At 37.9% G+C, this 135,553-nt stretch overlaps 25 protein-coding genes, 1 long non-coding RNA gene and 1 pseudogene across 40 annotated transcripts; 15 read left to right on the forward strand and 12 right to left on the reverse strand.

The window, feature by feature from the left end:
* Positions 1–2,772: 2,772 nt before the first annotated feature.
* Positions 2,773–4,415, forward strand: LOC117617476 (protein FAR1-RELATED SEQUENCE 5-like). Its single transcript, XM_034346859.1, has 2 exons — positions 2,773–4,332; positions 4,410–4,415. The coding sequence occupies exons 1-2, from the start codon at positions 2,773–2,775 to the stop codon at positions 4,413–4,415; spliced, it is 1,566 nt and encodes a 521-aa protein (XP_034202750.1).
* An 8,836-nt stretch (positions 4,416–13,251) lies between these two features.
* Positions 13,252–17,235, forward strand: LOC117613972 (nicotinamide adenine dinucleotide transporter 2, mitochondrial). The gene is made up of 9 exons (XM_034342618.1): positions 13,252–13,842; positions 13,959–14,042; positions 14,453–14,559; positions 14,733–14,781; positions 14,947–15,059; positions 15,905–15,999; positions 16,196–16,284; positions 16,386–16,480; positions 16,590–17,235. The coding sequence occupies exons 1-9, from the start codon at positions 13,761–13,763 to the stop codon at positions 16,983–16,985; spliced, it is 1,110 nt and encodes a 369-aa protein (XP_034198509.1). The 5' UTR covers positions 13,252–13,760; the 3' UTR covers positions 16,986–17,235.
* Positions 17,236–18,103: 868 nt separating this feature from the next.
* On the reverse strand, positions 18,104–18,556 carry LOC117617486. Its single transcript, XM_034346871.1, has one exon. The coding sequence runs from the start codon at positions 18,554–18,556 to the stop codon at positions 18,104–18,106; it is 453 nt and encodes a 150-aa protein (XP_034202762.1).
* An 809-nt stretch (positions 18,557–19,365) lies between these two features.
* LOC117613970 (LEAF RUST 10 DISEASE-RESISTANCE LOCUS RECEPTOR-LIKE PROTEIN KINASE-like 1.2) lies at positions 19,366–26,261 on the reverse strand. Of its 2 annotated transcripts, none has more exons than XM_034342614.1 (4): positions 25,430–26,261; positions 21,355–21,384; positions 20,720–20,971; positions 19,366–20,564 (listed from the first exon to the last, which is right to left on the reverse strand). In XM_034342614.1, the coding sequence occupies exons 1-4, from the start codon at positions 26,208–26,210 to the stop codon at positions 19,591–19,593; spliced, it is 2,037 nt and encodes a 678-aa protein (XP_034198505.1). In that variant the 5' UTR covers positions 26,211–26,261; the 3' UTR covers positions 19,366–19,590. The 2 variants fall into 2 exon arrangements, with proteins under 2 accessions (XP_034198505.1, XP_034198506.1); XM_034342615.1 differs by lacking the exon at positions 25,430–26,261 and adding an exon at positions 21,663–22,572.
* A 6,704-nt stretch (positions 26,262–32,965) lies between these two features.
* LOC117631181 lies at positions 32,966–36,897 on the forward strand. The gene is made up of 6 exons (XM_034364189.1): positions 32,966–33,758; positions 33,846–34,057; positions 34,482–34,767; positions 34,890–34,975; positions 35,053–35,144; positions 36,080–36,897. Exons 1-6 carry the CDS (start codon positions 33,447–33,449, stop codon positions 36,310–36,312), a joined length of 1,221 nt encoding a protein of 406 aa, XP_034220080.1. The 5' UTR covers positions 32,966–33,446; the 3' UTR covers positions 36,313–36,897.
* Positions 36,898–36,972: 75 nt separating this feature from the next.
* On the reverse strand, positions 36,973–38,940 carry LOC117631173 (putative glutamine amidotransferase GAT1_2.1). Its single transcript, XM_034364179.1, has 4 exons — positions 38,765–38,940; positions 37,776–38,515; positions 37,471–37,680; positions 36,973–37,391 (listed from the first exon to the last, which is right to left on the reverse strand). The coding sequence occupies exons 1-4, from the start codon at positions 38,853–38,855 to the stop codon at positions 37,128–37,130; spliced, it is 1,305 nt and encodes a 434-aa protein (XP_034220070.1). The 5' UTR covers positions 38,856–38,940; the 3' UTR covers positions 36,973–37,127.
* Positions 38,941–40,019: 1,079 nt separating this feature from the next.
* On the forward strand, positions 40,020–42,243 carry LOC117616125. Its single transcript, XM_034345340.1, has 3 exons — positions 40,020–40,337; positions 40,422–40,627; positions 41,573–42,243. Exons 1-3 carry the CDS (start codon positions 40,245–40,247, stop codon positions 41,877–41,879), a joined length of 606 nt encoding a protein of 201 aa, XP_034201231.1. The 5' UTR covers positions 40,020–40,244; the 3' UTR covers positions 41,880–42,243.
* A 575-nt stretch (positions 42,244–42,818) lies between these two features.
* On the reverse strand, positions 42,819–43,502 carry LOC117614945 (non-specific lipid-transfer protein 2-like). Its single transcript, XM_034343884.1, has one exon. The coding sequence runs from the start codon at positions 43,397–43,399 to the stop codon at positions 43,097–43,099; it is 303 nt and encodes a 100-aa protein (XP_034199775.1). The 5' UTR covers positions 43,400–43,502; the 3' UTR covers positions 42,819–43,096.
* A 1,274-nt stretch (positions 43,503–44,776) lies between these two features.
* LOC117616096 (reticulon-like protein B14) lies at positions 44,777–45,928 on the forward strand. The gene is made up of 5 exons (XM_034345309.1): positions 44,777–44,854; positions 44,930–45,110; positions 45,181–45,349; positions 45,432–45,501; positions 45,612–45,928. The coding sequence occupies exons 1-5, from the start codon at positions 44,806–44,808 to the stop codon at positions 45,779–45,781; spliced, it is 639 nt and encodes a 212-aa protein (XP_034201200.1). The 5' UTR covers positions 44,777–44,805; the 3' UTR covers positions 45,782–45,928.
* Positions 45,929–46,198: 270 nt separating this feature from the next.
* On the reverse strand, positions 46,199–47,583 carry LOC117615799. The gene is made up of 3 exons (XR_004584062.1): positions 47,330–47,583; positions 46,724–47,204; positions 46,199–46,567 (listed from the first exon to the last, which is right to left on the reverse strand). It is a non-coding gene; the product is annotated as an uncharacterized LOC117615799 (long non-coding RNA).
* A 2-nt stretch (positions 47,584–47,585) lies between these two features.
* LOC117617494 (transcription factor PIF5-like) lies at positions 47,586–48,849 on the reverse strand. The gene is made up of 4 exons (XM_034346882.1): positions 48,463–48,849; positions 48,274–48,351; positions 48,118–48,183; positions 47,586–47,621 (listed from the first exon to the last, which is right to left on the reverse strand). The coding sequence occupies exons 1-4, from the start codon at positions 48,847–48,849 to the stop codon at positions 47,586–47,588; spliced, it is 567 nt and encodes a 188-aa protein (XP_034202773.1).
* A 4,348-nt stretch (positions 48,850–53,197) lies between these two features.
* Positions 53,198–57,708, reverse strand: LOC117615110. 2 transcript variants are annotated; one of them, XM_034344114.1, is made up of 12 exons: positions 57,504–57,708; positions 57,285–57,383; positions 57,076–57,160; positions 56,730–56,799; positions 56,089–56,149; positions 55,957–56,010; positions 55,630–55,786; positions 55,427–55,523; positions 54,986–55,095; positions 54,733–54,839; positions 54,382–54,492; positions 53,198–54,277 (listed from the first exon to the last, which is right to left on the reverse strand). In XM_034344114.1, exons 1-12 carry the CDS (start codon positions 57,642–57,644, stop codon positions 54,161–54,163), a joined length of 1,209 nt encoding a protein of 402 aa, XP_034200005.1. In that variant the 5' UTR covers positions 57,645–57,708; the 3' UTR covers positions 53,198–54,160. The 2 variants fall into 2 exon arrangements, with proteins under 2 accessions (XP_034200005.1, XP_034200006.1); XM_034344115.1 differs by having other exon boundaries at positions 57,076–57,148; positions 57,504–57,700.
* A 1,909-nt stretch (positions 57,709–59,617) lies between these two features.
* Positions 59,618–62,626, forward strand: LOC117615209 (receptor protein kinase-like protein ZAR1). The gene is made up of 2 exons (XM_034344251.1): positions 59,618–61,441; positions 61,617–62,626. The coding sequence occupies exons 1-2, from the start codon at positions 59,962–59,964 to the stop codon at positions 62,285–62,287; spliced, it is 2,151 nt and encodes a 716-aa protein (XP_034200142.1). The 5' UTR covers positions 59,618–59,961; the 3' UTR covers positions 62,288–62,626.
* A 623-nt stretch (positions 62,627–63,249) lies between these two features.
* On the reverse strand, positions 63,250–64,944 carry LOC117615611 (auxin-responsive protein IAA32). Its single transcript, XM_034344725.1, has 4 exons — positions 64,041–64,944; positions 63,694–63,942; positions 63,511–63,619; positions 63,250–63,424 (listed from the first exon to the last, which is right to left on the reverse strand). The coding sequence occupies exons 1-4, from the start codon at positions 64,318–64,320 to the stop codon at positions 63,343–63,345; spliced, it is 720 nt and encodes a 239-aa protein (XP_034200616.1). The 5' UTR covers positions 64,321–64,944; the 3' UTR covers positions 63,250–63,342.
* Positions 64,945–65,979: 1,035 nt separating this feature from the next.
* On the reverse strand, positions 65,980–70,588 carry LOC117623443. Of its 5 annotated transcripts, none has more exons than XR_004585132.1 (10): positions 70,006–70,588; positions 69,798–69,875; positions 68,657–69,454; positions 68,376–68,478; positions 67,780–67,880; positions 67,488–67,662; positions 66,881–67,051; positions 66,693–66,793; positions 66,487–66,594; positions 65,983–66,412 (listed from the first exon to the last, which is right to left on the reverse strand). XR_004585132.1 is itself a non-coding variant. In XM_034354434.1 (10 exons), exons 1-9 carry the CDS (start codon positions 70,348–70,350, stop codon positions 66,530–66,532), a joined length of 1,932 nt encoding a protein of 643 aa, XP_034210325.1. In that variant the 5' UTR covers positions 70,351–70,587; the 3' UTR covers positions 65,983–66,412; positions 66,487–66,529. The 5 variants fall into 5 exon arrangements, 4 of the variants coding, with proteins under 4 accessions (XP_034210332.1, XP_034210340.1, XP_034210316.1 ...); XM_034354434.1 differs by having other exon boundaries at positions 66,487–66,589; positions 70,006–70,587; XM_034354441.1 differs by having other exon boundaries at positions 65,980–66,589; positions 67,780–67,871.
* A 227-nt stretch (positions 70,589–70,815) lies between these two features.
* LOC117623467 (elongator complex protein 2) lies at positions 70,816–75,681 on the forward strand. Its single transcript, XM_034354463.1, has 10 exons — positions 70,816–71,043; positions 71,159–71,246; positions 71,351–71,436; positions 71,790–71,943; positions 72,297–72,457; positions 72,552–73,229; positions 73,576–73,897; positions 74,243–74,460; positions 74,658–74,835; positions 75,036–75,681. Exons 1-10 carry the CDS (start codon positions 70,891–70,893, stop codon positions 75,527–75,529), a joined length of 2,532 nt encoding a protein of 843 aa, XP_034210354.1. The 5' UTR covers positions 70,816–70,890; the 3' UTR covers positions 75,530–75,681.
* Positions 75,682–76,725: 1,044 nt separating this feature from the next.
* Positions 76,726–79,703, reverse strand: LOC117635606 (RNA polymerase II degradation factor 1-like). Its single transcript, XM_034369936.1, has 2 exons — positions 78,149–79,703; positions 76,726–77,982 (listed from the first exon to the last, which is right to left on the reverse strand). The coding sequence occupies exons 1-2, from the start codon at positions 79,330–79,332 to the stop codon at positions 77,067–77,069; spliced, it is 2,100 nt and encodes a 699-aa protein (XP_034225827.1). The 5' UTR covers positions 79,333–79,703; the 3' UTR covers positions 76,726–77,066.
* Positions 79,704–91,077: 11,374 nt separating this feature from the next.
* LOC117616092 (lipid phosphate phosphatase 2-like) lies at positions 91,078–94,266 on the forward strand. 7 transcript variants are annotated; one of them, XM_034345301.1, is made up of 9 exons: positions 91,078–91,139; positions 91,708–91,786; positions 92,185–92,409; positions 92,614–92,701; positions 92,813–92,922; positions 93,228–93,318; positions 93,438–93,626; positions 93,708–93,767; positions 93,849–94,266. In XM_034345301.1, exons 2-9 carry the CDS (start codon positions 91,727–91,729, stop codon positions 94,055–94,057), a joined length of 1,032 nt encoding a protein of 343 aa, XP_034201192.1. In that variant the 5' UTR covers positions 91,078–91,139; positions 91,708–91,726; the 3' UTR covers positions 94,058–94,266. The 7 variants fall into 7 exon arrangements, with proteins under 7 accessions (XP_034201192.1, XP_034201196.1, XP_034201190.1 ...); XM_034345305.1 differs by having other exon boundaries at positions 91,121–91,139; positions 92,188–92,409; XM_034345299.1 differs by lacking the exon at positions 91,078–91,139 and adding an exon at positions 91,180–91,578.
* A 1,550-nt stretch (positions 94,267–95,816) lies between these two features.
* LOC117617506 lies at positions 95,817–98,078 on the reverse strand (annotated as a pseudogene).
* Positions 98,079–100,030: 1,952 nt separating this feature from the next.
* LOC117635667 (lipid phosphate phosphatase 2-like) lies at positions 100,031–103,124 on the forward strand. Of its 2 annotated transcripts, none has more exons than XM_034370005.1 (8): positions 100,031–100,374; positions 100,978–101,204; positions 101,323–101,410; positions 101,514–101,623; positions 101,748–101,841; positions 102,060–102,248; positions 102,350–102,409; positions 102,627–103,124. In XM_034370005.1, exons 2-8 carry the CDS (start codon positions 100,989–100,991, stop codon positions 102,842–102,844), a joined length of 975 nt encoding a protein of 324 aa, XP_034225896.1. In that variant the 5' UTR covers positions 100,031–100,374; positions 100,978–100,988; the 3' UTR covers positions 102,845–103,124. The 2 variants fall into 2 exon arrangements, with proteins under 2 accessions (XP_034225896.1, XP_034225901.1); XM_034370010.1 differs by having other exon boundaries at positions 101,565–101,623.
* A 2,585-nt stretch (positions 103,125–105,709) lies between these two features.
* Positions 105,710–106,117, forward strand: LOC117617512. The gene has a single exon (XM_034346915.1). It carries the CDS (start codon positions 105,710–105,712, stop codon positions 106,115–106,117), a length of 408 nt encoding a protein of 135 aa, XP_034202806.1.
* Positions 106,118–107,225: 1,108 nt separating this feature from the next.
* LOC117635680 lies at positions 107,226–108,064 on the forward strand. The gene has a single exon (XM_034370023.1). The coding sequence runs from the start codon at positions 107,489–107,491 to the stop codon at positions 107,903–107,905; it is 417 nt and encodes a 138-aa protein (XP_034225914.1). The 5' UTR covers positions 107,226–107,488; the 3' UTR covers positions 107,906–108,064.
* Positions 108,065–110,123: 2,059 nt separating this feature from the next.
* LOC117617518 lies at positions 110,124–112,019 on the forward strand. Its single transcript, XM_034346925.1, has one exon. It carries the CDS (start codon positions 110,124–110,126, stop codon positions 112,017–112,019), a length of 1,896 nt encoding a protein of 631 aa, XP_034202816.1.
* Positions 112,020–118,044: 6,025 nt separating this feature from the next.
* Positions 118,045–121,753, forward strand: LOC117616385 (amino-acid permease BAT1 homolog). The gene is made up of 8 exons (XM_034345691.1): positions 118,045–118,432; positions 118,542–118,802; positions 119,667–119,685; positions 119,806–120,025; positions 120,126–120,307; positions 120,743–121,032; positions 121,124–121,253; positions 121,336–121,753. The coding sequence occupies exons 1-8, from the start codon at positions 118,302–118,304 to the stop codon at positions 121,693–121,695; spliced, it is 1,593 nt and encodes a 530-aa protein (XP_034201582.1). The 5' UTR covers positions 118,045–118,301; the 3' UTR covers positions 121,696–121,753.
* Positions 121,754–122,477: 724 nt separating this feature from the next.
* LOC117617525 (two-component response regulator ORR24-like) lies at positions 122,478–124,786 on the reverse strand. Its single transcript, XM_034346936.1, has 4 exons — positions 124,651–124,786; positions 124,044–124,550; positions 123,846–123,922; positions 122,478–123,422 (listed from the first exon to the last, which is right to left on the reverse strand). The coding sequence occupies exons 1-4, from the start codon at positions 124,784–124,786 to the stop codon at positions 122,478–122,480; spliced, it is 1,665 nt and encodes a 554-aa protein (XP_034202827.1).
* Positions 124,787–127,279: 2,493 nt separating this feature from the next.
* LOC117625222 lies at positions 127,280–130,972 on the forward strand. 2 transcript variants are annotated; one of them, XM_034356837.1, is made up of 7 exons: positions 127,280–127,552; positions 127,674–127,749; positions 127,941–128,002; positions 128,151–128,293; positions 128,508–128,706; positions 129,385–129,462; positions 130,657–130,972. In XM_034356837.1, the coding sequence occupies exons 1-7, from the start codon at positions 127,547–127,549 to the stop codon at positions 130,678–130,680; spliced, it is 588 nt and encodes a 195-aa protein (XP_034212728.1). In that variant the 5' UTR covers positions 127,280–127,546; the 3' UTR covers positions 130,681–130,972. The 2 variants fall into 2 exon arrangements, with proteins under 2 accessions (XP_034212728.1, XP_034212721.1); XM_034356830.1 differs by having other exon boundaries at positions 127,294–127,552; positions 129,291–129,462.
* Positions 130,973–131,461: 489 nt separating this feature from the next.
* LOC117625237 (putative zinc finger protein At1g68190) lies at positions 131,462–135,091 on the forward strand. The gene is made up of 6 exons (XM_034356845.1): positions 131,462–131,708; positions 132,287–132,865; positions 133,280–133,594; positions 134,090–134,317; positions 134,447–134,736; positions 134,833–135,091. The coding sequence occupies exons 2-6, from the start codon at positions 132,353–132,355 to the stop codon at positions 134,906–134,908; spliced, it is 1,422 nt and encodes a 473-aa protein (XP_034212736.1). The 5' UTR covers positions 131,462–131,708; positions 132,287–132,352; the 3' UTR covers positions 134,909–135,091.
* Positions 135,092–135,553: the final 462 nt, after the last annotated feature.

Raw genomic sequence — 135,553 nt, forward strand, 5'->3', positions numbered from 1 at the left:
CACGTGGCGCGGGGTTGTGCATGTGTTTCTGTGATGGCAATGATGTGGACAAGGTGCGCAGTGCGCACGTTGTATGTGGTTAAATGAGTGGGAGTCTTTGCGTTGCTTGCAGGTGTCTGTCCTGTTACCTGTTCACCTGCAGGTTTTGCTTTGCCTTTTACCGAGGTCTTTTGGTGGTCTCGACACACCCCAGTCAATGCTGATTGTGATCCAAAGGACCACCTCATCTCTTCTCATCTCTTCTCATCTCTTGTGTAGGTGTATAATGTAATTTTTGCTGGCCTAATGCTGGATTGTAGTGATTAAGTGATGATAATATAGATAAGGATGAAAGGAAAGACTTGCTGCATGGATATTTAATTAGTTGAATTGCCTTGATTCCTTGAGCATTGTTGTTTTTTCAGATTAACTATAGTTAATGTGGTGATTAGGTACAGCAACATGTGGTTGTGGAATAATTAAGTTGGGCATATGCAGCCTGTTTATACAAATGCAGGGTAGGGTTACAGTTGCAGGCTTGTAGCCCTCAGCCAGCCTCATGGGACTAATACAAAATCCCAAATATAATATGATGGTATCCAATGTCCCATGATATAGGCTTCATGATATGAAGAATAATTTTGGGTTGGCTATTGCTACCAAGTAGCTATAGGCCTTGATGTCAATTATTTCCTAAGATGATAAAAGCTAAGCAACATGGGTTGGGTTGAAACTTGAAACCATGTGTGCAGCAAACTCCATGAGCTAAAACTCTCAGTTAACCATGCTTTTATGATTGTGTATGGAAATTAAACAATGTGCTACTTGTGTTGAGAATCCATATCAGTATCAGTCTGAAAGCGGCTGTGTCTGTGGCTGCAAATTGTGAATGATATTGCAAATACCATTTAATTCGAGTACATAATTAATGAATTGCAGATGGGGAAGTTGTAGTTGGAAGGAGGGATGGTCTCTGGTTGAGGTTTTAATGACAAGAACCACACGAGACAACCGAATGTGTGTGTTAAGCGTTGCATCATATGAAATCATATGACTACTTTCTCCCTCTCCAAAACCCATTTGAATTTCTTTTTCTTTTTCTTTTTCTTTTCTCCAGTAATTTTTTATTATCTGGAGACATAACAGGGAGGGGGCATAATGGCACATTTCCCAACGTATATTTATTTATAGGTTTCTTCAGCGACCTCTTACCGAACTGAGATTTCTGAGAATTTTCCCAAGGCTGTAACTGTAAGCCTGTAGGTGCCTTGGATCCATCATCACATTCACATACTGTATTGTCCTTGCCTTGATGTTTCAACTTTGAGGGCAAGGGATTTAGAAAATCTTTTTTTGTTTTTGGTTTGAGCAAGGGGAGCTGCTAGAATGCAGAGGTTATTATGAGGAGGTTATGTGCGGAATGATAACAACCGTCAGTTTTAAATGAACGGTTCAGATTTAAGTAGGAAGTTTTGTTACAATCGGGTTAAAATTACCCATCACAAAATGAGCAACCCGGAACTTCTCTCTTTATATCTCCTATTTTCTTTGAAACAGAGGTCCAAAGTCCTACGTCTGAAACTTCCTCTGGAGACAAACAAGAGCTGCCCCTTTCCAACTTCCAGAAGCCGAATTTGCTGCTCCAAAAAGAAAAAAAACGAAGACACTCAGCTGTGGAGGACGTTGCTGAAGAAGAAGGAACAAGGGTTGAAACCCACAACTCAATTCTTTCATTGGTATGTGATTTTTCAGCCCTATTGCAAACCCTTTTATTCAAAAAATATTCTGTTTTGTTAAACCCCTGTCATTAATGTTGCAGAAAATGGTTCATCATTACCCATTACAACAACTATAACCTAAGAGCTCTCTTATTCTGTCTTTGTGTCACAAAAATTATTTGCAAGATCTTCATAGTAGAGAGAAAAGAAGAAAAAGAGAAACATGATATGTTGAAAGAGCCTCCAGTAGTCTCTCACTCGCCTAACTTTGCACTCCATTTCTGAACAAGTAAAACCCAAGTTTTGAAGAACTTGTAGTACTCTTCTTCAACTCCAATTGCGATGGTAAGTCAAACACTGCAAAACCACTTCTCTTTGTTTCTTTGTTTCACTGATTTTGCTTTTAATGTTTTCCAATTTCTTGTAATCATTATTATTTTTTGTTCCCTTTTGTATTTATATTTCATTTGAAAAATTGATTTTTACAGTTTTTATTTTATTTTCATACGTAAATATTCTTTCTTGCGTTTAACCCCTTACTGCTTTGGGTTTTATTATCATGCCTTTAGTATATTGGCTTTAAGCTTTGTTGAATCAATAATTAATAAATAATGAAAATAACAACACGGTAATCTAATGGTGATCTTTATGGGTCTTGCATACATACAATAAAAACAAGTTCTCTAAAAATATCTTGGGTTTGTTCTGCCTCAATTTATTTTATGGCTTTTTAATAATTGATAATCTGCTACAGGTTGACACAAGTTTGCATCTTAATTTTCCATATATGCTCTTATGGAAAAGTTTAATTGAATCAACATGGAGGAGACATTAAATGGAAAGCAAAAAACAAAAGGATCAATTTTGCCCCATAACATAGGGGAGTTGCATTCAAATTCTTGGATTTGTTGCTGGTAAGTTTTTTTTTAAAAAAAATCATTATAAATGTCTTTGTTTTCAACTGATGATGGTACAAGATTTAAATTGCTTTCATAATTATTTTGTTTTGTTTTAGCTATTTCTGAAATGTTTGATTCAAATGTTATCTAAGGTATCAATAATCTGTGTGAGTAAAATGGTTGGGGACTCAGAGGAGAATGATGATTGTGTAATTGCTGATGAAATGATTTACATACCTGAAGTCAGAAATGAGAAAAGACCAAAAGTTGGGATGAAGTTCGATTCACTTGATTTCGTTTATGATTTCTACAATAGATATGCTTTATTGGCTGGCTTTAGTATTCGACGTCATTCCAGCGGGAGGGAAAAATACAGTAAAGAAATTCTAAGAAAAGAATTTGTATGTTGCAAACAAGGTGTGTTTAAAAAAGAAGAGCCTAGGGCGGTAAAAAGACACCGAGGGATAAGTAGATGTGGTTGCAAGGCTAGGGTTGTTGTTGTGAAGGTTTCTGGGTGCAAGCAGTATGCTTTCTCTCTCGTTGTAGAGGGACACAATCATACAATGACACCCCCAGAAAGAGTGCATTTTATGAGATCACATCGTCATATTTCAGAACCTGCAAAGCTACTCACAAAACAACTTGGTTCAGCTGATATACCTACTCATAAAAAGATGAGTATTTTGGAGGTGCAATCTGGAGGAATGGAGAAAATTGGTTTTACCAAAAAGGATATTTACAATTTTGAATATTATGAGAGTAGCCTGATGAAGAACCATGATGTTGAACTGGTGACTGAGTATTTTTTAGCTGAACAGAAAAACAATAGATCATTTTATTTCAAGATTGAGGGAGATTCTAATGACAGGCTTACTCGATGTTTTTGGGCAGATGCAACTTCTAGACGAGCATACGGGTTTTATGGAGATGTTGTCGTGCTCGATACCACATTCAACACGAATCGATATGGCTTGCCATTTGCACCAATGTTGGGGGTTAATAACCATGGTCAGACAATTGTTTTAGCTTGTGCATTTTTAAGTAAGGAAACGACTGAGTCATTTATTTGGATGTTTGAGGAGTTTAAAAAAGCCATGCCAGGTGGTGAGCCAAAAATGATAATTACAGATCAAGATGCAGCTATGGCTAGAGCGATTTTTGAAGTATTCCCCACTACATTTCATCGACTTTGCATATGGCACATCACAACCAAGTTCTCTGATAAACTACCACGGACTGCTTATGAGGAATATTGGAAAGAGTTTAAGGAAACCATCTGGGAGATTGACAATATAGATGAATTTGAAGAAAAGTGGCATGCAATCATTACAAAATCTGGTTTGACTGACCATCCATGGCTGAGTTCAGTTTTTGATTTGCGAAAATCATGGGTTCCAGCCTATGTAAAACATATTTTTGCCACTGGAATGTCAAGCAGTCAAAGAGCAGAAGGCTCTCATGCATTTTTCAAGCAATATATATCAAGGAGAAATTCATTAATGGATTTCATAACACGATTTCAAAGGGCACTATCCCATCAACGTCAAAAAGAGTTACTTGCTGATCACATTGATGCATTTGAAAAGCCTCAATGCGCTCTATTGTTGACAATGGATAAACAAATGGCTGAAATATACACAAAGGCAATGTTCCAAAAGTTTGAACAGGAGCTAATGCAAAGTTTACCGTGTTTTATGGAACTGAAAATGGATGATGCTTCCAAAGCTATCTATAAAGTGAGTGAAAGGAAAAGGGGGAAAACAAGAGTGACAGAAGTTGTATATGATAAATATTCCGATCAATGGTCGTGTAGCTGTAAAGGATTTGAATTTATTGGAATTCTTTGTTGCCATGCGCTGGCATTGTTAAAAAGGGAGCAAATTGAATATCTGCCCAATAAATACATTTTGAATAGATGGAAGAAAACTGCAAAATCTGGACTTGTGTCAGATTCAAATGGCAATGAAATTAAAGATTGTGAGAACAATTCTCTCCTAATAAAGCGAAGTAGAATGTCCAGACTTGCTTCAGATGTAATTGAGCATGCCTTAATGTCCGAAGAAGGTTGTGAGCTATTGTCCAATAACCTAAACGATACGCGGGTGATGTTGAAGTTATTGAATGATGGGGTTGGTCCTAGCGAAGTTGGAGGGTCCAGCTCCCAAACACGATATTTGAAGGACCCTAAGAGAGTAACGCACAAAGGAAGCTCCAAACGAGTGAAGGGAGCAAAGGAAACGAGAATGGAGCGAAGGATCCGACATTGTCAGCAGTGTGGACAAACTAGTCATGATATAAGACGATGCCCAAGAATGGCGAACACATCGTAAGATTGTACAAATATTTATAAATAATAGCTAAAATTCCAAGTGGTTTATTTTATTGTAATATTATGCTTGGTGTTTATGCAGGACATCCCCATCAAACAATGAAGAATCAACTCCAGTCAATCTTAGTGACCCGTTATTCGATGAATTTGATAGCATGCATGGACCTACCAAGTGATTTATGTTTTACTATACGAAGCTCATTTGCCATCAATATTGGTGAGCATTTTGAAATATGATTCAATATGAAGAAATCTTATTATTTTGTGTTGTTTCGTTTTGTATCAGCTTTTGTGTTTTTTTTCTTGATTGGTTTTGGTTTTCTTTGAAATTTTTTTGTTTCTCGATTGGTGGTGTTAATTTTTTGGAGCCTTTCTTTCTTGCTTTCTTTTGCCTTTGTATTTTTCTGATGTTAGGTGTTTTAGGATTTTTCTTTCTTTTAAATAGTCTCCCTCTTGAGATATTTGACAATTCTTTTTTATGGCAGTTGGACCTAGATTTTTGGCTTATGGAAGATTGTTGTCGTTGAGAACCTTCATCAATTTGGCTTTTTTTTTTATTTTTTTTATTTTATGACAGTTGGACCTATCAACTCTTAATTTTGACAATGCGCACGAAAGGCTATCACATCCTTTTTTGAGAAAAGACGCTATATACATTCGGTGTATTTTGCGTGTATATTGTTAGTCTATTGCTTGTTATTGCAAGCTTATTAATTTTGTATTGATTGTTCATTGTCTTTGTATAGCCATATATTGCCTTTTATGATAATATGGGGACAATACAAGGCAATTGGGGGCAATACAGTGGCAATATAAAGGCAATTGGGGGCAATACAGTGGCAAAATGAGGGCAATTAGGGGCTATATAGTGTCAATACTAGGGCAATAGGAGGCTATACATTGGCAATACAAAAACTCCAATAGTCCACGATTTTGGTGCACAATTTTGTAAACATTGCTATCTGAAGGATACATGAAATTTTGTGATAAGGTTACGGGATTATTTCGTACTAGTTATGTTGTTGTTTGTATTTGTTCTTCTGCTACTTTTGCTGTCTTTCTTTATAATATATGTTTGTGGAATTCCTCAAAGTAAACATATATTGAGAAAAAAAAAATTAGAGTGAAGATATAATCACTCATATAGACAAGGAGAAATATTATGTGATTGGACAATGCTTCTGACTGATGTGTGAGGTTTTTCGGAAAAGTACGCCATCATTTTATGTGATTGGACTGATAGAGATACTTTACTGATTCCTCATGCGCTGTCATATTGACAACTTATTGAACACCTTTGACGTGTTCAAAGATTTAGATGCACGCACCCATGATGACTTCAAACCATTGTTCAATTATCATATATGTAGATTATTATAACAAAACACATACTTTTACAGCCTTATATATGAAAGGAAACTAATACTTGTATTATTAAAAATTAGATAATGAACATTAAAAAATCATTTATTTTTACTTATTAAGCTGGAATCAGAAACACAAAAACTCAATTCCTAGTAGATCTAAATCAGCAGCATCATAGAGAAAGTAAGAGAAATCCAGAATTTTTGTGTGGAGAAACGAATGGAAAAAACAAGAGAAATAGGAAGAAGGAGAGGGAAAAGGAAGAAAATAACTGGCGGAGGAAATAAAATAACTAGCCTAGATTGATTTGTGTTTAGTTGTTGTCTGTGCTTAGCCCTGTTTGTTAAGAAGGAGAAGAAGCAGGAGTAGGGAGGCAACGGAGAGAAGAATAATAAAAGAAAAAGGGAGACAACTGAGAGAAAAGAGAAAAACTATTTAAAATAAGAAAGGGAGAGAGAGAGAGAGAGAGAGAGAGAGAGAGAGAGAGAGAGAGAGAGAGACAAGAAGGTAGAGACAACCGAGAGAAAAGAGAAAAACTAATTAAAATAAGAAAGGGAGAGAGAGAGAGAGAGAGAGAGAGAGAGAAGAAGGTAGACATTGAGTACTTCAATTGTGAATAGCATTGCTCCACGATTTTGTAAACACTACTATATGAAGGATACATGAAATTTGTGATAAGGTTACGGGATTATTTTGTACTAGTTATATGTTGTTGTTTGTATTTGTTCTTCTGCTACTTTTGCTATCTTTTTTTATATTATATGTTTGTGGAATCTCTCAAAGTAAACATATACTGAGAAAAAAAAATTACAGTGAAGATATAATCACTCATATAGACAACGAGAAATATTATGTGATTGGACAATGCTTCTGACTGATGTGTGAGGTTTTTCAAAAAAATACGCCATCATTTTATGTGATTGGACATGATAGAGATACTTTATTGATTCCCCATGCGGCGTCATATTGACAACTTATTGAACACCTTTGACGTGTTCAAAGATTTAGACGCACGCACCCATGATGACTTAAAACCATTGTCCAAATATTATATATGTAGATTATTATAATAAAAAAGATACTTTTACAGCCTTATATATGAAAGGAAACTAATACTTGTATTATTAAAAATTAGATAATGAACATTAAGGAAATATACTTGTAATGTTGGTTATTGCAAAATATATTTTTATGGTTGAAAGGAAAGTGAGTTATCAAAAAATTCTGAATATTCACGGAAGATGCTTGTTGATGTAGGTTATTGAAGTTGAAATTAACAAGGATATATAACTATGGTTGAGAGGAAAGTGAGTTATCAAAAGGCGTTTGGATTTTTTCATTATGAAATGGATGATTTATAGTTTCCCCAAGTTTTATAACGTCACAAGGAGTTCCTAGGAATTTTCGATGTATTTTTTGGATTTTTAATTTATTTATTATGAATTTTAGAAGTAAAATCAAGAAAAATAATATTAAATATTATAGGCAACACGTGGCAGCAGCTAAAGGTGGCGCCGTCAGTGTTTCCAAAGGTGGCGTAACATGATTATGGAGGTCCAAAATTATGATTTCACATATTTGAGTTCAAGGTAGTCGTTGGATCAAAGAACATGAGTGTTAAGTTACAAAACATCAACTAGTGGTTTATATTGTTTTAAAATAAATTTGAGTTTACATTATCACTTTACATTTTTATAAGTGAAAATTTTGCTTTTATAGTTTGAGGGTGTAGAGAATGTCACGAGGAGTTCTTAGGAATTTTTGGTGTATTTTTTGGATTTTTAATTAATTAATTATGAATTTTATAAGTAAAATATAGGAAAAATAATATTAAATAGTATATGGCAACATGTGGCAGCAGCTGAAGGTGGCGCCGTTAGTGTTTCCAACAGGAGGTGTACCACGATTGCTCCACATGTCATTTTGATTACTTTTCCAATTTTATATTTTAAAATTCTTGAAAAAATAATTAAAAATAAGAAAAATACACTGAAAATTGCTAAAAACTCCTCAAGGCATCATCATGATTATGGAGGTCTAAAATCATGATTCACGTATTTGAGTTTAAGGTAATCGTTGGATTAAAAACATGAGTATTATGGTATAGGACATCAACTAGTATTTTCAATTACTTAGAAACAAAGTTGAGTTTTTATTATCACTTTACATTTTTATAAATAAAAATTATAATTTTAGAGCTTGATGACGTAGATAATGTCATAAGAAGTTCCTAGGAATTTTAGGTGTATTTTTTGGATTTCAAATTAATTTATTATGAATTTTATAAATTAAATCCAAGAAAAATACTATTAAATTGTATAGGTCGACAAGTGGTAGCGTTGAAGGTGGCGCCGTCATTGTTTCTAATAGGTGGCGTCCTCCTATTGCTCCACATATCANTTTTGATTACTTTTTTCAAGTTTATCTTTGAAAATTATTTTTAAAAATTAAAAATCAGAAAAATACACCGAAAATTGATACAAACTCCTCACGACATCATCTTCAATTATGGAGATCCAAAATCATGATTCACATATTTGAGTTTAAGGTAATTGTTGGATCAAAGAACATGAGTGTTAAGTTATAGAACATCAACTAATATTTTATATTGTTTAGAAACATATTTGAGTTTTTGTTATTATTTTATATTTTAATAATTTAAAATTTATACTTTTAGAGATTGAGGGTGTATAGAATGTCATAAGGGGTTCCTATAAATTTTTTATGTATTTTTTGGATTTTTAATTAATTAATTATAAATTTTAGAAGTTAAATTCATGAAAAATAATGTGAAATAGTATAGGGCGACACATGGCAGCAGCTGAAGATGACGCCATTAACCAACAAGTGGCGTCCAATGGTTGCTCCACATGTTGTTTTGATTATTTTTTTTAAAGTTTATCTTTAAAATATCATAAACAAATTATAAAAAATACACCGAAAATTGCTACAAACTCCTTATGACATTATCTTTGACTCTGCAGGTTTAAAATAAAGATTTCACATATTTGAGGTCATAGTAATCGTTGGATCAAAGAACACGAATATTATGTTATAAAACATCAACTAGTGTTTTAGATTGCTTAGAATTAAAGTTGAGTTTTTATTATTAATTTACATTTGTATAACTCAAAATTAAACTTTTAGAGCTTAAAGGTGTAGGGAATATCACAAGGAGTTTCTAGGAATTTTCGGTATATTTTTTGGATTTTTAATTAATTTTTATGAATTTTAGAAGTTAAATTCAAGATAAATAATATTAAATCATATTAAGCGACATGTGGCAGCAGCTGAAGGTGGCGCCGTCAGTGTTTCTCCCAACAAGTGGCGACCCACGATTGGTCTATACCCTTTAATATTATTTTTCTAGTATTTAAATTTTAAAATGCATAATAAATAAATTAAAAATCATAAAAATACACCGAAAATTGCTACAAACTCCTCACGACATCATCCTCGATTATGGAGGTCCAAAATCATGATTTAACATATTGGAGTTTATAGTAATCGTTTGACCAAATAACTTGAGTGTTGTATTATGAAACATTAACTAGTGTTCTAGATTGTTTAGAAACAAAGTTAAGTTTTTGTTATAAGTTTATATTTTTATAAGTGGAAGTTATATTTTCAGGGCTTGAGGACATAGAGAATGCCACAAGGAGTTCATAGGACTTTTTGATGTATTTTTTAGATTTTTAATTTATTTATTATGAATTTTAGAAGTTAAATCTCAAAAAAATAATATTAAATTATAGGAACTCACACGTGGTAGTTCCAGAAGGGAGAGCTGTCATTTTTTTGACAGATGGCGTCCTACGATTGCGCCACATTTCATTATTATTATATTAATATTTACCCTAAATTATTATTATATTGTTTGGATCTTGAATTATTATTATACTGTTATTTAACCTAAATTATTATTATATTGCATTTAACCCTAAATTATTATTATATTCCTTTTTACCATAAACTATTATTATCTACCCTAAATTATTATTATATTAGTTTTTACCCTAACTTGTTATTATATTTCCTTTTACCCTAAATTATTATTATATTTCCTTTTACCTTAAATTATTATTATATTGCTTTTTATCCTAAATGACTATTATTTTGCAATATCACGTGGATTTAAATGAAAAAATATATTTTAAACATAATTTAAATTTTTAAAAAAATTGTATTACAAGCTAAAAGATTATTTTTTTTAAAAAAAAACCTCTCTCTCTCTCTGTGCCAACCATCCCGAAGGAAAAAAACAAAAAGTGAACCTGCCCCACCCATTTTTCTTTGTTCTTTTAAATCACAACCCCAGCCTCTTCCCAACCCCGAACCCCATACCCCCCAAGACAACCATACACTTATCACTACACCCCCAAATTGCTTCTGCTCTTACTTCTTATGCCTTCAGAAATCTTCCAGATCAACTTGTATTGGCTCAATGTGCATCTCTTGGAATATTATCTTTGTCCCATCAAAAGAAAAAAAATACAAATATGGCTAAAACCCAAACCCAGAAAGAATGGTTTTTCAAATTTCATTAAAAAAAAAAGAATTATGAGGGAAAAATCAAAATAGAAAAAGTGGGTACTAAACTAAAATCTGTGGGAAGTTCATGAAGAAAATGGTACATGAACATTTCCTTGTAAAATTTGGTGGAAAATCGGAATCTGTAAATAATAAAATAAAAGAAATATTAGGAAAAAAGGGAGGAAATTCATTCATCCCAGCCCAGCCCACCACCTCCCCTCGATTCTTACTACCCTAGCCTGGTAGCCACGCCTCCACCACGACCATCCCGCCCCACACCCGGCTCTCTCTCCCTCTTTCCAGCCCCATCTCCAGCCAACTGAGAAAAAAAAAAAACCAGCAAAGCCACCCCATCCGCAACCCAACCATTCTCTCTCTCTGTGCAAAATGTTCTCAAGAACCCAGTTATTCTACAAAATTTGACAGAGCAACCAGAGATCTATAACAAATAGAGCCCCACTGCACAGATGAACACAGAAACAGAGTCCCCCAAATCAAAATCAAAATGCTAACTATGACATTAAACCAAGAAAAATATGAAATCTAAACAATACTTAGATCTGATCCAAAAAATAAAAAAAATATCCAGATTCTCTCTCTCTCTCTCTCTCTCTCTCTCTCTCTCTCTCTCTCTCTCTCTCTCCCCAAAACTTGGATATGGAGTACGTTGTGGTGGGTTGGATTTGAGTGCGATGGTTGTGACTGTTGGGTTTTCGCCGGAAGAAGAGAGATGGATGGTGACTGTTGGGTTTTCATAGAAAATCCCTTAAGCCAAGCACCAGTTGTGTAATAAACCACCAGCATCAATAATTCCAGTATTTCTGCGAAAGGGTAGAGATAAGAGAGAAGAGATGGGTTGTAATTTTTGTGATGGGTAATTTTAACCCGGTTGTAGCGTAAGGAGGATATTAATGTTAGCCTTTTGATCAATCTAACGGCCCAGTAAGTAGTCTCCGTACGTAACCTCCGCACAAAATCTCCGCATTGTAGTCTCGCCGTTGAGCAAGTACTGAGCTCAAGTACAGGCTGGGAGAATGGGCCTATCTGGGCCCTACACGCATGCCATTGCCATGCTTTTCCCCACCCCACATACGATGGTCGATGTTACAGAAAGCCATTGCATACCAAACTGGGCCCAGCAACCAAGATATACCATATCCAGCTGAAAATGCCCCAACAAGTGAACTGTTCTTGCCGGGCTTTATTTGTGTTGGGTGCTTGGGTACCATTTTGAGCCCACCAAACCATAACCAACAAGTGAACAAGGTATACAAATAGTTCCCAAAATAATATGGCCTCGTTTGGTGGGTCGGCTTTGATAATATGCCATTTTTTGTAACCGTTGTATCAAATTATTAAGTTTAATTCAATGGTTAAAAGATATGACCTCATCTAAACGTCATAAATAAGACTCTCACTATAGAATGACTATGAATAAGACTGGATAGAGTAAATTGGGGTTTGAATTTCGTCCCATGGATGCACAAAGCACTAGTCATGACGTTATTTCAATTTTATTACGCTAATCCATGCCACCCCACCAAACAAGGTCTATATGATGCAGCATGACAATATGATGACTAAAACTTTAGCCTCAAACATGTAATTCTGGAATTCACCAAGCAGATATGAGAAAACCTCAAGGTTTATTTGATAATTTGGAATAACAAAACATAACCCTAGCCATGGGTAAAATTAATTTAAATATTCCTAGAAACCCTAGGAATAAACAAGGAATTAAAATAGAAAAATAACAAAGTTTTCAAAAATTGTAAAAATTGGATTTCGGGCTACCAAACGATCTCGGATGCCTGAAAAGACCCATACGTTATGGCAAAGCGATGAGTTTTACTCGTGACTCCATTCTTTTCGAATCGACAGGTCATGGGCTCGATTATGAGTTTAGAGTCCAAATATGCAGTTTATCCGATTTACCCTTGCTTGCATGTCTCCCCAACTCCTCTTTGATTGCTTCCGTCATCTGTTCTACATCGCTATAGGTGCTCAAGCACCAGAAACACTAGAAAATGGGGGTCTGTAAACGGAGATTGCCAAGGTGCTTGGGAGTTGGCTTGGCATGCTCTTTGTTCTTAGTCGAGTTGATGAAACTTTTCAATTTTCAGCCTGTATTGATCTAGGACTACCTAACTGGGGGGCTTTGGAGCCTGAAAAGAGAGAATAGTCTAAAGCTTCAGGTAGGCTGGACCAAACTGAAGTGCTCGCCTGATATATTAATATGTGGTCATCTTTTATTTGTTAAAAACGTTGTTCACAAAACAAGAAAAGTTAGAAGTCTGAATTATGAATATTTACATCTATAATCCGCCTACATCAGCACATACCCAAAAAAAAAAAAAACCCAAATGTTGCAGAAAGTGAGCAGCAGCCAGGACCAGGACCTCTAAAATTCAAGTTAAATTGGAAAGAAAACAAAAAGTAAACAGAAAAAAGCTGAATGCTTTGGATATTACCATTACGCAGAAATTGAGTTTTAAAAGTAGGAAGATTTCAATTTGATGATGGTCGTCGAAATAGCAGAGAAGAGAGACCAAGGCCAAGCCCCCTTATTTGGTAATGACCACTTCCCTCTGAGAGAAACAAATTTATGAATTCCAGGTAATTTCCCATTTCCAAATCCAAATCCAAGCAACCCACCTGACACGTTCTTATTCATCGCTTAAACCCTTCAAACAAGCGCACACAGACGACATAGCTCAACTTTAAATTAATCTCAGTCTTATGGTCTCATGGTCTCGGCTTCCAACCCCAAACACACTCCTTAATCTATTCTTCCTCTATCAAATCAATGTAACTTAGTACCTATAAATATACATATATTCTCATACATACATTAATTAATACATTGGGATTGGCCATGCAAATTACCTTTGATTTGAGTTTGAACCAGCTCTAAAGAGACTAGAAAGTGCTTTGACGATGGGGGGCGGGGCCGCTCAATCTTCTGACCGCCACACTGTCCGAGATGGCATCTGCCACGCCGGTGCAGGCGCCGCCGCTGGTCAGCTTTTCCCTTCGCTTTTCAATTTCTAGGGTTCCGTTCCTTTTGGAACGCATTGGAAATCTGATGAATTTCTCATTCTTGTCCGCGAATTGGTTATATTTTAAGCTTTGCAGGTGCTATGGCGGCAACGTTCGTGTGCCCTTTGGATGTCATCAAGACTAGGCTACAGGTCCATGGCATGCCTCCGGGACAAAGAGGTATTCTTCACTATTCAGACTCTATGCACTATTATTCCCTTGAACATATTATGTTGTATTTATCAGTGGTCAGAGGAAATGGGTGATTCTGGGTTTGCTGGCCTTAATTTATCTATAGAAAAGTTGGTGCAAGTAGCGATTTTTAACCATACTAGATTCACTAGCTAATGTATTGGAAGTATGCTGAACACATGTTTAGGTGGAAACTGGAAATGGAATCATAGTCAGATTAGAGTTTCAATTTTTGATCTGTAGATTATTCCCACAAACGAGGAAATATGCATTGAGTAGTAGAAGTATGCCACACATGCCTTAGGCTCTATACTTGTAGTTCGTACTGCATACCGCGTATTGTTACTCTTGTTGATATATGAATCTTCTTCTTTGTTATCCTTTTGGCCTATGCTCAGGTAGTATCATTATCACAAGCCTACGAAACATATTAAAAACTGAAGGTTTGAAGGGGATGTATCGTGGCCTTTCACCAACAATTCTAGCGCTACTTCCAAATTGGGCAGTGAGTGTTACTTTTGTTGCCTATATATTGTGAAACAAGTCTTTGGGAACCCTTATACTGTGCAAACTTGAGTTCCGAAGGATATGGGTCCCTCTTTCAGATCACATGCACATTCTAATCTAACATACTTTATAGAGTTCTGTTGGTGACATAAGTATTCTATTCATATGTAGGTGTACTTCACAGTTTATGAGCAACTCAAAGGCCTACTCCAGTCGCATGGTTGGTTTCCTAAATGTCGCTTACTTGAAAATTTGTGTCGGTCTTCTCATGATATCTTATGAAACACATAGTATTCCTCTATTCTTGGTTTAGTTATGAGCTATGGGGGATACTTAATGGTATTTGGTTAGTTGGTTTTAATCATTCACTATTGTCATGCTGCAGTTGATGGCAGCAGCGAACTTACAATTGGTGCAAATATGATAGCTGCTGCTGGTGCCGGGGCTGCCACAGCCATTACAACAAATCCATTGTGGGTTGTTAAGACCAGACTTCAAGTAAGTTTACTGTTCTTGTCTTTGTAATTCATTTAAAATGGAACTATATATATTATATATTATATTCTTATGATTGTTATTTCATTGATTGTAGTAATAAGGACATCTGTGATTCTATCTCATTTTCTGCTTGACCACATGCTTATTTCGTGATTAAGTTTCCTCATAATTATATTAGAGTTGACAGTATTTAAGCATGCATATGCCCTTTCAAGCATGTGTTTTTCAAGCACGGGAGTTTGTTTTTGTTTGCAATAGCAAATGCTTCTTTGTGTTGCAGTCTTACAGAAGTACTAAAACCGGGGAATTTTTACTGAAAATGGATGGATTTCAGAGGATCAAAGTTATCCAATATCAGTGCTAAGACGGATGCATTGGCCAAGCTGGCATAGATTTTGAACTATATAAGTATGGCTTCTGGGAAGTGGATATGAAGAGATATGAGTTCAGTATGATATAACTTCTAACTTGTTAGAGGTTTCTGTTTTGAAGTAACATGTGCTTCTTTTTAAATTTGTTTCCTTTTTCACCATAATTTGGTAGCTTATATCTTACGTTGATGTTATCTGTTCCTTTTTGAAATTGAATTGGAGATCCATCTAATTGCTAGAGATGGTCCTAGAGTGCTTATAGTTATAGGTTTTCAAGAAATGTGTGGGCATATAATATCCTTGGGGTTGATGCGTAATCTAACTTGGGTAATGAATCTCTTCCACATAATTACATATCTTGAGCTTCTGGCTTAACTCAATGCTCATGGTTTTAGAAAATTCTAGAACTTCACATTTATTTAATGTTTGAACTGCTGTCATTTTTTTTAAACATTCTTGATCATCTTTATGTAGACACAAGGAATGAGGCCTGGTGTGATTCCTTACAAAAGCATGAGATCTGCTTTCACAAGGATTGCAACTGAGGAAGGCATGCGAGGTCTATATAGGTCATTTTTCTTGTTTTCAATTATAGCATGTAGATATGACACTAGACTAGGAATTTCATATTTGACGCTTAAGTACTAATCAAAATTCTCTTTCCGTTCCAAATTGGTATAAAGAAGCCCTCTCAAGTTATAATAATTATGAAAGTGTGGTTTCCGTTCATGATACCTTCTTTGTTGTTTTTGTGGTTTCAAACAGTGGGATCTTGCCTTCTTTGGCTGGGATAAGTCATGTTGCAATTCAATTTCCTGCGTATGAAAAGATAAAATCTTTTATGGCAAAAAGGGGTAATGTGATATGTTTTCTTCTGTGCTAGATTGTTTTACTGGAATCTTCAGTATTTTCTTATTACTAACTTTATCTGAACGCATGAAATTTAACTTTTCAGATAATACAACTGTTGATAAGTTAAACCCTGGTAATGTTGCCATTGCCTCATCGATATCCAAAGTAATTGCTTCAGTAATAACTTACCCTCACGAGGTATGCTCAGCTAGACTTCTTATTAAACACATTGGAATTTGGACTGCTTACAACTTAAAAATCCTCTTTCTTTCTTTCTCATATTTTGTTATTGTTATCCTGTCTGCAGGTCGTTCGCTCCAGGCTGCAAGAGCAAGGCCAGGCCAGACATATTGAACCCCAGTATGCAGGGGTTATTGATTGTACAAAGAAGGTGTTCCAAAAGGAAGGCCTTCGTGGATTTTATAATGGTTGTGCCACTAATTTATTAAGAACCACTCCTTCTGCTGTTATTACATTTACCAGTTACGAGATGATAGATAGGTTCTTGCGGAGGGTTGTACTTAAAGAAAAAGAGCATTCAAATGGCCGCCCTAAGCCTGATGGCCATGCTGAATCGCAGCAGGGAAATGGAGGCAACGAGAGAGTGGTGAATAACTCTGATTTGCGGCAATCACAATCCCAAACAAATCAGAGGACACCGATTCCTCTTGCAAACAAAGAGCAGCTAGCAGCAAGACACTGAACGACGACTCTCTTTTTTGAACTTAATTTTGATTGTAAGAAATTTTTCTGTAATAATGAAATTAAATAACAAGATAGATGAATGTAAGCCCATTTGAAGGGAAGAAAAAAAAGTTATTTGCCTTCTTTGTATTTTACTTTTCAAATGTACGCCATTCAATTAGCATTGAAGTAGTTCTTTCCATCCCTATGATTCGAAAGCAGAGAACTGTAACATTTATTTGGATGAGCAAAAGTATTTATTTTTTTTTTTTTGGTCTTTCATGGATTTCATATTTTGTTATAACTAAGAGAGTTGCTATACTCTGATTCTTAGCCATTTTGGCTAGAATGAGGGCAAATGCAGCTCCAGCATATGACTCTCTATTTTGTAGAACTCCCTATTTGAGTTTGGTGCCTCTCTACATTCGGAGAGGAGAAGAGAGAATTTGCGGGTTCTCCATTTCTTATTGTTCTCTCTACCTAGGCACGCAACTCTCTTTCACTCTTACTTTTTAATTTTTTAATGAACTTTTAATTTAGAGTGGATGAGAGAAATAATATTATAGATTAGTCAAAGTAAAAAATATTGTTAAAGGAAGTAGTTTGCTATAATGACTTTCTAACTATTTTGACCAAAATTTAGAGACTCTCAGGATTGCAGAGAATGACCTCCAAAATGGGATTGCCAGTCGGATTGCAAGATAAGAATTTTCAAAAGTTGTGCTTTTTCATATGGCCAAGCTTGAGCTTTGGTGGTGTAATAAAGCTTGCCTTATTATTCTTTGCCCTTTTTCCCTCAAGGGCACAGCTTTTGCTTTACTTCAGTGATTTCCCACCAGCCACGGCCCTGGTCCATGCCACTTTAACTTTAAAAGGATACCTCAAAAAAGATTGATAATGGCGTGCACACAAAGTTGGGTTTTTCTTTGATTATCAAAATCACATATATCAAAAATATTTTTTAAGTACATGATTAGAGAAACATGTTTTCCCCTTGAGACATGCTTTAATTGGATATAGCAAGAAGAAGAGGGTACAAAATTTTTTGGACCAAAGTTCATGAGAGACCATCACATGACAATTACATTCAAAACGCTCTAATATATTTCCGATTACTAAAATTGGAATTTAATTAATTTACTCAGGAATGGTAACGAGCACAGGGCGCCAAGCCCTTCTCAGTAACAACGACTTGTAACGGAAACCGGTCCAGCCCGGTCTAGGTGAACCCGGCCCAACTCCACCAACTGCTTTACCCGCCACCACCAAACCGAACTCTTGCCGCGTATCTATCTCACTCTTCCTTTTCTCGTTTAATTCAAAAGGCGGGGAAGACACAAAGAGGTCCTTGAGGCTGTGCCTCTGAACCGGAGACGGAGCCTTCTGCGGCAGTGACTGAACTGGTGGGTCTCGTCGGCGACTGCTGCTCCGGGTCAGGAGCATTAGCAAGGTGGGTTTGCGGCGGCGGAGCTGGATCAATGGGCTCGTTCTTGGGCTTCTGGTTGGGCTTTGGGCCACGCCGCACTGCGTCGCGAGCAGCTTGAACTTCTGTAGCGTCCCCATCTTTTGAGGTTTGTTGCTAACTGGCATGATCTCTATATATACATGCGGGGGAGTCTCTTGCTGTGGGTTTGTAGGGAATTTGAATTTAAATGGGTGAATGATTGCCGGGTAGAGACAATTGATTGCTTCTGAAATGGAAAAAAGGATATGTTGGGAAGTGGATGCATCTTTTTTATACACTACTTAGATTAATAGTGATTGGGTCTCACTCTTTTTCACAATTTGAAAGGGAGGGTTTTGGGAGGAAAAAGGGGGACGGAGAGAGAGAGAAAGAGGTGCATTTTCCAAGTAAAATTCCATATGTGCTAAATCCAAAATCCAAAATATACGGGGTTCTGAAAAAGAGGTACACCTCATTCTTTGACTGAAGACAATTGAAAAGTCAGTTTTAGGCCATGACCATTGATGCCTGCCTACTTGTAGAACGAGGAATTAGTAAAGAAAAGATGCAAGACTTGATTGCCCATTGAGGTGAGCCAGCCTGCATTTCTTCTAGATTCCATTTTCTAGGTTGGAGTAGTATGTACCCAAGATTCTTGGGCAATTATGTTGTCATTACCTCACCATCACAATGTGATTAGCTTTTGACCTAAAAACCCTAACAAAAAATTCCAATTTAAAAAGAGTTTATATAAATGTTTAGTGAAAGAGTAGCTTTAATCTAATATAATATAAAAAATCTAGAACCTTTTTATCGTTTCTTTCCGTTTTTCCGGGTAGAGGAGGTGCTCAACCATATCAGACAATCCAAAACTTGGTTAATAAAGAATATCAGAGGAAGCAGAGGCCAGAAGGAAATGGACAACGGTACAAGATCTAAATGCGCATTCATGATCTGAAATATAATGTAAAATATGAACATTAACAACATTATCTCCATTTAATATGTACAATCCCTCGAGCCTTTACCTAGCAGTACTGATATGCCAAACTGGATGTGTTTTTTCTATTACCAACAAATCAAGGAGATGAGTACAAAATAACCTCAATCCACCTAATCAAATCTGAAACACATTCATGTTCTGTATTATGAAACTTCATAGAATGGGGAAAAATATATATCAGGCACTGGCATTAGGTGTAGTAGACCTAGTGCTAGGCCATTTTTGGGTCACTGAAATTGGTGAAGATAGTGGTCTCTTGTTCTTCATCAACCCAATCTCATCACAATCTGGTGAAGGTGGTGGCAGTATATTTGTTTTCATCCCGGCATTATCAAATGCCGGCTTTAAATTATCTGGCACATCGTTCCCGCTTTCAATTGTCTTCAAAGCCTCCAAAACCTCACACATGGTAGGCCTCATGTCGTTGTCCAGCTGCAAACATTGAAAAGCCAACTCTGCTACTGCAATTACCATCCTTCTAACTTCATCATCGGACTCAAATCCGAGACGTTGATCTACCAACTCATTGAATAAACCTTTCTGAATCTTGCTTACGGCTAAGTTAGCCAAATTAATCTCATGCCTATGCCTGCTTATATCAACTGCTGGCATAGATGATATAAGCTCAATGAGAACAACCCCGAAACTATAAACATCACTCTTACTAGTTAGCTGGTAACACTGGTGGTACTCTGGGTCAACATAACCAGGGGTCCCTTGTGGAGCAGTTGAGACATGGGTGACATCCATGGGGAAAAGCCTGGAGAGCCCAAAATCTGCAACTTTTACACAAAAATTGTTATCAAGGAGAATGTTGGTAGTCTTCACATCACGATGTACAATTTCAGAGGCATGGAGGTAAGACAATGCGTTCGCGGTTTCTATGGCAATGCTCATACGAATAGGCCATGTCAGTGCGCCAGGGTCTGCTCGCTCGCCGTGGAGATGATCAGCAACAGTGCCATTGGGAATGTATTCGTACACAAGGAGGAGTTCACGGCTGCGGCGTGAAGTGCAGCCATATAGGGAAACTAAATTTTGGTGGCGCAGACGGGTGAGAATTTCAATTTCATTCATAAACTGTTCCACACGTTTGTAATTGTGCTCATATAAACGCTTGACTGCAACTTCCCGGCCATCTTTGAGTTTGCCTATATTAGATTGATCAAAGAAAGGCCTTTCAGTAAGGTGCTGCAGATATACTCTGCAACTTCATTCCCTCTTTTAACTGCCTAAAATAACTGTTATATTTTTATTTTGTTTGTCTTTCAACAAAAAAAAAAGCATAGAATTTTTTAACTCTTACCGTAGTATACGGTTCCAAAACCTCCATCTCCCAGTTCTTTTTCACTATCAAAATGATTAGTGGCTTCTTCAAGTTCAGTGTAGGTGAAGACTGGGACGCCAAAGTAGGCGACGCCCCCTTCTATGTCTGAATTTGTGTGGGGCTGAGAAGAAATGTTCCTTGAGAGGAAGTTTGAAGCAGCGCCTTTTTTTTTGTAACACCACAGAAGAAACAAGCATACTGCAAGAAGTACCGGACATCCAAGGCCAATACCTGAAGCATGCAAGTGAGAGAGGTCAACTTTTAACCAAAGGACTGCAGTAAGTCAAATTATAAAACAGTTACAGAGCAGTTTATACCAGCGGGTGCTTAAAAGAGAGTTAAATTTCATCAAGGGTATCTTTTACAGAGCATTCAATTTACTCCCCCACCGTGTTTAAGCACATAGTGCGAAACTTGGGAAAGGAGGCATTAATGAACGGTGTACACTGCAAGGAATATGGTAATATTCAAAGCTTGTTCATTTCATGTAATGCTTAGAAAAGTAATCCTCTGTTGAGAGGCACTTGGGACTGATTTGATTTCCTTCCTAGGGTTCTAACAGTTGTCCTAGATGAGATCAATTATATATTTAACTTCAGAGATGTCAATCTTACCTAGTCCTAGCGTCAATCCCAATTTATCTCCTGCAACATAAATTGCAAAATGAAAATTTTGTTAGCTGAAGCAAAGAAGATTGAAGTGGCATATATATAATTGGCATTCAACAAAAACAAGATAGTGCATAACGATCATTTAAAAACTCATATGTACTTGCGTGTGTGTGTGTGTTTGTACCGAATACAAAGTATTTTCAACAGACTCTTTCCTTTTTTGAGAGTTGAATGGAAATGGATAAATAACGAAGGGTCATGTAAATGCGGGAAGCATCTAATTTGATGTACATCTATTCCGATGTAAATACCTTTTTCTCTAACGGAACATTTAAATTTTCCCTTGTCAACATGGCATTCTTCTCTTACTCGAAATTCAAGGTGAAACGTAGTAGTCAATGCAGAGAGATTGAAGAAAGGTTTATATGGATCCCTGGGCATGTGAAACACGGAACACGATGGTGGGGGACTTAGTAAACTATGATCAGGCGAAGTAGTATAGTAAGTATAGTTATGATTTCTGCAGCCGTCGATAAGCTCTGTATCGTTGAGTGGGGTGCTGCATTTGATGAGGGTCAGATTGGGTGCGAATAATTCATCAAAGACTGGAGAAGGGTCGGGAAGCCTCAAGTCGTTGAAAACTTGATCATTGCAGTGATTTGTTTTCAAACGCTGCTCAAGCTTGCGGTCATTGATAAAAATCATATTTGGTTCAGGGATGATCTCAAATTCATGCCAGTATCCTTCCTCTTTCAGTTGGATCCTCGGATTATCTCGATCAGAACAATTAACTGTGAACAACCAGCCGCATTCAGGAGGATGCGTCTGACATTCTTCGGGAGAACAGCCTTTGTTGATTTTCAACTCTTCAATAGAGTGAAGAACCACGAGATGAGTGAGAAGAGAGAAAATAAACAAAGCCACGGGAGCCATCGAGAAATTCCCAGCTGAACTGAAGAGCCAGAACTAAAGCACCACGGAAAAAGAAAAACAAAAACAAAAGGATCTACTTCTCAAGTTCAGAACAAGACTGCTGAATTGTTTACTTCCATTCTTGCTTCACAATATATTAAGTTCATTCTGTGTTTAACACGCTAGTTGACTTGGAAATTGGAAGGGGAAGACTCGTACAACTAGGTTGAAACTAGTGCAAGGTGGGGCTACTTTCCATGTAAAATATTGAAATCGTATGCTTGATAAACACACTGTTGATTGGTTGGCTTAAAAACAAGACTCCCATGAGGGAGTTTCCTTCTCATCTTCCCCATTGACCTGCAGTAGAAAGAAAGACTTGACCCCTTGACTTTTCAGCCCATGATGATAACATTCAAAATTGAAATCATGGTCTTAAAAAAGAGATCACCTTGCAACTCCTTTGAACCACACATTACGGTAGCAAAGATAACAACTTCTCCTGACTCGTGAACCAGGTTTCGCCCTTCTTTCGGGTGTACTTACATAATTGTGTGAACACTGGACAGTCCGAACAGTTTCACATCCATGAAAAGCATCCTAGTTGAAATGTTGACTGCAAAGAATGCTACTATGATATTGAATTATAGAATATTAATGGAACCTAGTATCTCGGAGTGTTCTTAAGGACTTGAGCTACAAGCCCCTTCTCTTCTCTTTGATGTTATTTGGTCGCAAGGCATCCCATATATGATATATCGTTGTTATATAATTTTGGTCATTATCATTTCCCTCCCGCAATTTAAGAAAGAATATGAGGAGTTGGCATTAGTAAAACGTAATTATGAACTGGGTCCTTTTCTCTGGCTGTCATTTTCTCTGGCGGTCTTGATGGTTTAAGTAGGAGACGGGGTAAGAGGAAAACGTATCCACAAGGGTACCTAACCTAGACTTTGTGGTGTTAGTCGTAGATGACTAATTGAAGGGACCCATCCCGTTGGCCGGATTGATACAATGGCTACGGAAGCAGGACTTTCTGAGTTTTGTTCTACACTCTGTTCCTTGTTCTCTCTCAATAACAGAGTCCTCTGTTTTATTCATGCTTCAAGACCACTTCAGTTTTGAATTTGACAAGCGCAAATACATATACATATATATATATATATGAAATTTGTCATGGGTTTTGTTGGTTCTTAAAATTAGATTAGAGACTGAGACTTAACTCAGTATGGTTTCAATCCATGTCATTGAAAGATTGAGCTCATAGCACATTGATGTCGAGGGTGGCTTACCATCATTTGGTTCGATTGCCCTTCTTCATCAATAGGCACAAAACCTAGAAGGCACACAGCCTGTTGTATCCGAAATCCAAGTCCTTATAAACAGGAACTAAAGCAACAAATGAGCAGCCAGGCCAGCAGCATGGGAAGCATAAGGTATTCTAGATTTCTTGCAACCAAGAGAATACAAGATGAATGACTTGTGGCCTTAAACAAAACTATCTGACTTGCCTGTTTCTTTTTCCTTCCACGTTTAACTTTCAAACTCGCAGAGTAATTGGGTTTAGAAGACCTACATCTGTAATTTGATAATCCTTAATCATCGACCAAAAGGCATGGTTGCATGGACTCCAAGTCTTGGAAAGCCCCATTCTTCTTCACCAACATGTTATCAAATATTGGTTATAATTTAATAAACTCAAACTGCAATTTGAACATTAGCCACTCAAGCATCTGAGTTAGAATTGTCTTAGAGTTGAAGATTAAGGGCAGTCCTTAACTAGGATTAGGAAAGATTATACAGTTGATAAGTGTGCTTGCCTAGTGCTCTTATAACTAGGGAGAATAAAAATTTGCAGTTCTGAAGGTTCTCATTCTCATTCCACGATTCTATAAACTTAAGGGAAAGAAGAGTGATGCGATGCTAGTGCTATGCACTATTTGAAGGTAGTTTTGTTTTTGGTGCAATAGTGCATGCCTATTGGACAATCCAATACTGCAGCACTGCTGCACGCTGTGGGTCATTTCTAGCACTCACAAACTCACAATGACATAAGACTCTGGGACCTCTGTGGCTCTCTCTGTCTCCCTGTCTCTACCACGCAACCAAGTTTTATGTGATGAAAGTGTCCAATTTAAAGTTCAAACAACCCATAAGGATTTGTATAATGCAACGCTCTGTCACAATTTCAAAAGATGGCTATAAAGTGTAAGCACTGGTTTGCGTTTGGTAATTGGTTTATGTGGGTTCCAGGCGTTTGGTGGTGTCCTTTTTGTTTCCAGAACAAGGATTATGAATCTTTCTTCACATAGAAGTTTCAGTTTTTGAGGGTAGCACTAAGATGAACATTGATGATCTCCAAAGAAACAACAGAGATAATGGCAACAAACGGGGTTTAATAAATAACAGGCAGAGGTCGTTGGTGGTGGTTTTAGTCAAAAATGGCTGGTGAGGAATGAAATGACCGACATACAACCAGCAATTTTGTGTAGTTGGAGTGCATTGAATGTGACAGACTGTAGAGGGTTTAAACTTGTTCTACATATATCAAAGAAAAGGGTTTTTATTAACTTGATCGTGAATTAAGACATTGTTCATCATCAAATTCTACTTTTAAGCTTTCAGCGCAACCGGGGATGAAATCATCTTAAAGTTTAGGTTCACTCACAGACTGAATGACGTTAAATCTAAAATATCATCTCAATATCTAAATCTAAATTTGTCTACTTCTCTAATCTTATTTATTGAAAATGTGAATGCTTCTCAATTATTATGTTCTTTCCTTTTCAGATTGTGACGTTTATGCCTCGGTTATATTATATATATATCATGTCATAAAATAAGTTATTGTATGATTGTATCCTATATTCTTCTTTTTGTAGATAGAAGTTAGAAGCTGCATCACTTTTTTTTGTTTTGTTTAGAGGTCCAAGATTTAAATCCATAACGGTTGATATTCAATGTCGTGTACCAGCAGCACCCACTTAACTATTTTCTATTTAAAGTTTAAACAACCGCCATTTTTCTTGAATCAAATGTACGGTAGGAATTAGACTATTCTATGCCCAAGTGGACAATTATATCATGCCGGAAAGTATCTAATTATTCATAATAATTTCATGTACACAGAAGATTAAAAATAAAAAATAAAAAATAAAAAACTAACCTTCATCATCCCGGCAGCGCACAGAATGAGTCCTCCTTGGGCAGAGACACCTAAAATGGTAGGTTGTGTAATTGAAGCCGCACCTCCCTCCACTGTCTTGGCAGCGGCTGCAGTCACTAGCAAACCAATTCAGCTCAAACCCTCTGCTCAAAACCTCTTGTATTAATCCCACCTCACCATTCTCATACCCTCCTCTAGCATGAGCCACCACCACTTCTCCTCTACACTTGTCACTTCCTAATTTTGGATATTCATCCCGAGGCAGAGCCAGAACTGAAGTATTACTTCTGGTTTTGTTAGTTGGCTGATCAAAGCAACCGACTTTGTACTTTGGAAATGACTCAACCACAGAAGAGTTGCAATTGTAGAGCAAAAAGAAGTCAGCTTGGTTTGAAGCCAACTCGAACTGATCATTGGGAAGGGTTAAGTTATGGAGTGATGAAATATCATCGTTACAAGCAGTGCTTTCTAAGTAGCCTGAAAGCAGAGAATTTGAGACAAGAAGAGACTTTCTTTGGTAATCGATGTTGTGGATGGTGTAATTGTTACCAGACAATTGGAGAAGTGGGTAGGCATCTTCACCATCTCCATGGCAAGAGAGCTGGAAGCCAGGGTAGCCACAGAAGGATTCTTGCCTGCCTTGGATGTAGAATGGATAGCTAATGTTTTGGCGGCCACAACTTACGGGCACACTGCAGTTTTGGTAGTAAAAGTCCAGAGCAAATGAGGCTTCTGTTAGGAGGAGAAACATCAAAATGAGGATGCAGAGGTTTTGATGCATTTGGGATATTGTAAATTGTGGCGTAGAGACAGTGAAAAGGATAATAATAATAATATGGCAGAGAGAGAGAGAGAGAGAGAGAAAGAGACAAAATATAATAATAATAGTTTTGAGAGTTGTATTTGAAGAGGGTGGCTTTGACTTGATAATTGCCCAACTGGAAGCCTCTGGAGCTGACAGTTGACACTTTTTGAGCAATAGAATGCTGTCTTTATAATCTGCCTCACATCTTAAGACTCTTGAATTCAAGCCAGAAGGTTGCCTAAATGGGTCTTATTCTAAGAAAGTCGTACAACTTGACCAATCTCGTAATTCAACTTCTGCTTTACATTGCCTCCTCTACAGGGCCACACACTGACTTTTACTCTGAATTTGAAACGATAATCACCGTTCATGTATTCAGAGCATAAGTCATTACAATTTGAAACTGGTAACTTACACTATGATTCATCAGCAGGAAAAAAAAAGGCACAACAAGAAGAAGACGAATTTGATGCGACACGTACACGTAGTGCCCGTTTAGTGTTTAGGATTTTGATTAGGTTGATTAAGTCACTAAACCTAAGATATGTTGAAGGAGAAAATAAAAGTAAAGTTGTAATAGTTTTTCAATTTGGGGGAATTAAGGGGGATAAGTTAAAAGATATTGTTATCCTACCATCTTGTGGATAAGATAAGATACATTTTCTTCATGAGTAATCTATCGTCTACCTTCAACTTGGTAAAAAATAATAATTTCATTTCTTCCCTAACATGCTTAAATATAGGGACTTATTTTATTTAATTCAATACTAGACACCAAACCAGCACGCATCTAAATAGTATCTGCATATTAATGAAATAAGTAGCCATTACTGCTAGCAACCTAAACAAGCGACTTGGTCTCAAATATGTACCGCACATATATAAAGCAGTCACATGATGCGTATGCATTTTTCTTCCTATGTGCATTTCTATACATAAACAATCATGTAGGATTTTCAGAGTCAAATCCTCATGTACTATCACGGCACAACTGATTCATTTCAGCCAAAGTGGGGTGGTTTTTGACCCAAAAAAAAAGTTGGGTGGTGATAATTTTGAAACTTGTGAAGATCAGAGTTATACATACTATTTGTACAGAAAATAATGGCCTGTGTTGTGTTGACTTGGAATAAATTACACAAACTCACAAGGCTCTCAGGGATTCAAGATACCGATTATCTATTGCTTCTCTATCCGTTGTTGCCTCTTGTGTTTATGGCGTCGACGCGTTTTTGCCCAACTCTTTTTCTGTCAAAGTCTGACAGGGGACTTTCATCCCCGGGGCAGTGGGAAATTCTGCTGAAAAGTAACACCGACTAGTTCAGGGATATTAATTCATTTTTCTAACTTATCAATTCAATAAAATAAAATAAATCCTTGTAAATTGGGAAAATTATCGGTACATTTGAGTTAGACTAGTTGACTAAAGCAATTTGTCCGTCCCCTTCTATTAAAGCTCGCTCTCTCTTCTCTCTCATGAGTTAGACAAGTTGACAAAACCAATTTGTCCATCATCTTGCACCCAAGTTTAATCTCCCTCTCAATACATTGGTAGCTTAAAGTACCGTTTTATGAAAATAAATAAACAAAGGAAAACTGGGGAAATGATCTCAAGAGGTAAAAAAAATGAAAATTGCAAAGTAAACTAGGCTAAGCTGGCCCACTAGTGACAATTTTATAGATGCAAAATGGGCCAATAGCAATTCTCAGCCCGTTATCATTCTTTCCTCCTTTGGTTTTGGCAGAAACGAGGAATCTAAATTTTACACCAATCGGTTTCGTAAGAGCATTTACAGTGGGGAGATGTAAATTCGGTGGTGTAAAGCTATGTTTATATCTCCTTCACACCTTCGGGAGATACAAATATCTTTCTTTTTTTTGTATTAATTCGTTTTTTTGTTAAATTTTTTGTTGTGTATTAGGTTTAATTATTTTTTCTAAACAATCGACCGAAATTTTTTAAAATTCCTATAAGATATAATTTAATTCAATATAATGTAAATAAAATTAATATGAACTGTTGGCTTTGATATGAATTTTTTCTTCACCATTGATCAATGTAGTTGTTAATTTCATATTTCAATTTGAATGAAATCTGGCCATACATTAGAGAGTTGTTGGAGAAGAACTTAGTACATTTGCATCATTTTTAGTAACTTCCTCATATTAATAAATCTCAACCACTCCCTGGCCCACCATTTTAATAACTTCCCCATCTTTTAGGTAGATTTTCTCTATCCCTTCTCTTGGCTTTTCTGCTACGGAACCACTTGGCTGAGTCTAAAATTAAATGTACATCTTTTTTCTCATCTCACGGCTATGATGTACATTTACAAACATATATACCTTCCCATTGAAGTCGACAACCAAATGTATATATTTAACATACACCTTCATATACACCTTGTCTATGTGGATGCTCTTAAACGTGCCACATAAACATTTAACAGCTATAAATAACATATCACATCACTCCAACCGATGTGTCAAAGCTGATGTGGAATGAAGGTTGGAGGTTGAGATGTTATTTTTGACATTCCAAAAGCAAGATGTCAAATGAATATTTTATTATTTTTTCTTTTCTTTTCTTTTTAATTAAAAATGAATCAACACTAAAATGTAATAAAATAATAATTTAATTTGACATTTTCAGGTGGAGTGTAAAGCTTTGTAAGATGTCAAATTACCACATCAGCCATCAAATTTAAATTTGATGTTCGGTATTTGAAGGGAGATGTCAAATATCAAACATCAAATTTAAATTTGATGGCTGATGTGGCAATTTGACATTTACACAGTTTACACTCCACCAGATATGTCAAATAAATAATTATTGTAACAGTCAAATCATTTAAGATAAAAAAATAAAAAAAGGAAAATTATAAATGAAAGTAACAGTCAACTATCTTTTAAAAATAATAAAATATTCATTTGACATCTTACTTTTGAAATGTCAAAAATAACATCTCAACCTACAGCCTTCATTCCACATCAGCTTTGACACATCAGTTAGAGTGATGTGATATGCTATTTCTAGCCGTTAAATATCTATGTGGCATTTTTGACACATCGGTTGGAAATGCTCTAAGCAGCGATTCCTTTTCCTTTGAGAGACTTCTTCTTTCTTCTGAAGCAGGTTTGCTGGCGTTCCATTCCAGCAACGACTGTCGTTTCATTCCTGTAAAACCTAGACGTGCAACTTTCTTCTTTGTTCTTCTAGCTGTTAGTCTCCAACGTTTGGACATCATTTGGTAAAGTGGATTATTTACTTATTTGCACTTTACTGATTCTGAGTTTCATGCTTTTCTGGTAGCTTTTGATTGTTGCATGCACGAATTGGACAAAGTCTTTTCAGGAAACATAAATGGGTGTCAAGTGAATGGACTGATCGGTTTAAAATCTTCCAAACCTCATTGAAAAGCTTGTTGCTTTAAATTTCTAAGTTTGGTTGTTTTAGTTGTTTCCTTGTGGACTCCTAGTTGAGTTCATATCCTCATTTTCATGAATTTGACAAAGAAATTTAGAGTGCTATAATAAGCAAGCAGCATCCTTGTTGTAAAGATTTCGTATTTGCACTGAAAGATGGCATGGCATCTGTCTTGAAATTAATTGAGTTGCTGTTTTGCAAGGCTCAATGGAGGAAAGTTCGGAACTTTCTTTCTTGAAAGTAATTCTGGTTTGTTATTGTGTCTGTGCTTTTATTTGCTTTGAGCTTCTTACAAGGTCTGGTCGTCCTGAACTCGTAGGAACAAGTACTGCTTTTATATCTAGCAGTTAAGAATTAAGTTGTCCAGAAAACATATAATTTTTTTGAAAAGCTTTTAAGATAGAGTAAAACTAAAGAAACAAACAATAGGTAAATAAGAGTAAAATAAGTTAAAGCAAACATGGTATGGTGAATTACATTAAAGACGTTGTTCTAAAGTCTTTGTAATTTCCATATATGCAGGTAATGACGGTTTACAAGACTCCAAGATATGATCTCTAATATACAAGCTCAAGGTCCATTGTGAACATGTTCACAATCATATATAGGTTTCCAAGTCACCGAACTATTGCTAAAAAATAATGGCTTATGAGGTAAAAACAGATTGCATCATCTGTTCTAATGCTAGCAAAAATATTAGTAGCCTTAATCTGCCAAATGTTATAATCATTGCTTATAAGATAGAAACTTCCATCACAGAAGGCAGCATCCTCAAATGGCTCACCATCCAGTTTATGTTTAAGCCATGATTCAGCTCCTGGGACCCAAAAAGCAAAGCTCCGGACATTGACTATTAACAAGCAAGCAAACATAGTTTTCAAGGATGGGAAGACCCGAGAGAACCATATTATGATAAAAGTTCCATGTTTTGGGAAGATCAGTTTTGTTCCTAGAGAATGGATTCAACAAGCTAATCTCAAGATAGAAACAGCTTATTACAGTGATGATGAGAGTTTAAAGATGGTCCATGTAAAAGTTGGCGGTGCAGCTTATTAGCAGCAGCAGTGTACCAGGCTTTTGTAAGTAGAAAAATATCGGACAGATTATATATCCCTGCGTGGTCGGTGCTTGCAGTAATTATATTTTAGAATTTTATTTTATTCAAAGTCGTTTGGGCGTCGATAAAGACATTCTTTTATCATAAAATTGAAAGCATTATCTTTCCATTCATCACATGTGGTTCAATTTCAATGCATATCGGGTGATCCAAAATTCCATCAAATTGACCAATTCTATATTTTGTATGACTATGTTGTTGACACGTCAAAGTATTGTATAATATGATTGGATCCAACTGTTTCTCCTCGTGGAGGATCTGAAAACAACAACAAGAAGAAATGCAATCGTGTTTATGTAAACAAACAATGTGTGAAGCGCGTATTAGGTTGGTTGGTTTGCCGTGTTTGTCTAAATCACAAATTTATTACAAATAAATATGTAAGAGTTGCTTAAGATTGTCCAATTTATTGTTTTAAATTGTTTGAATTACGGTGCATATTAAGAGAAGTTAACAAAATAATTATAGCAATTTTTCCCCAACTACTTTAAACAAAGTGGTTGTGCGGGGTCTAGTCTAGTGAAAAAAGAGTCTTTACTTGCTGATCAGAGGGCTCAAGTTCGAATCCCTGCATCATCATAGTTGTGTGTGTGTGAAAAATTCTCATATCCTATAATTTAGATAATCACTTGTACTAAGAAAAAAATTAATTGTGTTTGACTATACACCTGAAAAATATTCCAATAACAATTAATTTATTTTTGTTATAATTAATAGTTTAGTCACAAAAATAATATAATAAACTATGAAACCGCTCGTATATCCCTTTCTCCATGTTTGCTCCACTTGAGATTAATAAGCCATGTTTTTATTTGCTAAACTTTTAATTGAAATGCGTTTGGGTTTATTTATTTAATTATTTTAAAGATGTAATGAGTTTGGGTTGATTAGGTTGGTCCAACTCAATCTCGTCGAGTCATCCTTAATGGACAACATACCTCTTACGCCATTATATATGTTTTCAATGGCAAAACTGGAATGTCAAATATTTGATAAGAAATACAGTTTTAAGCATAATTAAGAGAAATATGAGATTATGAAATTGCTCTCAAGTTGCTGTGCATGTTGTGAAGGCATCTTTCTTACAATATTGATCATGTGACCGACACTTATTTTCAGTATAATATAATAATAAATTGGGAATTTGAAATTTAATAAAACCTTCCAAAACGAAAACAATTACATCATGGGATTCTTGTGCAAAATGTCACACATTAAGTTGGAATTCAGTAAGACACCATACCATCCAGTAAGTTCGTTTTTTTGTATTTAAATTTGAATTGTTATTTTTTAAAATTAAATTAAATTAAAATAATTTAGATCATAAATTATATTTAAAATAATAACTTGTTATTTAACATGGATTTGTGTTACTACAAAATCGATAAAATTTCATAATACGTGTGTGGGAGGGATCAAACATGAACTCTTGAATTTATAACAGTAATTTTTATTTTTATTTTTGGGGTCGACTTGAATTTATAATAATATACTAAAGTTAAAATAAACATAAAATAATAATAATAAATATGAATATAATAGTGGCGTAAAAAGTAAAAAAGATGAATATACTACGATTGTTGCTAGAAAAATCAGCACTAATTTATTCTTAGGGTAGGCGACCGTTGGGTTCGATCAATCAAAACGTGGGGATCTGACTGCAGCACTTGCGCAATGGCCTAAAAGGCGCGTTGCCTCACGCCGTTACAAAGGCCGTGGGCTCTAAAGTCTAAAGTGAGAATTAATAAATGAAAGTCTAATCGTTTTCTAGAGAAAATCGAATGGGGATAAGGAGGATAAAAGACATCGTCCCCATCAGAGAGTATCGCACCATACACGTGTCAACGAATTTCCTCCATCACACGTGTCAGTAGTTAAGATCCTCACCTTAATGACTAATCCGAGTGGCCTCAATGCCACCAATCGCGACCCAGTTTAGTAACAATCACTAGATAACGCTCAAGCTCATGGCCCATCAATAGTTACTTACTCACACTCCCACACACTCACATACATTACCTATGTTACCCTTGATAAACTGCAAATTTCCATCCATTCCAAGCATCACGACAGTATTTGAGTAGAGACAAGATTGTAATTTACACATATGGGTGCTCCCATCGCATTAAATCATGGGCGCCCCAAGTAGATGGCGATTTTTTATTATTATTTATTTATAGAAAATAAAAATAAAAATTTGTTTTGTTCTTCTCCTACCACTACGCAGTGCCCATCCATCCATTTATTCAGAGCCTTGCTTCGCCATTTCCTTTCTTTCGCTTCCTCCATCGCTTCCCTTCCCCAACTATTCAATCTCTCTCTTTCTGTCCAACTGGTTTTACCAAATTGCCCCTGGAAACCTGACCTACACTACCCTTACCTTCTTCCACCAGATCCATTTCACTCTCAGCCTCCATTTTAGGGTTTTGCTATTTCGGTCTAGCCACAGACTCCAATCCTTTTCTCCGATCCGATTCCCCCCATTGTTTTCGATTAACTCTCATTTCTCACAAACCCTTGAGACGCCGATCCTCTAATTGAATAAATTCCCAGAATCGCTTTCTTCTTTTCCATTGCCGTTGACTTTGTTTCAGGGTTTAAGAGGCTACGTACGTACAAGGACCAGATTTAGGGTTCTCGTGCAAGTTTCTGATTCGGTGTTATTGCGATGTTGGGTACGGGGTTGCAGGTCACGCGCGCCCGCGGAGAAGACCGATTCTACGACCCGGCCAGAGCCCGTAGAGCCCACCAGAACCAGAAAGCCGAGCAACTTCGGCGAGCTCAGAGCGACGTCACGCCAAGCCAATCGCCTTCGCTCAAGGTTAACCCTAACCGGGAACCCGAGAACAGGGTCGGGTCAGATGACCTTCCCAAACCCGTCGCCGTGCCTGCTTTTGAGCCTGTTGTCAATCCCTTGAGTAATCTCGAGCGGTTCTTGCAGTCGATCTCGCCATCCGTGCCCGCTCAGTACCTCTCTAAGGTCTTCGTCTAAACTAAACAGAAATGTTACATTTCTTGGTTATTTTTCTCTTAATTTTGTGATTGAATATTTTACTTTTGGTAGCAGACGACGATGAGGGGATTGAGTACTTGCGACGTGGAATTTCAGCCATACTTTGTTCTTGGAGATCTATGGGAGTCTTTCAAGGAGTGGAGTGCTTATGGTGCAGGAGTGCCTTTGATTTTGAATGACAGTGACTCTGTGGTTCAGTACTATGTCCCTTATTTGTCCGGTATTCAGATATACGGCCACTCTATGAAATTGCCCACTAAGACAAGGTATGCATTTTACTCAATACTCGTCACTTAATTTGATCAATTGTAATGTTCCATATGTTGCCTTTTGAACTAGTTCCAGAGGTGAAAGTAAATTAATTCTATTTATTTTAGTTAATTTTATAGTCCCCTTTCATGCTGAGGTTTGTATTTTTCTCATTATAATGATTACTCAATATAGTATTTTGTCATTAATATCTTTTCTTATCCTTATCCATTATTGATTGTTTTTGCTAAGTATTTTATGGCTTGAGAATGGATGGTAAAAGGATTTAATGGTTTGCTTATTCTTCCTACTCGTTGCATCTGAATCTGTACTTTTGACTGAATTGATTGATAGTGTTTTACTTAGTCCCCGCCCCCTTCCTTCCCGTATATTGCATATTATGTACTCTATCCAAAATTTGATTGTCCTTGTGTGTGATAGGCGGCCAGATGAAGACAGTGACAGTGAGTTCAGGGATTCTAGTAGTGATGGAAGCTCTGATTATGAAACTGATAGATTAAAATATTTGAGGGAGCAGCGGAATCACCAAAATCTATTGAGTGAAATTCCTTGTAGGATAGAAAGATTATCTCTGAGAGAGCCGCATTTTCCACCTCATGAAGACTGCTCTAGTGACGAGGGTGAATCCATAAATTCTCAAGGTTGCTTACTATTTGAGTATTTTGAGCAGGACCTTCCTTATTGCCGCGAGCCTTTGGCTGACAAGGTTATAATTGCATTTATTCACTAATTCGTTACCATGTTTAGAACAATTATATTAAAATTTTGGTACTTGTAACTTTCCTTCCCTGTTTTTGGAATTTTTTTCTCAACTCTCCAATTTTACAGATACTAGATCTTGCCTTCCATTTTCCTGAGCTGAAGACACTAAGAAGTTGTGATCTGCTGTCTTCCAGCTGGATTTCTGTTGCATGGTACTTTCAACCTCTGCATTTGTTTCCTGGGTCATACACTGTCATGTGACTAATTGGTTTTGGTAAAATTGTTTCAGGTATCCAATTTACAGGATTCCAACGGGACCAACTCTAAAGGATCTTGATGCGTGCTTTCTGACGTACCATTCACTTTTTACACCCATGGGAGGTACTAATCAATTTCACTGTTAGTTTTGAAAACTTGTGTGCATGGTTTTTCCAAGAATGGAAGTTTGTCCCCTGGCATTTGCTATGCATAATTTATACACCTTGAGATGCCAGGTTGTTTCATTTTGTTCATCAGTCAAATTTTTCCACATGTAATCATATCTGATGACGTGGTCTAATTTTTTCACATATAATCATATCTCACAACGTGGCGACAGAAAGAATATTATCCTATCTACATTCTGGAGTTATTGGTTTTCCTTATAGATGGTATTTTTTAATTTGAGCAATTTACACCCATGGGAGGTAATAATTAATATCATTGTTAGTTTGTCGTGTGCATGGTTTTTCTGATGATGAAAGTTAGTTCCCTGACATTTGCTCTTTAGAACACGTTTGAGATGCCAGGCTGTTTCATTTAGTATGTCCGTCTGATTGTATATTACTATGTGACGACAAATTGAGTATTACCTTAATTACTTCTGGAGTCAATTGGCTTGCATATACATGGTATTTTCTAATTTAGGAAATCTACAACTTCGGGAATTTTATTATTGTAAATTAAAGAAAGCTTTTCCATAATTCCATTATGTTGGATATATCTGTAGAACTCCAGAGTTATGTATTGCACTTATCCCCAGCACTTGCATGCATGTCTCCCCTTGTCAAAATTTATTCTGGCAGATAGATATACTGCTGATGATGTCATTAGGTGTGAAGTATAACTAAAGTGCAACTGTCTCAGGACCACAAATAAATATAAAAGGGCTGGATAATTGTCTAAATGCCAAGTTGTTTTCTTTAGAATCATTCTAGGTGTTGTACAATCATCTCTGATAAGCTCGTCTCTTCTTTTGATTACTCTTGCTGCTGTTGTCAAACCAAACTCATCTATTTCTCGGTTGCTTATATTATTTACGTAATGTTATGTTTCAGGTGTACAAGATGCCCGGGCTCCTGTAGTGACATATCCGAGTGAAATGGATGGTGTACCTAAGATGTCATTACCTGTTTTTGGCCTTGCTTCATACAAATTCAGAGGGTCCTTGTGGACTCCTAATGGGGGATTTGAACGCCAGTTAGCTAACTCCCTGTCGCAGGCTGCTGACAACTTTCTAAGAGTGCTGCAGGTCAATCACCCTGATTTTGTGTTTTTCAGCCGTAGATGATATGAACTATGAAGATGTTACTAACTGTGTTGCTACCACCGTTCTAGAAGTGAAGCCTGTTTGCATGAGTTACTTGTGAAAAAATCCCTGTATTGTGTGAAATTCAGGGTGGCAAGTTGGTATGCAGGGATTCCCTCGTTTTGGTTTTCTGTTATTTTACTACAGGAGAAAGAAAGGAAAAAGAAAAGGAAAAGGAAAAGAAAAGGATGAAGGCAACTTAAAGAAAAGTGAAGCTTTGGCATGTGATGTGATGAAGGCTGTAATAACCTCAGCGAAAAGTGAATAGAGGAAATATAGTTAGATAAGCTATAGATGGTCTAGCTAATCAAAGTTGCTTTTTAATGGAAGCAAGCTCTGTCTTGCTCGTTTTCTGTGTTTTGTTCTTAGTAAGGAAGGGTATATTATAAAAGAAAAACCAGGCTCTTTTTTTATGCCAAGATGATGATGATGATGATGATGATGTTAGCATGTGTAATTTTATCTATGAGGGGATTTTGATATAGAGATTGTATTTAAGGTTTAGCTTGAGCTTCCTTCCCCGTATGTGTTTTTGTTTGGAGTCACAACCGCCCACTTATTAACTCTTATCTATCTATCAAACTCTGTTTTATAGCGTAAAGATTGTTGATTCTGCTCTGGGTTTAAGCGGCAAAGAGGCTCTTCAAACCAAATTATTATTATTTTTAAAATTTCAACGCAAGAAAGAGAAGAACACAGAGCGCAAACGGGAAACAATTTTCAGGAGATAGGAAAGGAAGATCGGAAGTCCAATACAAAGGCTCTGGGAAATCATATGTTTTACAGCAAATGAAAATTCAAGATCCATCAACTTCAACTTCATTATTAAGTAGGTCATGGAACTTGGTGTCCAAAGCGTCGGAACACATCTGACTCATAATGCGGTAGAAAGACAACAAATCAGAAAGCTGCTCTATCGACATCTTCCCAATTATGGCCCTTGCAACTCTCTCCCTCTCCTCGCTCATGTTCAGTCGTTGTATGTATGCCGAAGCATTTCTTACTGTTGCCCCCATCTGCTTCAGCCTTTTCTCTTGCTGCAAACTCAGTGCTGTATTTGCCTGCATATACCACAACATTAGACCATTAAAATCGAACGATGACGGCTAATGTGATTATAATCATCGTTTAATTACTCACCTCCAGAAACTCTGCTCCAACGTCCAGTTGATCAGATTCTTTGCCTGAAACAATTCCACGCCTAGAATACATGTTTTTGGCAATGGAGAAGCTCCTTGCAATATTATTCCTCTTCATCTCTAGGTCCTGATCAAGCTGTGGAGCCTTCGGCACACATGCCGAGTTTTGACTGAGCTTCTTTTCATAAGCTCTCACTGCTTTAACAAATTCCTGCATGAATGATAATATTAACCATGACAAATGACACGCAACAAACCACAAACATGAAAAAACAAAACAATAGAACAAATTAATTAAGGTCTTACCCGATATGCAGCTGCGCATCCTGGATATTCAAAATTGTCTGAATCCTGTTGTCGCATTCTCTCCGGATGGAATTGAAGTCCCATAATAAACTTCCCCTCCTCAGGATTATAGGCATCCGGATCATAAAACCCTTCAACCAAACCATCAGGAGCGAAAGCCATCGGCGCGAATCGCTCTGCCAATCTCTTAACCCCCTGATGGTGATAACTGTTCACCCACATCTCCATTTTCTCATCATCCAAAGAATCTTTGAACCACTGATGCAAAGGTGTATTCTCCACCACCGTCACCCCATGTCTATGCCCGTCATAATTCTCATAGTTTATGTGAGCCACTCTTTGAGCGCAACTCTGATCTGGGCATTCTTTCAAAAGTTCTCTCTCAACATCTTGATAAAGTGTGCCTCCGCATGCAACATTAAGGACTTGGGATCCTCTGCATATTCCCAAGTATGGGATGTTTCTTTCTAGGCATAGCTTTGCAAGCCCCAGTTCAATGGAGTCTTTCTCTTTATCAATGGCGGTATCGCTTGCATGTAGCTTGCCAATTTCTTCTAGCTCGTCTGGAGAGAAACCAGAGAGCTGCGCATCGTAATGGGACGGATCAATGTCTTCACCTTCGCAGAGAAGAACTCCATGTATTGGTTCAAAGCTTTGGAGTAGCATGTGGACTCCACTGACTCTGGGGACAATAACAGGTACTGCTCCATAGCTTACAATTAGATCTAGATGATATTCTCCTGTCCCATAAGATGTTTTAATAATCAAAATTAAAATCAAGAGCAACTGAAAGATTTTATTTGATGTTCGAAATAATAAAAACCAAATTAAGTTTATGATAACCAAAGGTATTGTTCCATTTGCATTGAAACTATAAGAACTGCTGCGAAATCTGAGTAACAGCATATCATATTCCAAGGAGATGGATATACGTAAAAAGTTGGTAGCCAAAGCCAAACAAAGTAACAAACAAAGAGATAGAGACTAACCCACGAAATCTACGAACTTGTTCTTGCGGAGGGTTCGTCGAGAGACGATAAGAACCCTAGGCAAAACCATTGACACATCAGAATTAGCCATTGATGAAAACAGTAACGTTGCACTGGACGAAGATCAATTATCTCTAATACACACACACACGTATATATATATATATGGAGAGAGAGAGAGAGAGAGAGAGAGAGAGAGAGAGAGAGAGAGAGAGATGAGTATAAATATAACGAGAGTGTGATGTGGATGGATAGGGATCTTCTAAATGAGGTCTTAAGAAATGACGTGATAGTTGGTAATTATGTGAATGGAGAGCAATCTGCTAAGATTACATTTTGTTTCCTTGTTTCGTGGGTTGGATTTTGTTTCTTGTTTTGCGTTTTGTAATAAGATCATAGACAAGATCGACTCTAATTAAGTGGCTGCCTCTTCTTCTTAATATAGTAATTACGATGATGATAACCAAATTGAAGATTTGCTCTTCGTCTTGGCTCCGCGTATGGCCTTTTTTGGCCAATGCTTATGCTTTATTTTCGTGCCATGTTTGTTAGCTTTGCGATATTTTAGGAATTTGGATAATTGATTAGCACCAAACCGAAAAGTCAAACTGCGAGTGAGTCAATCGTACATTCATTCATTCGTATGTGGATTGATCTTTGAGCACTCATTTGTGGCAGAAACAAACAACAAAAAGCCCAAACCACCTCTAAATTGCCAAAGGCCCAAACACGGACAGCCCGGGCCCGACAAAAGTCCATATACTTGGTTACCTTTAAAAAGATCCGGTTCTATGTTTAGGTTTAGGTATTAAACAATCACTAAGTAATCCTTAACCAAGTACCAAAACAAGAATCTCAAAAGCATCGTGTCCCTCTCATATTTAAATGTAAATCTGTAACAAAAATAGTAAAAAATTATCACACAATGTTATCATTATTGGTGCTAAGTATGTACGATATCACTAGACAAACGACTAGTTGATACATTATCGTAGAATGATTAATTATTTACTCGCAGAAATATAGATAATGTTAATTTGTGTGAGTACATACAACCATCAATCTACATCAAACACCCATCCATCATTGAAGGGGTGACCTCCTACATCCGGTAGCACAACCGGCAAACTGGCGCTCCGACAATCAACCGCGCTCCTGCTGCTGACTATCTGTCCAAACCCATTTATGTTTGTAGATGTTATTAACGTTCACACCCCCACCACCGCACTTGAAGACAAACTCTTTTTGAAGTTTTTATTTTATTTTTTATTTTGCAAGAAAAAGCAACATGTGAAACTCCAATCCGAATGTAGGAAGAGACTGCACCAGGGCAGCGACAAATTCCCGATTTTCTTCACCCAAAGAATAAAAAGAAAAAGAAAAAGAAAAAACGAAAGTTGCCTATTTCTTTCTTTTTCATCAAAAGCAGAGATATTTTCAGTGAACCCAACCACACACACTCGTTCGCACAGAGAGAGTAATGGCAGTCTCCATACCCATAGTGGCCATCGTCACCTCTCTGCACCTCATCGCCTTCGTTTTCGCCGTCGGTGCTGAACGACGCCGTAGCACGGTAACTTCATATCTCTCTCTCCTCTCCCTCTGTGTTTTATTGAAGTTAAAAGCCCTAACCTTTTTTGTGTTTGCGTCTGTGAAGGCCAAGATAGTGCCTGATGAGTACGACGAGCACACCTACTGCGTTTACGGGACGGACGCTTCTACGGCGTACGGATTAGCGGCTTTTGGGCTGCTTTTCGTCAGCCAGACGGTGCTAAACGGCGTCACGAGGTGTCTCTGCTGCGGCAAAGGCTTAGTGACTGGCAGCTCCACCACTTGGACCGTCTTCTTCTTCGTCTTCTCCTGGTAAATTTACCATTTTCTCCCCCCTCTTGTTTTGTAATTTCTTGTTTATCTTATTAGTAATTTAGTACACACTGGTCCCACTGGAGTGTCTTAATCTCAGCTTGAGGGTTGGATCAACGGTCATAATCCTTCCATCTTTAGTAGAACTTAGAAGGAAGGAATCAGGTTCAATCTACTAATTGATGTCACTCATCAGTTGTTTATGAGCCACCACCTGCCCTGCTCTGCCCTGTCCGCCGCCTACATGTTTCTTGTGATGGCGAAAATCTGAGACTTTTGCACTTGCTTTTAATAATTGCCACAGTGCCACTCTACGTTTAGATGATCTAATGGTTTATTGGAGTTGTTACACAGTTACAGTGTATTAATTTTTGTTTTTCGTTTGTCTGGAATTTGGTAAAGAAAAGTTAAAGTAGCTTAAGTCATGATTTAGACCCAATTCCCTTACTTTGGCCCCTACCTTTACTTATCGTTTCCCCTTTATCGATCCGAGAGTGCTTTAATTTCAACATCTTTGACATTACGCATTGTGGAACTTATCAATGGATGATACAGGAGCATATTCAAAACTTTTCCCAAAGTTTGGTTCTTAAACAATGTTGTAGACGATATGGCAGTATCTTGTTAGAAATAAGCGTGGGGTTAAGTGGGTGTAGATATGAATACATGAAACACTATCGCTTCATTAAACTACGTTGGTTTAGAGTTGGGACTGTTTTGGTATCTCTAGCATTACTTACTTGGAATAGTGACAACCCAAATAAACAGTATGGATTCCGCTCGTAACCTCCATTGTGAATATTATTTTTCCCTTGTTACTCTTTCGCGCTTGAGCCTTGAGTGAATGCTGTTCCCTACTCTCTAGTATTATGTTTGTGTAAATGATCTTATTTGCTTCATTTTGCTAAATCAAAATCTGAAGACTTTGAACTATGAATTAATTAGGACAAGCTTTTTGGGAGCCGAGGCATGCTTATTGGCAGGGTCAGCAAAGAATGCGTACCACACCAAGTACCGGGGAATCTTTAACGCAGATGACTTGTCCTGTTCCACTCTGCGTAAGGGCGTGTTTGCCGCCGCGGCTGCTCTTACACTGTTGTCATTGGCAGGGTCAAGTTTTTACTACTGGGCACATTCCAAAGCTGATACTGGGGGATGGGAGAAGCACAGAAATGAAGGCCTTGACATGAGCACTTCTAATTATGCAAATCATGAGCAGCAACAGCAAACCGGTGGATTTGAGAAGGTATAGTTCTGGTATTTGACATTTTCGTTTTGTCGGGGGGCCATGATATGATTGTAGTATGAGATTGAGTAGATCAGTTCCATAGTTTTGGTTGGTGGCTTCTTCTGTTGGAGGAGGGGGAAAACTTGAATGGGGCAAATATGAAATGGTCCTTCATGAGCCAAAAGACTTGTATATGCTATGTCATCATCATGTATGTTTTTTTATATTTGTTACGGATGTCATCATGTATGTTACAAGTGCATTTCCAATTATATTTTCCACTTATGCTGGTTGTTTGATTTTCCTTACTTCCTGGTATTATAGCACTACCAAGACTCCTTTCCCATATTTCTGGATTTGTGGTATGTATATAAATCTCTGCTTAAAATGCGTTTTGTACGACTCCTTTCCCATCATTCAACCCTATTTCAAAAGAATGTCACAAGTTCACTTGACTGTCTATCTACTAACTATTTACGACAGAGGTCCAATGTTAATGGGTTCGTTCTAAATTCTTGCCTTTGTCTAAGACAATCTTACCAGGACAAACAAAAGTCAAACAAGAAAGAACCAAACGAATTGAAAAATATTTTTAAAGCCATTACATGATCTAGCAGTAAGCTGAAAGCTCCATCAGGTTGAAGATCAACCTCGGTGTTCTTCACATTATCAAGAAAATGATCAAGAAAACGATACATGATCAAGAAAACGAACGGATCATAAATCAAAGGCCTAAGCTTTTCAAAATATTATCAAAATTTAAAAGTCAAGTCCTTTTCCGCAGCAGATTACACTCGTGTCTTGAGTTATTATTGAAATTAATATCGCCATGCGTTAACAAACGCATCCTCTGAAATTGGGTATTGCTATTGGCACAAAATGAAGTTTTAGACTTTTTTTAATCAAAGCCCAGTAGCATTAGGTTATTCACTAATTGGACGTAAATGAAAATTAGGCATATAATTAGGAAAGCCATATATTATATATAAAGCTGCTTCTAAAAGCTTTCTGCAAGAGCAACAAGAAGACCAAAACCAAAAATAAAAAGCTTCAACACAAACAATAACTAGGCATATACGTCCATCTCTCCCAAGTCACAAGGGCCTGGGAAAGCCAAGACCATTATTCTTTCTTAATACCAACACCACTCACTCCTATTGGCCAATGCTGCTACTAATCAAGATCATAAACAAAGACAAACTTGTAATTAAGATATAAAACGAGCATCAAACTTGAGATGATTAGCTAGAGCATGAGGGAAATGGGGAGCCACAAGTGCTTGCCACCTTCTTGGCGTTTGGGGAGTTGACCAGCTTCTGGAGGTTAGGGTCCTTGACATACTTGCAAAGGCAAGGCCTCTGCTCCTTCAGTTTGCCGCAACATATGGCAGAGGGAGGGCTTGAGGATGTGATTGCTGTGGCGCATGGAGCTAGCTCCAGTGGGCTGCAAGTCACTGCTGCCGTACACACCTGGCTTCCCCCAAAGACAAGAACAAAAGCTACAACGCACAATATTGCAACATTATAATAACACACTGATTTCATCTTCAGCTTTCAACCAAACAACCAATGTATATGTTATTATGTATGTTATGTTGCTGTTTGTAACTAAGAGTCAGGGAGAGAGAGAGAGAGAGAAATAGAGAGAGATGGGTGCAGTGCAGCTCTAGCTAGGTCTCTTGGCAATTTATAGAAGAGTGGCAAAGGATTGCGATCAGTTTGAGATTAATGGGAGAGATTATTATTTTTTAAATGATTACACTAAACTAGTAGGATATTAACCAAAGTGCCCCACCCCACCCATATGCTTAACATAACATGATTAGCTACTGACCAGGATTTACCTATTTAAATCACATTGCATTTCCCCTAATAGCTTTATCTTTTTAAAGCAAATATTTCGCTTTTAATATCTTGTCATTGTGGCGAACAGAGTCTAGCTCAGTAGAAAGGGCCTTAATTTACAGGACAATGATCTCATATTCGAACCCCATAATACTTTATAGTTTAAATCATCACTTATATTCAAATATATATAGGCGCTGTGATGATGATGACAAGCTCAACACCAAAAGATCAACATTTGCCATCTCTTTCATCACTAGTGCTAATTTCATTTGGTCAATGGTCAAATATTACTAGCCAGTCTAAATCACAATCTTCTTTTGATGTTAAAATGATGCGAGTTTATGCATGCCACTGCCATTGTGCTATATGTGCACTAATGATGATTGTTGGATGGAGCATGCTTAATTATCAGTGGCTCATGTGGTTCAGATCCACCGCACCCTTTTATATCCAACTTGTGGTCCACTCCAGTCACAAAAGCCACGCCTTATTTACCACCACACCAACCTTTGCTTTCTATTTGTCCCTCATCCAAAAAATAAAAACTCAAACTCTGTAATTATTAGCAACACTAATTACTCTAACCACCATATCAAAAGAAAAACAAAAATCCAAAGATTGGGCTATATAAATCGTTTGGCAATTGCATTATTCGTTGAGTTTAGGCCCATGACAAAGCCCAAGGCCCAAATAATTCAACCAAAGTTCAGCCCAGGACACAACTCCCTCTTTTTTTTATTATTTAAATTTATAAAGAAAATCCTGATTATTGAAAGTGATGAGCTAATCAAATAATTATAGGAGTTCGAATTATTTTCTTTCACAAAAATGCGATATACAAAAACCATTAATAGATATTTAATACAGCGTGAATTTGATTTTATTATACTATTGATCTGAAATAGGCATGTGAAGCAATCTTGTAAGCCATGCCAAGGCCATTCCTTTCTTCCATGAAGTGATTTTCTTTGCTACCAAAGCTTAATTAGGAGCACGCTTCTTTTTGTATGTATAAAGACCCAGAACAAAACAGGGGCAGCAGCAAGCACTGTTGCAAGCTAAGACGCAGTGACATTGAACAGAACCATATCAACCAACCAACAATGTCCATGCCTCAAAGGCCACCGCATGCCATTTTTGGAGGAGGAAAGGGTAAAATCTTACATAAACATGGTACCATGATTTGCTGCACTTTTCCTTAAATTGGTTTTGGTTTTGGTTTTGTAGTGGCTGACATATTGTTATGGAAGGACAAAACATCAGCGGCTACAATCTTAGCTGTGTTCACCATAATATGGCTTCAACTTGAAGTACTAGAATACCAGTTTTTAACTGTTTTTTGTGACATCCTCATGCTGGCTATGCTTGCCATTTTCGTCTGGCACAAGGGGGCACAACTAGCCAACCTGTAATGTTTTTTACTTTTTCTTTCTAACAAAGCGATATTTTAAACTACTCTAATTCATGTTCCTCGTTAGGTATGGTTTTAGGTCTCCAAGCTTGGTCTCTTACTTCCGGTGTCCGCCTAATAGCAATAACTTTCAACTCTCAGAATCGGCTTGTAGATACTTCTTTCAACAAATTAACTTCTTTTTGTTCAAATTCTTTGAAATTTCAGCCGGAAAAGACTTGAAACTCCTAGTTTTGGTATGCAATTTTACTTTTTCTCACCAGTTTACCCTGACCATTCTCTAAAGATTGACAATGATGTTAAGTGCTTGATATACAGGCAATGGTTTGTCTGTGGATGTTTTCAGCTCTAGGAGATTGCGTCAGCTCTGTGAGCCTTTTATATACATGTAATATCCCAGACCAACATAAATACATACACATATTTGTACTGCAGATATATTTGTAATTTCCTTATTTGAGAGCCTAACCTAACCAGTTTCTGTTTATTGGTATGAAGGCACTCTCCTTCTCGGAACACTGCCTGCTTTGTATGAGAGATATGGTGTTCCTTCTCAGGTCGATACATTTGCTGCCAAATGCATCCAAGAGGTGAAGAAATTGTTCCAAATGTTTGAGTCCAAAGTTCTTAACAAGATTCCAGGAATGGGGAAAGAGAGAGTAAATTAGATAAAATAATTCGTCAGATTATATATTCAATTATGGATTAGTATCAGATTAGGTTCTCTTGAGAATTCTCTTCTGCTTATCACTAGCAATATAGTATTGAAGTATACTAATTTGAGGGTAAATAATCCCACATTCAAATTGACATGTTATGAGGAACTCAGTGTGGTCTTATCCATTAAAATAAGTATTTATGGCATGAACAACTTTACTTAATTACTATTCACCAGAGCCTCCCTTGTTTGACATGGTGAAAATTCATAATAGCATCAACAATTGGGTTTTTAAGTTCCCATTGTCGATGCATCAACAATCGAGATGGCTTTCTCTGTACTTTTTCAATTGATCTAATAAAATATTATCGCTTGTTTGGTCAAAAAAGTTCCCATTGTTATAGTACACTTGATCCAACCGGTCACACATCATTACTCTAGCTACTATGTTACTTCTCTTCTAGAATAATCTAGAGGAAGACAAGATGAAGAGAAGCTAGATATATGAAAACAAGACATGTTGATTGATTGTTTCCAAGCTGCAGAGACTTAAGAAAGATTTGTTCGTTTGCTGCTTAGTTTAGTGCTTGCCTTCTTTCATCCGGCAAACATCAAACACAAGCATCCACATCATTATGCAAACTCTAGTGTAAAGTTACCAACAAAGAAAAATGGCAATTCTACTGACTTGAATTATCGCAGCCAGATGAACTGTCAAAATAGGGAACGTGAACGGCTACTTGTCACTGACTGATGAAGGGGGTGTTACCACATGACTAGCCAGCACCTTAGATTTCTACAAAGATTAAACATTCCCAAAATCAAAAGTGAAACGCTAGAACAACACAATATATAAACCATATAAAACAGTAGATAACAGAAGAAACAGAGCATATAAAGAAAGAAAAACCATTTGACATGATTCAGGAAAATCTAAAGGAGTGAAATGAACCTTGCTTATAATTGGCACTCTCTGGTTGTCAGCAGAAGCTGCGTTGTCTGTGTTGTTTTGGAAACTAGACTCTCCTTGGTTTTGCATAGTTGAATGTGTGAGAGAAATCTGTAGCAAATTGCGGCTGACCCATATTTCTGGACCTGGATGTGGTAGTGGCTGTAGGCATTACTTGCGAAGCAACGAATGGCATCGGCATTTGCAATTGGGGATTAACAGGAAGAACTCCTGGTGCAGACATTAGAGGGAACCCTGCAGTTGCTGGCTGTAATGGATTGAAGCCGGCTGAGGGAACAGACATGATTGGAAGGCCTGTTGTTGAGTAGCACATATTAACCATTCCCATTCCCATTCCCATTCCATAGGCATTGCTCGTTCCCATGGGCACATATGACATGAATTGGGGTGTTTGTGTGCTTTGCATCCCAGCCATGGACAAATTTGAAGCCTGGTACAGAGCTCCTCTACCCATGGACATCATCTTATGTACATAAAAATGCATATACACAGTATCACTATTATTGAGTTGGGCAATTCAAAGTTTAATTGAACAGACATTTGTACGCATATAAAAAAAATGCAGAGAGAGAGAGAGAGAAAGGACACTTGTATTTGAAGCTTGAGGGCTTTAATATGTTTGATGGCATCATCCAGCATTGAAGCTCGGTCTGACTAAAATTTGAAAAGCACAATTGGTTCAGTAACAATGAGAAGAAGGAAACAATTAATGTATCAATCAGCAAAGCAATTTTTCCATTTATTTATGGAAGATAATAACCATAACAAGGTTAAAGAAACAGTAAGGCAGAAGAAAGGAAAATAATATGTAGAAGATGAGATGAGTCTCAGCTTGCTCATCATCCTAGTCAGCAGCATAATCTACAGAGTCATCATCACCCTAGTCAACCGAGTCAACAGCTTGATGTTAGATGATGATAGAACATGTGTTTAGATTAGTTACATAGCTTAGTTCTGATCGGATTAGTTGAACAACTAATCTCATTGCTTGAGCAGGATAAATATGTAATCTGGCACTGCCCAAATTAATGACAAGTTCATTATTTTTCATGTAACAGAAAAACAGTACCCAAAAACACAACAATACGTACAAAAACTGTGGGTCCCATTTATGTGAGACTACATGAGTTTGGTAAAGTGATAATACAAACAAATAGTGCTGTGATCATACATATATATATATATATATATATATTCTTATTTTATACAAACAATAAGTGCTGCACAAATTATGTTCCGAAGTTGAAGGCAAGAATTCAGTAGTAATTTTTGTATTGAGTGGTAAATAACACTTGATTATTTTACTGAAACTTATTAATTAAACAAATCTAAAGCAAGGAGATAATTATTAATGATTGAAATGAAACCACCATTACCGTGTTACAGTTGGGTATAAGTTGCTGCAATGCCCCCAGCTTCCCCCGGATTTTCTTCCTACGCTTCTGCTCAAAACAAGCGTAATTAATAAAATATAAAGTGTAATGAATTAATCCTGTTTTAGCTGTAGTAATAGTGTACAGCAGGCTTAATACCCTCTCGGACATATTATGTAGTTCAGCAGCACGTGTTCTTTTGGGCTTAATACCCTCTCCAGACACTGATTTTGTCTCCTAAACAAACATTAAGCAAATAAAAGAGGAGATTAGTAAAAATGAGTAAGAGAAAGTTCCAAAGGAGAAACTAATTGAAAGTAGTATTTAAGTTAATTTGTACAGACAGACCATAAAACGAGAGGTGGTTTTTAGTTCTCCCTTGTCGAAATCACATACAAAGTGTTTGTCGGATGAAAAAATAGCATTGGGTGTAATTGTTGGTTCAAGCTGAATATTGGACAAGTCTTCAAATATTTCTTGAAAACACTTGTGATTATGATCTTCTGCTGCTCCAGTTGCACCACTAGCACCACTAGTATTAATATTCCAAACAGAATAATCATGATCAGTTTCAGTTTCAGTTTCAGTTTGGGGATGTGGATGATGATGAGGGACAACAGAATCAAGAAGCGGACCAAAATCTTCATATTGAAAACTCTTAGAAGAATCACCCTCTTCCGTCGTCGTGGTGGTGATGGTGGTGGTGGCGGCCCAGTCGGGCACTCGGTGCGTCATATAATGAAATGAAGTGTAATGGGCAACCGCCAAGTGGCTACAGCACAGGGCACAAACGCAACGCACTCAGAGATATTATTCGTTTGAACCGTAAAGAGAATACTTGGTTGAATGGTAAACTAATTAATGCAAGTGGCCAGGAAGATAGATATGGGATGAACAAGGTGCACTATTTCGGGTAGGATTCTCGGGTGCCGCTTAATATTTTTTCCAAGGACAATGCATGCAGAATGAGGATAGAGAGCGGGAATTCGAAGGGAGGGAATGAACCAACAGATAGAAAAGTATGATTGGACTTGGGGAGTGGCTCTTGCAGCTCTTGTAGTCGTCTATTTATAAGGGAAGTAATGTTGGGTTGCATTGCATTGCATGCGTGGTTGTGGTTGATATCCGGGTTTAGGGACAGCTGCCTTCACTCATAGTCTGCTTCTCGTATGAACCCAGATTAGCTTAGCCCACCATATAGTTGTAGTCTTCAGCAGCGTATCTCTTGGGGTCGTGGGTCCTCCTCACTGCTTCCTTTTGTCCCTTAGTTGGACTACATGTCGGGTACAGCTCGACACACGTGGACATTCTATGACTCGTGTCGACTCACGGAGCTCCCCACATCAGAAAAATCCCAATCTAATTTACCGTTATCTTCTTCTTTGTTTTGTTCGTAACCTCCTTACTATTTATTCATCAACTTGAACCCTCTCGTTACGCTTACGATATTCATAAATTCTAATGCATGTTACTATATTAAAATTAATATATATAATTCAGGAGTAAAATGGCTGAAAATTCAAGAGTTTTAGATATTTCATATAATAATAAGGGGTATTAAAACAGAAAGAAAAAGTTCAAAATAGTTAATTTGTTTTATGAAATGAAAGGTCAGGGACTAGTCCACGTTTTCAACCACGTACGTTCACATACTAATTATTTAATGGAGTATATTTATTATAATACATATGCTAGGGTAGCTGGTTATATATATGCCGGCCAAAACTCAGTCTGAGTCTGAAGTTATGTTGGAAAGTGTTCCACGTGAAGCTGACGAACAAATGGGGCATGCAGATGCAGTTGCTGTCTTGTTTTGTGTCCACTTTCACTTTCACTTCCACTTCCAATTCCAATTCCAATTCTAATTCCTTATTACCTAGGGCCTATCTCTATCTCTCAAACCCAGATCACAGCACCGTTCTTGTCTTGCGTCTTTATTCCGCTATCAATACCACATTTATTTATCACATTGCTACCACCTCTTTAATAGAGATTAGCTCCACCTGTATATATGGGACTCACTTGGCTAATCAAATAAATTAAACATATAGAATCAAATAAAACAGAGATTAAGAATTTAATACGATAACTTGAAACTCAATAACTTAACATCCACAAATCTGAATATTTGAATTAGGGCACCATCCTAGCCCTAGCGCTCATTAAAATTTGGAAGTTTAATAACCTTAGAACTCTTAATTGCAGCTCTTTTTACTTTTTGTCTTTGCCGTGACTTTGCTTGTTTTGATTGCTTGTTTTGTTTCGTTTTGTTTAATCTCTTGCTTGCTTTCGAATTGCTGCACCCCTTTTGAGTTCTTAGTTGTGTTTCATTTTGTTTTTTTTTAAAGTTAATGTTAAGTAGTTGAGTCTCGAATGAAGTTAAGTTAAAGAACTAGAATTGATCACTAAACGACACTCGCAATTGCATTACACTATATTATAAATCAATTCGTGTACTTGCAAGTTTTAATTTGATTTAAATTAATCTAATATTTAGATTGGTTTAAACGCACATTAAATTTTATCGTTAATGTAGTCAGTAAATATGATACAAATAGCAACAACCCTTTAACTATGACTCTGGCCTAAGTACGGTCTCTTTGCTTCTTTTGGGCCTGTGTCCCTGCCTTGGCCCTTTATAAATTTATCTGTGCAGACCAAAAAAAATTTGCAATTGCATTGCAAATATATGCCAGGATCAGGTCGGTCTTTTTATTTAAAATATGAAAATAAATAAATACATGAAAGGATTTGTCATGCCGACAAAATGAATGAATAAATATAGGATTTTTATCACTAATGGTCTTTAAGATTTGTCAAATTATCATTTTTGGTCCTTTTATGTTTTTTTTTCCTGATATTATTGATTCCTTATGTTACACTTCACACATCAATTTGGTCCCTCAGGTTCAATTAAAATTTTCCGTTAGATTGCTAACATGGACGCCACGTGGATTAAACAATGTCGTAAATATTTTGGGTTTTATTCAAATGGTCCCTGAGGTTTGCGAAATTATCACCTTTGATTCTTTATGTTTTTTTTATTGACATTATTGGTCTTATATATATTTTTAAAAATAGTGTAACATTTAAAATCTTTTAGAAAAAATGTAATTAAAAAAAGAAAAATTTCAAAACATAATTTGCTTTTTATTCAAATCCACTTGGCATGTTATTATTGGACATGTAGTACATGTCACGTCAAATTTGTTATGTTGTGTTGAAATTTCTGTTAAATTGATGAAAATTTGAACATAACCTAAAGGATTTGACGTGGCATGTATGTGGAGCCTACATGTCCAATAATAACATACAAAGTGGATTTGAATTAAAAAAACAGATTATTTTTTGAAAATTTTCTCTATTTTTTGAAAATTTTAAATGTTAAACTATTTTTTAAAGGATTTAGGGTTTTTCAACAAAACCTAACGGATTTGACGCGACATATATGTGGAGCCTACATATCCATTAATAACATGCCAAGTGAATTTCAATTAAAAAAAATGTATGTTTTGAAATTTCTCTCTTTTTGAATTTTTTTTTTAAAGATTTTAAATGTTTAACTTTATATATATATATATATAAACATTTCTTCATTTAGATCCACTTGATATTTTCTCTTTGGCTATGTGTGCACCACATATGTGTCATGTCAGCAATTTAACAAAAAAAATTTACAAAATCTCACGGTGGGATCAAATTGATGTGTGAGGTGTAACATAAGAACCAATAATGTTAGAAAAATATATATAAATGGTCAAAGGTAATAATTTCGCAAACCTCAAGGACAATTTGTGATAAAACTCAAATTATTTAAAACATTGTTTAATCCAAGTGGCATTCACGTCAGCAATCTAATGTAAAATTTTAATTGAACTTGACAGTGGGATCAAATTGATGTGTAAGATATAACATAAAGGATCAATAATATCAACAAAAAAAAAAACATAAAAAGACCAAATGTGATAATTTGGCAAATCTCAGACACCATTGGGGATAAAAAGCCATAAATATATAATAAAAATGCCAAATGACGCATGTCATGAGATGAGATGTAGGGATGGCAACGGGCCGAGTAGGGGCCGGGTATGACAATACCATCCCCGTCCCCGCTCTCCATCCCCGCCCCCATCCCCGAACCAATCCCCGTTTAATAGGTTTCGGGGAATCCCCGTCCCCGTTTCCGTCGGGGGACTATCCCCCATCCCCGCCCCGAATTCCCGATTTTTTTTGCACAAAAAATATTTATCATATATTTTAACATTAAATTTCATATTAAATTATCATTCAACACATCCAAATTAACTATAAAGTTCAACTCAACTATTCAAAATCACATCAATATGAAATTCTAGAAAAGATTAGGAAGAATTAGGAGAGAGAGGTTAGCTTAGGGTTAAACATAAATATTATAATTATATATTTATTTATTTAAATATAAACATATATATTTTCGGGTCGGATTCAGGGATGGGGACGCCAATACCATCCCCTCCCCATACCCGACGGGAGTTTTTTAAGTTCGGGGATCCCCATACCTGATAACCATTTGGCCCCGAAATCTCCCTCCATTAGGGTCGGGGACCCTCCCCCGCGGGGATTTTTGCCATCCCTAGTCATTGAGATGATAGGAAAACCGATGCGAAGACCTCACCTCCATTGTCGACACCACTTTTGTAAGTAATTGCCGCAATTGCGGATCTCTCTCTCTCTCTCTCAATTTTTCTCATTTTTAGTAAAGAAAGCCGGCTTTCCTTTAGTCAGTCAGTCAGTCAGTCATTTGTACAACTATGTATGCTTAAGTTATGATAAATAATAAATAAATAAAAACTACGTATGCTTATGATGTGGTGCTTCCTTGAATAATAAATCTACTTAAATCTCATATCACAATTTGGGTTGACCATATATATACCATATAATATATATGCTATATTTATTTACACGTCTCCATCTCCAACACGGTGAAATGTGTGATTGGCCACAATATAATGATACGAGGGCATCGGATATAAATGATTCTTGCCGTCTTAGGAAAGAAAGAAACACAGTCTTATCGATAATATTATAGCAGTCAGTCAGCTTATCATCAATTCAAAGCCTTTTTCGAAAAACCTTATCAGCCATTTCTGCGCGCACACACAGACTGAGACAGACAGACAGAGAGAAAGAGGAGGCAGATAAGATAGCCATATCATATTACGTATGGTGAGGGACTGGAAAGAGTTGTTGGCAAGAAGAGGGCATGGAGATGGAGGTGCTGGGAGTGGGGAGATTAGTTTAAGCAGCAGCAGCAGCAGTGCAGCTTTTGTGATGCTGTTGTTGTGGGCAGCTTTCGTCACCTTTGCTGTTATCTCAGCCGTCATCTTCTCCTGTGCAGATGGTGTTCCTAAAGACAAAACCTCCTCCTCCGCCACCCACACTGGTACCCACGGCGCTACGTGCGCCGCTGCAGGCTGCAGCGCAGGCTGCGGTGCTTGATCAGAAACAGAGCATCAGCATCAGTGCTTTCATCTCTTGATTTCTTCCTTTTTCTCAGCTATGATTAATTGAATTGTTGCTTATTTCAAAGATAAAAGTTGCTTTCTATTACAGTTACACACGAGTGTGCTTATCATGATCACGAATATATTTTTCCGCCCAGGGCCTTTTTATCTGGGTTTTTTTAAATTTTTTTAAATTTCAGTGGTTGACATGCTGCCATGAGCGTTTGTTTGGTTGGGCAAGTCCCATCAAGATTAGATGTCTCTTCCTCTTCCTCTTACCCCCCATATGTGTTTGTTCCCATCTACAAATTTCATCTTAATATTATCAAGTCAACGAATGGTTTCTAATCAAAGAGACCACCTCCATATTCCAATAAATAAATAAATATATATATATATATATATATATACTCCACCACCTCCATATGTATGGATACTCTAGTTCTTGTATCGCCTTTTATTCACTCAGGCAAGTCAGCAGCCATGCTTTTGCGTTTCTTTCAGAATCTTATTTTGGGGGCAGGCAGAAGCCAATGCTTTAGTCTAAGCTACTGCAACATTTACTTCTCAAGTCGTTTCCTAATTTCAGTGGAGGATAAATCCATGCGGAACTTCTCTTCTGGTATTGAGATGAACATATCTCTTAACTCCTCTGGAATATCAAAATCTTCAAGAACCTGACAAGGTTTTATAAATAAGAATTAACAACTTCCATAAAGGATAAAAATGAGTCGTTGGAAATGAGAAGGAAGTTTGTCAAGCTTCTAATATGGGAACATACCTTGAAAACACCATCCACATTACGACCACCCACGAGAAAAGTGGACCCTGTTTTCTTGCATCCAATAAGTATCTCCAGCATCTTCTTGTAGTTCCCGTCATAGTATTTGGGCTGGAAAGGAGGAAAAATTAACTTCATTGCTTCCATTCACAATTCAAAGATTACTATATATCTCAAAAATCATAAATCGAAAGAAGTAATATTTCAATATTCTATTAAACCACCTATTAGACAGATTTGATTCGGTTAAGGTAGTGATTAAATCCTTCCATATGGAATCAAATCAGCATGCATATCCACATACACATGTCACAAGAAAACGATACAATTATAATTCGTTAAATAACATACATTAATCAGCCTTGCTGCTGTGTCAGCACCAATCACAAAAGCACTGCCTGGGAAAACTTCAGCTTTCTTATAAAAGTATGGCTGATTGGATATAATTACTGTTTTTCCTGTAATTAAAAAAGAAAGATGATTGGATATAATTACTGTTTTGCCCCAGAAAATTTCACGCATTCATCCCTTATCATGACTTATTATCCCTACACCAGCAGGAAATTGAACAGGAAAAAGAATTTAAACAGATAATCAGCCTCACCAATGTTCTCAAACTGCTTGACACGATCTTTGATTTGTGATGTTGAAAGTGGAGGTTTGTCAGCATTGACTGCTGATATTTCAAAGCATGGGTAGCTATTGCCACATAAGCTGCATAGAAATGAGTGATGGATGAGCAGCACTATACACAAGTGATATGATACATACGTTTGTGCATGTGCATAAGATCCAGAAGAAACAAAGCAAATATAAAAGAAGAAATGATAAATCTCCTCAGAAAGAGTCTTGTCATCATCAACAATGTCAAATAAATTGTAGGTGGGTGTGTTATGAGAAAGAGAGAGAGATCAACAATCCTTCATCTGGCCCTGCTGCAACTCAGTTGCAGTTTCCCAAAGAAACCCAGAAAAAACAAAACATTGATGGAAATTTTAGAAAAAGAAATGGAATCAAGAGTTGCAGTTAAAGCAAGCTGTTGTACCTAGTAGCAACCTCCAAGAGCTTCATGTGACCTTCATGTAATGGATTAAAAGAACCAGACAGTATTATCTTCCTTTCTGCAGTTGACATGTGTGGCTCTGCAAAACAGTTGATGAAAAATAACGCATTATGCACAAGCACAGGACCACACTTACACATGTATGAGTATAGTGCATAATTGTGCTAGTAAAGGTTAAAGCATACCACTCGAAAACGGATAAACCTTAAAGCATATTTGCCCATTTATAAGTTGCTCCAACTCTTCATCTTCACTGAACTGCTTTTCACATTCATCAGGTACTTCGGAGTCAGTGAGCTCTGAAACAAATGTTCCGGGAACTTTACATGCATTTGCAATTGCCTGTAACCAAATTGATAGAAAGGCTGCATAAGAAACAAATTTAAAATATGAGTTTAAGTAAACCACATTTAGCAAAAATATGAAACTAATAAAGCGATGGCATTATGCTGCTAAATATTCACTTCCTATATATAAGGTCTCCAGAATAATTAGTAGAAATCTTCTCAGACCTTGAGTAAAAGATTACTTGCAACCATATCTTCTTCCTCTCGATTTCGTAAACCCTAGAATGATAAGAAGCATGTTATAAGAAAATGAAAAACTTGAAAATCTTAGTCAAGACCAAAATAAATGACAATCACCTTAGAAAGGGTCACCGTTGATACCCAGAGTCTGTCAGATGTCCTTGTTGACAAGTGAAGCCTATACATCAAGAAAAAAGCATGAAGCTAAACAGGCCCAGGTTGACCAAGCATGAAGTAAAAGCGACATCAACAAAACAAGCCCTTATGGAGGTGTTATGTGCGTTGAATATCTTTGAGTAAAACAACAAAACAAAATACAATGATACAATGACACCAACCAATTGCAGGTGTGATGTTGCAAAATGCAGCTTCTTAGCAGGATCCTTTGATTATGTCAAGCAAGTAATAAACGTTCCCATTTTTGTTTCTACCCTGATTATTTGGTGCCTTTATTCATGTCTGCCTCAGCAAATCGGCTTAAGGCTAAGTTGTGAAGTCACTGCCATCATAAGAATACCAAAAGAACGGACCATTGAAAAAAGGACCCTGACAATAATCCTAGTAACTCACGTAGTAAAAACCAATGCTGAGTTGCTTTATGAAACAATAACTAATGAATTTCTGTCACTTTGACGATCAGGTACACTTGTAAAGATAAAGAAATTTAAAAGACTACATATCAATGTTTGCACTGTCCCTGAACTTTCCAGCTACATAGAAGAAAACTGTGTATATATATATATATATTGAAATTATACCTGTGCTCCCCGAGTTTTGGACGTGAGGTAGCCAAAGTACCAGTAAAACCCACACCAACAACCGGATAACCTATTGCGTATAATAAAAATGCCATATCAGTTCACAAGTTGCATTCACATATACCTATAAACATAAAGTGTGTGTTCGTCAGTGCGTGTGGCTACAGATGACACCTAGTAAGACTGTGTTTGGCACTAGGGTATACAGAAAGTAGAAGTTCCCCACATGATGCAAAGGTAGCTACACAATTAAGCATAAAAAATTCATATCACAGTGTTAGGTCCTAATAAATTCTTCAGAACCCCAATTCAGTATGCAAGTATAAGAATATATCTAATGCATAACCTGGTGAGGAGAGCTTGAGCGCGCGATTGTAGGCCAACAAAGCCATTTCTTCAGCAGTGTGTGAGCTACAAAACTGGTTCGGAATCTGCACCAACAAAGCAACCAAAATTTTAATTTTTAAAAGAAAAAAAAAAAACAGAACTTTTCTGTTAAATTATACAAAAATTGGAGCGAGAAACAGAAGAATTAAACAAAAGGAGAGGACGAACCTTCCCGAGTAACTGGATCATAGACATTCTGGAGTAGGGCACCACGGCTTCGAGGACTGTGCTTGAGGCTCCAGGAACGGATAGCAGCCACGCAACAGCCTGATTTATATTACTAGTTTTAATTAATTAATCTTCATGAATTCTTAATCATAATTAATTAATTAATCTTAATATGTGTGTATTTATGAGAGAGAGAGAGAGAGAGAGAGAGAGAGAGACCTGAGAGGCTCCACCAGAGAGATAGAGGACGGACTGCGTGGGGCTTGCGTGAATGGCTTCCACTACTGTTTTCAGTCCCGTACTGATTATCATACCTTCCCTCGTTTTCTTCTCCTCTCTTCTTCCTTCAGCATCATCCATTTCCTTCCTTCTTTTGTTCAGTCTTTTCTTCTGTCTGCTAGTCCGCGCTGGAAGAGAGAGAGAGCCTGTTAACCGGTGTCGTCAGCTTCTCATTTATTTAACGAGTTTTTTAACTTTTACGCGACCATTCAGCTCTTCAAATTGCCCAAGGCCAAAACAGTCATAATGGGCTCTAGGCCCATTCCATTCCGATAATAAAGCTGAAGCCCAACAAAGGCCCATTCAGCCAAAGTCGTTTAAATCGTTATTCTTCATTGTTGTCCGTTGTCAGTTGTCAGTTGTCAGTGCACGACTTCGTAGGGTCTATCGTTGAAGAAATTGATATGACATGGGAGATTTCATCCGAGATAGACGGAGATATTTTCGTGTAAGCAATCAATAAAATGGATTGTCGTAACTTTGACGAGGATCTTCGCCGCCTATAATTCAGCTAATTAATTATACTAATAAGAAATAAAACTAAAAGAACACTGCTTTGGTTTGGTTCAAAGTGTAACCAAATGCATTGCTTGGAAGCTTGCAAAAATTAGTCAAGTAACGAACTAGAAACTAGAAAGAAAATCACTCACTATAAGCAGAGAAGAAAGCTGATTGCTTTTTCGCTGCTGAAAATTTGAGAGAAAAGGTAGCTTTAATGAAAGCAACTTTGTGCTGTAAAGCTTCTCTCTCTCTCTCTCTCTGTGTGTCTCTCTGTCTTTTTGTAAAACTTTGGTGGTGTGGTGGCCTAGAGCTGGAGGAGCCTAGTGGGCCTTGTCCTCGCCAACCCTTTGAGGCGTGAGCAGCATGTAGCCAAAAATTCTAGACTCTGCAACTTAATCAATAATGGTTGGCTAATTATGCGTCCTTATTTCCTGATTATGAATCTAATTAACAGAGTAACGGCATAAATAATGTAGTGGGTAGAAATAGGATACTGTTGAGTTGCACTGCAAGCAAGGAATCAGATTATTTCATCCTTGTGAATCTGTGATGGTGACAAGACAACACCCACCAGCCAGCCCTACACAAATTGTCCATATGTTATATATTATTAATTAGCATATGAGCATTGAGGAAGGAAGACCATCAGCGATCACTTCTGGCTGATTAACATTAAAATCCATCCATCGTTTACTGTGTCTGTGCTGTGTGTAGAGTAAATCAATTCATGTTACACAATGTTGTTTGTCTCGTCTCCAGAACACAACTTACCAACTCAAATGCAGCCAACGTTACGTAAGCTACATTGCTTTTCAAATTAGTTTTAAACTGATTAAAAAGGTACATAAAAGAAAAAAAGGAACAACTTGGTCCTTGTACAGTATGAACCTTTGAACCAGAGCGGAGACCAGTTAAAGTGAAGGATGCCATGTCCTAATCTTTAAGCTTTAGTTTACACTTCAGGGCCCTCCCAATACAGTGTTATAAAGTTCATAGAGTGGGGTTCACCACTGACAAGCGGCTACTCTCTAGACTCTGTAATTCACATGTCAATTTCTCGCCATCTTTACTCACTCCATATCACGACATTTACAACTGTCAATTCTGCTCTTCTTTTCTATTTCAATGCACTGTCAGCAAAACCTTTGTCCATTGTGTTTAGTGTTTAAATTAAACATTGGGAAGCTATCAGTTTATTATACTAATGATAGAAATTTGGATTAATTGGCCTTTCCAATGAATAATATAATACGGTCTTCGTCGGAGCAGAGCAGTTAGTGGCCATAATCATCTGATGTTCCCTTAACGGCTTATAAACTTGTGTGGAACAATCATGACTGTCTAATGCACTGGCTGCCTGCCTGCACTGCCTCTCTCTCTTTTTTATTTCATTCATGCAAATATGTTGTGGTCACATGTGTGTTCTGTTCTGTTCTGTTGACGATAACTTTTTTTCATGCTGTACAAATCACAAATCCGAAGTTTTTCTCTTCTTTTTTTTTTTTTCTTTTTCTTTTTCTTTCCTAGTTGATATTTCTTATTTATTTACCAACAAATGGAAATGCGCCCATGAACGAAAATCTCGCGATAAATTGTATTGCAGAGATTTGACAGTATCATTACCATATGGATTCCCACACCGTCCTTCTCTTTAAGCCATTTTCTCTAATTTTCTATCTTCCCAAGGTCTTGCTTGCTGAGCCTTTAGCGTTCTATACTGCGCTTTCTCCTCCATCACTCTCAAAGCTTTCACACTTCCCTTCCCTCTTCACCTCCATTGTCTCTCTCAGCTTTCTCCACAACCTTCACTTGGGCTTCTGGTACTGAAAGGTAATCCCTTTGAACTCCAAACTTTGTTATTTAGATTTGTTCCAACGATCAAAATTTTCTGCTGGAAATGTTTTATTTGGTTTTGGTGCTTCTGCTGCTCTGCAACTCTCATGTCCTGGTGGGTTCTTTGAATGATGAAGGCTTTGCGCTTTTGTCGTTCAAGCAGTCCATGACGGAAGACCCAGAAGGGTCTCTGAGTAACTGGAACTCTTCTGATGAAAACCCCTGTACATGGAATGGGATTACATGCAAGGAACAAAGAGTTGTGTCTCTTAGCATTCCGAAGAAGAAACTTTTTGGGTTTCTTCCTTCTGCCATGGGGTCTCTCTCTGAGCTCCGCCATGTAAATTTAAGAAACAATAAGTTATATGGAAGCTTGCCCCTTGAGATCTTTGAAGCCCTGGGGCTCCAAAGTTTGGTCCTTTATGGGAATTCCTTATCTGGGTCTGTACCAAATGTTATTGGTAAGCTCAAGTACCTTCAATCCTTAGATTTATCACAAAATTTATTCAATGGGTCAGTGCCCTCCTCAATTGTACAATGCAAGAGACTGAAGACCATCGATCTTAGTCAGAATAATTTCACTGGGTTTCTACCAGATGGGTTTGGAACTGGTTTTGTTTCTCTGGAAAAACTTGATCTTTCTTTCAATAAATTCAGTGGTTCAATTCCTAGTGATATGGGAAATTTGTCTAGCTTGCAAGGCACTGTTGATTTGTCTCATAATCTATTCTCCGGTGCAATCCCAGCTAGCCTTGGAAACCTTCCTGAGAAGGTTTACATTGATCTCACTTATAACAATTTAAGTGGTCCAATACCCCAAAATGGAGCTCTAATGAACAGAGGACCAACTGCCTTCATTGGGAATCCTCGTCTTTGTGGCCCCCCATTGAAGAACCCGTGTTCTTCAGGAACTCCAGGTGCAAGTCCGCCATCCTCAATTCCATTTCTGCCAGATAACATTCCCCCTCAGGATTCTGATGATAATGCTGGAAAGAGTGGGAAATCAAGAGGGTTAAGTAAGAGAGCTGTGATTGCAATAATAGTGAGTGATATAATTGGTATTTGCCTTGTTGGGCTGCTTTTCTCATATTGTTATTCCAGGATTTGGGCTTTTAGTAAGGTCAAGGATGAAAATGGGTACGGTATTGACAAGGGTGGTAAGGGAAGGAAGGAGTGCTTGTGCTTCAGGAAAGATGAATCGGAAACTTTATCAGAAAATATGGAGCAGTATGATCTAGTGGCATTGGATGCACAAGTGGCGTTTGATCTGGATGAGCTTCTAAAAGCATCTGCATTTGTTCTTGGAAAAAGTGGAATTGGAATTGTTTACAAAGTTGTGCTTGAAGAAGGACTTACCCTAGCAGTGAGACGATTGGGCGAAGGGGGCTCCCAGAGATTCAAGGAATTTCAGACGGAAGTAGAAGCAATTGGAAAGCTAAGGCATCCTAATGTCGTTACTCTGAGGGCTTATTACTGGTCTGTTGATGAAAAGCTGCTCATATACGACTATATACCTAATGGCAGTCTTGCCACTGCCATTCATGGTAAGCTCACCATCTCTTCTTGCCCAATTTTGCTATTTGTACTCTTCTTAATTATATTTATATTTAGCTCGGTTTTTTTTTCCCTTGTTAATGGTAGTTGTGTTTATCTCAGATTTGGGAATACGATTGTATTTGTGGTGATTTTGTTGGTTTCATTGTTTTGGTGTGTCATCAGGGAAGCCGGGAATGATATCATTTACACCACTATCTTGGTCTATTCGGTTGAAAATCATGAAAGGAATTGCAAAAGGCTTGGTCTATCTGCACGAGTTTAGCCCTAAAAAATACGTCCACGGAGATTTGAAGCCGAATAACATACTACTTGGACAGGATATGGAGCCCCACATTTCTGATTTTGGACTTGGACGCCTTGCAAATATAGCCGGAGGGTCCCCGTCGCTTCAATCCAATCGAATGGCCACAGAAAAATCACAAGAAAGGCAACAAAAGAGTGCACCAACTGAAGCTACTGTAATTAGTCCGTCCAGTAACTTGGGATCTTGTTATCAGGCTCCAGAAGCTCTGAAAGTGGTGAAACCATCACAGAAGTGGGATGTCTATTCTTATGGGGTTATCTTACTTGAAATGATTACTGGCAGATTGCCAATAGTCCAGGTGGGTTCCTCAGAAATGGACCTAGTTCATTGGATTCAGCTCTGTATTGACGAGAAGAAGCCTCTTTTAGATGTTTTAGATCCAAATTTGATGCAAGACGTGGATAAAGAAGAAGAGATTATTGCAGTTTTGAAGATTGCAATGGCTTGCGTTCATAGCAGCCCCGAAAGGAGACCAATAATGAGGCACATTTCTGATGCTTTGGACAGATTGGCTACATCTTCTGTTTGAGATGATATCCTCCGGATAGTGGTGAGTTCAATCCACTTGTGAAGTTTGATGTTTGGGTTAGTTCAATCTTAGTGAATAGATGACCCGGTTATGATTGGTGTATCTGTGTATTTGGCGTAGGTTTTATGACAGTAAGATTCTCTTGTTTTTCTACTGTCATTTGATAGAGGTAGGTGGAGGTAGGTCTGCTGCAAGAGCATTGTTAACTGGATTGTGCATCTGTTGGCCCTTGATTAGTATATATTTTGTGAAGGATGTCTTCATGCTCTTATTGCAGACCTTTTGTATCTTGTGTTGTTCTTGTAGGTTAATGAAGTTGATGATTTCTTTGTTGGTCTATACACATCCTCACACCATTATCTTATCTCTTAAGCATCATCTTTGTTCTTAATCTTATTTTAACTGTCTATGTCTATCAAATTGTAGGATTAGGATAGTTGAGTTTCTAGCTACCAAGCATGTAGCGCGAATGTAGGGATAGTGGACTCCACCAAACCATTTGGTCAAATCTGCAAGAAGATTCTAGCTGTCCTCTTGAGTTTAATTGGTAATTAATCTGCCTATTTTATTGACTTCAACAGAGCTTCTTTTTGTCGGAATGTATTTGGTCTATTATGTCCAACTCTGCATGCTATTTATTTACCAAGCTTTGAGTAGTGATTTTCACAGATTCACGTGCACGAGAATGTTTTGTATCCACGTGTCTGCCCATGAGTGATAGATAAGAAGAAGAACAGTGTTATTCAACATTGTTGCAGCTTGATGCCTTTCTTACTATTTAAAGCATCGTGGCATTTGCAGATATGGCATCTTTATGGATGCAATGCAATGCAGAGTGTTTTCTGTGCATACAAAACATGCCACTGCTGGTTCTGTTTTAGGATTTAGGACCTTAATCTAATTCTTAATTAACTGACATTAAATTAATCTCTCAGATTAAATAGATGAACGCACTTTCCAAATGTAATTGAACTGTTTCCAAAGTTAAACTGCCTCCAAGTCAGAGATGCTCTCTAAACACGTATGAATGAAAATGCAAAATGGGAAAGGATAAATTAGTTAAATTTCAAAGAAGGGGAAAGAAGAGCTTCGTTCTTTCTTGCAATCCTTAGCCGCTTCACACATTCTACAAATTCCCTGTCACATTTTAAACGAAAAGCTTCAATGAATAACTTGGTTCAATACCATGCTTTGCCATAAATGCCAGATCTAAAAGAACATACCTCCATTGAACATCACCAACAGTTCTCCAGTTGTCATCTCTGTCCTTGTAGAAAAGTGAAAATTCGGAACCAGTCTGGAATAACCTTAACCCGGATACGGACTGTCTACCTGAAACAAATGAACCACTTGTTAGTTCCTGAGTGTAAAATCCTCCCTCCTTTGAGATTATTTTGTACACCTACCAAACATGTCTTCTAGTTGAAATGCAAGACTTGAGTAACCACTATGATCAAGTATACAAACTTTTCTGCCAATGATAATCCCATCCATGTTCACTTTCACATAAGCCCACCTCTCCTTGCTTTGAACTCCCTCTGCCACTTCATCACAATCTTCTGGGTTGTTTCTCGGATGTATAATGCTAGAATTCTTCAAATTCAGGTTAGCCTGTGGCCAATCTATCAAATCATCATATCCCTGCAAGCTTACCACTACACATAAACATGCAATTAGCACATGTCACAAAGCAGAACAGAACCATAAAAAATAAATAAATAAATAAATAAAACGAAGGAAAGAAGTAATTTACACTGCTCAGATGGATGGTAAGTTTCAGGCTGCAGAGCTCTCAGGCTGAGACCAAGATCAATTATGCCATCATTCTCTTTGGCTTCATAGTAAACTGACTGCAGGGTTGAGGGATTGAAGAGAAACCTTGATGCATTGGGATCCATTAAGATTAAGAATATATGAATATCCTCCCACCACATACAACATTGGCTAGTACAGATATACTTATTTATACTAGCAAGCAGCAAAGCATTGCTGACAATTAATGTGGCCAGCAAGAATAAGTGGACCAAAGGCATTTAACATGGAAGACAGAAAGTCTGCTTCCATTCTCAATCATTCAGTGTACTTATCTTCTTCTGCTGCTGCTGCTAGCCTGCTACAAAACATGAAAGTACAAGAAGTTAGGAACAAAACACTCCACAAGAACGAGGGATGGTCAATGTGATTTTCTGACAGCAGTTGGTTAGATTCTGCAACCCAAGCTTCTTACAAATTAAGGGTTAAACATTTCACGTCGGAATCCAACCGCAATCGGACGCAGCAGACCGATTAAGTGCAGGATAACGTGGATTGATCAGTTCATGCATATATACGTGTTCATTTCAACACCATAGGATATCAAAAGTTATCTTGTTGCTACATTTTGCTTCACGTGGACCTCTCCAAATTACCACATAACCATTTCACTGAGTTTACATTATTTGTTCTCTGAATTCAGCAAAATACAAGTCTTAAACGACAAAGTCTCATTTTTAATTCCGTAACCTCTGGTTCATTTTGTTGGCTGGTTTCTATTGAATTTCAGATTGCTACTCTTGAAGGGAACAACGAGACTGGTCAGGACCCTACATCCCATTCCAGCATGCCCTTTAAAATACAGGACATGAGAACACGAAACCACTGAAGTAGAAGCTGAGCCATTGGATTGAAACCGAAGCATAAAACCCTTTTTTTTTTTCTTTTTTTTTTTTTGAGGTCCTTTCCTATTGAAAGGGGCGATAGCATATTAAACTCACACACACAACACGGATGCTAGGACTCGAACCCAGGACCTTGCCTGAGGGAGTGAATACTCCAAACCACTACACTAGTGGGTCCTTTGCAGCATAAAACCCTTTTAACGAAATGGGAATATGGGCTTTCTGGACTCAGATGATCCCATTTTAAAGAGTGCTACTATTTTCACCTGCCTGTCATATTTTCCCACCCACTTTATCTTCAAAATTTAAAAACACATTTATTCCTTTGTAAAATTACTTCTAAGGACTTAGCTTTCTTCAAAATTACTCCTATCCTATACGTTTCAAAATACATTTCAAGAGAATACTAGAACGCTTTGATGTTATTGATTGACATGATTATATCAAGTCATGCGACATGCAGCTATAAAGTTGTCTAATTTTCATTCAGGTTAATGAACAGAGCAAAATGATTCCACGAGTGAAAGAGATACCTAAATCAAACTAATATAAAAAGAAGACAATATTGCAGGCTATCCCATGATTATTCATCTTTTCTCATATTATGACTATGCCCAAAAGAAACAAGAGTCATTAAGAAGTGCCATCACAAAAGCAATACCCTCATCAATGCTTAATTTATTTCCAATTTATCTGTCTTGGCAAGTTAGCATCAAGACAAGTTAGCATCCCATCAAGAAACAAATGAGAGAGAATTTGCTTGAATTAATAATTAAAAGGTATGTTATGAATAATGGTGGGTGGAAAAATAAAATTGTGTTTTTTCAAATTTACATGATGGGTGAGAAAATAAAGTAGGTGGGAAAATACGACAGAATGATAGAAATAGTAGCACTCATTTTAAAATAGCTATGGCTAGCTAAACTTGAGCAGGCCCAATTACCACTTGCCTAATTCATCGATGGGTGCCGAAAATGAACACCAGAACTTTTTGGTCAAGAAAAGTTTCATTACTCAGGAACACCAGAACTTAGGTAATTGAAATCAAGAGATTAATTTCACCCAAAGCAAAAAGAAAGCAAGAGATATTAAAATACAGACGCATGGAGTTCAAATCCATAACTGGGGTTGGTATTCGATACAATACCACAAGCAGCTGATAAAATGCTGAAAATACCCGGAAAATGAAGCCAGCAACATCAAATACTTGCATTCCCTTTTGCTCATAAACAAACTTAAGAATGACATTAACTTCAGCAAACAGACAATGACCTTTTCTGATGCACAAGGTTGACCAACAAATAATAAAAAGTTCAATGCACAAGTGGTGATCAACTGTGTTTTACTTCTATGTGTCCTCAAACCAAAAAACAAAGAAAAAAAGGTCTCTTCCTGTGTATCAACTTATGTTTGGGAATTTGTAAAGAATGCTTCTTCCTGCATGGAATGCTTCTCTGGCCCCATCATCCTAAAGTAAAGAACATGATCAGGACGTGTACAAATACTAAAGGCTTTCCAAGCCTGTTGTGAAATCAAGCTTACTCCAGTGATGAATTGAAGCGATTAAGCTTCATGGATTTGGTAATCATGTCGAGTCGTGCCGACTAAGAAATTCGATTATACAGGGATAGATCTGCTCCGCTGCCTGCACTTCAAAAATATATAACTATAAACAAGTGGCTATGCAAACAAATAATCACTAGAGCACATCATTCTATTGCACCATAAGAGAGAAGAATATTCCATACCATTCGGCCTCCCACCAAATCATAATGAGCATAGTGTGGACCTCCAGATTCTCCAAAAACTTTATACGTAACCAGGTGTCGTGGAATCAGCTTAACAGTTTCTGGTCCATCAAAGTATCATAAGCATGAATCACACCACCCCCCCAAAAAAAAGTTAAAAACATAAGACATCTCTGATATGATTTTACCCTCCACAGCTTCAGGCGGGCATATTAGATCCTGGTCTCCAGCAAGTGCCAAAATAGGGACACTGCTTTTGTGCAGATGATCCTTATACAAATAGGTACCTCTCCTGTCACGTAGTCCACCCTCCCTAAAAGCTGTTGTTAGCTGCAACAGAAGTTTTGCGGGTATGGTGCCTGCCAGTTGTAATTGTATCTTATGTTTATTACTAATTAATAATATTAAGTTATGCAGCCAACAAACAAGAAAACTATATAAGGTTCAAATAATATATTTAAGCTTTCCAATTAATACCACTGGCTTAGGCCCTTGGTATCCTAGGGACATTTTTCCCATCTTAAGGTAAAGATACAGGGTTCAACTGATCATGCTCGAGAACAGATAACCTTAGGTATTCCTCTGTTATTGAGCCCACAAAACCATCTGCAACACTTTTTGAAGGTTCAACAAGTATAAATCAATGGTTGACTTGTGGATTAATCAATAGAAGGCAGCCATGAAGTGACTCTAGCAATAATTTTTTGAATAACTAGCCCTAATTCTTATGATATTGGCATATTGCAAATCTTAGGATGAAATTAACAAAGCATATCATGTCAGTAGGAATCTTACAAAAGTTATTCAGAACAAGCTTTTTCAACAACTCTGGATGCATCATGTCCTCTGCTGAAATCAGATTATTGAGCCACGAGAAAACATAAGGAGGACGGGTTGAGAGAGGATAAGCAGCTGCCAATAATGTTCCTAAAGGAATAACTGGGACATTGAGAACCTGGGCAGGATCTGCCTGTATGACAAGTTCCTTAACATTAGTTTCTTAACACTGTTTAAGCCACACTTAATCAGACGGTCATTGTAATTAATTTAAAGATGATCTACCACAACTATCTCTGCATCCACTTACAAGGGGTATGAGCAATTTGAGAGTTGATTTTGAAGGTGTGTAATCAAGTGATGATGCCAATGTAACAACAGCTGCTAATTTGGACTCTCTTCCTTCAGAAACTTATAAGATGAAATAAATGAAGGTATCAGATTCATACGCTCAAGCATTCCTTACAAAGGCTTGCAAAATGAAAATAGGCACCAAAACATAAGTAGGAACCAAAACTGGAAAACATTCAATCAATGCTACATAAGACCAGAATTTAATCAAGTTCTTAAAAAACAATCACAATTTCTAATTTTAGAGCATGTCATCAATAACAAAGGAGATACTTACAAACAACACAAGGGTCTGCACAAATCTTATTGTTGGACAACTAAAACCATTGCTCTTAAACAGTGCTCTTAATACGAATTAAGACGCAAAGGCACTCCACCCCAAAAGGCAACCAATCTTATTTATAATCTAACATAATACGTTAGAGCAGTGCACACGACCTCAAAAGGCAACCAATCTTATTTATAGTCTAACATAATACGTTAGAGCAGTGCAATCCACCCCAAAGGATAATAAAGAAAAGAATATTATATGCATGGGAAGGAATGGAATCTCACCGCATCGTGAAAGCATAGCGTAAAGCAAGATACCTCCCATTGAGTGTCCAATAGCTAACAACTTCCCATCCTTTGGCTTACTTTCTGCCATTATGTACTCCATCTGTACAGTTAACATTGAAGACTATAAATTCATCTTGTAAAAGATAGAAAATAAAATTTTTGATTCCATATAAAAGAAAGGGTACTATCCGTAATCAAACTGGATGTTTCTTCTAAAGACTAAAATCAAAATGGGCAAACATGTGATAGCCTTCCAGCAAGATAAATTGTCACCTCACCACAGCAGGTACATCCTCTTCCAAGTAATGATCAAAGTCCCAATCATACTTCACTATCAAGTCAAGTTGTTTCTGAAAATCTTCCAGTGTGGAAGCAAAACGCTCTTGCAAGTCAAACAATGGGGGTGAAACTGATCGCTGACCTTCTTCAATGATAGTTACAAGCCTTTGACTGAGGTCCCTGATCTGGCTAGCAATAGATGAGTTTTGTCTTGTCTCTAAGAGGCCTGAAAGCTTATCGCTTATCTCATTAAGACGCTCGGATAATGTAGAATCAGCGAAAAGTTTTGAAACTTGGTCAAGTAACTTAGCAGCCATGATTTTCGACTGACCTTCACTGAGAAAGCCAGAGAATCTTTCTGACAACTGCGTAAATGTTTCTGTCAACCTAGTCACTGATTTTGATTCGTTGCCTACAGTAATTATATTTGTAACGTCTCCTTTGCCAGCTGAAATGTCATATTTTTCTTCTTGGGCAGGAGTCTCAGGTGCTGAGGCACCAGGAAAACCATTTGATTGGCTTTTTGTAATGTCTCCCTTGGTAGCTGAAATATCATATCTTTCTCCTTGGACAGGAGACTCAGGTGCTGAAGCACCAGGAAAACCATTTGATTGCTTTTCTGCAGAAAAAGCTGCATTAGTTGCACCAGCAGAAGCAGCTTCCATCTGATCAGATCTTGCATGGGCAGACTGCTGGATTTCCTTGCGATTTGGTTCATGCACGCTCAATCCAGCACCACGAACTTCGAGAATCCATGTCTCAAATCCTTGCTTTGACATGTAACGTGCAAAAGAAGACTGCAAATATGCCACATTCATCAGCAAACACAAAGGAACCAAACCCATAACACATATACAATGACATTGATAACTTTAGTCTTTAGAGAAAAATAAAAATATCAAAAGAGGGTCAAGGATGGTTGTGAAAGTAAATATGAGATTTGTCCAACTGAAAGAATATGCCAGACCAGTTATTAGAATTTACAATTTTTCTGAATAATCTGCTATAAACTAACAACAGTATAACAAGAAGAATCGCATAAAAGTACTGAGCTATGCCGTAACAAGAAAAATGAAATTGATTTAGTAAATAAAAGAACAATTGAGGCATTTAATAATAATTAAATCGTGCAAATGTTACCTCAGGAGAGAGATCATATCCAATGGCATTGGTCCCCACCCCCGACAACAGCAACAATGGGTGATTCCTCTGAGGCGCCTGTTTCAGTAATATTCACTACTCAGTATCTAATCCTTGTATAACTCAACTCCTAAAATCAAAATACACTCTTTTCACAAAGAAATGAGCTCCTTTTTTTTTGGGTTTCTTTTTTAAGTAAATCTAGTACCTTGGGGCAAGGGCGGTAGCGCCAGAGGGCGAGCTTCCAATCGGAGTTTGGCACGGACACGTAGTGGAGCTCATCGGCGGTACAAATCGACGGCTTCTCCGGAAGCCTCACCGCGGCCTCTCCCGCACCGGTGGAGAAGGCTCTGAGCCTGAACGACGTCGTCCAGCACGAGGTCGACAGCGACAGAACCCGGCGCGCCGCAGAGGCCCGCGAGGCCATGAGATGGGGAGTGAGAGACCGAATTGTAGATAATGAAGGCGACGACGTCGTCGGTGACGATGATGAAGATGTTGCTGCTGTGTGAAGGAGACGCGCGCAACGAATATCGTACTGAATCGTCGCCATCTGATGTTTTTGCCTTGGGTTTTGTCGATTTTATAATTCCAACATTTATTTTGGCCGTTGAGACGGTGGTTGTGGTGATGAATCTGATTTGGTGCTCTTTCTCTCGTTGCGACAGCACAAGATTCGTCGGATGTAGGTGTGTTCAGATGATTCGTGGGCCTGAAATATAAATGTTGTTTGACTTCATGAGAAGCAAACCAAATCAAACCAAACCAGGAAGGGACCATTGCCGAACATTTTAGATTCGATTTTTTTATTGTTTTTTTATTGGAAATTAGAATTTAGATTCAACTTGGGGCAGGTGGATTGGATAAGAACACGTTCAACTGATCCCATCCTCTACTGCGATGAATGGACTATATGGATTTAAGGCCCAAAAAGCAAGTCTCAGCTATTGGGCCTCAGCCCATTTGTCTAACGACGGCCCAACTACTCTTTCTTCCTTTCTCTCACTTTACAGTACACAACCAGCAAAAGGCTAAACGAGCTTCCAACGCCGGAAGCCGCCATCTCTCTGCTGAAGCAGTGCCAAGTTTCACCATGACTAGTGGATGTGGTGGTGGGAGTGGGGTCGGAGTGAAAGGAGTGTTCATAGGAGCAGGTTGCAACAGAATAGTGAACAATGTTTCATGGGGTGCTTGTGATTTAGTCGCTTTTGGTGCCCAAAACGCCGTCGCTATTTTCAACCCGAAGGTCCGCTCCTTCTTTTTCTCTCATGCCTTCCCTTCTCTATGCTTTCTGAACCCACTTTTCCATTCAAAAACTAATTCCTTCTTGTCTTTTTGAAATAATAAAAAAATGGCTGCAGACTGCTCAAATTTCGACTACGCTTCCGGGACACAAGGCTGCTGTGAATTGTACCCAGTGGCTCCCAAGTAACAAGTTTGCATTTAAAGGTACCTTTTCAAAGAATTAAAATTTGATTTTAGTGTTAGTTGGATTCAACTTTACTGTTTAAGTTGTTATTGGGTTTCTGAGTACCTTTGTCGTCTGTGCACAGCCAAACATTTGGACCGGCATTATTTGCTATCTGGAGATGCCGCTGGTGCCATTATTTTATGGGAGTATTCTGTTCTTGAAGGGAAGGTAAAATCTTGTTGCCGATGGTGTTCATGTTATTGCAGTTCTTATTGTTAACTTTTGGTGTTTTATTAAATTTTACTTCACAACTTGTTGATATGGTGAGGTTACATTGAATTTTTGAACGTAGCTAATAGTTAGTTTAGTTGAACTGTGTGAAAAAAGTAATTTTTGGTTTCTTGGCATTACCTCTCGTTTATTTCCTTGCTAGTTGGTGGATATGTTATTTCGTTTCAGTTTTTAGAAAGTGTTGTACTTCATTAATCAGTTAGTTGTCTCTTATTTACTAATATACTTGAAAGACTGGTTTCCTATTGAAATGCGATGTCTTCATTTACTCTCTTTGCTTTTGTTTACAGTGGAGGAATGTACAACAAGTACCCCAGTTGCACAAGAAGGGTGTCACATGTATTACTGGAATTATGGTTTCTCAAACTGAGGCAGTCTTTGCCTCTACTTCTTCCGATAGTACAGTTCATTTATGGGAGGTCGTTTTTCCATCTACTAGTGGAGGTGAGCCCAAAGTTCACTGGACTAAATCAAAGTTGTTTCACTTTCATGCATTTTATAGATATAATATCTAGATTAATCCGCATCATTAGTTCTACACATTCTGCCCATTTCTGACAATGTTGAAGAAAGGGTGTACAAGACAATTTATCGAAATGGAAACATCTTTCCTCCAAACTCTTCTTTAGATACATAGGTTCACATCATGCATTGACACAACCCTTTGTTGAAAACTTTAACTGCTCTCAAGCAAGAAAATATCATGTCTTTGTAATAAGTGGTACAACTGAAAATGCTATCACAATGAAAGAACTTCCAAATTGCATGCAAGATATGACTTTGCTGTGTTGTTTTAGGTGACTGTAATTTGTTGCATCTGGATTCTCTCTGTGTTGGTGTAAAACCTATGGTAGCGCTTTCATTATCTGAGTTGCCCGGAAGTGCTGGCTATTTAGTCCTGGCAATGGGAGGACTGGATAACAAGATTCACCTTTACCGCGGGGAGAGGAGAGGAAAGGTATTCTGATTCAGAATTATCAATCTTACTTTCTGATTTATTTCAGACTTGTGGTGCCTTACAATATTTTAAAATTTTTCATTTGTACATCAAGTTTGTTCGAGGTTGCGAGTTGAAAGGGCATACAGATTGGATCAGAAGTCTAGATTTCTCATTACCTGTATGCACCACTGGTGAGGCAAATAACGTCCTACTTGTGAGTTCTTCCCAAGACAGAGGCATACGCATATGGAAGATGGATTTGAGGGATTCTTTGGACAGCAACCAGAGTGCTTACAGGAAAGAAAAAATAAGCTTAGCATCTTATATAGAGGGCCCTGTACTTGTAGCTGGCACAAACTCATATCAGATATCATTGGAATCTCTTCTAATTGGACATGAGGACTGGGTGTATTCAGTGGAGTGGCAACCCCCATCAACTGCATCGCCAGAAGGGATTGCCTACTGTCAACCCCAGAGCATCTTATCTGCATCTATGGACAAAACAATGATGATTTGGAAACCAGAAAAGACTTCTGGTATCTGGATGAATGTTGTTACTGTCGGAGAGTTAAGTCATTGTGCTCTGGGGTTTTATGGTGGCCACTGGAGCCCTAATGGAGATTCAATTTTAGCACATGGATATGGTGGATCTTTCCATCTCTGGAAAAATGTCGGTACTGATTTTGAAAATTGGCAACCACAAAAAGTTCCATCTGGGCATTTTGCAGCAATAACAGATATTGCGTGGGGAAGATCTGGTCAATACTTGCTGTCAGTCAGTCACGACCAGGTGATATGTTGTTCATATTATAGTAAACCCTAATGAAATTTTTGCTGTCTTAAAATGATGCAGTTAGAAGATTTTGGATCTGATTCTGCCCTTTTTTATATAGAATATATATGCTGTATCATTCAGGTTTCCTATATTAAGTGCATTGAACTTGTGAAGCTAATTTCAAATATGGAAAACATCTAGAAAGTTCTCCTGCTAAATTTTTAGCAGTATCATACGACATTAAGAGTGGTATAACTTTGGATTACATGACATCTAATTCAACAGAATTAAACAAATTTATGTGGATTTTCATGTTACTTGAAGTCGAAATTATGATTCAGAATCCTTTTAAAATATGCAGACAACTCGAATTTTTGCTCCTTGGCAAAATGAGGCGTCTCTAGGAGATGAGAAATCTTGGCATGAAATTTCTCGTCCTCAAGTTCATGGTCATGATATTAACTGTGTGGCCATCATCCGAGGAAAGGGGAACCATCGTTTTGTCAGTGGAGCTGATGAGAAAGTTGCCAGGGTGTTTGAAGCTCCTTTATCTTTCTTGAAGACATTGGGTCATGCCATTTCACAAAAGTCTAGCTTTACTGAGGATATCCAAGTAGGTGTTCAGATTTTGGGTGCCAATATGTCTGCTCTTGGGCTATCACAGAAACCTATTTATGTTCATGGTGACTCTCTCTCTCTCTCTCTCTCTCTCTCTCAGAGGTAGGCCTTAGACTCATTTAATTGCTTCATTTTTTGCTCATCAATGAATTGAAATCTCGAGAAATGAACAATAAAGTTGTTTGTCTCTGTTATACATACTGGAAGAGCAGCAATAGACAACGGACGGATTAGTTTTTTAATAAGTTATTCTTATCCCAGTTTCATGTAGATTTCTTTTTTCCATAGTATTAATGTAATTTTTTTTCTTTTTTTCTTGTATTTTTGTAACTATCATGCTTTGAGAATAAGTTTGTATATTTGGAATAGTTTTATGGGGTTTTATTTTTATTTTTTCTCTTTGTTGTCAGCTGAGCAGCAGACACCAGACAGGAATCTAAATGATAACCTTGATACATTCGAAGCCATTCCTGATGCAGTTCCAGTTGTGTTCACTGAACCTCCCATTGAAGATCAACTGGCATGGCATACACTGTGGCCAGAGTCACACAAACTTTACGGTCATGGAAATGAGCTGTTTGCTCTGTGCAGTGATCATGATGGGACACTTGTTGCTTCTTCATGTAAGGTATATGGTGTCACTGTACTGCTGTTATATATATGTGAACTTGGATATTCTTATAAAGTTCCTAAGAAAGAATCGCTTTAGGAAAGGGAGCACTTGACTGGTGGGTAGATTGGAGGAAATTATTTTAAAATATTAAAGAATTGGATTCTACATGAGTTGATACATTATTCCTATACTATACATGATATTTATTGCAGGCCCAATCAGCAGCAGTAGCGGAAATATGGCTATGGCAAGTTGGTTCATGGAAAGCAGTCGGTCGCTTGCAGTCTCATAGTTTGACAGTAACACAAATGGAATTCTCGCATGACGACAAATTCCTGTTGGCTGTATCAAGGGATCGGCAGTTCTCTGTATTTTCAATCGATAAAACAGGTACTCTTTAATCCAAGTCCTGGCAATATCTAGTTCATTGCCGTGAGTTGTTCAGGTGTTGAATATTTTAGGAGAGAGATTGATATGATATTATGAGTGTTATTTTCAATGATCACCCATCAAGAGCAGACATTGCTTTCTACGATTGAAGCCCGTTGTTAAACTTTTCATGATACATAGTTCTTTTGATGTCCGTTTAGGCACCGATGAAACTAGTTACCAGCTTGTATCAAAGCAGGAGGCACACAAAAGAATCATATGGGCATGTTCTTGGAATCCATACGGCTATGAATTTGCAACCGGCTCGAGGGACAAGACAGTGAAGATCTGGACTCTGGGAAAAGACTCTTCCGTTAAGCAGATCACGACTCTGCCGCAGTTCAATAGTAGTGTCACAGCCCTATCTTGGGTTGGTCTCGATCGCAAGAGCAATGACGGACTCCTTGCAGTTGGAATGGAAAACGGTCTCATTGAATTATGGAGTCTATCTGTTAAAAGAAGTGAAGATGGAGTAGCAGCAGATGCAGTTGCTGCAGCCCTTGTTGTACGGCTGGATCCAGTGATGTGCCATGTTTCTTCAGTAAATCGATTGGCATGGAGAAATCGCAGGAATGAAGATTCCAGTAGCAGCATACAGCTTGCTTCCTGTGGGGTGGACCAATGCGTGAGAGTGTTTGAAGTTAACGTTAACTAACCAGATTATTGTGTTTTTTATATGTAAAATTAAATTTTGTAAGCCAATATTAATGACCAGCTCTAATTAGTAGATTCTTGCATTATACAAGTTGAATTGAAAACTAATAAATCTCTTCTAGTGGACCCGACGCTATTGGGTCGTCGTCGACACTCGGGCGCCATGCAATTTTGGAAGTAATCTGTTTGGCAAAACTTGCCTATTCCCGCTCATTGCTCCATTCTTTATTTCTCCATGTAATTAGATTAATTCTAGTGATTCTCGTGCATTGTAGCAAATCCAATTCCAAGACGAGGCAAAACGATTCTTCTTTTTATTGGAATGTGACATGAGATGAGAACTGATGGCGCCGATAATCTTCTTTCTGACTGGCAGCAGCGCTTTCTCTCGATTGATGCCCATACGCCAAACTAGGGATCAATAAAATAAATGGTCCAAACTGCGACTAAAAAATGTTCATGCAGTAGAAAAAATTACAAAAAGATCATGTTGATTGATTTGTGGAACAAAGCGGAATATAGCTTACCATAAGTAATGAATGACATGACCCACCTGTGTTGAATTTAGACTGGAGCGGGAGAGAAAGGGCCAGGCAACCAGTGACAGTGTGCTAAAACACGTGTTAGCTTAAATTATAATCACAGCAGTACAGTAACAAGCTGTGTAATCTCTCCCATCCCAAAAAGAAAACGCAGAACCTCGTACTTAATTACTAATTAAAGCATTAATTACTTGGTTAATGAAACAGAAGAATCTCTATCACTGCCTACTCACATGAGAATCAGTGAGAGACGAATACCATGCGCTTCTTGTGTAGATTTTTGGATTTATACGAGGAGTTGGGGGTCAATTTTTGATGTGATGAGATGAGATGGGATGAGATGATTGTGTGTTTGTTTTCTTTTGTGAGCCGAACTTTTCAAGATGCACGACATCAAAATGTCCTTATCGTTTGATCTTACTCAATTCCACACAAGATTTGTGTCCCCATCTTGGCCGATTCCATTATTACCATTTCCAAATCTGATCCTCAGCTAAGCTTTGCACCAAAATCTTGTTTACGAGGCCCTCGTTGTATTAGCTATTTCTTAATCTGACTTTTTTCTTATCTTAATTTGCCAAAAACTTCAAATAGCAAATATGGATCTACTTGGATTGGAGATTCATAAACGGGAAGCATGGCATTGCAACATGAATTCAATACTCTTGCTACTTATAAAACATTTTATTCAGAAACTGATCTGCACAAGCACACAACATAAATATATTGTTCAAGTTTCCAGCTTTTACAGTATAATCTGAGACCACCTTTTCATTTCCTATCGAGTCTATGACAATGAGCAACGATATCACATACAAGAAAGAGCTGAAGAGACGACCAAAGTTCCTTATTATCTATCACAAATACATACCACAACCAATTACCAATAACAAGGGCAGACGCTAGAAACACAGATAATGTAAACATAAAATCCAAGCCAACTTCTCCAAAATTGTTTCCTTCTTCTCAAACTGACTTACAAACGCTATTTGGTCCTCATCTCTGCTGCTTGATGTTGTCAGTTGGAAGCTGGGCAGAACCTTCCGGCAGCACCATGGCAGCGGCCGCTGTCATGGTTTGGTACTGAGAAGGTATTGTCGGAGCCAGAGGCTGTGTATAGTATATCTGGCCATGAGAAGGCTCAGCATATTCATACGCATAATTAGCAGCACCCCCTGAAGAAGGAACAGCAGATTGATGAATCTGACTGGTGTAACCAACATATTGTTGCTGATGCTGAGGAGGAACTTGAACCACAGAAGGAGCAGCTGCGGTTGCTGTTCTGTACACACCCCCAGCCATATCGGGTTTCGCAATCTGGGCATTCCTTATCTGGTTGAAAGATGCAGAAGGAGAGACCATGGCGGAATTTGGAGGTGTTTGGGAGCGGCTAGAAGGGATAGAAGTAGCAGCTTCATTGATATTGGATTGCTGCACAGGCAAGTTGGTGTAAGGTTGGGCCTGTCTGGCAGGCATGTAATAAACCTGGTATTGCTGCTGCTGCTGCTGCTGATCAAGCTGGGGGTGATGATGGTGCTGATGGTGTTGCTGCTGCTGGGAAGGATATACAGGGTAATATGCCGGGATTGGGACAGAGCCAGGGTGATGCTGGATGTAATGTGTACCAGCGTGTATAAATTGCTGTTGCTGTTGTGCTTGTTGGTGTTGCTGGTGTGCTTGTTGGTGTTGTTGTTGCTGCTGCTGTTGTTGTTGATGATCAAATTGGGCTTGCAATACATACCCAGAATCATGAAGCTGTTGTTGCATTTGAACCCGAGTGTTTGGATCAGCCATATTCAATTTTGGATCCACAAGGTTTGCAGGAAACCTGGTATTTCCAGAGGGTATTTGAACAACTGTGTCTTGGTAAATTACGGGTTTTGGGCGAGACGCATTTGAGAAACTACTATCGCTGTAAAATTGAATCCAACATAACACAAGAAGCAAAAAATTAACACTAATTAAGAACTTGTTGATCATCACAAACAACAACAACAACAACAACAGTAATTTAAGCAACCAATTTACTGAAAACAGAAAGGACTAAAGACTGAGCATAAATTACCAATCAGGCGTACCTTGATACTGAATCTGGGGATGGCAAATCAATAGATTTGGGCTGAGACTGAGCGGGCAGAGTCTGTGGCTGAAGCTGAAGCTGAGGCTGAGGCGGTCTCCGATACCCAGCCGGCGCGCCGTGATCCGATCGCTCGTCGTCCGACACAACACGATTCAAGTACTCGGTGGCCGAACTCAGCGGCGCAGCGGAGGCCACGATAGTAGTCGGCATCGGAGGCGGCGGAGAAAGCACCACGAAGCTACCCTCATCTTGCTTCTGCCCACCACCACCAACAGTCATCTGAGCAAACTGCTCCTCAATCCCCATCTTCTGATCCTGCACTCTAATCCCACCACCAGCTCCGCCGCCGTCTTCCACGTGGACCCGAATCGGCGGCAGGTTCGCAAGAGAAGGCGACGATGACGTGGACCCAAAAGATGACGAGTTTTCGAGCATCGGGGAATCGGGCACAGAGTGAACGTCCTGCCCACCACCACCACCCTGTTTGGCATTCTTGCAATTCGCAGGAATCGTAGCCTCGGCGTCTCTCGAAGCCGAGTCCAAATTATTGGGAGCGCCACCGGAAATCCCATCGTCGTCAAGACCGAGCAAGCAATTCACAGAGGCGGAATCGGAGAAGCCCCGATTGAGCATACCAGACGCGCCATTGAGCGCGTTCAAGAACCAGTCCTCGGACTTGGTGGCCGGCATATCGAGAATGGGCCCCATCGATTGCGTCGATTCGGGCTTCAGGGGAAAGAGGAAGAGGCGGAGGCGGGAGGGCTTGGAGGAAGAGTTGCTGTTGTTGGTGGCCGTACGGTCGTACTCGTCGATCATGTTGTCGAGGTCTTCGTCGGTGGTGACGGAGATTAAGGAATCGAGGTCTTCGCTGGGGAGCTGGTACTTGAGGGTGAAGGGGCGGCCGTTGAGAAGGGTCTTGGAGAGGCGGTTGGAGAGGTCGGAGAGGGAGGTGTGGCGGTCGACGACGACGATTCGGGTGTCGCCGCCGACGTAGCACAACGACTTGTCGTGCGGGCGGGGGACGATGTGGCCGCCGTAGCTGCACATGAGGCGGAGCCTGGTGGTAGGGGGGAGAGGCTCGTCCCATGAGTCGGTGTTGCGGGACCTAGGAGAGGAGTCAACGGAGTCGGCGTAGTTGGGGTGGTGGGGCTGCAGCGATGGGGCCGCCGGTGGTGGTTCCATGGTGGTGGTGGTGAGAGAAGTGGAGTGAGAGAGAGAGAGTATGTGGGTTTTTGGTGAGAGGTGGTTTAGAATCTTTAACACTCTCTTCTTCTTCTCCTTTTTGGGGTTGGAGGGAGGAGGAGAGAGAGAGCAAAAGAGGGGTGATGTATGGGTAGCGGATGCTCTTATAGTTACTCCACACCTGGTCTGGTCGCCTCCAGGCTCCAGCTGTTTTATTTTTCTTTTCTTTTTCCTTTTTTTTAATCTATAATTTGTTAAATTGGTTTGCTAATTATTGGGGAAAATGGATTTTATTTTTGTTAAGTAATAAATTGTAACATTTTTTTAGGCTTTTATGGGGGAGAGGGAAACGGGGAGGAGATTGTGGTTGCACTGTGGGAAAAGGCCAACTTGGAAATGAAACTGTGTGCGAGTCCAGATGGGTTGACAGCTAGTTTACTGATTGGCTCCAGTTGGGGTGCGAGGCTCTCTCCCTCTAGTGTGGGATCTGCTAGCCTACATCCATGTTCACAGTTAGTAGTACTATGATAATCATATTTGAATGTACCGAGTGCCATGATTATCTTCTACTTCAAAATTCAAAATTGAAATCAAGATTTCCCCCTTTCTAATTCTCCTAACCGAATTTTGTTTTTTGAAGTTTTATTTACTTCTTATTATCAGATTACTTAAACATTCCTAAATTTACATGCAAAGGACTTTGTATTGTTTTTTTTTTTTTCGGTGAACTGGAGGGGAAAACCCCAAACACACAAAACAAACTAGCCAACACAAATCAAGCGGGGTCTAGACACCCCTAACAAATCATCCACCAAAGAAGCCCCAACCTAACTTGGGGCCTCATAAAAAATGCAGATACCAAGATCTAAGTTATAACTCCAAACAGCCAGTTGATCTGCAACACTGTTTTTCTCCCTAAAAATATGATGGAGGCTGCAATTCTCAAGCTTCTGCATTAATTGCCAACAACTAGAGACCAAAGATGCAAGAGGGTGCAAAAGTAAGAGAATCATGCTGCTGAACAAGCTGGATAGCAACAGCCGAATCCATCTCAACAATAAGGTTATTAAACCCTTTCTCAACAGCCATCCTCAGACCAAAAAACAAGCCCCATAATTCAGCCTCTAGAATCTGCTATTTTCCCAAATTAATTGCAAAACCACTACACCAATCACCAGAAACATCACGCAGCACACATCCAGCACCAATATGGCTAGAAGCAACTTTCCTAGAGCCATCAACATTCAGTTTAAAGACCCCAGCAGGAGGAGGTTCCCAAGCAAACCAAGCCTCAACCTTAGCACACTTGATAGAAGAAACTTTAGAAGCTTTAAACCATTCCTTCACAGTAGCAGTAATAATCTGTATGGAGTCAAAAGCCAACTCTTCATCACCATGAAACACATAGAAATTCCTCCATTTCCATATGTACCAACATGTGAAAACAAAGACCAAATTCCAGGGAATACCATCAGCCCAAACAATCTTCGACATCAAGTTTACTTTAAGCCAAGGCTGAAAGTCCATAGTAAAAAATCCAGCACTTTGACTAGAATTAAGAAGAGCATTCCACACCTTCCTAGCCTTAACACAATCACGAAGAATATGAAGAATAGACTCCACAGGCCAATGACAAGAACCACAAGAAGCATCCAAAGACAACTGCCTTCTAGCTCTTTGCTCATTAGAAAGAATTTTTCCTTGCATTGCTTTAGGTCACTCTAAGTCTAAGTTGAATTTTTTTGTGAATTGAAGCTTCATATACTATTTTTAATCATCTTTTGAATGCACGTTTTATGTTGTATGCCCCCTTGGCATACACGTGGTTTTTGTTTAAGATAATTAAAAAAGATAATGGATTATTGTGTTTCATAAAAATAAGACTCATTTAATTTTTTATTTTTTTATTTTTTTAATATGAAAAAGTGTGAATTTAATTTTTTTAAATTATCCTCATTTAATTAATAATTTCAATTCTTAATGTTTGCATTAACCAAAGACATTTTCTTGTATTTTGAAGGTTTCACCATTCTCTGTCTTTTGCTTTATATATAGACAGTCTCGATCTCTTGGACTACAGAAGTCAAAGAGATTGTGGTCACCCATCGTTGGATATTAATCCAATGGTTCAAAAAAGTTTCTTAAAATGAGTGCAAGAGTGAGTGATCCGTTGAATTTACATCCAACGGTGAGTGACCACAAATCTCTTGGACCCCTGTAGTCCAAGAGATCAGGACTGTATATATAGATAGATTATGATATGTGCAAAAGTATTTTCATAAGATGATCAAAAATATATATTTTTTACATAATTATTCATGCACAAACATATATCTTCTTTTTTTAACATACGATAGAATACTTACAAGATACTTTTTTATAATGAGTTCATACATTTATACACCACAATAAGACTAACCACAACTAATTAGGTATTGAAACTCATCACATATATATTGTCTTTTTGTCGAACTAGGTAAGAACTTTATGTTGCCATTAGACCCCTTCTTATATATGTATTAACCTTTTGTGGTTATTGTGTTTGTATTGTTCCTTATAGTTAACGATCTTTACATTTGAATTATAAATGCAATATTTCAATTTTAGCCCAAAAAAAAAAGGTGATAAATACAACTAGAACAAAGACTAGTTATTGGCGCAAAAAAATATCCATCCTAATGTACTAAAGAACCACTAACGTGCACTGAAATTATGTACACTCAAAATAAAATTGCTTTAAATTCCTCAACAATTTTAGAAGGAATAATCTTTTGACGCTTTTAGTGGCTTCATCCCTCTCACAAAATCACAATTCACATATGGAAACTAGTTTTCTTAAACGCGTATGGGAGAACCTTGAATTATGTAGGCCTTAATCCCAATTAGGAAAGAATTAAAGAAATAAAACGAGCTTCCCCAACTCCCACTCCACCTCAAAACCAATCGGAGTGTTGGCCGCAATTCTAGTAACGCACCCACGGGTGACGCAATCATTTGCACTTTTCTCTTACTTAACAAAAAAAAAATTCTCCAATTGAGAAAACTCAGTTGAAATGATAGACCACGCTCTCCCATATTCCACGCGCGAAAACGCTTACTACAATTGGGGCTCAACCGTCGAAACCACGTATTACTGGTAGGTGTAGTTTAGACACGTGAGGGTTCACTTTACCAAGGGCAGCCACGAGACTCCCTGCAGTAAAGTGATGACGTTTTGCAACAGCCAGGGCAGTGGTTTTACTTTTATGTTAGAATAGAATCTGGTGCTTCTGAGTGTATTTAGCTTTTTGCTTGCAGTTTATGCCTCTCTGCGTTTAGCAAAAGCATACAATATTTTATTTTATTTTCATTTTTGTGTTTTATTTGGAATGTCATTTCGTGGTTAAGGAGCCTAGACAGTAAATTTCTTCAAATTCATACAGTATTATAATTTGCTAATCACAATGGTTAATTCTAATTTGATCCAGCTTCGGCTCAGAGAACAAATCTTGTCGTTTGGGTATTTAGTCCCGGCTATTTTTTGGTTGGTTGTGATGCATTGGCGCTCTTTTTCCTTTATCGTATTTTTCTTCATTTTGGATTTCTTAAGATAAGGTTTAAACAAGGCCACACTTGTTGCATCACCAAAATCCAGTTTTGTTCAATTGTATTCACAGTGTGTTTCAATTAAATGTTCAATTGTACGTTCTATTACTTTTTTTTTTTTTAGAATAAATATTTCATTAAAAAAAAAAAACCCAAGAAGAGAGTACATATGCAGAAAGAGAAGGGAGCAACCATGTAGGTTGCTTCCTTAATCCAAAAAACAAAAATTATTACAACTGATTGCAAATTGATCACGTTTTATTACAAATTTAAATGTTACAATTGATTGTCTCTACATACAATAACATTTGTTGGCCAAAACCTACCAACAAATGTTATGGTATGCAGGGGCGAAGCTAAGATTTTATATTTGAGGGGGCCAAAATGTTAAACACAAAAAGTTTAGTTGTATATTTTTTTTGGCCTATTGAGTAAACTATTGCGTACAAAAGCACTAAATTGAAATGAGTGATTTTCTTTCATAAATGTAGTATGATTTCACTATTATATTCATATTAAAATACAATTTTGACAAGCATTGATTTGTGGTGAGGGGACCATAGGCTTAAGTATAGCAATTTTTCTTTGCATTTGTTACCACATCCAATATATACATTCAAAAGGGTTAAATAAATTGGAGGGGCTAGGGCCATCCCAAGCCTTAGTACAGCTCTGCCCCTGATGATATGTAGAGACAACATATATATATATATATTTTACTTTAAAAATACCACATTAATACATCTACACGTGTTCTTGTATCAGTGAATTTGTAACGTCACGTTATCACGATCACCACGACAAAGTATTTCATTTTTTGGGTATGTGGCTTAGTATCGAACCTTTAAATGTGTAAACAATATCAAACTTCAGTATCTTCCATGAAAAAAATAATAAAACCAACAATGATTGATAACAAAAATAAATTCTTAAAGAAATTTTTGTTTGTGACTGTAATATTGGCACGTGCTATTACAAATTCAAATATTACGAATATGAGTGGACAACATATTTATATCTTAAAGTATCATATTAATACATCTACACATGCTTTAAGACAAATGAATTTGTAACATCACGATGACCACGACAAATTACCCCAGTTTTTTGATATGTGGCTTAGGATCGAACCTTTAAATGAAAGTATAAACAATATCAAGCTTCAGTATCTATCCATGAAAAAGTAATAATAGCAACAATGATTGATAACAATTAACTTGTCAACAAAGACATGTTACTGATGAGTGGATGAAAATGAAAATCGTATCTTAATCCCACCTCATAATATAAGATGACAAGCAAACTGGTTGTATTATATGCTTGTTTGCTTTTTCTTAACATAATTGGGGCATATTGATTATGGTCAAAATCTAAATCATACAAAAAGATTTTGGTGACTTTATCATCCATGGGTAAATCTAAGGCCTTGTTGGTCTACGAAAGGCTCTCAAAAAACGTCTGGTCCGTAGTCCACACTGATTGAATATTCACCCCTATTATAAGTTATTAAGCAAAAAGGAATATTCACCCTACAATTCTACTCCAACGCTTTAGCTTATAGCCTTTAACAAAGCAAGAAGAGGGACCCACCCATCATATTGGAGTGAAAAAAACTCTTGTTTGATGACCTAACCCATGACGTGTCAAGTTAGAACAATTTATACACCAGAGTCATGTTATTTTTACAAACCTTTTACGAACAAAGCGACAATCTTTGATTTGTGATTAAGAGAGAAAAAATACAATATGAATTTTAGTATGGCTGCTGAATTGTTAGCAGCCTTCTAATTTCAGCTGACGTTGTCTCCAATAAACAATACAATAAATATATAATGAGGGATAATGTGGCGCATCGCACCGCTCTCCAGCTCATGTATAAGACTCTACCATCTTAATTTATTATTGGGTTTATTATTACAAGATGGCAACAAGTTTTCTATTATGAAAATGAAGATAATAGCACGATTGGAACTCTTATTGTGGGCTCCTGCTACGACATTGCTTGTAGTACGAATATATTAAAAATATCACATTCCTTCGACCATCTTGACTCATTTATTAGTGGTAGACTCACTAAATGCGAGATCGTACGGTAGAAAATCACTGAATTATTAATTTATGTGAGTAGTATAACCAAAATTATATTGGAAAAATTAGGTATGGGTCCACCCTCATTCTCCAATTGTTTTTCTTTCTTTTTTTTAATTTTTAAATTAAAAATAATAATGAGTAGTTGTGTTTCATAAAAATAAAATTTCTTATCTGATTTTATTTTAAATTTTCTTAATATGAAAAAAAATATGAATTTACTATATTATCCTAATTTAATTAATAATTTTAATTCTTAATGTTTTGAATTAACGAATGGCATTTTCTAGTATTTTGAATATTTTACCATTCTTTGACTTTTGCTATATATAATAGTCATGATCTCTTGGAATACAAGGGTCCAAGAGATTTGTGGTCACTCACCGTTGGATGTGAATTCAACGGTTCACTTACTCTTGTACTCTTTTTAAGAAACTTTTATAAACCATTGGATTAATATTTAACGGTGGGTGATCACAATCTCTTGGATCACTGTGGTCCAACAGATCGGGCATGTATATATATAAAACAAAAGACAAAAAATAGTAAAATATTCAAAATACCATATGTTCTTAGTTAACGTAAATATTAAGAATTGAAATTATTAATTAAATGAGGATAATATGGTCAATTCATAATTTTTCATAATAAAAAATTAAAATTAAAAATAAAATCAGATAATAGGTTCTACTTTTATGTAACACTACGCATGTGCCAATTGGTTTTATTTTTTATTTTTCATTTTTTATTCTATTTTTAGAATTGAGAAAAGATAACATGGGTAGTTATGTTTCATAAAAGCAGGACCTATTATCTGATTATTTATTTATTTATTTTTTAATATAAAAAATGTGAATTTACCATATTATTCATATTTATTTAATAATTTCAATTCTTAATGTTTGAATTAACTAAGGGCATTTTCTGGTATTTTGAATGTTTCACCATTCTCTGCCTTTTGCTTTATATATATAGACAACTACCCATATTATCTTTTCTTAATTCTAAAAATAAAATGAAAAAGAAAACCAATTGGCACATGTATGAGCGTGTGTCAAGAGGCTAGTATATTTGATAAGAAAGAAAGTTTAAATAAATTAGCCTCTCCGCACGTGCTTCTGCGCTTGCGAGAGGTTTTTTTCAAAAATTTTAAATTTATTGTAGAATTAAAAAAGATAATAGGTATCCATTATATGATTTTTCTTTTAATTTTAATTTTTTTAATATGAAAAAGTGTGAATTTATCATATTATCCTCATTTAATTAATAATTTCAATTCTTAATATTTGCATTAACAAATGACATTTTCTGGTATTTTGAATGTTTTACCATTCTCTTATTTTTGTTTTATCATACTGATCTCTTGGACTCTTGTGGTCCAAGAAATTGAGACTGTTATATATATATATATATATATATATAGATTATACAAGTTAAGCTAAAGTTGGAGGGTAGATGATCTCCCAAACGGCATAGGACCACGACGTATGCAACATTCAGAATGAAACCACCTAATCATGCTTTGTTTTTTGCCCTTTTAGATTTAAGCTAATTGCTAAGGGATAAGATAGCTGCTACACTAATAATTTAGGTATTGACGCAGAAAAAGTCATTGATATGTTGCTAGCTGACATGAAATGAAAGTTATTCGTCCCAATTCGCATGCTCTTATTGAAAAAGATAACAAATTCAATTCCTTTTGGCGTCTAGGGGCAAACTTCTCACGAATATTGCTTACCTAAATATTGCATATCGTTCTTGAGCCAGACTTTTAAATAAGCTCGTAATTTTTAAAAGCAATTCCACTGATGACTTGTAAAATTATTATTCATCTTTTTACTTTTTTGCGAAGGATGTGATGTGACGGCATATTCACTGAAATGGAAAGAAAAAAAAAATGGATGTGATGGCATACACCGCATTTACACGATGAAATGACGCAGTAATTCATTGCTTGAAGGTACAAAATTATCAATGAATTAAAAAAAATTAAAAACTCTTGCTGAAAATCAGGATTTCATACGCGCAGACGCAGAGACCAATGTGGATCTTGCCATTGGTCTTAGGAAGTGGTATGTCCATCAGAAATTGTGCAAGATGGGTTTGCTAATCCTACGAGGCGGTTACGTGATAAGGACAACAAGGCCCAAAGGATGAGCATAAACAACGGCGCTATCAGTTTATTTTATTTTTTTTTGACAATGACGATACTTTAAATTTATTATAATGTACCAGTAATGAAGGTTTGAATATCAGTGTGAGAAGGCACGCTATTTTAACCAACTAGCCTAACTTACATTTATGCGTCCAATTTGTACTTTACATCTTGTATTTGATACAGTGTCACTTAATATGACGTAAATGTAAAAAAAGGAAGGAAACCTCTAGAAAAAGCATGAGAAAAGAAAACGTGTAGGCTGTGCTGAAAAAATGGTGTACAAGAGATGGATTAGAGTGAAGGGTAGGGGTTTGGTTCAATGATCCAACAGTAGGGTCTTTAAGAGACACATAATCTCCAATTGTGGAGATTGGGGACCACTTTAGGAAACAGCTCCAGTGCTCAACAGCCTGAGCAGCAGCATACTGCGGCAAAGCATTATTCTGGTATTTTCTGTATTTTTAATTTCAGAAGACCGAGATGTCGTCAAAGCTTACAAAAGAGCCACCTCGATTTCCAACTTGTCTTCTTTCCTTTCCTTTCCATTCTTTTCCTTACAATCGCCGGCAGCAAGCAATCTCAATTTTCAGTCTCCAAGCAGAATTTTTAAGAAGCGAATTGACGTAATGCTGATCATGACGACGCCAATTCTTTTATCCTTAAACCCCATTTGCATCGCAGGCTTTATTTTATTCCTATAAAATGGATTGGGCCAGCTCCTCTGATGTCAAAAGGCCCAAATTCTATCTGATCCTCGATTATTTTGACCCATAGAAGGAATAAACCGAACTGGGCCGCCCCTTGATGAAAACGATTTGGCCCAAACAGTTTGATTTCTCTCTCTCTCTCTCTCTCTCTCTCTCTCTCTCTCTCTCTCTCTCTGCATAAAATCCATTTTGTACATTAGTTTGTAGTTGTCTAATCTCAATTTGGTTCTCAAATTGTGAACCAAATTTTGCAGCAAATCCCATCGGGTGCTAGTGGAGCTGGAGAGTGGGTGGGTGGACCAAGCTATGATCTAGATATTTGACTCCACTTAATCAGGTCAGGACAAAGAAAATATTCCTAGTTAGTATATAGAGTACTATTCTTTGAATTGGAGATGAAGATGAAGCTGATAATAATGATGGGTGAAAAGGTGCTCACGTGGAATCCCTTAGTATAACAACCGTGTAATTATTGGAGAATTAGAAAAAATAAAGAGATATTTAGTGATATACCCATTTCTAGCACTAATATTATAAATAAACCCTACACAATTGAATTCCTATAAACAAACCCAAAAAAACCCAAAAAATGATAGCTAGCCTTATTGAATTTAATATTGATTATTAAATTACTTTGATGCCCTATTGAGTGCTTTGGGTATTTTTATGAGATTTTGGGGTTAGGCTTGTTTTAAGAAATTGATGGCAGTTTTGTAATTTATAAGAAGTTAAAAGCTTTTTTGTTATGTTGTAAATGGGCTTTGGGTGTGTTTCTAAATTCCATTTTATATAGGGTATTTTTATAATTTGGGCCCCCATATTGGGTATAATAGTGAATCTCCCAAAAATAAATTAGTTGTGACTCGTGAGAGGAAAATGTATACCTCGTCGCTCATTAAATATATTTTCTTGGAATTAAGAAGTGATCATCTAGCATTAGAGCATTCATAATAGACTCATTAAATCATCTTCTTAGACAAATTTTAGGGAGGAATTGGAAAAATACAACTTCAATCGTACTCCTTATCCACCTCCTAAAGTAGGAAAACATCGAAGAGCTCCTAAATTTAAGAAGAGAGAAATGACTCCTAGTGGCTCCTTATAATATAATTTAATGCTGTTTTATTTTAGGGAGATTCACTATTATACCCAATATGGGGGTCCAAATTATAAAAATACCCTATATAAAATGGACTTTAGAAACACACCCAAAACCCATTTACAACATAACAAAAAAGCTTTTAACTTCTTATAAATTACAAACCTGCCATCAATTTCTTAAAACAAGCCCAACCCCAAAATCTCATAAAAATACCCAAAGCACTCAATAGTGCATCAAAGTAATTTAATAATCAATATTAAATTCAATAAGGCTAGCTATCATTTTTTGGGTTTTTTTTGGGTTTGTTTATAGGAATTCAATTGTGTAGGGTATATTTATAATATTAGTGCTAGAAATGGGTATATCACTAAATATCTCTTTATTTTATGCATAGTTGAAAATTTTGTGTGTTTTTAGCTAAATTTTAGCTAAAAAATAAAGAGCATGATTATAAATACTATAATAATTTTTATTTTAAGAGTTTGAGGGTTGAGATCAGTCGGATGAGGAGTTGGTGGCAGTCGGTGTCAATGCTGGTAAATGTCATTTTAATTTGGTTTCTTTTCCTTAATCATTATAGTTGTTGGAAATTGGAATGGATGTTTTTTAATTACAATGGGTGTGTTGGTGGAAAAAAATACTTACCTATTCATGTCTAATTATTTTTTTATTTAAGTCGTAGTTACGTAAAGAGAGATATAAAAAATAGACATTTAAGTCGTAGTTACGTAAAGAGAGAGATATAAAAAATAGACTATCAAACGGAGATAGTAAGTAATTTCCCCTGCCTAATATCTAACCCTGTAACCCGAGTCATAGTCCACAACTACGGCTCCAAATTTATTTGTACGTGTACAGTTTAATTTGCATGCAGATTGATGAAGCTTAACTTGTAAGTTGTGAGGTTGTCTGCCACTAAATGAAGGAACGCAGCTACGAAAAATAGATTTGCGATCTATTTTAAACCATATTGTGCGCAGCCAGCCAGTCTAAACTCCACAAGCTTGAGGCTACAGTCAAATTGATGAACAAATTATGAAACAGACAATAGAGGACATTCAAGAAATGAAATCAATGACGAAGAAGAGGCCAAAAATAATGAGAATAACAATAAAACGACAATTTTTTGGGTCTGATAGTAATGAAACGACTTAGGAATTCAAAAGTGTCGGCATTGTTGTGTTCAAGAAACTCATTAAGTCTTGTTTGGTAGGTTGAATTGGATTGGATATTTTCAATTACATGGATATGAGTTCTAGTTATTTTTTAATGAATTTAAATATGTCTCGAACCGGATATGGGCCTTGAATTCAAATCCCAAATATGAATTAAGGACCATGAAGATTTTTTATTTTTTATTTTTTGAATTTTCTCTTTGTTTTATAAAATTATTTTCTAATGTCCAGTCCAGTCCGGTGTTGCACCAAGCAGTGGATATGATTCGTGAATGTATAGTATGGTCCCAGCCAATCAAATCCAAGAATTGAAGTCTAGTCCTATCATGTCTAATCTTGATCACGAAATGGGGCCTTGTTAGGAGAAACACTTTGTAAAACGAGGATAATACTATTTTGTTATTCAGGTTAATCATTGTATGCTATGTATGATAATTTTTTCAGATGGCAGTTTGTGATTAGTTGAAGATAGCAAACAGTGCTCTCTCCATTTCATACAAGTTTTTCTAGAAAGCCCTCATAAAGTCAGAACTAGATATTTAAAGAAATCAAAAGGATTTGTACTTTTATTATTTTGGAAAACAAAGGAAGAAAAGCTGCTGTTTTTTTTTGAATTGTTTGCAAATTACAACCATGTCATCTTATAGTCATCAATCTTAATCTGAGACCTAGTTGGATGAGCATAAGAAAAGACAAAATTGTCCCATATGATTGTTGTGAATGACAAATCATCCCGCCAACTGAAGGTAACCGTCGTACCAACTTCCCTCCGCCGGATTAAAGGCCATGTTACGCACAACTGTCATCCACGATTCTCTTTGTGTAATTATTCATCAAAACGACGGCGTAACATTCCAAGCAAAACCAACCATCACATTCCTAAGCGAGGCCCCACAAGGTTAAATGCCCACATGCAGTCAACAGATCGGACGGCAGCTGAGTGATCAGTTTGAAGACTTGACCCCGCCTTTGAACACAGAAACAAAGACGAGGTCGTTATCTCATCCTCCAGCCTCGTTCAAATTCACACAATTTTTAGTGTTTTAGGACTCTCTCTCTTTCTCTACAACCTCCAACATTGTTGTTAACGTTGATCCAACAAATCTTAACCGTCCGCGGCGCCAACCCCATTTTATAATTCAAAACTTTGATTACAATTGGCATTTGGCAGCAAGAAGAAAATTTTGGCACTGCCACTGGGGGTTTCAATTCCCCATTTCAAATTTTCCTGCGAAGCACTCTCACATTTTGTTGCTTAAAAAATTCGAAAGTCTTCTTTTTTTAAGGGTAAAACAGAGACCAAGTTGCTGACACGTCTTTTCCCACTTTTGTTTTTTCAATTCTGATTCATTGCCTCATTGTAACTATACCTCACTGCTTTGAATTCAATTCACTACTTTTGCTCTTTTTCTTTTTCCTGTTTGTGATAAGGTTATGCTTCTCTTCTTTCTTTTTGGGTTGTGAATTGTGGTCTTATATATCCTGCATCACTTTCTGTGTGTTCACTTCTGTTGTACATGTCTGGTTTTTGTGTTTGAAACTTGACAACCGTACGTGTAGGTTTCTGGGTTTATTCATTATGGCTTGGAGGAATCTGGGATCCCTTTGTTCTTTTTGGAATTTCCGGAGTATCTTTCAGGTTGGTAAATTGAAAATACTTTTTGCTTTTTTGGTTTATGTTTGTTTATTGCATTGGGCTAGCAACTACCAAATTATAATTTGAATTTACACTGTCATCACTCTCATGCCCCTTTTGGCAGATTTTCACTTTATTGAGTTTTGGTTATTATTATTTTTAAAATTATTAACAAGTTTTACTCTTTTGGAATTATGTTCTGCAAAGAAGGGAAAAGAATAAAAAAAGAAAGCATTTGGAACTGGAAGTTGTACACTTCTTTGCAGTTGCTCTTTTTCTTCATCTGTGGATGTAGTTTTAGAAATATCGTTCTCCAAATCAATATTGCCTCTTTGCCAAGGCATCTTTATTGAGAAGTGTTTGTAGTGGACCAAATGAAGTCATCAGTTTGTTTGTTCTAGCAGAGCAGAACCACAGAAATTGAACTGGGAACTCACACAATCAAATCTCATGGAGCTGCACTTGCAAAGAATCACATGCATGATTGGCTTATACTGCTGCTTCTTGCAGTTATAGAGGTCATCTTGTTCATCATTCAACCCTTCCACCGTTTTGTGGGAAAGGATATGATGACAGACCTTAAATATCCCATGAAAGGGAACACAGTGCCTGTGTGGGCTGTCCCTGTAAGTTTTCCCCTTCTTCTTTTAGTCCTACTTCCATTTTCGAAGAAAGAACTTCTGCTTTAAGATCCTATGCCAGTCATTTTACAATGATAATTTTTTCTTATTTTCTGTCTGAGCATTGTTTCATTTAGTTGTATGTATATTTGATAGCTGCGAGTATATAGTGCTATGGTTAATGAGATTGATTCTTCTATTGATGCTCAGATGTATGCAGTTTTGTTGCCTATTGCCGTTTTCGTTTTGTTCTATGCACGTAGGAAAGATGTCTATGATCTGCACCACAGCACTCTAGGTAATCCAATTGCTTTTTTGTCTTTCCTTTAATTTTTATTCAACTTGAAACCCTTTTATTTACTAATGTCTCTATGCATTAATTTGGTTATATATCTATCTACTAGAGCAGGCCTCTTATTTGCTGTGCTGATTACTGGGGTTGTCACGGATGCAATTAAAAATGCGGTTGGCCGGCCTCGACCAGATTTCTTTTGGCGTTGCTTTCCTGATGGAAAAGATGTATGTTCCATTGGTTCCAAATCCTTGTTAGCCTTAAATCCGGGAGTTCATTTTCTTTAGATAAATCCACATTAGACTGGGGTTTTGGCATCAACTTTTTCTGTTTCTTTGCCTGTTGACTAATGCTACTAATTGACATTTCAAGAGATCTAAAGTAAAGGAGGTTAGAGTTTTGGCCACCTAATCGTATGTTAGGAAGCTGTTGTGTGATGTGGGCACAAACATAACACTCAAAAAATTTCATTTATATATGGGAATATGAGTTGCGTTGATTTTGATCTTTATCTATTTTTCACTACTGGTAGGTTTATGATCAGTGGGGAGGTGTACTGTGCCATGGTAAGGATAGTGACATAAAGGAAGGACATAAGAGTTTCCCAAGTGGTCATGCTTCATGTAAGAAATGCTTCCTGCACCATTATACACTGTTTCATTCAATTCGGATCCTTTTACTTCTACAAAAGGCAGCCTATAATAAATCCATTAATCTGATACAGTTTAGCATTGCTCTGCAGGGTCCTTTGCAGGTTTAGGCTTTCTCTCATTGTACTTATGTGGAAAGATTAAAGCATTTGATCGGAAAGGGCACGTGGCAAAATTGTGCATTGTCTTCCTTCCTCTACTTGCTGCATCTCTTGTTGGCATTTCTAGAGTAGATGACTATTGGCATCATTGGCAGGACGTGTTTGCCGGAGGCCTTTTAGGTCTGTTCATTCGCGATCTCTTTTCTCTAATACTTTAATTGTAAGAATGTTAGAGCTTTATACATGGTTCATATTTTGCAGGACTTGTTGTGGCTGCATTTTGTTACCGGCAATTCTTCCCTTCCCCTTTTAATGATGAAGGTTGCATAATTTTTCCTCCTTGCATTTCTTTTAGAACTGAATTAGATAGTTCAGTTTTCCTAAATATTCTTTTGAATTCAGGATGGGGTCCTTATGCATATTTCAAAGCATTGGAGGAGACGCGGAGCAATACACATGCGGCCAGTCCTGTGAATGCACTTAGTGTGCAGGTGATGGGGGCTCAGAATGTGAATGAACGACGTAGGCAAAATGGGGATCCATTTGCAGCATTATCCGCAGACCGCTATACAAGCATTAGGCTGGATGAAATAGAATCAGGGGCGAAGTGATATTTTTTGTACATGTTGTTGCTTTGTTTAGGTCCGCGTGTTGCTTGCTTGGAATATGTAGATACCAGTTGAAAGACAACAAACAGTGTAGACTAGAAGTTAGTTTTAGCACCATATACAGAGCTTAGTTTGATATTGATAGTTCTGTGAATCCATTCATGCATGCTTTATATTTCTTGGAACCACAGAATGAAGCCACACTTGCACAATGCCTGGTTGTGTTGTTCTGGTTGGCCTGACAATACTTCCTTGGATCAAACTATGCAATTTTTTATTATGAAGAACGATACAATGTCACGTAATGTAGGAAATGAAAGTATAAAGAATAGAGTATAGTACGGTATCTGGGAAGTGATCTGTAGTCTCTACGGTACTGAGTACCGCCTGTTTGAGTTAGCTACTACTGGGATAGGCAAATTATTAGTAACAGTGATGGAAGAAAACATCAGCTGTAAGCTTGTAATAATTATATTAATAATAAGACATGCTAATCAGCTAATCCTTGGACCTTTGACCCCATGATAGTTAAAGTTTAGTTGGCATGCCCTGATTAGGTCTCCATTATTCAACGTTATAGTTGCTTTCTGAGCTGTTCACCCACTGCCAATTAAACATTTCCATATGAACATGGACCGATCCAATTTCTTGGTTTCTTCCATCCATTTATTTATTAAATACCAACAATTATGAGGCTCCAAATTGCCACTAGCTTGTCTTGTAATTTGATTTAAGTTTTAATCTAATCTTGTTTATCTTCTAATCCACAAATGGTCTGTTGCCACCTAACTCCGTTCCTTTACCTGTGTAAAATAGTAAAGGTAAAGTACAAAGATGATTGAACAAGAAAAGAATATGGATTTTGGAGATGGATAGATATATAAAGAGATTGTTGACAAAGACTTGGCAAAAAATATTAGGGACAATTTAAATATTCAGGGGTCGTTTGGCACGGCGGACTGTCATGGACTGGACTAAATCCTAGGACTGTCTCGGATTAGCTCGGATTGGCCTAAGCTGGACTAAGTACTGACCTATGTTTGGTGCTGCGTCGGACTAAGAAACTGGATTGTAAAAATAGTGAAGACCTATGTTTGGTACTGTGTCGGACTAAAAAATAATTATTTTAATATTTAAAATTAATAATTTTTAAATAATTAATGTAATTTATTTTGTTATTATAATTACCAAATTGACATGTACATTTCTTTCCTCCAAACCAAAGGCTTTTTATTTGTTGTTAAAATTATAAATTCCACCAATTTTATGCATGATTTAATCTTTATTTGTATGCAAACAAAAAGAATTTAATTAATTGAATCTTTACCATGTGATATTATGTTATTATACCAAAATATGTTGGCTGAGGATAAAATAGATAACTCAGAAAATTGTGACAAAAATATAGGCAAACATTCTTTATATCTTGCATTTAACCTGGTAAACTAGAATTAGGATTTAAACAAGAGTTGCATCCGAAACTCTATGACTAAGACATTTCTGAAAACTACATATTAGAGCATAGTATTACCAAATCAATCCTCAGCAAAATTTGGTGATAAAAAACAAACAGGGAGCTTCCCTTTCTCATTAAAAGGGCAAAAGTTTCCAAAGTCCTCTAGAGATAAATATAAAATGGGAAATCATATCTCTCTGAACTTGGAAAAGTAAAACTAAAAACACCAAATGAACATAGTAGAAAGATGACGCATCTTCCCCACTAATAGATATGTAAGTCTACAACTATCCAAGAAACCAATAATGATCAACAATTGAATTTTTCTCATACAAGCAATCTCACAACTAAACTAGTACCACAATTTCAAGCAAATTTTGTCATTGGTTCATTGCTGGGTATAGGTAGCATAATCACGTTTTCCAAATTTCACCTTTGCCTACAAGTATACTTACATATAACACTGGACAATTGAAATTGCTAAAACAAGAATAGTAAGCTACAGGTTTTCTGTTTCCTTGGCCACCTTCAAATGAAGCTCTAAATTCCCAGAACATGAACCTCATTCTTCTCACAAGGCATCACGATAGGCAATCCATCAAGTAATGGCATCAGCAACAGAAGATATCCCTAGTTCCACGCTAGTTATCTTATAGTGCTGAAAATTACGAGAGCTGATGATCACTAACTAGACAAAATCAGAACAAAACTAATTGCCGTTAGAAAAGTGATCAAGAGTGTAGTTAGAAAAGTGATCAAGAGTGTACCTTTTGTATTTGGGCTTGGTCTAATCTACCTCCCAACTCCTCCAAGTCAATCTCTTTTCCATTGATAGTTTCTCTACTGCTCTTTGTTGATAGTTTCTCTACTGCTTTTTGTTCAATCTAGTATTCAACAAAAATTATTAAAGTCAAAATGGCTAACATTTTCTGATATCCTGAAGCAATGCAATGCTTGATCTACTACAACTTTCAAAATGATCTTACCTCATCAGAAGAAGAATTAAAATAAGTGGCAAGCACATAAGTTGAGCTTTCAGAGATGCCACATCTTTTCAACGATTCTGTGATCTAGTCACGTTCAAAGCTAAGAGTTACATATTTGCAGCACGAGAAAAATAAGCAACAGGCCACAAAACATATTAGTTAATAGGTGGAAAATTACATGCTTGGATCCTGAATAATTGTAAACAAGCTCATAATGAAGCAGCTCCCTGCAACATAATGACTTTAAAACATAAGACAGATATATCACACATAAGTTTTGTTCCACTTCAATTGAAGTAGATGGGTTCATTCTTACTTATGTTTAAAATTAAAACATCTTTAAACTACAAATTCAATAATTTTCTTTTTATCTTTTGGAACTGAAAATTAGATTAACAAGCGATGGAAATCCAGTTTGCAGTCAGAGCTATGTTAAGTACAGAAGCAATCATCGGTTCTCAAAAATTAATACATTGGAAGAAGAAAAAAAAAAACTTGTTCCTACCAGGGGTCTTGACAACCTGCCTATTCCTCTTCTTGACACCAGACTTGGAGACCTTGAGACTCCTGTGACCAACACTTACCCTGGCAAGAGCTGCTTTCTTCAAATCGGGTCTATAGAAATTGTCCGCCACCTGGAACAATTTACAATTAAAAAATAATTCAGCTAGTGCTGATGTGAAAATTGTAGGAAACTAAATGCAACTTTGTGCTCTACCATGAGAAAACAAGATGAATGACAAAAATCCATATGCTTGACACGAGAGGGCTTAAAAGAAACATACTATTCCAGATCATTCAGAACAATTTCAAACCATTAATTCTGTTATGATCGCATGATTTGTGAAGAGAGAGAGTTTATGATAACAATAACCAGAGCTTTGACAATAACCAGAGCTATACCCAGACTTTGACAGCAACCAGAGCTTTGACAATAACCAAAGCAAAACCACACAAACAGCTATACCCAAACTTTCACTACCTGGGTCAAGATTCATGCCAAAAGTCTACTCTACTTCTGAATTTCTAGGTTTTCTGAAATACCCAATTGCAAATTAATTGCCAATTAACATCATGTATATATATGTCACTACAGATTCTATGAAAATTAGAGAAGAGAAGAAGAAAATAACAGAGAAAAGGAAGGAGAGATTCTCAGAGCACAGTCAAAATTGTTGAGGAGATTTGCAAATATCAAAGAGATGGAAGAAGGAATAAAAGAGGTGTCCAAAGGGAAAGACCAGAAAAACTTACCTGCGTCAAGATTCGAAGAAGATGAGTCGATGTTGAACGAAGGAGAGGTGGAGTCGCAAAGATGGAGTCGCGAACTGGAGAGAGGCGTGTTCAATATAGCGAAGGCTTATTTTGCGAACCCATTTTGAGCTTCTCTGTATAAGGAGAACGAGTGAGGCGTTTTTTTTACTGTTGGGCTCTACTATCCCATTTAAGTTAGTCCTCTTGCTAACCAAACATGGGCTTCAGGTCCAATATAGCACAGTCCCTTTTAGTGAGCCATACCAAACATGCCCTCAAGGGACAATTTAAGCACCGAAAAGAGCTCATATTCACTTGAAAAACACATTGCTTTTTGCACGTTTCAATCCCATTTGGGTTGCGAGAGAGTCAAAGGAGTTTTATTGCCTCCCTCTGGCTAGTGGCCTACGACCAATCTTTCATCTTTTTTAAATTCTGTTTGTATGTTTTGTTTTGTGCATCACACAACCCTTTTAAAGGGCAAAGAGCAAATTATAAAAAGAGTTTTTCTATTTAAATTTCATATTTTTTTTTGTTCACTCAAATACTTAAATTATTAAACTTTAATTTTTATTATTATGTAAAAAGACAAAAAAGGTCATCAAACTAAGTACTTAACCCTAATACATTTATACACACACCCTACTATTCTTCATATTAAGTTTTAAAAAAACACAAACTCTTTTACACCCTATTACCAGATTACTTTCTCTTTCAATCCAAAAAACCTACTATACTTTCATCTTCTCTTCACAAACACTAATCTCAATTTTGAATATCCATAATCTAATAAAGCCACAATATAGTTCACATGTACGAAGAAAAAGAAACTTGAGTAAAGGACGATGAGCATGATCAACAACCTAAACAAAGAATAAATAAATATGTCAATGAAGTGTCCATTAGCAGAATTTAACCTTTTAAAACATTTATGTTACTAGACTTTTTTTATGTCACTGCAGTGTCCATTACCATTAAGACAATTACAGCCATACGAGGGGATGCCATAACAACAAACTTGGAAAAAAAAATTGTGAAATTTTGGGAAGGAAATGGATTTTCTTAAAAATTATGAAATTTTGAATTAGAAGTTTGGGTGAACAAAGAGAAGTACGGGATTTAAATAGAAAAACTATTTTAAAAAGTCTCAAGCAACCAAAAAGAAATAAAGTTTTATAAAAATTTCAAGTTAGATCAAGTGGCGAGGGAGGGTGAATACTTACAAAAAGAATGCCTTAGCTCAAAATGGAAATTGAAAAAGAAAAGATTTATCAAGAAATTAAATCCCATGTTAAAAAAATGTTAACATACGGTATATTAATAGAAGTTTGAAGGTTAATATTGTAAACTGAGTATCCTTCTCGGGTATAGTATATCTAGTACGTGGGTTAAGGACTGGGCCTATACCTGATCCCCGGGGTGAAGTCATTTCCGTGGTAGATCCCAGTTGAACCTCCTCTGATGGTTAAGTCAAAAATAGTAGAAAAGTTGGAGAGAATTGATGTTGGGTTTTCAAGGTGAGAATATTTATTACCTTTATTCAGAGATAGATGATGGGTATTTATAGGGGGAGAAGGAGAGACAAAGATACTGAAGAAGATATTTTCCTCTCCCCTTCCTCTGATGTGAGTTACATTAAATGCCCCGCTTCTGATCGCCATGCTTCTCTGACTGGGATTAGGTGGCGAAGTGATATGTGGCATGGGATGGGAGGTGCATTAACTGATCTCTTTCCATCGCCAGGCTATTGATCAGATTAATGGAGTGATTTATTCGATGCCCATCATCAATGTACTTCTAGCCCTACGACACCATCGTAGTCGGATCGGTATTTTGGGTGCCCGGGCTCCACTCACCTTCTTTCTTGTCAAGTTCCAACTGGGAGGCTCTCTACCGATCTCCGGGGTTATCGAGTCTGATCGGGTCGATGTATATGTAACCCAGCCCACCTACGGCTACGCGGTCTCCTGCAATTGGTTCGGGTCATAGCAACAGTATAGGCCATTAACAAATATTTTAGAAACCGCGTCATTTTTCTTTTTGCCGGTAATACAAGAAGCTTTTGTGGAAGCCTGGATATTTTCATTTGAATCCCAACTAATTTGTAGTAGATTGAGATTTTAATGAATTGCAAATTATGAGGCTAAATTCACGCCTAAGCATGCTATTATTAGTTTTTTGTTTTGTTTTTTGTTTTCTGATAAATAAGAAGTAATTTACAATGAATTGTACATTACTTTTGATCGCTTTGAAATTTAGATTTATGTCACCATCCGCCGTCCCCAGCCAGCAATCAGCAAAGCAAACAAGCCGCGTTTTGTCTCTTTTAGTGAGAGACAAAATATAAAACCCCAAATAAATTCCAAATTTTTTTCTTCATTTCTTCTTCCTACTCTTCTGTATCTCTACTGTAGGGAGTCGGTGATCCACTGCACTGCACCCAAACCAAATTGACGACTCCGTTGTTATTTTTTCCGCTTCACGCGGCTTTCCATTTCAGCCCCTCTGTTTCGCTCTTCTTCACCAAAATCCACTCTCCTGCCACCTTAAAATCGAACCCAAAACCTGCCCGCTCTCTCTCTCTCTCTCTCTCAGAGACTCACTCGATCATACGAAATTTACACGTATGTCTCTCTCTCTTTTAGTTTTGTAAATTTTTATGCACAATGTATGCTTTCGTTAAGAATTGTTCATTTTGTTTTTTTTACTCTGCATGTATGGAATTCGATGTTTATGTATGTGCATCTTATTGTAGTTTATTTTTTCTTTCGTTTTCTGCGTTTTCCCCTAATGTTGGGTTTAAGCCTACGTTTAAATTAAGGAAAATAAAAGAAATTGGAAAAACTCAAATCGACCAAGCCGAAATGTTGAGTTACATTATATTTGTGCGAGCGTTTCTTTTCCCTCTTCTTCACCTCTGCATAAATTTTATTGTTTTATTCATTTCTATGTCGTATCAATATATTCTTGTGCGGATGAACCTGAGGCCATGAGATTGAGTTTTCCCTTGATTTGAGTTGCCAAGTGAGATTAAGAGTACATGTTTCAGTGAGTGGGCACAGTTACAGGATATCTACATAAATTTGTACACTTTTCTAATTTGTTACTGTAATGTTGCCGACTCCCCCTTTCCCTCTTTTTGTTGTCGTTATTTTGAGTGTTTTTATGCTCCAATTTCCAGCATCATTTCCATCAACTTACAGTGGTTTTATTCTTTCCTTTTCCAGTTAGTCAAAAAATGCCAGAAATTCAGTTGGGTTCTCACACTGTAAGATCTCATGGAGTAAAGGTATTGAGGATTCATATGCATGACTGGCTGATTCTACTGGTTCTTGCGGCGATAGATCTGGGTTTGAACTTGATAGAACCTTTTCACCGCTTTGTTGGAGAGGACATGATGACAGACCTGAAATACCCATTGAAAGACAATACAGTTCCCTTCTGGGGTGTTCCGGTACGTTTTGGTTTTGAGAAAACAATGTCATGCTGAGAAAATTTGCAGAAATCTGAACATTGCATGAGTCTCACTTTTGTATAGATGAGGCAAAAACTTTACTTTTCACTTCTAACAGATAATTGCAGTACTGTTGCCACTTGCTGTCATTCTTGTTTACTACTTCATCCGAAAGGATGTCTATGATCTGCACCACGCCATTTTAGGTAATTTTCTCCCTTTTTTGTTTGTTATTTTTCGTGATTGTTGCATTGGTGAATGGTGTTTGCATGTCGTAGTCTTTCAATAACAATTCCATTGCTCATTCAGGCCTTCTATTTTCCATCTTTATAACCGCTGTTTTAACTGATGCAATCAAAGATGGTGTTGGTCGACCTCGTCCAGACTTCTTTTGGCGTTGTTTCCCTGATGGCAAAGGGGTAGGCCTTCCAGTGCATAGAATTCTTATATATTTTGATCTTTTCTTGACATAAACTTGGCATTTTTCAGTTCTTGGTCATGCTTGCTTATACATACATTGACATACAATTGATCCATGTCCAGATGTTTGATCCAATCACAAAGAATGTCATGTGTACTGGAAGCAAGAGTGTCATTAAGGAAGGACACAAAAGCTTCCCCAGCGGGCATACTTCATGTAAGCAGTTTGATATTTCTGGAAAACTGTACATCAAAGGATTAGAGATTAGGGATGTGCTTAATGTCCTCTAAGGGAGAGTTGTATGCTGACTATCTAGTTTCTTTAGTTTATCTGCATATGTTTGACTTTGTATTGTTTTCTCATTTGCACTTTATCTTGATTTATCTGTAAAACCAGAAATTAGCCCAAACGTAAATCTGGTTGTCAACATGCAGGGTCCTTTGCAGGTCTTGGTTTCATTGCATGGTATCTATCAGGGAAAGTTAGGGTGTTTGATCGTAGAGGACATGTTGCAAAGCTCTGTATTGTCTTTCTACCATTACTTCTTGCGGCAATGGTAGCAGTTTCTCGAGTTGATGACTATTGGCATCATTGGCAAGATGTTTTTGCTGGCGGGCTTATAGGTACCTTGTCAGCTTATGGCATCATTGGCATGATTTTTTGAGAAAAACAAAAATGTTTGTCAAGTTTTTCATTCTTTCTTTTATATATATATATTGTGCAGGAATCACCATTGCTTCATTTTGTTACCTGCAATTCTTTCCACCTCCGTATGACACAGACGGTATGTACCTAAGAGTTCCTTTCTTAATGTTATCACTATGTAGCTTCCCTTTCGTTTTGTGTAACTCTGTGTTTTCATAGCTAAGGTTTTCTATTTCTACGTAGTCCGTGAGTGTTTTTTTTTTTTTTTCTTTCAATGAAACTAAGTTTTTCTGTGCATTTTAATAGTCCACGGGCATTGTTCTCAAGATTGTTTTCTGTTTATGTTGGATGGGCAGGTTGGGGACCTCATGCGTACTTTCAGATGCTGGCAGAGTCTCAAAATCGCGATGAGGCCTTGTCTCCCAATGCCAATAGTCTCAGTGTGCAGCAAACAGAGCTTGAGAGTATATACATCCAGTCTCAGCATGGTGTTGAAACATCACGAGGCTATAGTGGAGACACAAACCCCATTCTGAATGGGCGGGAAAGTGGGAGACACTTGAGTGTAGGCTGACTGTAGAGAAGAATAGAGTTAGTGATCAGGTGTTCATATTTTAGGATCGACGCCGTGTGAATTTCATACACAGATCTCAGAATGCAGATGAAATTTGGACCATCCTTTTTTTCTTGAGTTCGATTAATTGATTTATTTTGTAGGTGTTTTGAGGAGTTCATATTACATTGCTTCTGTTCCCTTTTCTTTTATACTGGTATATGGCTGGCTATGATCTTATATTTTGAAGTGACATGTATTATGTATAGCTATGTTTGAATGATATTATTCTTTTCTAGAAGCAGCCACGTTCAAAATTAAATGAAATTAAACAATCCTCAGGGTTCAGACAAAGGAGAAGAAACCGAAGACAGAACAGAACCCAGGATTTCCTTCATCCACACTCCCTGGTGCCTACCAGCCGCTTTCACATTTCACACTTCCAGAATTTAGGGTTGGTCAATAAGCAAACCTCAGGGTCCTACAGCTGGCCCCGGGCCAACAAGGTGACACACGTGTGCACGTCCAGAAGAATGGTGGCGGTGGCCCAATGCCTGGTTGAATGGACAGGCCATCTTCTGAAAAAGACCCTGAATGAAGGAAGAATCTTCCCATTTCGATTTGTTAAGAAAAAAGTTTGATTTAAAAATAGGTATATAATTTTTTGACCCCCCTTTTCTTTACTTATACTCCCTTTTACTTTTTAGTCAATTTTGTTCTTTTTCTTTTCTATTTTACCTTTATCCTACATTAATTTCTTTTTTACTTCAATTTTATATTAGTTTTTTTTCTTTAGACTTAATTTTCCAACTTGCACTTCATTTTCAGTAATTTTTTTTTTCCATTAATCAAGTAAGAAATTAAATTTTTTTCCCCCTTTAATACTGAAAATGGAGTGTAAGTTGGAAAATTAAGCATAAAGAAAAAGAAATAATATAAAAGTGAAAAAAAAAGGAAATTAATGTAGAGTAAGGATAGAATAGGAAAGAGAAAGAACAAACTGATCAAAAAATAATAAAAGCAAAAGGGAGTGTAAGTGGAGAAATCAACTCCCTAAAAATAAAGAGTGCTGCTAAACGAACCCTAAAATTAACTGAGTACACCTTATGATCTAAGTACACCATAATATTTAAATTAAAATATAAAATTAACTAAGTTTACCTTATTTAACTACCAAAAATACCCCAATTACATCCTAATACACCATTATAAAAACTTAAAACAACTATGTATATATATATTGAAGAATCGGGCATCAGTGATACAGTGATATGCTTGATCACAAGGTTAGACTATCCAATGTTTATTTAGTACCTTCAATTAAATGGTATCTATTGATCTTGGCTCCACCTTTACATTATTATTTTTAATCATATTACTTGTTTGATGCCAGATCAATTCAAGCTCCAGATTTAAAGTTGAGAACAAGCATAAACATGTTCATTTGGCGGCCAAGGATTTTTATACAGTGTGAAGTGGAGTAACTGGGAATCACACTGTAGTGTTGCCCTTAAATTTGCAGCGTTGTTGGCCTTGGTTGGCTGAAACCTCATTCAAATTCAGAATCAAATGCAAATGGTTGGTTGGAACCTTTTTTTGTATGCGGAGTCACAAGTCTAGGACTCATATTTTTTCTTCTATTTGAAAAGTTTTCAGAAGAAATATCATCATTGTCATTAATTCTACAATTCTATATGAATCAGACAGACATTGTGATGGTTGTCTTATAGTACAAGATCCATTCTTAACTTACCCATCTCTGGACACATTTGTTAATCTAGCTTGGCTTTATGGTTGGTCCCTCCCTAATCATTCATTTTTTATATTATTGAGGTTAACAAACAAACCCAAAACAAAGTTCAATTTGGTTGAATATGGTGGGTAGGGTGTACTTATTAAAATTACATTTGTTTCACAATTCAGTATATCCTTTTTGGTCATTTTATATTAGGGTAAATTAGTAATTCAAGAAATAGTTTGGTAGTAGGATGTACTTAGTTAATTTTAAGGTTCGTTTAGCAGCACTCAAAATAAAACAACAGAAAAAAAAGGACAACAAGATAACAAGTACTTTTAAACTAGAATTCACAAAACTCTGCAACTGTCTATCATCAAGCACCTTAAGAATGGAAAATACTCCCCTTGTATCATGTAAGTAGGACAAGTTCACGCATTTCTATCAATATAGTAATGTAACATGTGTGCCTAAGTTTTCGTTTTTATGAATTATTTTTGTATATGTGTCAAACTTTAATTTGCAAGAAAGAAGAGTATCTCCTTATAGGGGAAAAGATAAGCTGTATCCCTTAAGAATTATTGCGACAGAATTGATGTTTTTTATTTTGCCTTGCACGTGGCAGCTGAAGAATATTGAATAATATGAACTATGAATTAATTTCTTCTGCATAGTATGAACTATGAATGGCATTTAGATTTGGATAGATAGCACAAAAAGTTGGTTTGGTGATGGACTAATGATCACCTAATTTCCCAGCACTTAAGCACCTTTTTGTTGGTATGTACGGAAGAGTCCTATTCAAGTCAGAGTTGGAGCATTAGACCCTAAATTATGGATTTGGACTTATTAATCAATTTAAGCATAATAATATACCATGAATTGGATTTAGTAAAAGCGTACTTAATCAAACTTATTATTCAATTTGCTACAACATTCGCCTCTTTGCCTGGTCAGACAGACAATATTGACCAACTACAATTGAAAACTCACTCGTCTCACATATTCAATGCCACCCCCATTTTGACCTAGCACCATTTCCTCTCCTCCTATATAAACCCCCCTTACCTCCTCTCTTCTCACACTTGTCTCAATACTCAAAACATCTTTTCTTAATTTGAAGCCATTTCTTGACCTAATAAAAAAGAAAGATGGAGATTGCTCCCGTTGCATACTACGACAACTTGAAGAGGTACTGGAGAAGGAGAAGGTACCAGAGGCTCAATGGAGACACCAAGAAGAAGATGAGGGTCACAAGGCTTGGCGGAGCCAAAACTACCAGAAGGATTTGGAAGCTCAGAAGCGCCATGCCAAAGCTCAGGCTGATGAAGTTTGTCTCCCCACTTAAGCTCTTGACAAAGTTCCACGATGCTTACGTTGACATGATGTATTGGATGGCCGGCAACGCTGCGAGTGTCGGAAGGGTTTCGGGGAAGAAGGTTGCGAAAGCTCAAGACCAGATTTCAATTGCTTCTTGTGGGGAGGAAGTTGATGGTAGATTGGTTTTGGAAATATACAAGAGATTGGCTGCTTCTCGCCAATTATTGATTGATTATTGAAGCAAAATCAGCTTCTTCAAATATTTGTGTAATCAAATTCTTTTATAATTTTATTTCCATTGATTTATCAGATTGGCTCTAGCTAGCGCTGTTTCTTCATTCCCTGAAGTAGTAGCTCACGGGGCATGTTGTTGTAACTACAAAGTTTGGAACTGTACAAATTTTGTACTCATGGGATGGGATCCTTTCGAGTACTGAAGTCAATAAGTTGTTGAAATTTTTCGTATGCCACTATAATTTTTATGTTTTCATAATTTAATTACATGTTTGGAGATAATTTTGTGATTAAAGTCAATATTAAGGGATTGACAAAAAAAAGTCAATATTAAGGTATTGACCCAAAAAAGTCAATATTAAGGTATGTAAACAAGCCTCCTCCCCTCCTATATGTATAAACCATCCAGAAGAAAATCTTTGACTATGCGGTTTGCCCGTGCGAGTCAAAAAACATGTACAAAGCGAATGCATGCAGACGCAGTTTAAAGATGTGATGGTCAGAATTTGTGGTCGATAAGAAGTGGGACCTTCTGAGACAAAAAATAAAATTTGGCCCATACGCCTAAGGCCCGTGATGTAGTGTCTCTTTTGGCCCAAGGGAGAGGAGCTCCAACAACAGGACCAAATTATGAATTTTCCAACAGTAACCGTCACACTTAAACGGAATGTTCGATTAAGATTATTTTGTATAGAGTATAAAGACATGTGTTGTACTGAGGTTTCTTTGAGTCTATTTAGATTTATGATGATCCTAAAGAATATAGGAAAGCCGTGCAGGCTGCACCACTGCACCAGCACAAGGCCAAACAAAACCAAGGAAAGGATCCTCCTGGTCCAGCAAAGATATAAACCCTACGCTAGTATTTGTTCTTGGTATATGGAAATGTGTTGCGTATTTGTTTATGTTTTATACGTTTTTTTGTTTGTTTTTGTGATAGCATATTATACCATGGATTGGATTTCGTATAAGAATACTTGATCAAACTTAATTATTCAAGGGTAATGATTTCCCCACTCCAATTTTATCCACTTACACTCCTTTTCTTAGTTATAAAATGGAGTGTAAGTGGATAAAATTGGAATGGGGAAATCACCACTCTTATTCAATCATTAAAAGACTAGCCTTAAATTTGAAGTCAAACAGACAATATTGACCAAGTACACTTCAAAACTCACTAATCTCTCACATATCCTCTGATATTCTCATTCCCGGAATAAACCATAAGACCAAGCCTTCATTCATTGGGCACCCATTTTGACTTCCCACCCAAATTCTTCTCCTCCTCCTATATATATACCCTCTCTCACTTCTTCTCTTCACACACTTCTCTCAATCAAAACTCAAAAACACAGTAATAGTAGAAATCAATTGAAATGGAGATTGTTCCGACTACGCACTACGACAACTTGAAGAGGTATTGGAGAAGGAGAAAGTACCAAAGGCTGAATGGTGACACCAAGAAGAAGATGAGAGTCACAAGGCTTGGCGGAGCCAATGGCACCAAAACTACCAGACGGGTTTGGAAGCTCAGAAGCGCCATACCAAAGCTCAGACTGATGAAGTTTCTCTCCCCAATTAAGCTCTTGGCAAAGTTCCACGATGCTTACGTTGACATGATGTATCGGATTGCCGGCAACGCTGCGAGTGTAGGAAGGGTTTCGGGGAAGAAGGTTGCGAAAGCTCAAGACCAGATTTCAATTGCTTCTTGTGGGGAGGAAGTTGATGGTAGATTGGTTTTGGAGATTTACAAGAGATTGGCTGCTTCTCGCCAATTATTGATTGAGAATTGAAGCACAAGCAACTTCAAATAATTGTGTGACAATATATATGCAGTTTCAATTTCAGTGTTACCATAGTTAATCACTTGATGCTGTAGCTACAAAGTTTGGAATTGTAAAAATTTTGTACTCATGTGATATATATTTTCAACTTCTTTTAAGTGATTGAAATTTTTGGTATGTGCCTACCTATGATTTTTATATTTTCAGAATTAAATTCCATGCTAGGAGATAACTTTCAGATTAAAATCAATATCATGAATGATCGATCCATTTTCTGAAATTTCAGCGCAAAGTGAACGCATTGAGTGATCGTTGTGATTGGAGAGAGACAGGGTAACTAACAATTATAGAGACGAATACCAAAATTAAGAAAAGTAGGTGCGTGTGCGGACTTCAATCAGATCAATTTATGACAAGTAAAAGGTCCTGAAAAGCAATGTGTCTCTGATGTGCCCACCTCCCACCCACCAATAATTTTGGCGTGGGTTTAAGCTTTATGCAGCTGTTTGACTGTTAGCTAGCTATTTCTTAAAACACACAGCTTCACTTTCAGTTTCAGAGGCGAATTAGTTCTGAAATTCATCACCCCCAAAAAAATCTAAGTCTTTCAATCTGAAACTGATCAGAAGGCAACCCCAACAAGGACATATAACATGGAAGAAGAACAAGGCTAACACTCGCTTGAAGCAGCTGGGTTACAAGCAAGAACTCAGTCGTAACCTCTCGTGTGAAACCTTTACCCTATCCATCCATCCATGAATATTTACCTTCTGGTTAATTTGTGAAAGCACTTTTGACTTTTCTGGCACTTTTTCCACTTCACAATTGTGGAAACCTAATTAAATCAAAATCCTAGGTCAAATAATTCCTTCTATTTGAGGATTATTTAACATAATTGGGAATTCTTCAATTTAATTGGGGATTACCCAATTAAATAGAATATTACCTAATTGGGTCGAGAATTGATTTGATTCCTACCACAATTCCGAATTAAATGAGGAGTTACCTAATTAAATTAGGAATTGAATTGATACCTACCACAATTAAGGATTTGATTTACCATAATAAATCAAATCCCTAATTAATCAAATCAATTCCAAATTGGGGAGGAATAATTCCTTTCCATCTACGGAATTATTCCTCTGAAACTCTATCCTCTGAGACCACTATAAAAAGATGGCCACACACAAAAGTTAAAGTACGCCTAAATTCCTTCAGAAATTATTTCTCAAAAATCCTAGCCACCTCCTCTCTTTCTCTCTCTCACACAAGGCTCCGGCCACCACACACGGCTCCGGCCACCCGGTTTTCCTTGAATTACCCTACCTAACTTATGCATCGGAGGGCCTTTGGCCAACACCCCCGGGGTGTTGTCCTTTTACTCCGATCTGTTTTGCAGGGAGAAAGAGAGGCAGAGAAGATGAAGGAATCTTGGGCGAATATTCTCGTGGGGAAATTTGATCCCACAAATTGGTGCTTTCATTGAGAGCGCGAGATATATTCAAAGTGTGCTCCAAATCCATCTTTTACACATTTTTTCAAACAACTATGGTTGATACAAGACGTACGAAGAGTAACGCCACCACGATGGGCCCATCTCATGGTTTCGTGGTGGAAACCTCAATGCAACCGCACAGAATCGTGGCTGCCAACGCCTTGCAGTTGTCCTCTAGTGCTTTGCAGCCGCCTTCAGCTGCCGGAATTGCAGAACAGCCGCCACATGACCTTGGGACCTTCACAACCTTTCAGTTGCCAGCGCCGATTACCGGAGCTGCTCTGCCTCGCTGTCCTGCCATCGGAGCACAGCAGCAGCCACACCACTCAACTACCGAATTTGCTGCGCAGCCCTATGGCTACTCCAACGTCGTCCAAGTCTTGGAGCAGATCCATTCTCTCCCTCCTCTGTAATCACACTTGACATATGCACCTGTGTACGCGTCTAATGGAGCCCTAGCCCATATATCGTTGGGCCCGATGCACAACACTCTACTTGACCCGCGCAGTCAGGTAGACCTCAACTCACGGGTCAATCAACTCACACAAAAGGTAGATTATCAGAACAACCTGATCGGCCAGCTACTCAGGCAGATAAACTTGAATCAAGGCCCAAACCTTGGACCTAGTGACGAGGAGAGGAGGGCACACTAGCACGCCGGCGAGCAGTTCGAGAGGTCCCAGGCTGGTCAGACAAGGGCAAACCGGCAAAGGAGAGATCGAGATCGAGCAGATGAGATGCAGGCAGTCGCGAGCCGTAATTCTAAGCCGTTCGAGGCTAGGACCAAGGACCAATGTGCTCAAGAGGCTAGGCCTACAATCTAATGTCCACGCCCGCTTGGGCCCACAAGGAGCTCGAGTTCGTGAGCAGTCGCGTGACGAGAGCAACGACCGACGCCCACCAACCCGCTCGAGGGCCAACACTAGGCAGCAAGTTGTAGAAGAATCCTCACAAGCTCAATCTCCTAATTTGCACTACTGGCAGGGCACAGAAGGGGATCGACCCTTGGGAACCGAGGAAGGAGTTAGCCAGTCACGCTCGAGACACCAAAGATGTCGACCTGAGCGACCCTCCTTGCGGGCAGAAGATGATGATCGACGCCCACCAACCTTCTCGAGGACCAACACGCGGAGACAAGATGTAGAGGAATCCTTACAAGCTCAATCCCCTAATCTACCCCACGGGCAGAACACCAAAGGGGATCAACCCTTGGGAACTGAGGAAGAAGTTAGCCAGTCGCGCTCGAGGCACCGAAGACGCCGGCCCGAGACTTTAGTCCTGCGAGCAGAGGACGTCGAGAAGCTAGTAAATGACCGACTCCAAGCTCTCCAACTTAAAGGAAGCACGGAGGAGGCCCTGCACAAGAAAATTGATCGAGTTGACTGCTTGCCCTTTACTGACAAAGTGGAACGAGCTCCTCCACCGAAGCGGTTCACAACGCCATCCATCACTCCATTCAAGGGAGACTCTGCCCCTGAGAGCCATTTGAGGCACTTCAAGAGCGCCATGATCCTGTACAAGGCAGACGATGCCCTAATGTGCAAAGTGTTCTCGATGACCCTGCGAGGAGCAGCTCAAGACTGGTTCCACACTCTACCGTCCGCGTCGATAGGAAACTTCAAGGAGTTGGCCCTCATCTTCACAAAGGAGTACACCTCCTACAAGACGGTCAGAAAGCATGCGGACCATCTATTCAACCTGCGCAAGAAGCCAGATGAGTCTCTACGAGACTACCTAAGACGGTTCAAGGCTGAAAAGGCTAACATCATAGGATGCAATGACCAAGTTGCATCCTCAGCTTTCAAGAAGGGCTTGCCAACCGAGCACGAGCTATACCGGGAGCTGACCATAACACCAAGTCAAACCTTGGCAGAAGTGTTCGCGACGGCAGAACGCTACGCACTTTGGGACGATGATCGAATCGCCGCAAAGAAAGCCAGCAAGCACGTTGATCACCCGACGAAGCAGGCAAGCCAAAAGAGCAACCAGTTCGAGCAAAGAGCCCGAGATAAGCGCAGATCGCGGCCCCGAGAGGGAAGCTCAGAAATAGGGACCTTTACTGAGTTCGCTATCCCAATTCATCAGATCCTGGCTCAAGTGAAGGACAAGTCGTGGGTGAGGAGACAGCCACCCATGAAGGAAGACCCCTCTAAAAGGGACATCAGTAAATACTGCGCATTCCACGCGGAGCACGGACATTACACCAACAACTGCAACGCTTGGAAAAGGCATCTTGAGGAGCTGGTCAGAGAAGGTCATTGCACAGAATTCGTAGCAAAGAAGGCCATCCAACAGATCGAGGATCGTGATGCGGCTGCCAAGGAGCCTCCCCAAAAGGTCATTCGAATCAACACCATTCTAGCTGACTCCCGGGAGTCCGGGCTGACCACCAAGGAGCGCAAGAGGAAGATCGCGCAGGCGACTTATGTCTCCCAAGTCACAACAGGAGTACCAGTCATGGTGGATACACCCATCATTGGTTTCCAGAAGAAGGACTTGATCGGGCTTGACCTACCGCATAATGACGCGCTAGTCATCTGCATTCAGATTGAACAAGCTGTGATCGAGCGAATTCATGTGGATGAGGGCAGCGCCGCTAACATCCTGCAACTATCTGTCATCCAATAGATGGGATTGGAACCCAAGATTAGCAAACTTGCCAGGTCGCTTACCGGCTTCAATGGGGCCACATCAATCACTGTTGGAACGATCGACCTTGACGTCCACTCACCCCTAGTGCTCTGCTCGCAAACCTTCATGGTCATCAACGAGATCTCCCCCTACAATGGAATCTTGGGCCGACCGTGGATCAGCAAGATCGAGGCCATCACATCTGCTCTGCACCAGAAGATTCGGTATCCCATCCCTGGAGGCGGAATCGGGCAGATCAATAGTGACCAAGCCATGGCAAGAAGATGCACAGCCCAAGTGCTCAAGAAGAGCAAGCAGTTGCAGTTCACACCAGTAATGCAAGCTGCTAACGAGGCACGAAGCGCTCCCAGCAAACAAGCAAGCTCGAATGACAAGGGAGCTGTTACCCCACAATAGCAATTAATGAGCCAGGACCAAGACGAGGGAATTCTCCCGGAAGACTCCCCTTAAAAGGGTTGGAAGCCTGAGGATGCATCGAGTTAGTACCCCCTGATCTTGGCCAGCCAGACAAAGAAGCGCAGATCAGCTCACGCCAAAATCCAAGCAAGAAGGATCGAGATGATGGAATCCGCCCGGAAGGCTCCCTTGAGGAAGGTTGGAAGCCTGAGGAAGACGTTGAGTTAGTACCCTTCGATCCTAACCAGCCAGACAAAGGAGCGCAGATCGGCTAGCGCCAGAATCCAAACAAGAAGGATCGAGAGGAGGGAATCCGTCCGGAAGGATCCCTTGAAAAAGGTTAGAAGTCTGAGAAAGACGTTGAGTTAGTACCCCTCGATCCTAACCAGCCAGACAAAAAAGCGCAGATCGGCTCGCGCCTAAGCCCAGACGAGAATGTGGAGCTGACCACCTATGTTCGCGTGGTCACCACCTCAAAAACCTCGCCGAGGCATTCAGCCTGCTCTGCCAATACCGCATGAAGCTGAATCTAAGTAAATGCACGTTCGGTGTATCATCCGGCCGATTCCTGGGGTACTTAGTCACACAATGAGGTATCGAGGCACACCCAAGCCAAATTAAAGCCATTCTCGAGATGAAGTCACCTTCCACAGTGAAGGAAATACAAAGTCTGACGGGCAGAGCAGCAGCTCTCAACCGATTCCTCTCGAAGTCTACCGACAAGTGCAAACCATTCTTCAAAGCTCTGAAGAATGGGCAAAAAGACAAGTGGGACGAGGAGTGCGAAGTAGCTTTCCAGAGTCTAAAGACCTACCTTACTTCACCTCCCCTGCTCTCGAAACCAGTTCCTGGTAAAGGCTTGTTCGTGTACCTGGCAGTGTCCAACTCGGCCACCAGCTCAGCTCTCATCCGAGAAGAACTTGGGGCCCAACATTCGATATTCTATACGTCAAAAGCTCTCCTCGATGCAGAGACTCGCTACCCAAAATTGGATAAGCTCATTTTGGCCCTTGTCATTTTTGCGAGAAAGCTACGACGTTATTACCAAGCTCATTGAGTCATCGTTGTGACTGAATTTCCTTTGAGATAAATCCTCCACAGCCCTTATGCTTATCAGCGACTCATGAAATAGGAAATAGAGCTAAGCCAATACAACCTCTTCTACTGGCCGAAGACTGCAATAAAAGCCCAGGCCTTAGCAGACTTTGTTGCAGAATTCACACCATCAGCCGAAGAAGAGAAGCTAGTCAGCAAAAAGAAGGAAAGTTCGAGAGCAAACAAGACCTCCGCGGAACCTGACCAACCCAGACATGTGGCAGTTACGTGTAGCTGGAGCGTTGAACCAAAAAGGAGCTGGAGCAGGTGTCGTCATCGTCACCCCAGACGGAACCCTATTAGAGCAAGCTATCACAGTTGTCTTCTTGGCTTCAAACAATGAGGCAGAGTATGAGGCATTGCTTGCTGGCTTGCGCTTGGCAAAGGAGCTATCAATCAAGAAGTTGATCATCTACTCAGATTCCCAGCTGATCACAAGTCAAACCTCAAGAGAATACATGGCAAAGCACCCAAGGATAATCTTGTGCCTTGACAAAGTCCAAGAGCTGTTGAAGGCGTTTCCTATCTTCACAATTCAGCAGGTGCCCCGAGCAGAGAACGCCCACGCAGATGCATTGGCAAGCTTAGGATCAGCGCTGGATACCCAGTTCAGACCCTTCATCCCAGTCAAGCACCGTGACCAGCCTAGCATAGAAGAGGCAGAGCAGCCATACATGATGTAGATTGACGAGGATCCTAGCTGGAAAAACCTCATTATTGACTACCTGGTGAACGAAAACTTACCCAAGGAAAAGTCTGAGGCCAAGAAAACCTAGCAGAAGCATCCAACAAGATCGTGCTGGACTGCATCAAGAAAAGAATGGAAGGCGCATAAGGAAAATGGGTCGATCGTGATCTGCTTGAAGAAGAACGAGAAAAGGCCATTGCTCGAGTTGCAGCTCACCAGTAGTAGCTCACATTTTGCTATAATAAGAAGTTCATTGTTCGAGTTGCAACTTACTAGCAGCAGCTCACATCTTACCACAACAAGAAGGCCATTGTTCGAGCAGTAGCTAACATCTTGCCGCAATAAGAAGGCAATTGTTCGAGTTACAGCTCACCAGCAGTAGCTCACATCTTGCTATAATAAGAAGGTCATTGTTCGAGTTGCAACTTACTAGCAGCAGCTCACATCTTACCACAACAAGAAGGCCATTGTTCGAGTAGCTTACCAGCTTGACTCCAAGCAGGCGACAAGCCTTATCTCCATTGCAGGCAAGCTGCTTCTCAAGTACAAACTCAATAGAGCCTCTTTTCAAGTGTTAAGTCACTGACATACGCACACAGGTGACAAGCCTTACCTTCCATTATAAGCAAGCTACTTCACAAGTACAAACTCAATGGAGTCTCTTTCAAGTGCTATGTCTCCGGACACACACTTACAAGATACAACGAGAATTGAAGTTCGAAAGACAACTAAAAATTGCATAACAAAGCGGCCAACCAACCAAGTTCAACAAGAAATAAGCCTAATTTTGCTCAACCGGCACCATCTGCTTAGCAGCCCTAGCTGCCTGCTCCTCCGCATCTGCCCTAAACCTCATTAGTTGCACCACCTTTGGCGTTTTCTTCCTCTATTGCAGCTTCATCTGCCATATGCTCTTCAACTGCTTCTACATTCACAGCATTGATTTGCTCACTTTAAGCAGCAAGTCGAGATAGAGCTACTCACCATCCTCATGTTCGAGAGGGCAACAAGGAAGAGCACCGTTCCTGCACAGCTTGTATGCATTAGCAACAATTTTATGCTTGGATGCCTCCGTGGCTTCAACATGAGTACCAAAATTGACCAGCAGAGCTGTCACCAACTCCCGGACCGGTAGTTCGTGCAACTGAAGGACATTTTGCTCAAGCAGACGACTCTTTAGCTCTCTTTGCTGCAACTTGCAACATTAAGTTAGCTTCACGCTTAACTGTTCGTGGCTTTATAGACGAGTCGTGGTCGTAGATAGAGGTACAGTCCTCTCAATTTGATCCTTGGATCCGCGCAGGCGAACCAAAATCCTGCTTCTCAACAACCTTCTTATAAGGCAGATCATGGGTTTTGGGCAGTTCGGGCAGAGACTTGAGCAGAATATCCCAGACCTTATGCATGCTATTGACTTTCTTGTTGTTCGCGTTGACGAGGTGCTTGATCTCGGTAGATGAAAAAGGAGCAACTCCTATGTGGATCTTCTTAGCACATTAGACCCCCCTTAAAGAAGACTTGCTAGTGGCAGAAAGAGGAAGTTCGGTCGAGGACTCCACCTGCTCAACTAACAGATCATCTAGGCCCCTAGCCATACAGCTTCCATCTTCCAACATCTCCGGCAGGGGGCAGAGCACCAACCTCCTTTCGATGTTTGCTCAGCAACCAACGCCATTCAAGGAACCTGATAGGGATATTCAGAGCTTGCTGAACCTTGGTCATGTTCCGGCCGAGATCCAGTTTCTTGCAGGTGTCATTCTCTGCAAGCAGAAGATGGAAGTTAGTTAGATACACAACAAAGAATTCCATGGCAACTGTAGCAGATCAAAATGATGCAATTTACCATCACAGTAGGTGAGAAGAACGAGCGAACTGACGCCAACCTCCTCTTCCTATCTGCGCTGACTTTCAGCACGTTCGTGTTCCGCACATGATCGCCTTGACTCATACTGATCCCAGTTCGTGGCATAAAAAGAAGAATGAATTGAAGCAATTTGGATCAGCCACAAAAAAGACGACCCAAAGTGCCACCTGCTCCAGCAGCAGATCGCGCACCTCCAACCCAGTTACAGCTGGATAGCCTGAGTAAAAAGCCTCCTCCACGCAGGAGCCCAATTCAAAGAAGGAAGCCCAGTTGCAGTTGGATGGCCCAAAGGGTAATCCACATCTCCTACATGCCGCCACACCCCATGCAGAAGCTGGGGGGCATTTGTGGGAACCTAATTAAATCAAAACCCCAGGTCAAATAATTCCTTCCATTTGGGGATTATTTGACCTAATTGGGAATTCTTCAATTTAATTGGGGATTACCCAATTAAATAGAATATTACCTAATTAGATCGAGAATTGATTTGATTCCTACCCCAATTCCGAATTAAATGAGGAGTTACATAATTAAATTAGGAATTGAATTGATACCTACCACAATTAGGGATTTGATTTACCCTAATAAATCAAATCCCTAATTAATCAAATCAATTCCAAATCGGGGAGGAATAATTCCTTTCCATCTACGGAATTATTCCTCTGAAACCCTAGCCTCCGAGACCACTATAAAAGGATGGCCACACACAAAGGTTAAGGTACGTCTAAATTCCTACTAAAACTCTGCAGAAATTATTTCTCAAAAACCCTAGCCACCTCCTCTCTTTTTCTCTCACACACAAGGCTCCGGCCACCACACACCGCTCCGGCCACCCGGTTTTCCTTGAATTACCCTACCTAACTTAGGCATCGGAGGGCCTTTGGCCAACACCTCCCCGGTGTGGTCCTTTTATTCCGATCTATTTTGCAGGGAGAAAGAGAGGTGAAGAAGACGAAGAAATCTTGGACGAATATTCTCGTGGGAAAATTTGCTCCCACGACAATCACATTTTTCAGATGAATGTATATATGTCTTATTTTTTATTTTTTTTCACAGCCTTGGACTTTTAGTCGTTGAATATCAGTTCTGATATTTCTGAAGCCAGACAGTACTCATAGTTTAATATGATATGATTGTTTTCCAAGAAATTAAATGACATAATTTTGTTTTATTATTAGTTTGCTTGTCACTCAGACTGAGTGCTTGGACAGGAAAGTTGTATTTAAACGTTGCTTGTGTTTCTTGCAATCCTTTTATTTTGCGTATTTTCCTGGCCGTTGTTTTTGGTTGATTAAAAAACGTCACATTGGATTGGAGAATGACTGACTTTGAATAAGATATAGACTTGACACAGATATGTGAAAAGTAGATTTCTCATTTGATTTTGATTGATATCTAAAAACTAAACAATTCCTGAGCCTAAGTATTCAACAGCCGTTGGTGGGTCAATGGGCTATTACATATTTATTTTTTATCGTTGCATGAACCATTGGATTGGATGGATGGATGGATCGCCGTTGTTATTTTAGACTAACATTGCTAATAATTTATCGTATTGTATTAGTATTGTGTTTGTCCATTGAGTGGTATTTTCTGGAATTTTGTTGACTTGCGTATTGTTTAATTAATCCCTATTACTTTAGTCTAATTGGAAGGTCAGCACATGGGCTACTTGGTCAATGATTCGGATTCTTCTTTCTGTGGCCGATCAAGATTCAAAATCCCATGTGATAATTGATACCTAAGTGACATAAAAGAATCTTATAATGCACCATTGCTCTTGCATAAAAAAAAAAATAAAAAAAATAGTTATAATAAATGTTACATCTGTGATATTGTCTTGTACTAATATGGAATCTGTAACTGCTATTTATACTGTGCAAGCAAACATTATTTCGCAAACAATGCTGAAATAGAATCATTACGTTCCATAGCCAAAAAAACCAATGAAAGGCAAAAGAATGAAAAGCCAAGTCAATCAAGCCAATGTCCAAAGTCCATAGGCCACGTAGTAGCAATCTTCTCGGCGCGTCAACCTGCATTGCTTACTGGCTGCTCACTTTGACCTTCATGCCCTCAATCAAAAGCTCTCCTTTTCTGTTCTCATATGCCTATTTTATACTCGAGCTGCGTAGCCACCGAGACTCTGTTTGAATCAATATTAGCCATATTAAGGCAAATCCAATTTCTCCCTGTCCCTTGGAATTAAAGAAAAATGTTGTCTGATGGTGGTGACAGAATGGCACAGCCATCTCATGTGGTCCCAAACGGCAGCGCTTCACAGGACTCCGGCCATGCCCGTCTCCATGAACTTGGCTACAAACAAGAGCTCAAGCGTGACCTCTCGTAATTGTTCCAAATCCCAATTTTTTCTTTGGTTTTGTTTTGAAAGATCTCTTCTTTTTCTATTTTTGAGGATTTTTTGGTTTATGGGTTAGCTCGTTTGGAATTGCAGGCTGCTTTCAAATTTTGCCTTTTCATTTTCAATCATATCGGTGCTTACCGGTGTGACCACTCTTTACAACACTGGACTCAAATACGGTGGTCCAGTTTCTCTTGTTTATGGATGGCTTATAGCTGGTTCTTTCACCATCTTTGTTGGGTTGTCCATGGCTGAGATTTGTTCTTCCTACCCAACTTCTGGGGGTCTATACTATTGGAGTGCCAAGCTTGCTGGCCCAAGATGGGCACCCTTTGCTTCTTGGCTCACTGGCTGGTACCTTCCTCTCCTTTCAGTTATTCCTCATTCCTGATCACTTTTACTAACACTGTTACTCGTTTAGAATTTGATTGCCTAAAAAAGGACTAAAATTTTGGTGTTCTGTTGGGGTTATGGGATCTGGAGTGTCTAGATGAATATGTTGGTTGACTAGTTGAGCTTTATAGCTCCTGTGCATTATAGCTTTCACAGCACGTGTACCATGTTTAAGTAATCTTACGAGTGTGAATATCTTTCATTCTTCGTTTTGCTATGCTACTATGTCCTAGTTATCTGTTCCAGAGCTCTATAAGTCAGATTCTTGTCGAAATAGCTGTATAAGGTCAGATTCTTGATTGATGATGTGTAGTTCTTTAGATTAGGTTGATTTGGTTACTCACTATTTTGGTGGGGATTAACTCTAGGACATGCTCAACATGAATAGCTCTATCTGTAGATGAACTAAATTACGCATCATGACGGCAATAATGATCAATTTACTTTTGAACTGGGATGAATAAGTTTTAATAGAATTTATGTGGAATGCAAGGAGTAGGCTCTGGTGCTTCCGCTTTAGAAATTTTTTTATATAACGTCGAACTATCTTCACAAATATGTTTAAGATGCTCAACTCTTGTTCAATATACCATCTCAATCTGGAATTATTGAAGCCTTCAAATTTTATACTGCTATTGATGCATATGCCATTTTGTCTTGTGATGTTCTCAAACGCATGGGCTAGAATGGTGAAATTGTTACCTTGTTTATTCTGAGCCTAAAACTGAAATGAATATTACTTGCAACTTTAATCACAAGACGTTCCAAGTTGGTCTCTCTGCTATACTATTCTCTGATGACAGTAAATGGTTTTATGTTTTGCAGGTTCAACATAGTTGGTCAGGTAATTGTAAAAACTCTTATGTTGTGAAGTTTAAAATCGTTCAATATCCATTCTGAGGGTTGTTATGGATGTGATATTTCCATTATAAGCTCTAACTGCATTGCTACCTTCCAATTGCAGTGGGCAGTCACAACGAGTGTGGATTTCTCACTTGCACAGCTGATTAACGTGATCGTTCTCCTTAGCTCAGGTGGAAGAAATGGTGATGGTGTTTCGGGAGATAAATATGTAGTCATTGGTATCCATGGAGGAATTTTGTTTCTACATGCTCTCATAAACAGTCTTCCCATCTCGTACTTATCTCTCTTTGGACAGCTAGCTGCTGCATGGAATATTGTAGGTATAACGTAATTTTCAAGCCCTTTTCATTTTCCTAGTTTCTAATTTATTGCTTGAGGAGGCCTATATCTTGGATTTCTTATCGCTATTGGAATACGCAGGTGTCTTTGTCCTTATGATTCTCATTCCCTGTGTTGCAACGGAGAGGGCAAGTGCCAAGTTTGTATTCACTCACTTCAACACTGATAATGGGGAGGGAGTCAACAACAAAGTTTACATTTTTGTTCTGGGACTCTTAATGAGTCAGTATACCATAACTGGCTATGATGCATCTGCCCATATGGTGAGTTGATACCTTCATTACTTTCAACTTAATTCACTTACTTCATAAGATGCAATCTGTAAGGATGAATCCTAAGATCTCAATCAGATGCATCCTGTTTGTGGGAGTGCAAAATTATGGGATTGTCAAATGCTACATAATATTTGTGTGTATGAAGTTGTCTTTTTTGTTTTTGGCTGAGCGAGTTGTATTTGATATTTCAACTTGAGTAATGTCATATTTGCATTAGCAATCTCATATAAACTCTAAGCGTTATCAACTAAAGTAAAGTCATATTTGCATAATAACTATTTTGTCCATATTGTAATGATACGATCACCAAATCAAACACAAGATGTTTGGGACTTAATAACGTTTTTAGCTCTTCTCTTTGTTTGATGGCTTAATGCTTGGTCATATAATTGTAACCAAATCTCCTTCAACTTCTGTTTCTAGACAGAAGAAACCAAGAATGCTGATACAAATGGACCAAAAGGAATAATTAGTTCCATCGTGATATCTATTATCGTTGGATGGGGTTATATCCTCGGGATCACCTTTGCTGTTATTAACATCCCATACCTTTTGGATGAGACTAATGATGCTGGTGGTTATGCCATTGCTGAAATATTTTACCTGGCATTCAAGAGTAGATATGGCAGTGGAGTTGGAGGAATTATATGCCTGGGAGTCGTTGGTGTTGCCATATTCTTCTGTGGTATGAGTTCAGTTACTAGCAACTCCAGGTAAGCAAGCCTATTTATGTCTCATACAACAAGAACCACTAGGGTTGACTTTAATCTCTCAGCTGCTTATAGTGCTTAAGTTTCTTCTCAGGATGGCTTATGCATTCTCTAGAGATGGAGCCATGCCATTTTCATCATTTTGGCATAAAGTGAATAAGCATGAAGTCCCAGCAAACGCAGTTTGGCTTTCAGCCTTGGTATCATTTTGCATGGCACTGACAGTGAGTACATCACTTGTTGCAATAAACTTGTATCTCTGTTTTTCCTGCAACTGCTAAGCATATGTTTATTTCGTCATTGCAGTCTCTTGGAAGCCTTGTGGCATTTAATGCCATGGTATCTATAGCAACCATTGGACTGTACATTGCTTATGCCCTACCCATCTTCTTGAGGGTGACCTTGGCACGCAAATCCTTTGTCGCAGGACCTTTCAACTTGGGACGCTACGGGGTCCTTATTGGTTGGATTTCAGTGCTTTGGGTAGCAACCATCACGGTCCTCTTTTCGTTGCCTGTTGCCTATCCAATTACCATTGAGACACTCAACTATACTCCTGTTGCAGTTGGGGGTTTGTTACTTATTACAGTTTTAGCTTGGATCTTGCGTGCTCGGCACTGGTTTAAAGGTCCTACAACCAACATAAATGAAAATGAACTTGTGTGAATTCAGTGATTTTTATTTCTTCCAATCATCTATAGAAAAAGAGTATTTTTTTAAGCAAGGCATCTGCTGCAATTTACTTCTTTTTTAATTATATTAAAAGCTGATTACTTAATTTGTACAATTTACCCAATGTATGATAATACTCCAGATTATACCAATGGAGTCTCGTCTCACAGCATTCACAGAGATCTGGGGGAGATGGCATGCTACACGGTATGCATTGACCTCCACAGCTAATAAAACACTGAATCTGCTCGTTTATCTGAGAATGGAGTATTTCATATGCTCGTTTCAACGAGGCTTTATTGGTTTATATGGTGTGTGTACGCGGCAAATTTTTCGTTTGATACAAACTAACTTTTAACCAACATAAAATTTGGAAAGCACGAAATCTCATATAAAAGGAAATTATCAGTTAAAGCTACTCTACTTTAACCTGCAGTATCTGTGAACTACCAACGTTAATTATGCCTTGCTTGAATGGAAAAAGGGGATGCACTTAATTTTTGAAGTCTGAATCAGGAACAACATTGTTCTGGTTGAATGCACCCAAAATCTATTTTTCTATAAATTAGTAAACTGAGTAATCAGCTTACAACTTAAGAGGAAACATATGCTTCGAGTTCATTGTTACTGAATTTTATTTGGAGAGACCTATTGACATGAAACTTCATCTGCATTCGAACTCATAAGCTAATTGCGGATCGGTGCTGCTTTCAGAGGAAGTTTTTCTTAACCATTCACAGCAACCATCCACATGACCTGCATCTGGAGCTCATAAACTATAGAGGGTCTGTGCTATTTTCAAGTAAAGTTTCCCTTAGCCATTCACAGTAACGATCAGCATCACCTGCATTTGGTACACTGCCAACACAGCTGGCCTCCTGTGGGTCTTCTTCAAGCAGTTTCAACAGCTCATCATACTCTGAAAAGGGTTGGTTCTTGTTTGGTGAACTAGCCTCTCCAGCTGTAGTATCCAGCTTCTGGCTGCCATCATTGAAGTCTGCCGGAAATTTGTTTGGATTGGTTGCATTGCCTGAAGCTATCTGTTCTGGCACAAGCTCAAGTACTTCAGTTGTTAATCTTGCACCTTCTGTTGAAAACTGGTTCTGATTTGGGGAATCGAAGGGACCGGTCAAAGACGAAGTATAGTATTGCTCTTGATTCATGACAGAAGGCTCATCTGGAACCTGAAATGTGTTTCCTGATATGTAGGGAGAAGCAGCAGCCTCTGGAGTTATGTAGTTCATACTTGGAAAGTGGCTTTCACTTGTTCTAAACCTGTTCTCTTCTATTCCAAGAGGTTGTTGGTTCATGATTTCATTCATGCCAGCACCGTATCCAAAACTGTCTGTTTCCCTTAATTGGTTCAAATGTTGAAACTGTCCTTGAGTTCTTAAATAAAACTCACTGGGGTTGTTGGTATGATGATTTGTGTAGTGAGACAAGATTGTATGTCCCGAATATAGATTCTGCCTTCTGCAGTCATGATTGTTGAAACCAGCTACAGGGATAGGAGATGTGATCAAAGAATTTGGAGCATCTAATTGTGCTGTATTACCTCGGACTCCAAAACTTGATGTCCTTTGATCATATTGGCATACCATAGAACTTTGCTTTGCTGGTGGGAATTCATTTCTGTTGATGCAATTGGATAATCTACTTAATGAAGAAGGTAAGCTAGTTGTGTCTGTCCCACGAATTCTCTGAACTTGGTTTTTATATTTCTGGAAGGAAAGAATATAAATCCTTTTTAAAACGGTTAACAAGATTAAGGATATTGGTAATAATGCATGCAAGTTCTCAACTTGGAAAAAGAAATGAAGCAGAAAGGAAAACCGTATAGAATGGATATCATGCTGTATGAATTTTAATGGGCAGTAGAAGACAATGACAAAAAAGGTTAGAATTGAATGAAAATATGCATAGTATCATATAGCATAAACAATAATGCATGCTTTTTGCCATACGAATTTGAAGATTCAAACAAACTAGGAAGAGAGAAAAAGGCAGATAAAAAAGAAGCATCTAGCACAACGAAGTCGGTTATCTTTGCTTTAATATGATTCAACAAATGCATAAAGAATCAATCACTAGTTAATTGATGGGAAATGACTTCTTGGTTCTTGAGATATAAGTAGATGAGAAACCTGCAGATGGCTTGCAACCTGGCGCACTGTTATATTTGGCACATTCATCAATTTTAGAATTGCTTTTGGACGAGATTCTGGATCCAAAAAGCAAACATTAAAAATGACAACAACTTGGTACTTTTTCAGGGTGAAGCATACTGCTGCACCACAAAGCACATAAAAAATTTAGATTGTTTGCTGAGAAAGAAGACTTACTTAGATCTCCTAAGGCACTTAGAGCTGCTGTAAACTTGAGATGCAGTTCCGGAGTCCAAACAGCACGAGGCTTTTTATCGCCGGTGGTGCCATTGCTATCCCAATTCACTTCTTCTTGCTCTTCTTTATCATCAATTGGTCGCTTTATCCCAGAAGCTCCTTGGGCTTTGAATGTCAACGTGCAAGTGTTTTGTTTGTCAATGTCCAAAGCATGTCCAGTGGCAAGGCTACACTCACCACCAGTCCCATTGCTTTTAACACCTCCAAGGGGAGGCCTAAGCATATCACCCGCCTCATTTATCTTAATCCCTTGACAGTCCTTTCCACTGTTCATTTTCGTTCCACGATTTGGTTTATGTTTGTACTTCATTGGGATTCTAATCTTCCGGTACACATGTTGCCACACACTTTTCAGATCCTCCAGAGAAATTGGTTTCTCGAGGAAAAAACAGGCTCCTTCAGCTAGGGCCTTCTTGGCTACATTAACATTCATTTCGGAGGACATGACTGCATGGAAATTCAAGTTATCAAGCAGCTACTACACAAGAAGAAATTTCTGTAAGCCAAATATTCCAAATAGAAAACTTAAGATAAATTCAAAGCTTACATATGACAGGGATCTCCTTCTTGTGCAGTACACGCAGAAAAGAAAGACTGTCCATATCTGGCATGTTAATGTTAGCCATTACAAGCTTATAGTCATCCTTTTGTTCCGTAATCATGGACAAAGCAACAGATGCCATCTCGGTTGTGGTCACTGGAAGAAAAACACGAGACAAAGTTGAATTCCATTCAACATGAAGATTAACCAAGTTGCAAAGAACAAGCATCAAGAACAAATCACTTTGAAACTGTGAATTTATATCAAAAAGTATATATCCTCTCTATCCAATATGTTTTGATTGTCCTTTCCAACCATTTCTATATCAGTTTTCTTTCATGAATTGCCTCAAGATTTATGTTCACAAAACAAAATGTTTAAACTTTTGATCCAATATCAGTTATTTACCTATCGGATACAAAAAAGTGTTTGTATGTGTTTATGCACACAGCCACGCAAATTAGATGAAAATTGTCAAGGAAGCACATTTTGATATCATAACTCTTAATATTGTGCTATAGACATAATGCCACGTTTGATGTCTAGGATTAAATTGGATTGAATAACTCACAAGATTCAAGGTATGTTGAAGTAAGAAATGAAGATAGAGTGGAATGATTTTTCATTTTGTAGGGATTAGAAGGGATACATATTGATATCATATCATTTTGTGGGGATTGGAAGGGACATAACTAATCCATCTTCTACCTTCACCTTGAACAAAATTTGAAGATTGGCCTTGATTTCTTCCATCAACAAATCTAGTGAGTTATCTAATCAAATCTAATCTTAGACACCAAATGTGACCTATATGTATACATAAAATACAGGAATATTTATGTAAGCATGCCAATCTTATTTGAAAGATAAACAGACCACCATATATTTGTGCATGAAATTCAGATTATGGAATGAACAAATTTTAAATCAAATTATGCAGAGACACAAGAAATGTTCAAAATTATGGCATGAACAAATTTCTTCATGTATATTATTACCCTTGAATGAGTATTGTTCAAGCGTTGATGCTATGCACATGAGGGACAATGTGTCATGATCTACCAGAAGGATTTGGAGGTCATGTGCAAAGCTAGGGAGACCATTAGTCTCTGTACGACTCATGTGTTCCATTGCCACCAGAAGACTTAGGACAAGATATTTGAGTGCAACAGAGAAAACAGGGGACCCCGAAGCTTGAATCTGAAAAAATGAATTAGATTCAGAAGCTTAGTGAGAGAGAGAGAGAGAGAGAGAGAGAGAGAGAGAGAGATTGTGAAACGAGGCTTAAGCACAAACAAAGACGAAATGTTTTTGTTGAGGAGTTCTCTTATTTATATGGCACTCAATATCAGTCAACACTGTGTGACTGACCAATTAACATGTTGTTGAAACTTGAAACTATGAAGAAGAAAAAAAAAGACACAGAAATCTGCCAAATCTTAGTAAATCTTAGAAATTTGCCATAATATAACTCACATGTGAACTAGGCTGCTGTGTGTGAACTAGAAAATTATTTTCATATCTGTTTCAAGGTTCAAGAAATGACAGATTCATGTTCTGCATAATTATAAAGGAAATGTACCATAAAAAAGTTATGAACATTTTCCTTAATTCCACATTCAGCAGTTTTGACCATTGAGCTTTTTAGGTAATTCAATTCAATGTCCTTTGACATGCATTCTTATGAATTGAAAAAGGACAAAAGCAGTGAAGAAATTCAATTTTCTTCTGAGGTTCATGATAGTTTCTGTTGCATATACTTTTCTGCAAAAGCTATTTTCCACAACTGATACAAGTAATTTGTTTATGAGCTCAAAATATAGAATTCAATGAGCCACGAGAGAAATGTAGGGAATTTTTTTTCAGAAAGAGGCGGTTTACATGGAATGCCTTTTCTTGACATATGTCTAGAAATGCCTTTTCTTAAAAAGGATAATATTTGCTCCAAGAAATAGCGAGTCAAATAGTTAGTTATTTGGGATTTAATGCGGTTTATTGAACTTAATTTGCTACACACTCCCTTAGAATTGACTGGTTTTATTTTGAAAATGGATGATCTCTACATTTCATGCTGCAATGCAGCTGAAGCTCATTAGGGCAGTTTTTCCATGACTCAATACTCAATGAATAAATAACGAAAATAACTTGAAGAGGGGTGTGGTCTTTTACTAAGCATTGAGCAATTAGTTTAAATATGATTCATAGTGAACAACTCGTTTCCTAGAGCTAAATTGGCTATTATATTATCAAAACTAGCATCTTTGCCCTTTCTGTCCGCCCTAAGGCGCGAAAAGATGTTTTAGTTAAGTGCATTTAACGGATTTTCAAAAACTTAACCACCAGTGCGTTTTACTTTACATATACATTAGCATCTTGACCCGCATTTACGCGCGTACCATTAAACTCTTATAAATACATATTATATAAATAATGATTATATAATAGCTATGATTACATATATATTTTTTACATATTTACCAACTTTTATATATATATAAACTCCTCTCTTTTTTCTTTCTTTCTGATTATATATTATTTTTCCCAAATTTTTTATCTTTGTTTTAATGTGCACACTATGTTGGATTAGTAGGTGAGGCACAAAACCTCAGCACATAGATGAAGCCCAATTTTGGAGTTGGGTTAGGGCCGAACCCGATCTGTGTTTGATTGGCGGGACACTAGAAAAGAAAACTTAAATTGAAAAGACGCAGAGACTGATGTTATTTTTCGGTCGAAAATAGATATACTTGAGTAGGCATGAAAAGCAGAACAAGGTCACTGGAGCCCAACAAAAGATAGGGACCAAAAGCAGCCTGAGCCGCAAGATACAAAAGAAAGAGCAAACGAAGTTGGAAAGGTGGTAGGGATACATTAACAAAATCATCTTAATTTTTACGGGTTGATGATGGTGAGGCTTACTCATTACTCGTTAGGGTTTTTTTTTATATAAATTTTTTTTTTTTAAATTTTACTTCAATTTTATCATACCATTAGTGCAGTTATATCTGACTGTGATTTCTGATTTGCAGGAGGAATTTTCCGAAGAGCTTGAACCCTTATTCGATTACAGACGTGTTCAGCCTCTCAATGTCGTTTACCTTGATGGTGAGCTCTTTTGGACTCTGTTTGGTTGATTCACTTGAGAGGAGCAGAAAATTTTGAACCTTTTTCATCAAATAAGGCATTGAAATTTTAATCTTTTAGGGGTTTATACAGATATAATTTTGGGGAGTTCAGAATTTGAAGTTTTCAATATCCTTGCCTTTTTTTTTTTTTTTCCTTAATGTTTCTGGCAGACGATGATTTTGATGCTCCCTCAGCTTCTCCTCCAAAAAGGAGGAAGATTTCCGATTCTGCGGTAACAAATTTATATCCATATTATTTTACATTCATATGTACTGGGTTTGTTGTTTAAATTCCATATGATAAGAGGAATTGTTATAAATTGCAGTCCCCATATTTTAAGAATATTTTCCCATTGGTGTTTTGGATTATGTTGGAATTAGGTTGAAAAGGTTGATGACACTGTGAAGGCAGTAAATGTTATTGATTGTGGTGATAAGGAAGAGGAGGATTGGTTACCTCCTCCGCCCAAGGTTTCCCTTGACGCAAGGCTGCGGGGTGAGGATTCAACGTTAAGGGAGTTGAGGTATTTGAATTTTGGGTTTTTGTGTGTGTGTGTGTGTGTGTGTGTGTGTGTGTGTGTGTGTGTATGTGTGTGTGGATATTGATTATTATTATCTTCTTAAACTTAGATTATCCTTGCCCCAAGAAGAAATTTGTGACACATTAGTGTCTAGTGTATATCTTTCCCGTTGTTCTTTAGATTCTAGTGGGTAAGTAATTGTGGTCCATGCATGTAGGTTAAAAAAGCAAGAGCTGGCATCACTTGCTCAATCAGCTGAAAACGTGATGCGAGCTGTAGAGGAATCTGTGAAAAAAGAACTTAGTGATTCATTAGAGGCTGTTGCTGAAAAACCCTCAAAGCCCCGTTGTGAAAGAAACAAAATTGTTTTATCTATTCAAGACAAAGATGGAGCTAAGCAATTTCGTATTTATGTGGTATGTTGTGCAGAAGTATTAACCTTTATAATATGTTTGTCTTGTAATTTTCTATTCTGAGTGGGAGTTCAGCAATATGGTATGCTGGTTCCCCTAATGAAAGGTAGGAGTTATGAGAGGCTGTTCATATATAAATCTAATCAAGGGGTTCAGCAATGGACATGTTTTCAACACGTGACTGCTAAATTTTTTATTTTTCACAATTTATCAATGTTCATATCTAAACCTAAAATTCATGAAAAACTGTTACAAAGCATAGGTTTTCTCAAAACAGAACTTCCTTGTGCCTGTTTTGGTACATTTTCTGCATATTTTCCTTCTCATCTTGTGGATCACTTTATATTTCATGTTGTGATTAATCAAGTTGAATACATGGTACATTTTACCTTCCTCTGTCTGACTATGACTATTAAAAAGATAAGTTGGGAGATTTCTTATGTAGATATCCCTTCCTAGTTCCTTTCTGCCTCACTTTTTTTACATGTTACTTTGTTCCATATTCTTTCGCCTAATCTTTGATGTATATGCAAGCTATTTGATATTAGACATTGCAATTATAAATTATGTTTCTTCTACTTTAATAGGACGACAAGTTTGAGCGGATCTTCAAAATGTATGCAGATAAAGCTAAGCTTGACCTTAAGAGTTTGGTGTTTTGTTTTGATGGGGACAAAATAGGTCCAGCTGCTACACCTGATGCCCTTGGCATGGAGGACAATGACATCATTGAAGTGCATGTTACCTCGAGCTGACATGGTATGGTCATTTCACAATCAACCTCCCACTTGTCTGCTTTGTTAAATTATGGTTTTAGAGCATATCCTTATACTCATCCTATTTTGGTTCCTATTTAAGTTTTATGTATAAAATTATAAATACATCATTCCTACAAAAAAAGAAAGTTTGAACACGTCCTTTGGTGATTGACTGATAGTTATGTTGAGATTAGTTAAATAGAAGGCTGGGTTGTGCTTAAATTTGGAAGGGGGACAAGGTTTGGGGTGGTTAAGAGCAAGAACCTGTTTTTCAAGCTTCAGAACTGGCAGAATGATAACTTGTTCCCACATTAAAATCTTTGTGTGCCAGGAAAGTCTCTTTTCCGATTTAGATAGCCAACCTTCTAGTTTTATGTATAAAATTATAAATACATCATTCCTACAAAAAAAGAAAGTTCGAACACGTCCTTTGGTGATTGACTGATAGTTATGTTGAGATTAGTTAAATAGAAGGCTGGGTTGTGCTTAAATTTGGAAGGGGGACATGGTTTGGGGTGGTTAAGGGCAAGAACCTGTTTTTCAAGCTTCAGAACTGGCAGAATGATAACTTGTTCCCACATTAAAATCTTTGTGTGCCAGGAAAGTCTCTTTTCCGATTTAGATAGCCAACCTTCTAGTTTGAAGATGCTCATCGTCTCCAGAATGGAATTATGAAGATTTGCTCTCCATTAATCTTATACCTAGGTGGTTAAGGTGGTATTTTTGTTGTTGATAATATTATTAAGACAACGGTTGGGTAGTTCGATAGGCATACTAAAAGCTGTAGTCCCTCAAATAATTCATTCAAAAGGGGGAATAATTGTCATATCATGTAACCATCCCTGCTGCTTATGCTTATTCTTCGATGAGAATGTTTGCAAGCACACTTGTTATATATTCAGTGGCGTGGATTTAGAAAGCAGAAGCTGAATGCTGTTTGTGGCATAGAAAAGAAGTTGACAGATTCTAGCAGAGTTGAATTTTTAGTTTTCGGGAAGGAAAACCCTGTCTAGATTCACCTCCATTTTACTTGCTTTGTTACTGCTGCTGATTATAAATTTTTGTTGTAGATGTTTATTTGTTATCTTTGCACAACGTTATGAATACTTTTCAGTCTGAGTTTTTGGCATACAATATTTTATGTTTTTGTTGCTCAATTCCTTTTAAATTCTTATTGCTTCTTCTTTGAATTCAGGTTTTTCTTCAACCAAGGCACTAAAACCACCAACTTGACGACTCTATTGTGGGGACAAGAAGCACCTTGATGGTTGATCTTTTCGTATAATTTTGTAGTTTGTGCAGTACCTGCTCTCTAACTGTATAGTGTTATTTTGAAATTATTTAGGAACAAGTGCAAGTTTAAAAGTACATGGCTTGGAGAAAGGAAACACTCCTCGCTTGTTTTGTGGACGTGAACAGTGGACCTAATTGAATTTGAGTGTGCCTAAAACTTGTTTTCATTAAGCAGTACATTGGCTTCTTTACTGGAATTTGTGAACTTATGCGTAAAATTTTGTTTTCAGATAGCTTTCCATACTGCAGTGCTTCATATGTTATCCTACATTTGGGTGAAAAGAACCAGAATCTAGCTGCCAGCAATCTAATTGGAAAGATTTTGCGAACAATATATAAGCCCTTAGTGTTCGTGTAGGTGGCTCGATACAACTCATAATGTGTAAGTTCTACATTAAAAAATATAGATAATGTCTTTTAAGTTAAAATTCCGTATCTAGAGATTCATTGGGTTTAACCCAACTTAAGAATTAGACTTAGGTGGTTAAGATGGGGACAATATTGGTGTTAAATTCCTGGAGCGGGCTAGTTGAGCAAATTCAAAGGCTCATAATTCAGAGCAAGATTTTGAGAACAATTTATGCCTTTGGCACTTTTCTGTAGATACAAAAGAACAAAACTACTTTAGATAACAGAACGAACAGCCATTGGCGGAAGCAGGCGAGATTTTGGATCACATGGATCATACATTTCACGTGCACTCAGAGTCACTCGGTCTCTTCTCTTCGTCTCTCAGTCAAGAGGGCAATTGGATAACGTGGATGATGATCCCGTTGTCCAGGAGAGTCACGTATTCAAATCCACGCTGGAAAGTTTCCTCTCATAAATGTACACGTCAAACCCATAAAGTGTTAAAAGGATAAAAGCAAGAAAGAACATGACCAAACAAACACCAAAACAGCTCAGAGCTCAGTCCGCCTCTGAGCTTTTTAATTCCCGGGACAATGGAGAGAGGTATTTTTTTTCCTTCCATTTGCTTGTTAAGTTTCTTAGTTTTATCTCTGAAATTATAATTGGTTAAATCCATCAGGTTCTTTTCAGTTGCGATCGCGTCTGTTTCTTCTTTCGATTACTTGTAATCTTAAAAGTTCCGTTTTTTTTTTTCTGTCTCGAATGTTTCATATGCTTCAAACTTGTAACCGGACACAACTCAACTTGCATTCTTAGCTTGAAATTTCAGAGCTTGGCATGTCTAATTTGCGTTGGCAAGTTTGATATGGGAATTTTCCCACACCTCTACCGTCCGCATCTGATCCAACAACTGAGAAATATGATTCTATTAAGATCCCAATAGAAAATCTCATATGTTTGTGAATGATGGTAAATATTAGTGTTGGGGTTAGTTAGCCTTTTCATGTTTGACTCCACTCAATACTTTGCTTGTTATGCTGAAATATTGTTTAGATCGTGGAAACTGTGGCAGATCAACTAGGACTATAATTTTTTCTTTTACTTCCCAACTGAAAAAAGATGGTATCTTTCTTCATAAAAATAAAAAAGATGGTATCTTTACTGTTGATTATATCTGACAGCAAGAGGGCTCAGCGGAATGGGGGTTTCAAAGTTTTGGAGGCCGTAGTTTTTGTGAAGTAAAGAAAATGAAGAAATTATGTGAGTTTTGCTCGGTACTAAGGCCAGTTGTGTACTGTAAAGCTGATGCAGCACATCTTTGCCTTTCCTGCGATGCAAAGGTCCACTCAGCAAACACTCTTTTTAACCGACATCTGCGTACTATCTTATGCAATTCATGCAAATACCGCTCCGCTTATGTTCAGTGTTTGGATCACAAGATGTTTATGTGTCGTGTCTGTGACATTACCCTGCATATTGCTTCCCAGCATCAGAAAAGGGCAATTAGCAGTTACACAGGTTGCCCATCTGCTAAGGACTTTGCAGCATTTTGGGGTTTTGAATTGAACGAGCTAGACAGTAGTGCACATCTGGATGGAATTCTCTCCACTTCTTGTGGCTCTTCCTGTGACTCAACTGCAGTAAACTTAGATAGTTGTGAACAGTCTTGCTCTCAAGTTGAAGGCTTTCCAGCAGCAAATTCTCCCACCCTGGCTCCAGGTGTAGATTCTGAAGTGGGTTCAAGCAGTCAACAATACAAGGTAGATAGACAGGAACTATATGTATGTTCTCTTTAATCTTTAATTTCAGCTAACAATGTAATTGGTACTGTTGAAATACCTCATGAAACTGCAATGAAGGTAAATCCTTGATATGGGACAAGGTTTTAGTTTTCAAGAGTTTGATATCTAGTTCATGATATCCATGCTTTAAAAAACTTGAGTATCATAGATGGAGTTTCTCTTAATAATGAACATCCACCATTATGAATGAGATGCAGTCTCCTGTGACTAGTTTGGGGCATTCACAATAATTTTCAACATTAAACTGTATCTAGTGCTTGAGTAAATATACCCATTGAAGTCTGCACCATGTCTTCTCAATTGGCATCTTCTTTCTTGCATATATCTCATGAAGGTCAAGAGCATAAAAGCACTTGTTTTATTCTGCACCAGATTCTTGACTTAAAAAGGCTTCAGCTCACTGAAGGGAGCAGCCCTTCGCTTCTGATACGTGGCAAAGAACAAAGTGACTTATCTTCTTCAGTACATCACACATCAGGGAGGTTCGATAATAATCTTGATCAGAGTTTACAACATTCCGAGATTACTAGATTTAGGCAAAGGGGCAGTCTACTTCAGGATCTGAAAGTTGATAATTCGCCATTTCCATTTTCTCAACTGGAGCACGTGCCACCATCTTCAACTGCTGGACTTCCATTGGATACAGAATCGTTTTGGCAGTGCAGAAGTCCGGTTGAAAGTTGTCAGGTTTGATCAATACCGATGCAAGTCATTTATTTGGACTATTATGTAGTAATAAATCACTTCTTGCTTGTTTGAACACTGATCTCTTACTGTTTATAAGTGCCTTGAGAGAAAGGAGGAGTTCTAATTATGTTCACCTTATGCAGGTAAAAGTTGATACTCTGTTTCTCAATGAACCGTATGGATTGTGTTAATCATTTGTTGCCAACTTGCCATCACTTCATCATTAATTGAACAGAAACTCTGACAGGAAAATATCTATGTGAAATAAATTCTGGTTAAGCAATGCTGACTCCATGAAATTCCATTACAGTAAACTGCAGGGTTGATGTTTAGATTTCCTATTATAAATTTCTTGATGCTAGGCTGATGGTCCTGCTTACATTACATGCTGTCTTCAAATGCATCACTTATATTAGATCCTACTCAATGCTGTGGCTACCTTATCATGGAAAATATCTATCAGTATAACCATCTGATCGTGATTTTATTTTGCAGCTGTGGGCTCAAAATATGCAAGACATTGGGGTTTGTGAAGAACTTGTTTGTCATGATGATTTTAATATGCCTGATGTTGATATGACATTCCAAAACTTCGAAGAACTATTTGGAAGTGATCAAGATCCAACCAGAGCACTGCTTGATGATAAAGATGTACCATACTCCTCAGTGTTGAAGTATATATCCCTTGACAAATCAGATAATGGCCATGCAAGAGCAAGGATGGTGTGAATTTTGGCTTCCCTTCTCTTCTTTTATTAAAATTGTCCAATTACCATAGTATAGTCACCAAGGTTCCTTTGATTAGAACATGTGCTAAATATATACCCTCCCAAAAAAAATGGTTTCTGACAGGAGCATGATGCGTCAGAGGTTTCGTCTATTTTCTTTAACAAAGTTCAAAACCTTGAAGGAAGCATGGATTATTGCCCATGTCCTATTCAACCATCTTCTTCAACTTTGTCATTCTGTATGTCAAGGTTCAATGCCGAAAGCAGCGGTACCGATTGTCATGAAAGCCGGCTTTCACCCTATATTGCCACAGGGGAGACTTCAAGAAATTCACCTCATGACCAAGAGGGTGGGCGCTTTGAAACCAGAGCAAATGCCATGACGAGGTACAAAGAGAAGAAGCATTCCCGACTGTAAGTATTAGGGATTCTTTGCTCTAAGCTCTTCCAGTTTGTTTAAGTGTTGCTACATCTCTTATATAGAGAGAACATGCAATTTTTTGTTTTCAGGCTTGTGAGAAAAAATCGATATCCATTTAGGAAAGGTAGAGCTGATAACGTAAGCGGGAAAAAGGAAGAGTTGTGAAGAGGAGAGAAGACTATGACTCTGACACTGTAAATGTGACAAGAACTTATTGAACTCTTGCATGCATGTTGGTCTTGTACATACACCATGGTACCAATGAGATTCTTGGGTTGGGTCCAATGGTGGGACGGACGAAGTGTTTCGACCATGAGCCCAAATTAAAAGAAAATGCAAATTGAGTAACCGCTGAAAGCCATTTTTTGTTTCTCACATAAGTAGACATGATTTCCAACATAATGCTGGAAAAGAAAGAAGCTATCACGTACCCAAGACCTCAAAGATGTTTAATGTTTACAAAGTGGATAGAAACGCAGCGAAATTTTGGGCCATTCGGAGCATAAGAAAATCTAACAAAACGTGCATCAGATATCTTTCAAACTTTTATACATTTATGTTTGTAATGGTTACAATCGCTGTTGTAGGCATTGATCTATGCGTCAAATCTCCTAACCTAGTCCAACATGGTAACAGTTGCTATCAAATATACCTGTTAACAATATCAAATTCTCGAAAATTTCTTTCATTCAGAACTTGTGATTTCAGCTGGTGAGTTTTTATGAGAGCATCTTGTTAATTGGAAACTATGGGTTTTGCTAGTGAGTTTTGATGAGAGCATCTTTCAGCTAGTGAGTTTTCATGAGAGCA

Source organism: Prunus dulcis, chromosome 1, assembly GCF_902201215.1.
Source record: "Prunus dulcis chromosome 1, ALMONDv2, whole genome shotgun sequence".
In the NCBI taxonomy this organism is placed as follows: Eukaryota; Viridiplantae; Streptophyta; class Magnoliopsida; order Rosales; family Rosaceae; genus Prunus; species Prunus dulcis.

Coding starts and splice junctions, on each gene's coding strand:
- LOC117617476 (XM_034346859.1), top strand. CDS start 2,773: ATGGTTGGGGACTCAGAGGAGAATGATGATTGTGTAATTGCTGATGAA.
- LOC117613972 (XM_034342618.1), top strand. CDS start 13,761: ATGGGGGGCGGGGCCGCTCAATCTTCTGACCGCCACACTGTCCGAGAT. Junction 13,843..13,958: donor CGGTGCAGGCGCCGCCGCTG/GTCAGCTTTTCC, acceptor TAAGCTTTGCAG/GTGCTATGGCGGCAACGTTC. Junction 14,782..14,946: donor AGGCCTACTCCAGTCGCATG/GTTGGTTTCCTA, acceptor GTCATGCTGCAG/TTGATGGCAGCAGCGAACTT.
- LOC117617486 (XM_034346871.1), bottom strand. CDS start 18,556: ATGCCAGTTAGCAACAAACCTCAAAAGATGGGGACGCTACAGAAGTTC.
- LOC117613970 (XM_034342614.1), bottom strand. CDS start 26,210: ATGCATCAAAACCTCTGCATCCTCATTTTGATGTTTCTCCTCCTAACA. Junction 20,972..21,354: donor GGGATTGACGCTAGGACTAG/GTAAGATTGACA, acceptor TGCATGCTTCAG/GTATTGGCCTTGGATGTCCG. Junction 20,565..20,719: donor TTTTGGAACCGTATACTACG/GTAAGAGTTAAA, acceptor AATCTAATATAG/GCAAACTCAAAGATGGCCGG.
- LOC117631181 (XM_034364189.1), top strand. CDS start 33,447: ATGTTGGGTACGGGGTTGCAGGTCACGCGCGCCCGCGGAGAAGACCGA. Junction 34,058..34,481: donor AAATTGCCCACTAAGACAAG/GTATGCATTTTA, acceptor TGTGTGTGATAG/GCGGCCAGATGAAGACAGTG. Junction 34,976..35,052: donor AGCTGGATTTCTGTTGCATG/GTACTTTCAACC, acceptor AAATTGTTTCAG/GTATCCAATTTACAGGATTC.
- LOC117631173 (XM_034364179.1), bottom strand. CDS start 38,855: ATGGCTAATTCTGATGTGTCAATGGTTTTGCCTAGGGTTCTTATCGTC. Junction 38,516..38,764: donor CAAGTTCGTAGATTTCGTGG/GTTAGTCTCTAT, acceptor CTTATGGGACAG/GAGAATATCATCTAGATCTA. Junction 37,392..37,470: donor TTGGAGCAGAGTTTCTGGAG/GTGAGTAATTAA, acceptor TGGTATATGCAG/GCAAATACAGCACTGAGTTT.
- LOC117616125 (XM_034345340.1), top strand. CDS start 40,245: ATGGCAGTCTCCATACCCATAGTGGCCATCGTCACCTCTCTGCACCTC. Junction 40,338..40,421: donor CTGAACGACGCCGTAGCACG/GTAACTTCATAT, acceptor GCGTCTGTGAAG/GCCAAGATAGTGCCTGATGA. Junction 40,628..41,572: donor TTCTTCTTCGTCTTCTCCTG/GTAAATTTACCA, acceptor TGAATTAATTAG/GACAAGCTTTTTGGGAGCCG.
- LOC117614945 (XM_034343884.1), bottom strand. CDS start 43,399: ATGAAATCAGTGTGTTATTATAATGTTGCAATATTGTGCGTTGTAGCT.
- LOC117616096 (XM_034345309.1), top strand. CDS start 44,806: ATGTCCATGCCTCAAAGGCCACCGCATGCCATTTTTGGAGGAGGAAAG. Junction 44,855..44,929: donor CATTTTTGGAGGAGGAAAGG/GTAAAATCTTAC, acceptor TTGGTTTTGTAG/TGGCTGACATATTGTTATGG. Junction 45,502..45,611: donor TGTGAGCCTTTTATATACAT/GTAATATCCCAG, acceptor ATTGGTATGAAG/GCACTCTCCTTCTCGGAACA.
- LOC117617494 (XM_034346882.1), bottom strand. CDS start 48,849: ATGACGCACCGAGTGCCCGACTGGGCCGCCACCACCACCATCACCACC. Junction 48,352..48,462: donor AAACCACCTCTCGTTTTATG/GTCTGTCTGTAC, acceptor ATGTTTGTTTAG/GAGACAAAATCAGTGTCTGG. Junction 47,622..48,117: donor TTATACCCAACTGTAACACG/GTAATGGTGGTT, acceptor TCGGTTGACTAG/GGTGATGATGACTCTGTAGA.
- LOC117615110 (XM_034344114.1), bottom strand. CDS start 57,644: ATGGATGATGCTGAAGGAAGAAGAGAGGAGAAGAAAACGAGGGAAGGT. Junction 55,787..55,956: donor CAAGTAATCTTTTACTCAAG/GTCTGAGAAGAT, acceptor ATTTGGTTACAG/GCAATTGCAAATGCATGTAA. Junction 55,096..55,426: donor CTCTTGGAGGTTGCTACTAG/GTACAACAGCTT, acceptor ATTTCTATGCAG/CTTATGTGGCAATAGCTACC.
- LOC117615209 (XM_034344251.1), top strand. CDS start 59,962: ATGTTTTATTTGGTTTTGGTGCTTCTGCTGCTCTGCAACTCTCATGTC. Junction 61,442..61,616: donor TCTTGCCACTGCCATTCATG/GTAAGCTCACCA, acceptor GTGTGTCATCAG/GGAAGCCGGGAATGATATCA.
- LOC117615611 (XM_034344725.1), bottom strand. CDS start 64,320: ATGCCTTTGGTCCACTTATTCTTGCTGGCCACATTAATTGTCAGCAAT. Junction 63,943..64,040: donor TTACCATCCATCTGAGCAGT/GTAAATTACTTC, acceptor GTTTATGTGTAG/TGGTAAGCTTGCAGGGATAT. Junction 63,425..63,510: donor GTTGGTGATGTTCAATGGAG/GTATGTTCTTTT, acceptor AAAATGTGACAG/GGAATTTGTAGAATGTGTGA.
- LOC117623443 (XM_034354425.1), bottom strand. CDS start 70,350: ATGGCGACGATTCAGTACGATATTCGTTGCGCGCGTCTCCTTCACACA. Junction 67,881..68,375: donor CGCTATGCTTTCACGATGCG/GTGAGATTCCAT, acceptor TCATCTTATAAG/TTTCTGAAGGAAGAGAGTCC. Junction 67,052..67,487: donor GCTTGTTCTGAATAACTTTT/GTAAGATTCCTA, acceptor TACAACTGGCAG/GCACCATACCCGCAAAACTT.
- LOC117623467 (XM_034354463.1), top strand. CDS start 70,891: ATGACTAGTGGATGTGGTGGTGGGAGTGGGGTCGGAGTGAAAGGAGTG. Junction 71,437..71,789: donor ATTCTGTTCTTGAAGGGAAG/GTAAAATCTTGT, acceptor TTTTGTTTACAG/TGGAGGAATGTACAACAAGT. Junction 72,458..72,551: donor GCGGGGAGAGGAGAGGAAAG/GTATTCTGATTC, acceptor TTGTACATCAAG/TTTGTTCGAGGTTGCGAGTT.
- LOC117635606 (XM_034369936.1), bottom strand. CDS start 79,332: ATGGAACCACCACCGGCGGCCCCATCGCTGCAGCCCCACCACCCCAAC. Junction 77,983..78,148: donor TCCCCAGATTCAGTATCAAG/GTACGCCTGATT, acceptor TCAATTTTACAG/CGATAGTAGTTTCTCAAATG.
- LOC117616092 (XM_034345301.1), top strand. CDS start 91,727: ATGGCTTGGAGGAATCTGGGATCCCTTTGTTCTTTTTGGAATTTCCGG. Junction 91,787..92,184: donor ATTTCCGGAGTATCTTTCAG/GTTGGTAAATTG, acceptor TGTTTGTTCTAG/CAGAGCAGAACCACAGAAAT. Junction 93,627..93,707: donor GTTTGCCGGAGGCCTTTTAG/GTCTGTTCATTC, acceptor CATATTTTGCAG/GACTTGTTGTGGCTGCATTT.
- LOC117635667 (XM_034370005.1), top strand. CDS start 100,989: ATGCCAGAAATTCAGTTGGGTTCTCACACTGTAAGATCTCATGGAGTA. Junction 101,205..101,322: donor TTCCCTTCTGGGGTGTTCCG/GTACGTTTTGGT, acceptor CACTTCTAACAG/ATAATTGCAGTACTGTTGCC. Junction 101,842..102,059: donor CCCCAGCGGGCATACTTCAT/GTAAGCAGTTTG, acceptor GTCAACATGCAG/GGTCCTTTGCAGGTCTTGGT.
- LOC117617512 (XM_034346915.1), top strand. CDS start 105,710: ATGGAGATTGCTCCCGTTGCATACTACGACAACTTGAAGAGGTACTGG.
- LOC117635680 (XM_034370023.1), top strand. CDS start 107,489: ATGGAGATTGTTCCGACTACGCACTACGACAACTTGAAGAGGTATTGG.
- LOC117617518 (XM_034346925.1), top strand. CDS start 110,124: ATGAGATGCAGGCAGTCGCGAGCCGTAATTCTAAGCCGTTCGAGGCTA.
- LOC117616385 (XM_034345691.1), top strand. CDS start 118,302: ATGTTGTCTGATGGTGGTGACAGAATGGCACAGCCATCTCATGTGGTC. Junction 118,433..118,541: donor GAGCTCAAGCGTGACCTCTC/GTAATTGTTCCA, acceptor TTGGAATTGCAG/GCTGCTTTCAAATTTTGCCT. Junction 121,033..121,123: donor TCAGTTACTAGCAACTCCAG/GTAAGCAAGCCT, acceptor GTTTCTTCTCAG/GATGGCTTATGCATTCTCTA.
- LOC117617525 (XM_034346936.1), bottom strand. CDS start 124,786: ATGGCATCTGTTGCTTTGTCCATGATTACGGAACAAAAGGATGACTAT. Junction 124,551..124,650: donor GAAGGAGATCCCTGTCATAT/GTAAGCTTTGAA, acceptor ATTTCCATGCAG/TCATGTCCTCCGAAATGAAT. Junction 123,923..124,043: donor AAGTGCCTTAGGAGATCTAA/GTAAGTCTTCTT, acceptor TTTTGGATCCAG/AATCTCGTCCAAAAGCAATT.
- LOC117625222 (XM_034356830.1), top strand. Junction 127,750..127,940: donor CAATGTCGTTTACCTTGATG/GTGAGCTCTTTT, acceptor TGTTTCTGGCAG/ACGATGATTTTGATGCTCCC. Junction 128,294..128,507: donor TCAACGTTAAGGGAGTTGAG/GTATTTGAATTT, acceptor CCATGCATGTAG/GTTAAAAAAGCAAGAGCTGG.
- LOC117625237 (XM_034356845.1), top strand. CDS start 132,353: ATGAAGAAATTATGTGAGTTTTGCTCGGTACTAAGGCCAGTTGTGTAC. Junction 133,595..134,089: donor GTCCGGTTGAAAGTTGTCAG/GTTTGATCAATA, acceptor TTTATTTTGCAG/CTGTGGGCTCAAAATATGCA. Junction 134,318..134,446: donor GCCATGCAAGAGCAAGGATG/GTGTGAATTTTG, acceptor GGTTTCTGACAG/GAGCATGATGCGTCAGAGGT.